This window comes from Delphinapterus leucas, chromosome 12 (assembly GCF_059928025.1).
Source record: "Delphinapterus leucas isolate spDelLeu-1000000601 "Yukka" chromosome 12, BTC_Dleu_Yukka2, whole genome shotgun sequence".
NCBI lineage: Eukaryota > Metazoa > Chordata > Mammalia > Artiodactyla > Monodontidae > Delphinapterus > Delphinapterus leucas.
In genome coordinates this window covers 88,178,112-88,322,290 of record NC_143140.1, presented here as the reverse complement: position 1 = coordinate 88,322,290, position 144,179 = coordinate 88,178,112, and the positions used below count along the sequence as shown (strand labels likewise).

Genomic DNA, 144,179 nt, shown 5'->3' with positions numbered 1-144,179 from the left:
ATGGATAAAGTTATGTCAAATTGGAAGGCTTTCAGTGAGTTCCTCTTCAATTACTTCTCTGGGAACTTTTGGACTCACTCTGCTGAAACTCTGAGAGCTCATTCCCAAGAAAACACTTGTGCAGGGGGTGTTAATGTCTTTTATTTATTTATTTTTAATAAATTTCTTATTTATTTTTGGCTGCATTTGGTCTTCGCTGCTGTACGCGGGCTTTCTCTAGTTGCAGCCAGTGGGGGCTACTCTTCATTGCAGTGCAGGGGCTTCTCATTGCGGCGGCTCCTCTTACGGAGCACGGGCTCTAGGCATGCGAGCTTCAGTAGTTATGGCACACGGGCTCAGTAGTTGTGGCTCGCGGGCTCTGGAGCGCAGGCTCAGTAGTTGTGGCACACAGGCTTAGTTGTTCCACGGCATGTGGGATCTTCCCGGACCAGGGATTGAACCCACATTCCCTGCATTAGAAGGCGGATTCTTAACCACTGAACCACCAGGGAAGTCCCAATGTCTTTTAAAATGAAATTTATCTTGAGATTGTTCTTCTGCATGAATACAATCACCCAGGGAGTAGAGAACTTTCTTCTAAGAAGTTTCCATTTAGTGGGTGAGAAAAAAATGATTTGGCATTTGATAGCTGCCAGTCTCATTCCCGTGAGGTCTAAGGCCACGAACTGAATGTTCTTCTTGTCTAACATGGTTCCTTCTTTCAGTATCATCATAAAATGGAGATTCATGTGAATGAACTTCTAATCATGGGAAAGTTCCACAAGTAATAGGAACATATATGGCTTTGGTTCACACATTCTAAAGTAACTCATAAGACCTCTTATTTATGAAGCCCTGGAGTGACGTTGAAGAGTATAGTCCCCCCCACAACCCTGTGAGGAAGTATGATTACTTCTTTTCTACAGATAAGAAGCTCAGAGAAGATAAAGCCTGGAGGGTTGGAAGGCTGGTAAGTGGCAGCCGCTGAGTTTGATTCGAGTCAGTGCTAGACCCCGAAGCTAGTGTCCTCCCTGCTCTCCTTCCAGGTTTCAGCCACCGCTCCCCACAAGTATCCAAGAAGCACCCCTCCAAGCCTCCCAGCCTGCAGTGTCTTTGTGCCACATGACCAGGGATCAACATGGCTAGTTTGGAGTTTGCCAGTCCCAAAGGCACAGCTCACAAGAACGAATAACCCCCCCAAACCAGGGAGCAAAAGCATTAAAATGAAGCACGTCTCTCCCAAAGCGAGCAAGGTTTTATTAGTGACTATTGAGATTCCTGTTTGAAACCCAGTATGCTTGACAAATGATCCTGGCCTCAGGCTGCTCCCAAGTTTCCATGTGGCTGGTGTTGGTTAAACTGCGGCCACAGTTTAGGGATTTGTCTTGTTCTAAGCACGCTCTAATGTGGACCATTTTTAAAGTCTTTATTGAATTTGTTACAATATTGCTTCTGTTTTTATGTTTTGGTTTTTTGGCCACAAGACATGTGGGATCTTAGCTCCCCAGCCGGGGATTGAACCCGCACGCCCTGCCCTGGAAGGCGAAGTCTTTAACCACTGGACCGCCAGGGAAGTCCCTCTAAGCACCCTCTAAAGTGAAAAGTTTGCTCTTCCCCTCCCACCCCACTCCCATCCCCACTGCTTCCCTTGCTTTTTGAGTCCCTGGCTGAGGACACAGCTGCAGGAATCCACAGCCACCACCAAACAAAGCAGGACATCCTGTTTGCTTTCAGCTGTGGGGAAAGGCCGGGGCCTGTGTCAGAGCAGAGTGGGGACGTGTGCACGCACTTCGCTGAGTCCGCGGCTCTGCGGACTTCTTTGTTTGTCCAGACCGCTGGACTTTCTTTCCTGGGGAGTTCAGTTTACACAAGGACTGCAGGTTGTTTAGCTTGAATGCAAAGATGAAAACAAAGCTTCTTAATGCCAACCCAGGGTCTGCTTTATAGCTCTCTATGAAGAGAAAAATCTATTTACTAAGAGTTGAGGCAAGAACGTGCCTTGAGGCTAAAGTACAGATTCCCTAGAGATGTTATAGGGATTTGCTTTTATTGCTCAACTTTCCTTTGCTTTAAAAATTGTCCACTTGTTTGAAATTTCAGTTTCCCCCCACCCCCAACACACATATACCTATCTCACTTCACCTTTTTTCAATGCTTGAATATCACTCCCCCAAAGTCCTGATTCCCATACAGTCTCCAGTTAAACCTCTTCTGTCTGCGTTTTGGGTGAGATACATTTTTTTTTTCCACAGAATCCTTTTAAAACTTCTATTTTCCTATTTGTAGCGCCCAAAGGCTGAACACATAATGGCCGAGAGAGAAGTACATGTACTGAATATTAAAATTTTACAAAGGAAAGAGAATCTGACATTTTCAAAATCTCAAATATGGCTTTGAGTTTTTTTGTTTTTTTTTTAAAGAATACTCTCTTCTTGTTATTGTTGTCAAGTTAAGGTAAAAATCGAGATTCATCCGTTTCCTCATGCAGTAGTTCAATCAGTGTTTATTAAGCATGTCAGTCTGTATGCTGTGCTCTGAGGCTACACGGATAAACACGCCATGGTGCTATCATCGAGAAGGGAACACATATGCACGTAGAGAAGAAAGGCATGCATAATAAATAATTGTGATAAGTGTTGCAAAATTGCAAAAGAGCACCGTGGTAAATTGTCTGCAGGATGGGTACCACCACTGATGGGTGTAAACAGGACACCATCCCATGTCTGTGTGCAGCCCCTCCCATCAAGAGGTGGAATCAATTTCCCTTTCCTGAATTCAGGCTGTTCAAAGACTTGATAGACCAACAGGATGAGACAGAAGGGGTGACATTGCCTCTGAGCCCGGACATCAAGAGGCTGCCCAGCTTTCCTCCTCTTTGAAGCCAGCCGCCATGTTGGAAACTCAGGCTGGACCCCTGAATGGTGAGGGTCCCAGGGCAGGAGAGAGGCCACGTGGATGAGAACTGAGCCACCCAGCTGACACCATGTGAGCAAAGATGAACCATCTCTTCTAAGTCCTGCCCAATTCCTGAAGCATAAGATCAGAGGCAGTGAGATGGCTGTGGTTTTGAGCTCCCAAGTTTTGGGTGGTCTGTTATAGAGCAACACTGATGATAACCTGTACAATGTGGAATAAAAGTATGAATAATTCTACCTACATCATCTGGGAATGAGTCAAAGAGGCCACAGTGTGCAAGGTGACAGAGAGACACCTTATCAAAAGTTATCATTACCAAGCTTCCAAGGCAGGAAACGGATTCATATACAGCGATAGTGAACACCTAGGTGATGCTTATTCCATGCCTGGTGCTGTTTTTAGTGCTTTACGCTCATTAACTCATTCAGGCCTCACAGCAAACTTCTGAGGTAAGTGTGCTGCTATTATCACCCCCATTTTACCAGTGGGAAAACTGAGGTTCAGAGAGCTAAAGGACCTTGTCCAAAGTCACACAGCCAGTAAGTGATGTATCAAGGAGTCAGCACCAGGCCCTCCAGCACCAGTCTAGGCTTTTAGCCACCATGACTCATTCTGCCTAAAGCCAGAGTTTGGGAAGGAGCTCAGGCTTTGTCACTTAACTATCAGGGTTCCGTTGAGGGGAGGATTCTGTTGATGCAGACATGTTTGAGAACCACTGGCCCAGATGATCACCAAGGGTCTAAGATTCTGCAGTTTGATTGGCTGTGCTTTCAGACCCAGCACCGCAACCCCGCCCTCCTCACCTAGCTGACTTCCAGATGCCGGATGCCGCAGGGCACGTGGCCTCTCTTCCGTGTCCGGCTCTCCCATCCAGCGTCAATCTGGCTCTTTTCAAAAGCTGCAGGGGCCAGTGACACAATCAGAACCCTGGGTTTGTCTGTGATCCTTGTGCAGGTCAGAAGTTAAGAGGAGATGAGGGTCCCTTCCAGCAACGTGATTTTTTTTCATTAACGCACCAAACCAGAAAACAACCTTGTCTAGAATGTAGTCTCTAATTCAGTATTTTGAAGTATTATTGAGATCTTTCTAGAAAAAGACACTTTTATATAAAGTGTCACTTTAAAATTGTATTACATGCTTAAAAGTTTAATTTTTCTTATTTGGGGACCATATTGATCGTGGTCTATAACAGCAGTCCCCAACCTTCTTGGCACTAGGGACCAGTTTCATGGAAGACAGTGTTTCCACGGACAGGGGCAGGGGATGGTTTCAGGATGATTCAATGGCAATACATTTATTGTGCACTTTATTTCTATTATTATTACATTGTAATATATAATGAAATAATTACACAACTCACCATAATGCAGAGTCAGTGGGAGCCCTGAGCTTGTTTTCCTGCAATTAGATGGTCCCATCCAGGGGTGACGGGAGACAGTGACAACCAAAGTGTGTTGCTTATGTCCAGTCTACTCAGCTTAATTGTCACTTGCCACTCACTGATAGGGTTTTGATATGAGTCTGCAAGCGGTTGATCTATTATGGTCTCTGTGCAGTCAGACCTCTCTGCTAATGATAATCTGTATTTGCAGCCGCTCCCCAGCACTAGCATCACCACCTCAGATCATCAGCCATTAGATTCTCATAAGGAGCACACGACCTAGATCCCTCCTACGCACGGTTCACGGTAGGGTTCGCGCTCCTGTGAGAATCTAATGCGGTGCTGATCTGACAGGAGGCGGAGCTCAGGTCGTTACGCTAGTGACGGGCAGCGGCTGTGAATACAGAGGAAGCTTTGCTTGCTCGTTAGCTTGTCGCTCACCTTCTGCTGTGCGGCCCGGTTCCTAACAGGCCATGGACTGGTACCGGTCCATGGCCTGGGGTTCAGGAACCCCTGGTCTATAACATTTGAGAAAATTCACGTCTGAGAATCACACTGATTCCATGGAGTGAGGTCTACCGCCCACATGTGTGTTATCTGTATTTGATGCCCACCAGAGGCCCCAGCTTAGCTTAAGTGCAGTAGGCTTATAAAGTTTTAGTTTCCTCCCATCGGCAATTGGAAGCAATTCCTCCCCCTAAGAGGAGGGTCCCGCGGGGAAACTGCAGTCTTGCCCCACGGTGACCAAGGCCTAGAGGCTCAGGCTTGTCTCCTGCAGCGTCTGGGGGCAGTGGAAACTGTCCTTACTGCTGCCCTGGGGTCAGTTTCAGGCCTCCTCGGACAAACACCTGGAAACCTGCCCTTCTCTCTGGGGTCGCTGCCTCCTTGCTTTTCTACTCTATCCTCCACTGAGTTCCACTGCAGTGTGATGTCTGTCCTCATCCCCATTACATTAAAAGTGTCTGCCTTGGATGTTCACAGCCATCTGTACAGAGAACCAGAAAAAGCAAACCTCCTCATTGGTACTGGCACCGCCCACATCTCTAGGCTTAACTCTGATCTACCATTTGCTAAAAGGCTGCCTTCCCTGGGGGGAGGGGGGAGAGGAGGAAGAAAGTCAAGAATCCCGTCACACCGGCTGGGATGGGCTGAGAGAAGCCTGCCTCCCCCCAGATGGATCCAATCCTGGACCAGACTGAGGTGAAACAAATTCCTCTTTTGTGATGAAATTACATCGTCTTGTGGCTTCAGGCAACTCCCCTTTACAAAGTAAAGAGAATCCTATCTGCTCTGTCAACTTTATACAAAAATTATCAGGATTAAATGAGAAAAGCCAAAAGTAAACATTGTGTATATCATGTACCATGTCGTTGTCATCATCTTAAATGATAATCGCGTGTTACAGAGAGAATTCATTTCTCACGTGAAGGTGTGGCCTTTTTTGTTTTCTGTTAGCGTTATATTTTTGGTAAGAGATGAAGCAGGGTAGGTTTAAAAATATTAATCATATTCCAGCCTATGTTTCTTCTAGGGCACTACTAATAAAAGCCAAGTTCTAAATTGTTTTGCTGCACAGAAGAGAAGCAATGTATTTGACATCGTAATCTTAAAATGAAAATCCAGTCTCCACTGATTCTCCTCTTTTTCAGTAAATTGTCCTTTGCCAGGTCTCAGGAGCCCCCCAGCACGTCAGGGTCGCCAGTTGGTGAGAAGGTGTCCAAAGCACCTGAATGCATCCAGGAGAAAGCCCCCAACCCAGCAAAGGCGGCCAAGAGACTGGCTGCCGTAGAAGTGGACTGTGTTTTATGGGAAAAAAGGTGGACACAAGCCCCGTGGTAGGGACTCCAAACCCTGATTTAACCAGCAAGTCAGAAAGCCTCTGGCCTTTGTATCCTGAGTGATTTTGCTTGAGGGGAAGGCGCAGGACCAGGAGGCCTGCATCTGCAGAGGCAAGAATGCTCATCTGGGAGAAGACAGAGCTAAGGAAGTTTGTGTTGGAAGCTGACACTGGAACACGTGTTTCTTGGCTTAGAGCAGCACCCGCAGAAGGGTGGTTACATTAACCAATCCCCTGTCGGAGCAGCGAAAGCCTGTTCCTTTGAGGTTCACCTCCTACCGAAACATGTTTTCCTAGTGTGAGCAGAGATGTCATGTGTCCTGGAGTTAGCAGGAAGGGGGTTTATCTGCTCCACTGCAGCTGTCTTAAGGGACCAGTGGCAGAAGAGGTCTGACCTTCTCCCCGGGACCCAGAGCAAGTTTCAGGAGAGGCTGGCAGGGAGTTGATGGCCCAGCAGTGGAGCCCTGAAGCCACGGGGCTCCCTCCAAAGGTAGAGGTCTGTCCTTCTCACCTTCAGGGAAGATTGCAGGGCCCATAGTACTTAATCTTCCAAATTTACTTGACCAAAAGTCTTTTTTTTCCCAAGTTTATGCTCTGAAATGCTTCACCATTTTTCAAGGTGATGTCTAGATATGGAAAATTCAGAATATCCCTCCCCTGTTCACGTGGCTGCCTCTCCACACCTGATCACTGCTCTGAGGGAGCTGCTGTCATAGGAAGAAATGTCCCCAGCATGGCAGGAAATGGAGAAACAATGTGATGTCAACATTCATAAAAAAGAATGGTGTTTCCCTTCAGTTCCAGCATTTGGCCACTTCCTCAGCACATCTTCAAGTTTAAGAACTTTATAAACATTGCCACAGAATGCACCACACCCTTAATTAAAAGTTTTGAACTTTGTTTTAAGTTGGGTGTTTGATGGGTTTAGAGGCTCTTCTCTCTGGAAGTGAAACACATGCCCACACAGCCAAATGCCATTCCTGCTTGAAGCTGGCAGGCTTTGGGCTTCATTGTCATGGTGGCAGTTTTCAGAAGACATCGTGAGTTTCCATAAGACCCATCAGCTGAGTGAGCCTTTGGAGGATTACCAACAGCTGAGAGGCGCCGGAGCCGTTAGGGTGAAGAGGAAGCTTCTGCTCTGTGTTTGCTTCTAGGCAGCTGCTAAAAAATTACGTGTTGTGCAGACATAGAGAATAGACTGGTGGTTGCCAAGGGGGACAGGGGGTTGGGGAGGAAAGGATTGGGAGTTTGGGATGCAAACTATTACATATAGAGTGGATAAACAACAAGGTCCTCCTGTATAGCACAGAGAACTATATTCAATATCCTATGATAAACCGTAATGGAAAAAATACATAAAAAAAGAATGTATATATATTTATAGCTGACTCACTTTGCTGTACAACAGTAATTAACACGACATTGTAAATCAACTATACTTCAATTAAAAAAATAACGATTACGTGTTATGTGCAACGAACATTTCTGGGGGCTCACTGTGAGCCAGGCATTCATCTGAGCACGTTACAGATGCTAACTTGGTTCTCGGAACAACCCATGAGGCGGGTACTCTTATTTCCATTCTAGAAGAGGAAACGCAGACACAGAGGCTGGGAACCTTGCCCAAGGGCTCAGAGCTCCCAAGGGGTCCAGCCAGCAGTGAGGCCCAGAGACGAGCCCCTCCCACACACCGGGAGGCCTGCCCCAAAAGGGCCCGCTCGCTCCCCCAAAACACCAACTTACGGGAAAGGCTCCTGAGAGGAGGACGGTCAATGCTGAGCAGAGATAATGATAACCCCTGTTAAGGTTTTAAATTATGGATCATTAACTATGGCTTCCCTGTCACCATCTCAGGAGCTACCACCTAAAATGAAGTGTCAGGTGACCTGCGAGACCAGCGTGAGGGAGAGTAAATCTCTTGGGGAGAGAAACCCCAGGTCTTTATCTCTTTTTGGAGTAAAAGAAGGAAGAAGAATTGGCCACGGAGGGCCGGGGAATGTTTGGTTTTGTTACCTTCTGAATCCTCAGCTGAAAGGGTTTCCACAGTTGTTTTCACTGTCACATTGGCTGTTATTTCTTTGTTATTTATTTATTTTTTAAAATAAATTTATTTATTTACTTATTGGCTGTGTTGGGTCTTAGTTGCTGCGCGCGGGCTTTCTCTAGTTGCGGAGATCGGGGACTACTCTTCATTGCGGTGCGCCAGCTTCTCATTGCGGTGGCTTCTCTTGTTGCGGAGCACGGCCTCTAAGCACGCAGGCTTCAGTAGTTGTGTCACACGGGCTCAGTAGTTGTGGCGCATGGGCTTAGTTGCTCCGCCGCATGTGGGATCTTCCTGGACCAGGGCTTGAACCCCTGTCCCCTGCATTGGCAGGCGGATTCTTAACTACCGTGCCACCAGGGAAGTCCATTTCTTTGTTATTTAACATCGTTCGTCCTTGGGGAATGTCGACTGAAATAAAAAAGCACAACCTAAAAGCTGAGAGTTATGTTTTATTTGACGGGCAAAACTGAGGACTTCAGCCCAGGACAGTATCTCAGATCGCTCTGAGGGACTGCTCCGAGGAGGGGAGGGGAGGAGCCGGGATACACAGGAGTTTTTGCAACAAAGACCAGGTAGCCAAACATCAAAAGATTGCTGTTAATTAAAGAAAACCAGACATCTCAACTTAATAAAATTAGCGCTTTCTATGTATGGGAAGATGCAAAGTCTGGGCTCATTGAAATCGTTCCTTTGGTATGCACCTCAGCTACCTGGGACCAGTATCCTGTGCTTTTTCACCCTGAGTCTCCTCAAGGTGCACCGTCAGGGGTGGCTGCAGCGGCCGACTGCTTGATGGTGGGCATCCTGTCTCCATCCTGAGTTCCCCCAGAGCTCACCGCTGGGGGTGGCTGTGATGTGATGGCTTGATGGCTGCAACATCCTTTGTTTACGGATATGGCAGGCAATATTTTTCATTCACAGTAATAAGAGTCTACACTGGGGGCCTCGGCTTAAGCTCTAACCACATCTTTCTCATCTGGCGCCCATTCCCCACCTCACGGGTGTGGATGCTTCATGGGCTTTTCCAAAGCAGAGATGTTCTTGTAAAACAGAGCGCTCTGGGTCCAGCCACATGCGAGCTCATCTGGCACCAGGGAGTTCTGGGAACAAGACATCTTCAGTGATGAACCCAGGAAAGTTCTGGGCAAACTGGGTGGACTCTAGACTGTGCTCATACCCACCTCTTTGCCAAAGGAAAAGGATTTAAGCTATTAATCTCTATCTAACCTTAGCCCACTTGTGACAAGTACTACTCTGTTTGTGAATCACCTGGTTGACACAGAGGAAAGACGCATTGGAGGGAACCCCCAGCTACCCTGGAGTTGGGCCAGATCCAACTGGGTTGGCGTTGACTTCACTGAAAGTTCCATGTTGAAATGGGAGTGAGCGGGGGCTCCTGCTGGGAATACTCTAGTCCACAGCACCCTCATAGCACACCCCGCTCTGTAGCTGAAGTGAGGCACTGAGTAGATGTGCTCTGAAAAGAGCACCTTCACCTTTGGCTTCTGACCCCTGATACCAACCTTCCCTAACTCACCTCTCAGCCCAATCATTCACTCCATGAATAGGGCAAAATGCACATTCGCTGCTCTGCTCTGTAACTCCTGTGTGATAGAAATACTAGAAATGACTTGGACTAATATTTGGACAAATATTTATAAAATCACAGAATAATCCAGTGAATATTATCCCAGTTATGCTTTGGGCTATTTTCTTTCTGAAATGTTTGCAAAGAATTAGGAGATTTGGAGCACGATCTTAGTACCAGTCTTTAAGCTTCAGCACAGTATACAATTTTTTAAACAGTTGAATTGGGGTGTAATTGACATGCTATCAACTTAATTGTATTAATTATATTAAATACAGTTATAATTATATTAATATATTACATTAATTATATTAATTTAATATATTATATATATTTAATTATATTAAATATAATGTATTAAGTTTTGACATATGTATTAATCCATGAAACATTGGTGCGATTGAGATAATGAAAATAGCCATCACCCTGAAAGTGTCCCCGTGGCCCATTGTAATCTCCTCACCACCCACTCTCCTTTCCCAGGCAACTACTGATCTGATTCCTGTCATTTGAGTTGTTTGCAGTTTGGAGCTGTTATAAATAAAGCTGCTGTGAACATTTTATGTGCAACTCTTTGTGCGGACATACGCTTTTATTGTCTAGGAGTGCAATTACTGGTCAAGTTGTAGGTATATGTTTAACAACTTCTGAACAGGTCATAACATTTTACCTTCCTACCAGCAGTGGATGAACATTCCAGATACTCCATATATTTGCCTATACTTGGTAGGGTTAGTCTTTTAAATTTTTGTCAATCTAATATGTGTGTGAGTTGTATCTTATGGTTTTATTTTTCATTTCCTTAATGATTAATGATGTTGAACTCTTTCGTGTGTGTATTTGCCATTCGTATATCTTCTTTGGTGAAGTGTCTTTCAAGACTTTTGTCCATTTTTATTGGGCTGTTCATCTTCTTATTTTTGAGTTTTAAGGATTCTTTATGTGTTTTGGAAACTAGTCCAATATCAAATGTATACTTGCTTGCAAAGACTTTCTCTCAGTATGTGGCAGATTATCTTTTTTTTCTTAGCAGTGTCTGTTGAAGTTTTAAGTTTTGATGAAGTGTAAGCTATCAACTTGTTCTTTTATGTATTGCGTTTCCTTTGTTGGAAATAAGAAATCATTGCCTGACCCAGGGTCACAAATATTTGTCCTCTGTGTTCTTTCTAGATGTTTTATACATTTTAGGTTTTACAATTAAGTCTATAATCCAATTTGAGTTAATTCTTATATATGTCATGAAGCATAAATTGAAGTTTTTCTTTTTCCCAATAAGGATATACAATTGATCCAGCACTATTTGTAGAAAAGACTGTCTTTTCTCCACTGAACTGCCATTGCAGCTTTTTCAAAGTCAGTTGTCCATATATGTGTGAGTCTATTTCTGGATTATGTTATTCTCTATTCCACTGTTCTATATGTCCACCAATACCACAGTCTTAATTATCATTTCTTTATAATGTCTTGAAGTTAGATAGTGTAAGTACTCAACTTTGCTCTTCTTTTTCAAAGAATTTTAGTTATTTCATGTCCTTTGAATTTCCATATGAATTTTAGAGTCAGCTTGTGAACTTTTATGAAAAAAGCCCAGATGGGATTTCATTGAAATTACATTGATCAAACTGGGGAGAATTGATATCTTTAATTATGTTGAGTCTTCTGACCCATGAATACAGTATATCTCTCCTTCATTCAGGTCTTTAAGAATTTCTCTCAAGAGTGCTTTGTAGTCTTTAGTGTACAAGTCTTGGACATCTTTTGTCAGACTTATCCTTAAATGTGTAATATTTGAGTGTAATTGTAAATAATTTTTAAAATTAATTTCAATTTCTAATTGTTCATTTCTATTATATAGAAATACAGTTGACTCTTTTTTTTTTTTTTTTTTGCGGTACGTGGGCCTCTCACTGTTGTGGCCTCTCCCATTGCGGGGCACAGGCTCCGGACGCGCAGGCTCAGCGGCCATGGCTCACGGGCCCGGCCACTCCGCGGCATGTGGGATCTTCCCGGACCGGGGCACAAACCCGCGTCCCCTGCATCGGCAGGCGGACTCTCAACCACTGCACCACCAGGGAAGCCCCAATTTGACTCTTATATACATTCATTTGTATCTTTGCAGACTTGCTAATCACTTATTATGTCTAGTAGCTTTTTTCTAGATTTCATCTGATTTTCTACATACATGATCATTTTTCTTTCCAATCCAGATGCTTTTTATTTGTTTTTCTTGCCTTATGACACTGGCTAGAACAATGTTGAATGGAAGTGATTTCAGTGGATGTAATTGTCTTGTTCCTGATCTTAGAGAGAAAGCATTCAGTTTTTCACAATTAAGTGTGATATTACCTGTACATCTTTCCTAGAAGCCCTTTGTCAAGTTGAGAAAGTTCTTTTTCCCCCCTAGTTTATTGAGAGTTTTTATCATGAATAGATGTGAGAGTTTTTTCAAATGTATTTTTCTGCGTTTATTCAGATTATCATATGGTTTTCTTTATAAGTGTGTTAATATGGTGAAATGAATAGAAAGATTTTTGAATGTCAAACCAATTTTGCACTCCTGGGATAAAACACACTTGGTCATAATGGCCACGATTCTTTTTATGTATTGTTTATATATTACCAGATTCGGTTTGCTAAAGTTTTGTTAAACAATTTTGCATTTATGTTCATGACAGATATTGGTCTATAAATTTCTTTTCATGTAATACCCTTGTCTGGTTTTATTACCAGCATAATGTTAGCCTCATAGAACGAGTTTAAAAGTATTCTTTTCCCTATAATTTTCTAGAATTTGTGAAGAGCTAGTATTATTTCCTCCTTAAATGTTTGATATAATTTACCAGTGAAACAATCGGGGTCTGGTGGTTTTGAAATAAAAATTTGATTTATTTAAAAAGCATAAGGTTTTTCAGGTTATTTATTTCTTTGTGAGTGAGCTTTGGTAATTTGTACCTTCAAAGGCTTCTTTTTTGACTTCATCTAAGTTGTCAAATGTACTGGCATAAAGTTATTTATAACATCCCTTAATATTTCCAGGTTCTATAATGATTCCACCCTCTCTAATTCCTGATATAAGTAATTTGTACCACCTCTGTGTGTGTGTGTGTGTGTGTGTGTGTATATATATATATATATATGACAAATATTACTATGTATATGTATACATATATTTTCTTATCAGGTTGGCTAGAGGTTTATCAATTTTATTGTGATTTCCCTTTTCTGTGGAACTTAAAGAAGATCAAAAATCGGGAAAATAAATTATTTTTTAACCCCCAAAAAGCAAACTAACTAATAAACAAAACCTCAAAGATAGATCCAAAGCATTTGGACCAAATCTGGATGTATATTTTCACCTTATAATTGTGAATCAAACCCATTCTGTGTAGAACTGCTGTTGCACCTCATAACAGAACAAATTGGATCATATAATTTTATATAATTCTGAAGTTAGGGGACATAACTCTGTCAGTAATTTCCTTTATATGTAAGGATTGTTTGCAAATAGAAAAAATAGGAAGTGAAACCTTACCCCTGCAGGAATAGTAAAAACTAGTTGCTTCAGGTTCTCTCCTGTTCATGCTGAAGAAGAATGAAAATGTTTCTTGCTTTTGTAAGGACCCAGAGACCAGCCTTGCTACTGAAGAAGGTAGCAGCTTTCCTCTCTGAGACAAACCAGAGAGGGGTCAGGTTACAGCCACTCAGCAAACCTCACTGGAGAGACCAGGGTCCTTCCAGTGGGAATAAACCGTCTGCCATCAGGGAGATAAAGGAAGGAAGAGGCCAGGAAACTGGAAATGAGGAGGATCTGTGTTGAGAGAAGTGACAGGAAACACAGAAAAGCAATGACTCTCAACTCTCTGAGAATACTGATTGTGTTGCTGGCAATGATGTCCAGACCTCCAATCTAACTCATTCCAGTTCCTTTGCTGTTAGAAGTTAGACATGTAAACACAGTGTCTCTAAGGGTGTTTCAACTGCGCATAACATTTGTTGGCTTTAATTAGGCACAAGAACACGGCCACCTTCCAACTCAGTCTTTGCAGACCGTGATTTTCATACCACTGATCTGGATCGTTCATTTCAAACCCAGACGGAAAAGAAAAGATCAAACAGTGGTTGGCACCACAGGGAAGTCTTCATCTGAGGGCAGGGACGTTATTCCAGCAGGAAAACACTTCCTGTTATCTATCCCGTTGTTTTATAATATCCAAGACAACCTTCCTTCCCTGCCCCACAAGATGCAACTAGGACTGGACATTTGTAGAGGCCAGTTCTAGATAGATATGGAGCAGGGTTCTGGAAGAACGCTTTACTTTTAAATCTTAAAAAAAAAAAAAAGCATAAGTGGCTGGAACATTAAAATAATCACAAGGAATTCAAAAGGTTGTTTGGAGTAGATTTTTGATTGCGTTAGCCTCCTAGAAAAATCTCTTTATCTCCATAACGCCTGGAAGATCTACTGACCCTAGCAGTGTGGTTTCCTGTTCCCTCTGCATTTGCAACTGGTTGCCTTGGGCTGCTCTATACTGGGAGCTTCTGAAACGCTCCAGGTTCACTTTGTCAGGGCTCAGCTCACACCTTTCCTCCCCATCCTGCTTTTGCTCCAGAATGTCTGTGTTTGCAAAAGTGGTTCAACCCACAGGTTGAAACATATCAAGGCCACAGTAATAGCACCACGAAAGGCTCTCGGCAGAAGTGGCTTTCTAGCAACTCCAGGGGTCACACAGCTGTGTGGCAAAGGTGGGGTTAGAAAGTGTGCCTCTTGTCTACTTGCAGGACTCTTTCCAGCAGGATTCTTTCCAGTCTATCCTGCTCTCTAAGCCACTGTTTTTCCAAACTAGGTCAGGGTCTCGAGGGGACGGCTTCCCAGTCCCCTCACGGCCTCTGCGTGGCACAGGGGCCGACCATATACACACAGCACTCTCGCCTGTGCTGAACCAGTGTTGCATTCCCAGAATTCCACCTCTCTGCCTACTTTCAAGCACGGGGCAACCTGGTCTATCTCTGGCTGTTCCTCTTCCATTCCTCCCAGTTCTGGGATGGTTCTGAGTAACAAAAGTCTCGACTGTCCATGTTCACGAGGCAAGGGCTTACACCCTCACACGGAGCCCACATGGACACATGTGCGCACACACACACACACACACACACACACACAGAGGAGAGCATGCAGCTAACAGAACAGCATCCAGCCATGAGCCAGGACCTATTTGGCCATTCCAAGGGGAAAAATTCATCTGGAACATCACAGGTGGGCTGCCCCCGCCCATCTCTGTATTCTAGGTCTAGCAGCTGGGGTGCCTCCAGGATCCTGCAGCATTAGGAGCAGGGCAAGAGGGGGAAGAGGGAGGACATGTATGTAGACTGGTGTGAACAAGAACTCAATGAGAATAGGGGCTGCAGACAGGCCCCCCCAGCACATACGGCATCCTTGAGGGAATGAGTAGATGGTGCCCCATCCAGGTGGATGATCACACACATACAAGGATGAATGGGAAAAAGGCTGCCCAGTGAGTTTGCCAGGGATCAGGGCTCGGCAGACCTGGCGGGGGACTTGGGAGCCTTCAGCCCACAGGTGTCCCTTGCCAGGGCACCCTCGTGCAAGGAGGAATCTGCCCAAGAGAAGACGGACCCCTCCAGTGACACAGTCTCTCTCTCCCTCCCCTTCCCCTGGAACATGGGGTATGAGAAGAAAAGTCAAATTACTCAGTGGAGGAAGAAGCCAGTACAGCAAGAGGGATACATAAGCAATGATTTAAAAGATAACAGCCCAATTTTTCCAAATCATGGGACGGATGCCGTTTCCACCTCTTTTACATAAGTGCCCCCTGACCTGGTGGTCATGACAAGGCTCCAGGAATCAGCACTGCTCAGTCACCACATCTGTGGACAAGAAAACACAGGGCAGTGTGTTTTCTCTTTTCAGAGAGCACCCTAGGAACACTGCTTTATAATTATTTTGAGGTTTCCTGCAGTCCTGGGGTTGCCATTCTTACACACAGGAAAGCCATTAGGTAAATTTATTTTCTTCTCTACTATCTGACTAGGCAGGAGATTGTCTCTGCTCATAAAACCGTCTGTCATCTCTGCTGCTGGAAAGTTCATCAGTGATTTCGGACCTTCTTTCCTTCCCGTCCCCATGTCGCACACGTGTCTTCACCTTTCCTGGCGAAAATGTCCTCCTCTGGTAAATTTCCCAGTGGTTGGCTGAGGTGCAGCCTCGTGCATTTGGACTTGAGCTCCTTTCCCATGTCCCAGTCAGCCAGCAGCCAGCAAGGCAGTCTAGTGAACAGCGCAATGGAAATTCAGCTGACGGGTGGAGGAGTTCCAATATAAATTTCCCTTTCTCACCACAGTTTTATAGAACTGTGCAAAGATGCACATCAGCACTTTTGCAAGTCCAGCTTCTGAAAAGAATCAAGCCCACCAAAGCCCTAAACTTTTATGCTCTTATTTTTAATGGTTCAATCAATTATCCGGCACACGATGCTCCTGTAACCCTATCCTATACCATAAGAAGACAGTTGGAATAACAGGGTTTCAGGAAAGTCCGTGCCACGTCAGCCAGAGTTTTATGTAACCCACCTCCTGCTCAAGGATTTACTTAGTGTATTTTCTCCTGCGTTCTCAGACACTGACCTTTCTCTTTTATCCTGATGTCTCATTATTGTGTGTGTTTTTTTTTTTTTTCGTATATGGGGGAACATTCGAGCTCTGACTCTACAAGGCAGCATTTCCATAAAGCACCTCTCTAGCCTCTATCTGTAGGTGAATATCCAGCAAAGAGGGCTGGCTTGCTCAGGTGGGGTTTAATTCTATGGGATAGGACTGAGGGGAGAAAATATTATGAACAAAGTGACAGCCCTCGGTAAGTTCTAGCAAATTCCAAAAATATTTTATAGGATCTTGATCTCATTATGCCCTCCTTGGTAAAGGAAGCTTACTATGCAGTTATGTAATTTTTGTGTACTTCTCATACGAAAACTTTGAGCTCTCAAGTGGGAAGATCAATTTCATGGGTTTGCCCTTACACTTCAAAGTGAATCAAACAATGGCGAATGGCTAGAACACACTTCAGAGTTGATATTGTAAGTGTCCTTAATTTATGTTTCCTCACTTCTGTGTCAAAACGAAAACATGACAAGAGGAATTATTTTGATTTACAGGTATGACTGGTCTTATATAATATGAGCTCTTTGAGGGCAAAACTGATGTGCAATTATCTTTTTTTTCTGGACACCTCAGAAAGTAGTTTTTGTAACTGGATGGGACCTAACCCCAAGGGCTGGACAGTCTCCCAGACCTAGGAGGTCACAGCATTCCTCGCCCTTGGTCTTGGCTTGTACCTGCACCCGCCCACCCATCTATCTGCCAGGGCACCTCCTGTTCATCTTTCAAAACCCACTTTTTCCAAAAAGTCTTCGCAGACTTCCCTGCCCCCACCCACAGTAGAATTGATCATATTGTCCGTCGAATCCCCACTGCATCCTGTACAATCCTGACACCATCATGTGCTTAACACTTTATTAAAAATTTATTTTAGATTTTTGGCTGCACCATGTGACATGCGGGATCTTAGTTCCTCAACCGGGGATCGAAACCTCGCCCCCTGCACTGGGAGCACGGAGTCTTAACCACTGGACCACCAGGGAAGTCCCACACTTTATTGCACTTACAGCTTTACGTGTGGATGTCACTTTCTCACTCGGGGTTTCCCAGTCTCTGTGTTATTGCCATTGTGGGCCAGATAATGCTTTGCTGTGAGGCTGCCCTGTGTCTTGTGGAATATTTAGCATCATCCCTGGCCTCTACCTACTGGATGACGCTGCTAGCATCTGCCCCCCCCACCAAAACCGTTGTCAGACACATGTCCCTTGGGAGGCAAAATTACCCCAGTTGAGAACGACTGTTCTGGACTCTGAGATCAGAGGGTGATGATAATGTTTTACTTATCTTTAAATCCCTAACACCTAGCGTATTCCCTGCTGTAGAGAGGGCATTTAGTAAGTATTTATTGAATTTTGAGACTCAAGTGAATTAATACATGTTAATAAGTTATTAATATTCAAAAATGTTATTATTTATTTATCTATTAACTTATCTATTCTTATTTATCTATTACCTGGAACTATTGCCCAATCTCAGCTATAGGTAGTGGTGGTAAGACCCAGTTTCTAACTTTAGGGTGAGGATTAACTGCGAGGTGTCGGCGCCCAGCACCTGCGCCGTGCAGCGTTTGTTGACTCTGAACTTGGGATGACCTCTGAGCAGGATCATAATCATTGAAGCTCTGGCTGAAACTCTGGACTCCTGCACACAGGCTTGTGCCAGAGCCCTGGTAATCCTGGATTCTGGACCCTGTCTTGGGTATCGACGTTAGTTATGAGAGCTTGCTCTGACTTCTGACTGCAGGCCTGGCCTGGCTCACCAGCCTCCAGACCGCTCACGTCTCCTGACTTCTGAAAAGGATGGGCCCCTTACTTGCCGTAAACCTGAACCAAGTCCTGTTCCTTCCTGTCTCAGTCACATCTGTTGAGTTAGCCCATGTCCTGGAGTAACTTGTTTTGCCATTTTCTGGGCCCTCTGATGAGGTTATTTGAAAACTGTGTAAACCCGGCAAGATCTTATACATTCACCCTGGTTCTGAGACTCAATAGAAAAGTAACCAGTTCTGTTCAACAGCTGAGTTTGGGGCTCTCTACCATGTAAAATCACGTGGTACCTTTAGTTTCTGACTGCTTCAGTGTGTGAACACTGTTCATGACAGAATTCAGTAAGTAATAAACAATCAAAAGGGGGTCTCCTTTAGACCCAGGATAATGTAAGAAAGACAATGAGATTGGCTCGATGCTTGGGCAGCATCAGTCCCCTCATGACATCAGTTGCCCCCCTTTGAGCTGGAAATGTGACCAAGTAATCGCTGCTCAGAGGAGTAAACTTTGACAAAAGTTTACATAGTTTATATTTTTATCCATCTTGCAAATTCCACTCCTAATTTTCTTTCCTCCTTCCCCTAATAATCATAACAACGTACATCCCGTAGTAAGGAGTATGATGTTAGCAGAGATCAGAAAAGCTAACCTGTGAAGGGACTTTCACCGCCATAGCATTTCCCAAACCCGGCGGCTCATCTATTCATTCCCCTAGCCCTCCATTCATTCATTCACCTGTTTACCTATTCATTTATTTGTTCATTCAACAGATTCAGTAGCTGTGATGCGCCTGGTGCAGTGCTAAGACCTGACTTTCAACGGCGAGTGAGAATGACACAGTCTCTGCTCTTGTAGAGTTTTGGTTGAGCGGGGAAGACAGAAAATAACACATAATCATGCAAATAAGTGTATAGTCAGCACTGCAGCCCATGCTACAGCAAAGTCGGGGAAGGCTTCCCCGAGGAAGCAGTGCTGAAGATTTTCCTTTAAAAACCTACTTATTTCTAGGAACCACCTTTAGAAATTCTAATTCAGAGGTTTGAGGTGGGCTCCCGGGAAGGTGCATTTCCTAAGAGCACGACTGAGACTGCGCAGCCCTGACAGGCACGGAGGCCACGCCCACTGAAAGCTAGGTCCAGCGCGCCGGAGAGCTGTAAACAGATGGGTCAGGAAACCAGAAGAAGAAAATGCAGGTGAGGATCAGTCTGGTACAGTCTCCAGCTCCAAACCCCACTTCCTAGCACATCTGATTCTCTTCCAATCTTCCCCTTTTAAAGACAATTCCCATTAAAAAAACAAAAACCTATGCTCATCACCTCCAGCTCAAGGACTGATACCAGCTTCCAGTCCTGTTCAATGTTGCCCAAGCTTATTTCTCTTTATGTTCTTTTTGCTACTCACTAGTGTCTGTGTGAGGTCCTGGGTCCCCCGTGAGAGATCCAGTTCTTCAGAACCTTAGAGCTCGGAAAATTTGTTGTGAAAGTTTACCCGAGAAGAGATGTTCCAAGTTCTCTTTAGTTATTTACATGTGAGCAATCAAAAAGCAGGATTGTGTTAAATGACTTAATTTGCCTTTTTTTCCTTGTGTGATTCCAACCTAAAACCAGCAGGACTGAATCCATGAATGGTCTGATGTTACTAAGCTGTAAAGGCTCCCCATAACCCCCGAGCTGTCAGGGCCTAAGAAACTCTAGATCCCAGAATGCAAGAGCCAAATCTCCAAATACCTATTCTGCTACCAGTAGAGATCAAAGATTCTGCTTCGCATTTATAACTTTTTTTACCCTTACTTATACCAAAGAAGTGGTAGCCAAACCGTAAGTTTCATGACCTTGATGTCTCAATGACGTGCAGGATCCAATGAGTCTGTATTTATGATAAATACAGCCTTTGGAAAGGCTTTTAATGTGTTATTGAACTGGTGTCAAGGAGAAAATGTCAAAATACTAAAAATAGACTGAAGTTTAAAACCTGGCCTCCGAGTCCACTAAAAGCTTATTCATTTCTCTCATTTTATGTACACAGAAGTGATCTCACACTGCCACATGGTAGAGGGAGCAAAGTAATAGGAAAACAGTCAGATGGGCTGCAGAGAAGTTCCCAGACCGGGACCTTGTGAGTGATGAGTGACCGCAACAGCACAAAGCATTGACTACCTGCTCTATCTGCTCAAATCTTCCCTTTATATAAATGATTTCCAGAGTTAGTTATTTTTATCAATGCCATCACAGCTGTACTGAGTCAGATCTAGCTGATTTACACTCATTAACATGTGTAGAGCTGGAAGAATATCTAAAGAATCTCTTGTCTAGGAGTCTTCAAAATATGTTCCTCAAATTGCTAACGTTCTTTGCAGGTATTTCAGGGTCTTCCATAAGTTTGAGGTGGAGGCCGAAGGGCAGATGACAGGGGTCCGGGCCCAGGCTCCAAGCCCCAGCTTCAACCAGGAATGTTGCATTTGTATCTGTTACTTATATTAGGATGCTGAATTCAGATTATTTTGAAAAAATTGCTGTAAAAACTTTACGCTTCCCAACCCAGTCATGAGGCTCAAATGACCGAAGGGTTGAGAATTCCCGAAGATCACGTAATTGAATAGTGGTAAAGTACGGTGGAAACTTGTGCTTCTGGGCCTCAATACAGTTTGCAGATTTTGAAATTTTAATCTCAATTTCAGATTTCAAAACCCTCTGATTAGTCTCTCAAATGTTTCTTTGCAATACTGTATAAGTTCATGCTGTGCATTGACTGGGAAAAACTCAGTAAAAACTCATGTTGTTCTAATTCATTCTTGAACAACAAATCCTTAGAATTCCCAAGCTACTTTATTTTCTTAAGCAAAAAACTTTCAGGCACAAACCCAAATGAAATTCTCCAATTTGGAATTCATCTGAGCACTTATATAATTTATTCCAGGGATAGATAAGAGGCTCAGTTAACATACCAATATGGATTAATTGATCGTGACTGACCACTGGCCACAGAGATAATGCAGCAATGATTAGTGATGTCTGCCATGGACATGGGAGGAAAGTGTGGCATGACTGCTTCATCTTTGTCATCCCCAGCCTCTTCTGATTACTAAGCTTCGGCTTACAAATAGTCTTGGAGTTGTTCCCTTTCCCAGTTAGATGACGAATTTTCAAATTCAGGGACCATGACTGAATGCCTAGCAAATTGCTATATGTAAATGTAGGTGCTAATAATCACCTACATCAATTCCATCATACTAATTGATATCAATTAATATGATGGAATTGAGCTGAGTTGAACTGAATAAAATCAAACTGAATCAAATTGAATGAAACAGTTCATCTAGATAGGATCATCAAAGTAAATGCTCAGTGGAGAATGCATATATACTCAGAGGCCAAAAATATTTTCAGCAACATTTAAAAATAAAAATATTCTAGATTTCTTCTGAGAATATCTCTCAACAAGTTAATTTAAATTGACCCATGGTTTCTAAATTTTTTTTTATCTGCAGGGTATCAAAGCATAATCTTGGAACAAAATTAAATCTAAACAAAATTAAATGTATTTTGTAACTGTGCTGTCCTTGGCTGCTGAGTTATCAGTGGTCATGAAAAATGGGGATGTAGATAATGGAGATCATGGAAAATTGATTTGTGAACATTTTTAAAAGAATGATTGGAAACAGGAATGAATTAGATCACAGAAAGGAGCCAACTCCACAGAAATTTGCAAACATCCCGAGACTGGATGCTGTCTTTCCACGATGTTATTTCTGAGTTAACTGTCCTTCCCAGGGAGCTTTGCTCTCAGCTCTCCTCAACAGCGTACCATTCTCAGCACAAAGCTGAAAATAGAGTAGAAAGTGTCTGAGTCACAGTGACAGATAACATAGACTGGGTGGCATAAACAGCAGACATTTATTTCTCACATTTCTGGAGGTTGGAAGTACCAGAGCAGGGGACCAGCATGTTTGGGTTTTGGCGAGCGCTCCCTTCCTGCCTCGCAGATGGCGTTCTTTCGGATGTGTCCTCACATGGCAGGGAGAGAGCAAGCTCCCTGGTGTCTCTTCTAATAAGGGCTTCACCTTCATGAACTAATCACCTCCCAAAGGCCCCACCTCCTGTCACCACCATACTGCGATTAGAGCTCCAGCATACAAATCCTGGGGTCGGGGGGGCACAAACAGTCCATCCTTTGCAGGGTGTGAGAAGAGAGATGGGTCTAAGGCTGACCTTGGGGGCAGTCTGGGCTTTCCAGACTCATTTGAAGAGGGGACATCAGCAAAGGGCAGAAGAGGTGAGACCACAGAGGAGGAGAGAAGCCCGGGGGTGGGGAGTGCGGGGGGTCATGGGGCCAAAGGAGAAGCCGTGTCTTCCCCCTGCAGTGGAGCTGACCCACTGAGGCACCTCTCTGTGCTGTCTTCTTCCAGGTCAGTGACAGACTGAGCCTTGATGGCTTATTTTTACTTGCAGCCACGTTAAGTTTGCTTTGCTGGTCTTCAGCATGGGTTTCAAGTACAGACTGTCTCCAGGAAGAAATCTTATTTGTGCCTAGTTGTTATAAATCTCAGCCACTCTGTGACCAAAAATGCACCTTTGATTCTGAGCCTCGCTACCCTGATCCCACCGGGTGGCAAAAACTGAATCTCCGTTCATTGGAGGCCCCTCCCCTTTTCTGCAGTTGTGCTAAGTTCTATAGTGCGTACATTGAACTAAGCCATTGTGCATGTGGGAGGAGACAGGCCCACGTTGTTCAGTGGTGTCTCCTCAACAGGTGTCTGCTGAGATCTCCCTCTGATCGTAGGGTCTGTGGTTATCAATCCTTGTAAGTCCTGTCGACTGGCCTCTTGCAGACCCAGAGGCTTAGCTGTTATTTCTATCCCTCCCCCTGGGGCACAGGGATAATTCTGCTCCTGGCTTGGGAACCTTGATGAGACTCGCCTTGTCTGCCTGGGTTTGCTGGTTCCTCCCCAAGTTCTAGCCACTTGGGCAGGGCTCTTGTGGAGCCACCACATCGAACCCCCCTCAGATTCTTCCCAACTTCCCCAGGCTTTGCTGCCTTGCCAGAAGGTGGAGTGCAGGAGCACTGTCCAGGGAAAAGAGAAGACCAGCCACATTCTTCTCAAAGCTCCTGCCATCCACTATCTTGTTGATGCTTGCACTCTCCATTTCCCAACAGAGACGCTGGAAACGCAAAGCCAGGAGAGATCATAGGCTCCATTATTCATGGCTGATCTTCAGCACTGAGATCTGTGTCAGTCAGGCAGCTCAATAAGTAATTACAAAATGAGTTAATACCTTAATAAATGAATGGATATCTGCTCTTCACACCACCACATCCCCCTCCCGAGACAACGAACACAGAAGAAGTAGCCATGACATAGAGGGGGAAAAAGGGGAAGAAAAAAACTTAATATTTCCAACATATTACCCCCTCACATGTATTTTGACCTGAATTTGTAAGGAACTCAAAGATAAATCTCTGCTGTGCTAATAAATAACCTCCATATCACAGGAGAGACACAACAGGTGTGGATCCTTTGCTCTTGCTGCACATACAGGATGAGTTGGAGACACTCCGCTCACTGTGGTCACCCAGAATCCGGGATGGTCAAGGATCCATGGCAACACTTGCCTTCATGACCTACAAAGCAGGAAAAGGGAGTGCCTCACACAGGAAATTCACTGCTTCTGCTTGGAGGTGGTGCACATCACTGCTGCTGGAAGCACAAGGAATTTGCCGTCCTACTCAGTGCTTGGAAAGAGGAGAATAGAATATTTGGGAAGAGCCACAGTAATGGCCATTGTCCACTTAAATAAGGACAATAATGTTCGTAACAAGAAAAGCTCTGGATGCTATGGACGCCTTTCTGCAAGAGTCACACAAACCTTACATCCTACTGACCCATCCAGGTCAACTTCTACAGCCACAGGCCCAACTCAGAGGGAATGAAAACACCTCCGTGACCAGAATCCACCTACTCATCATCGTTCCTCGCCTGCTTTTTTTTTTTTTTTTTTATCGGCAGCCTCTTATGAAGATTCTCACTGCTTTATTGTACCTGAATTTTCTCCTCACTCTGAAAGAGAAAAGAAACTTTGGAGTTGATGAGATTTAAGATTTTCCTTGCATCGCTTCCATTTGGAAGGTCCTGTGTCTCACCTAGCTCTGTGGCTGGCGGGACCCCTGGTGTGTGGTCAGCAGAGAAGACATAGCAGACGGTGGTTCTGGGGCATTTGAGTAACTTGGTACGTTTAATAAGCAAAGTACTTTGTATCTTCTCTTGTAAGTGAAAGTTAACAGTTCAATTTTATTTCACATTTGGCAACAGGTTTTGATTATTTGAAATATGGGGAAACTAATAGAAAGCAGAGACTGAGTCCTCAAAAATCTTTTTAGGTCCTTCCACATTCTTGCTCAGTGTGCAACCTATACACCGTTACATGTGTGATTATAGCAGCTCAGTGCATGTGTTCTGCAACAGTTTTTACAGACACCCTAAGGGGATGTCATTAAGTATAAGTTCCTAGCAAATTCTCACAGTGCTCAGGCCTGGCTGTGTGCTGGGTGTACAATGCTGAAAAAGTTATACAAGCAGCATTCACTCAAGAAGACCTTTCCTCCGAAAGACACTACAACTAATTTGATTTTTCTGTCGAAATGGACATGTATAACTTCATAATTCCAATCTGATACATATATATTTTATTTCCACCTTTAATAAATTTAAGAAGTCATTCTATGATGGCAGCAAAATTCAGGTGATTTTCTTTAAGGAGGGTCTGTCAGCAATATGTGATAAAACATTTAGAGAAGTCTTAGAGGATCTTGGTGGCTTTTGCGGGGGGAGTAAATCTAGAGATATTTGCTTTACACTGGTTATCATGGCAGAAACCAAGGAAGATGAACTCTAAGTATGAATCCTTTACAAGCTGAGGGCTGCTGTATTGGCCCAGATCAGAAGCCACTAAAACTTAGTGAGGTTAGGATTTCAGACTAAATTAAGATTTTTGTTATTTGCCAGTTGCAATAAAAGTGACTTTAGCTTTTTTTCAAGAGGAAAAGACAGTCTTCTTGGCTCCAGCTGAATAAAATTTTAGTCATGAGATATAGATGGATCGTTGATGTAGGAACAAAGTTTCTATTACTCGGTGGTTGACATTCAAAACTGCAGACAGAGGCTGTGCAAATGTCTTTGGGGTTTATTCAAAACCTAAGCATACGAGCAATGGTTCTGGGTGATTAATGAGCCCATAACAATGCCAGGATTTCATCCACCCTAACGTGGCAACAGACACAGGAAACAGCCTGCATTTAGGAATGGTGGTTGGCTCTCAGAGAGCAAAGAACTAAGGGCAGACTGTTCGGCAGATAAGAATAGTTGTACTTTTTATTATCTCTCATGAGCATAGTTGCAAGAATGCTCAACAAAAATACTAGAAAATTGAAATTAACAATATATTAAAATAACAATAATACTACATCATGGCCAAATGAGGTTTATTCCAGGAATGCAAGATGGGTTGTATATTTGAAATCTAATAATATAATTCACTATATCAACAGATAAAATAATAAAAACTATCTCAATAGATAGTCTGACAAAATTCAATATTCATTAATGACAATAATTCAAAAGAAACTAGGAATAAAAGGGAGTAAGTACAAGATAAAAGGAATCTACAAGAAAAGCTTACAGCTAACATCATGCTTAGTGGTGAAAGACTAAATGCTTTCCTCCTAAAATCAGGAACAAGGCAAAGATGTCTTCTTTCACCTTTCCAATTCATCATCATACTGGAGGTCCTCGCAGAGTGATAGGCAAGAAAAAGAAGTAAAGTGCATATATATTGGGAAGGAAGGAATAAGCCTGTCTCTATTCATAGATGATATGATTGCCTATGTAGAAAGTCCCAAGATGTCAAAAAATGTCTCCTAAAACTAATAAGTGTGTTTAGCATGATTGGGGACATAAGGCCAACATACAAAATAAATCGTAATTCTATACACTAGCAATAAGCAATTGGAAATAAATTTTTTAAGTACCATTTATAGTATTGCCAAAAAAATGTGAACTATTTAGACATAAGTCCAACAAAATATACACAGGATTTGTATCCTGGAAACTAAAAACATTGATGATAGAAATCAAATAAGATCTATATAAATCAAAAGATTTTGATATCAAATTCATGGACTGGGAGACTCAGTATCGTTAAGATATGAATTCTTCCCAAATTTATCATTGATTCAATGTAATGCCAATCAGCCCCACAATACATTTTTTTGGTAGGAACTGACAAGCAGATTCTAAAATTTCTATGGAAAGGCAAAGGAACTTGAATAGGCAAAATGATTTTGCAAAAGAAGGGCAAAGTTGGATAACTCATGTGAGTTCAAGACATTACAAAGCTACAAAAAAAAAAAAAAGACTGTGGTATTGATGTAAAGATAAACCAATGGAACAGAACATAGAATCCATAAATAGACCCACACATACATATCAACTGAATTTCAATAGAGGCAATTGAATGGAGAAAGGCTTGTCTTTTAAACAAATAACGTTAGAACATTTTTTCTGCATATGCAGAAAAAAAGAACATCAACCTATACCTCACATCTTCCACAAAAATTAGCTCACAATGGATTATAGACCTACAACTAAGAGCTAAAATTATAAAACTGCTAGAAGAAAACATAAGAGGAAATCTTTATAATTTCTTAATTATTTCACTAAAATCACAATTCATAAAAGGAAAAACTTGATAAACTAAACGAATAAAATTTAAAACTTGTGCTATATAGAAGACACTGTTAAGAAAAGTAAACAGTCAAGCCTCACACTGGCAGAAAATATATGTTAATCATGTATCTGACAAAACACTCATTTCCAGACTATATAAAACATTTATAAGTTTCATATAGTAAACTTAAGTAAAAATAAGTAAACAAACAACCCAATTAAAAGAAATGGACAAAATATTTTAAAAGACACTTCACTTCGACGATATCTGGATGGCACATGAAGAGATGCTCAACATCATTAGTCATTAGGGAAGTGCAAATTAAAGCCACAAGTGAGACATCACTCCACACCTGTGAGAGTGGCTAAAGTTTTAAAATAGAAAAATCCAGGTGCTGGCAAAGATGTAGAACGACTGAAACTCTCACACACTACCAGTAAGAGTGCAAATGGTACTCCACTTTAGAAAGCATTTTGACAGTTTCAGACAAAGGCAAACACACACACACTTAACATATGACTAAGAAAGTCCACTCCTGGAGAAATAAAAGCTTATGTTCGCAGAAAGTCCTGTACATGAACATTTATAGCGGCTTTATACACAAGCACCCCAAATCAGAAACTACTCAAATGTCCTTCCTTCTGGTAAGTGCATAATCACACTGTGGCATATTTATACAATGGAACAGTACTCAGGAGGTAAAAGGATGACTCCATGTGGTAACACCAGGTACGAATCTCAAAGGCATTAAGCTCATTCAGAGTGAAGGCAGCCTCAGAAGTCTGTATGGTCCCTTTTACATGACATTCTGGAAAAGGTGAAATTATAAAGACAGAAAACAGGTCAGTTGGTGACAGGGCTGGTGATGGGGAATAGAAATTTGGGGGGTGATGGAATTTAATTATATTGGTGGTTACATGACTGTATGAATTTGTCAAGATTCACAGAGATATACGCTACAAAGCGTGAATTCTACTGAACAGAAAAAATTTTTAGGTGAATAAAAACACATTATACATACACACACACTCACACAGGAATGTTATTCAGCCTTAGAAAAGGAGGACATGTTTGAACCCAGAGGACATTAAGCTGTGTGAAATAAGTCAGCCACAAAGGTCATGTACTAATGATTCCACTTATAGGAGGAATCTAAAATAGTCAGGCTCATAGAAGCAGGGAGTAGAATGATGGTTGCCAAGGACTGGGAGAGGGGAAAATGAAGAGTTAGTAGTCTGCGAAGTTTCAATTATGCAAGATGAGGAAGTCATAGAGATCCACTGTACAGCATAGGGGCTATAGGGGCTATAGTAACACTGGATTATATACTTAAAAATTTGCAAAGAGTGTAGATTTTTTTTTTTTTTTGCGGTACGCGGGCCTCTCACTGTTGTGGCCTCTACCGTTGCAGAGCACAGGCTCCGGACGCACAGGCTCAGCGGCCATGGCTCACGGGCCCAGCCGCTCCGCGGCATGTGGGATCTTCCCGGACCGGGGCACAAACCCACGTCCCCTGCATCGGCAGGCGGGCTCGCAACCACTGCGCCACCAGGGAAGCCCCAAGAGTGTAGATCTTCACTGTGTTCTTATCACATGTGAAAATAATAATAAATAAAGAGGGTGTGAGGAAACTTTCGAAGGTGATACATATGTTTGTGGCATAGATTGTGGTGTTGGTTTCACAAGTGTAGACTTATCTCCAAACTCATCAAGTTTTATATATTAATTATACACAGCTTTTTGTACGTTACTCATAGCTCAATAAAATGGCTTAAAAATAAAAAATGAAAACAAAGAATGAATCTGTACTTGGAAAGGTCTCTGGAACTTAGTAAGGACAATTGGCTATTATAGATGTATGGATGGATGTATTAATGGTATTCACCTTGTATTTGAACTGTGAAGCAGATTACAAGGTATATTCCAACTCAATCAGTACATGAAATATCCTGACTACAGAAAAAGCCATGAATTTATACCAAGAAAATCTTCTGGACTGGTCAACAAGCTTTGTACCTCTCAGACCACCGTTTGTTTTTCATTAACCAGAACATTCCCAAAGGAGAGACCACATTTTCCAATTCAGCATCAAAAGCTGAACAGAGTAGTCGTCACCGAATAAATATTTCCTATACAACAAGGCAGCCCAGAAACGTTGGAAATGGAATTTAGAGAGTCTCAAAGCAGCTGTGCTTTACACGGACATAGAACAATAGAGATGACAGCACACAGAGAAACAAACATAAAATACGCACCACTTAGATGTTATTTCACCAAGCTTCAAAAAAAGTCCGGTTTTTCAAGTATTGTTTTAGGGTAGAGTGTGAACTCTGAGATGGGCATGAACTCTATGTGTCTGTTATTCATTCACACTCCCTGGCACTTGTTGTCATGGAAAGTTTGTTGAATTAAAGAAAGGATGGATAAACACTGAACAGTGGAGAAAGCCTGACATTGTTGCTAAACGTCACCAGGTACTGAGGGCACAAGCTAGGTTGCATCCACTCTCCCGACATGGCCCTGGGTCTGCAGTTGGGTCCCGTGAAGTCCTGGGCCAGCGTGGGCATGTAGTGCCCGGGAGCAGCTGGCCATACACAGCCATTCCTGAAGGAATCTCAGTTTAGTAGGGCAGGACCAGCTCCCATAGGGAGCTTTCGAGATCCATCTGTGAATTGCTGCACTTTTTCATCCTGAGGCAAATCCATACATTTCCAAACCTTCCAAGGTTTGGTAGTGGGGTTGGGCTTACTGGGGTCTTGTTAGGGTGGCGGGTGGTCCGGAAGCGGTGCCTGCGCAGGGCCAGGTGGGAGGGCCATGAAGAGTGCGTGCGCGGCACATGCGCAGGGACGGACACGGGAGGAGACAGAGCGCTCCTGAGTCCGGGCTCAGAGGAGGCGGCTGGGAGGAGTAACCCTAGGTTCAGCCCCGCGCGAGGGCGAGGCGTGGGTGCTCTTCCCCTGAAGCTGACTAGACCTTTGAGGGCAACAAACCCAGCTTCTCTCCCTTTGGGCTCAGCAGCAAACAGCACAGTGCTGAGTACCCAACAAACGCTGAGCAAATCCTTGATAAATCGAACTAAATGAGAACCTGTTGCTGAACACAGCCAAGTTTGTCAACCAAGGCAAAACCTGGGGTGGAAAACACTGAGTTCATTCAAACTATCATTTCTCTTCTATTCCAACCACATTATATGGGGCCCTGAGAATGAAAGTTTAGTTTTTGTCAGGAATCAACACTAAGAGACATTGGGAATTCCCAGGCGGTCCAGTGGTTAGGAGTCCATGCTTCCACTGCAAGGGGCACGGGTTCGATCCCTCGTTGGGGAGCTAAGATCCCACAGGCTGGGCGGCATGGCCAAAAAAAAGCCCAAGAGACATTTACAGGGATGAGACAGTGTAGTGTGGGGACCGCAAGCATGTTTGAATTTGACTACGGGTGCTGTTAACTGAGAGCACTGCTGAGAGGTCAGTGTTCACAGTGATGCAGCTTCTTCTGCCTTGATCAACTAGCGATGTCTGTCACAATCAGGGAAATAGGAATGGTAGCCAGGTGCTCATACCTGCCATTCCTGCTGCTGGGAGAGCAGGGCCTGTAACTAGCTGTGTGCCTTTGACAGGTGATTTCAGTTTGCCGGGTCTCAGTTTCCTTAACTATATAATGATTTAAACTAAATGTCCTTGAAAGTCTCTACCAGCTCCAAGAAGAAAAGGGAGTATGAAGGCCCTTTCTATTTAAATGAGCTCTCTAAAAATTGTCTTTAACTAATTTTTGCTAATGGTATCATAATGGGCTAAAAGTAACGAATGATTGCAAAAAATGCATTATCACTTCCCAGAAGCGGTGGATGCCTCTAATCGTGTCTCTGCAGACCTGCTCTCTTCCTTTCTTCACCCTGCTCTCTGCGGCGGGAGCCAACCTGTTTCAACCTCATCAACCAGCCTCCTTGCCACCTGGCTTCCAGGTGGCTTTGGGTAACGAGGACCCTGGCAGGAAATAGGAGGGAAGGCGAGAGGAAGGGGAAAGAGGAAAGGAAGGGAGGAGAGTGAGCAGGAGGAAACCTGGGCTCCCTCCCTGCAGGGTTGCTGGATCCATTGACTGAGGTCATCACTTCTCTAAAGCTGGGCTTGTCTGTCAGACTCTCCTTCTGGATTCTGCCAACCACTCATCCCTCTGGCCCTCCAGGCTGCAGGTAGTAACAGCCCACTGGTGCACTATTCCTTGTGCTTCCCCACCTGCACCTACATAAACAATCCCTTTCTTAAACCTCCTTTAATTATCCTAATTTGAAGGTGACATCTGTTTACTGGTGGGATACTAATCCATCATCACAGGGCCTTCTACAAGTTAGTAAATAATAAAGGTTTGCTTAATTAATGAAATATATATAAGGTCTATATCTGCTCAGATGGCTGCATCATCTTTGAAGAAATGGGACAACGGTTGCAGACAGCAAGGCTAGAGAAGAATTTGTGGAGCAGAAACCAAGGTTTCTGATTGAGAGCAAACATCTGGACCAAACAGACAGATGTGGTACCTGTAGACCAGCGTGGCTCTTCCAGTGTCTCTCTTGCTCCCTGAGCCTCTCTCTTGGTATCACTGTTGAAAATCTTGATGCTGTTATTCTCCCTAATCTATCTATCTATCTATCTATCTATCTATCTATCTCTCTATCCATCCATCCATCCATCCATCCATCCATTCATCTATCTTTCTACTATCTACCTACCTATCAACTCCATAAGGGATATGTAATCTGATGGATGCATCTCAACCTTCCCTACTGTCATGCTGTAGTTCCAGAACTGTTCTTGTCCAACGAGAATTGGACAGTGTAGCCAACTTTTGCTCCTTCACAAAGCTGCTTTTCTCAGAAAGGGACAGTGGATTGAATTGTAAATTGCAGGTGCTCTGAGGGGTCCTGTCCAGTACAAGTAGACTGCAAAGACATGAAAAACAGGCCAGAGAGGAGCAGGAAGGCAAGAAGTCAACATAGAAGTCCATCTTTAGAATCTTTCTTGCCACCTCTTCCCTAGCCTGAGACACAGCTCCCACCCAGGCCCTTCTACTACCTGGCATCAACCAGCCTTCTGGAAGACAGGGGAAGGAGTAAACTTCTTGGGACCCCTATTTGCATGGGTTTTTCCTTCCCTGCTCAATTTTTTTTTTTTGCCCAACTACAAGTTCCCCTGCTATCAGATAGAAAGAAAAAAACGAAATAGGCTTGATTTACCAACATTTTATATTCCAGGTTCTATGTTACAAATGACCTACAGTGTATCTCATCTCCAATTTCTAAATGGAAAAAAAGTCACAGAAACCAAAAACATTGTCACAGAACTGGAAATAAGCTAACAGAGGACCACTGTCAGACACTGGACAGATTTCTCCATGGCAATGGGACTTCCTTGAGAAAATGATCTTGGCCTCAAATTCTCTGAAACAAAGTGAACAGGGCCAGCAGAGTGAACAAAGTAGGACACATGGAAGAAATGCACTTAGAGAAGAGCACAGAGCACCAGGCTCTGTGTTAGGTGGCAGGATGTGATATAGTAAATGAAATAACAGATGTGGCCCTGTTACCGAACCAAACTTGGGTCCGCTTGGTCCCGCACAGTAAAGCCAATCTACTGACACTGGGCTGTGCTGAAAGAAAGGGCAGCATTTATTGCAGGTACCAAACAAGGAGTCCAGGAAGCTAGTGCTCAAAAGACACGAACTCCCCGAAGACTTTCAGGGAAAGGTTTTTAAAAACAGGGTGAGGGAAGGGGATTGTGGGGGTGTGTGATCAGCTCGTGGACATGCTTCTGACTGGTTCGTTGTGATGTAATTGGGAGTCAGCATCATCGACCTTCTGGTTCCAGCCAGTCTGGGGTCTCCGTGCTTGTGGGCAGCACGCAGGTAACTTCTTCCACCTGGTGGGGGTTTTGGGATCTGAAAAACAGCTCAAAGGTTATGACTCAGGATATTACCTATAGCTCTTGAGGAGGAACTAAAAGCCCTTGACTTTGTTTAATGGCTAAACTATTATTATTGTGTCTTGCCTGTTTTCCTTTCTTTCTGCAATTTCTCACTTCTCTGATCAAACTTATTCTTTGACTAAAATTTTTCTACAGACAAAAGGCAGGCAGGTGGCATGGTGGCATGGTGGGGGGGCATCTGTTCTGGGAAGGCCCCATGGGGCCCTGCTCTGTTACAGCCTCTGCCTTCATAAAACTGATAATTCAGTGAGTAGTGGAAACTGGTATGGCGAAGCTCAGGAAAGGTAGACACCAATTAATTTTTCTGTTGGATGGGAGATTTCAGCTCATCATGAAGTAAATGCCTTTTGTTCTGGGAAAATTACAAAAGGACCCTTTTTCCACCCAAATATAAAGTCAGTAGGCAATCACTGTTGAGAGGAGGGACGAGGCCTGGCTGGGTGATTCTGGGGGCAAGACCCCTGCTGTCCCTCTCCTCTCCCCTAGATGTGTGGATCTTGAAGATGGGTGATTAGTTGGATGGGTGGACTTGGATTGGGGTCAGCCCTCCCTTGGGTGGGCCAGGAACAAGACATTTTCCTTTACGGTGTCAAAGTTTTAGCAACATAACGGGTCAACTAGGTTAGTTCTACTGAATTCAAAGACCAGAAAATGAGCATTATTTTATTATTGCCTTTAAAAGTCAAGTCTGAGATCCCACATGCCAAGGCAGAAACACTTCGGTCTCAGGTGTTGCTGGTGCTCCCTCCATGCCCACCTCCCTTCTCTCCAGCCATTGAGGAGCCTCTTTGCTGCTTTAGGTCCCCACTTGCCCACAGCACAGTCATCTGCTCTATTTGTCCCATTCACTTCCACCAGCTGACACCTGGTTACTCGCTTGTGTGTCTTCTGCCTGCTCCGCGAGGATACAGTCTCCACGAGGGCAGGGATCGTGTGTATTTTGGGCACCCTGCAGCCTGGAAAAGGGTCTAGAAGGATGTCCGGCATGTATTTTGGATTCAGTTGACATCTGCTTTGTGAAAGAGCGGCATGGTTGTCACTAATGCAGTGTCCACCACCCAGGCCTCCATGGCCCTGGAAGGCAGACACCCTCCTGCTTCCAGCCCCATGGGGTGGGATGGGCTCGGATGGGGTGAGCTGGAAGCCTCCCTTCACCCAGGTCCAGCCTCATCAGCTCCCCACGGTCCTCCCCACCCCGCTGTATTCCCAGAGAGATGGAGAGAGAGAGGTCTGTGGGGCCCTGCTCCTCCTAGAACCCCAACCAGCGTCCTCCCCCTGTCTTGGGGGTGTGTCTTCTGCACTGCTCTTACCCGTCTCCCCCCCACTCCACAAAGACCCCATAATACCCACCTTCCTCCTCCCCCACCTCAAATAATCTCTTTATGTGTTTAGGCTTTTGAAAGAAAAGCCAGGGGAGAAAGTGGCCAGAGTCACCCTGAAACACCAAAGCCCCTTAAACAAGGACCAGGAAGGCTCGGATGCCTTTGGAGCTGGGAGGGAAGATCCAGGTAGGAGATGGCTCACGAAGGACACGCTGTCAAGTGCCGCCGAAAGATCACAACAGAAATAGCCTGACCGGTGTCCACAGGATGTAGCCACCAGGAGAGACCTGGGAGAGCTGAGCTGTGAGAGGCCAGGGTGTGGCTGTGTAAGAAATACAGGGGAGTGGGGGGTGAGGGGATGGAATGGGGGTGATTAATTCAGGAACTGAGCTCAAAGTCAGCACAGTGGGAAGGGAGTAGCTGAAGGGGACCACGGGTGTTGAAAAAATTTTTTAATTCGAATTAAAAAAATTTTTAAATGAGAAGCACTAAGCACGTCTGAACGTTGGGGAAGGATGTTTCAAAAGGGAGACACTGCAGTTCCAGATCAGAGTCTGGTCCTGGGCCGGAGGGGGCAGCTCTTTGTGAGGACGGCAGGATGGACGCAGCTGCAGGTGCGTGGAGATCTGCCATCCGCCTGGTGAAGTGAGGTGGGGTCTCCCGAAGTGGGAGGGGAAGCGGATAGAGGTGAGTGGCGATGCGGGGTGGAGCGTGAAGACCATGGGCGTGGTCTGACAAACAGTTGCAGAAAACCACAGGGAGCTGAGAGGGACTCAGACGGCTTGGCAGGCTGGAGGGGCGCGTATTTGTTCATTGACCGGGAGGCAAGAACAACTGCTCGCTCACCTCTACGACCTGGCAGCACCTCTTGCAAGTTATTCCCTGTCCTGAGACCACGTGGTCCAACCTCACTTAAACCCTTTCCTTAACGCTTGAGGGCATTTCTGTTCTTAGCCAACAAACAATCTCTGCTTGAGAGAGAACTGCTTTCCCAATTTGGACCAAGGATTTTTTTGTGTGTGTTAAATTTATCAGCCTCCATTTCTGTGTTGATTTTATTTCCCTTTTATCATAAGTCCTTATGTGCTTAGCTCTCATCATGATTTTTTAAATGTGCACATTGATCATCTTACAATTAGCATTTAAAGTCGATCGCCATTCATGACAAGTACACTTTGTGTTTTCATACAATTTTCCTGACTCAGCCTAATCTGAGAATGGGGACATGGGGCGATGGGGAAGATATTTTTAGATTCACTTCTTGTCTCCAACTGCAAAATAATTACATTTTAAGGAGATGATTATAAGGCACCTACAACCTGTATTCTGTTGCAGAAGTGTGGGCTGATTCTCCTGGTGGAATTGTTTTACTGTTGTTGTTGTTTTAGAATTTTGTAAGAAATACATTTGTGCTTTTCATTAAGGAAGGATTTTTGCGTTGTTTGAGTTTTACTTTTCTACCTGACTTTAAGATAACTATATACACTGAAAGGAACCACTCTGAATCACAAGGCTCCTTCTGGCCTGATCCACCCAGTTTGAGGCTGTGTATCCTTGAACAGTCCTTTTCTTCAGTTTCCTCATCTTTATTTTTTTGTTTGTTTTGTTTTGGCTGTGCTGCATAGCATGTGGGAGCTAGTAGTTCCCCGACTAGGGATCGAACCCGTGTCCCCAGCAATGGAAGTGCAGAGTCCTAACCACTGGACCACCAGTGGGGTTATAATTATACATAGTGACTAAGATCTGTGTTCTGTGCAGAGAGGCAAACGTGTTTTAACCCCATTCATCACCACATTCTCAAATTCCCCACCCTCCTGAACTGGCCGAGATATATGGCTTGAATAGGTCAAAAGGGGGAAAAAAATAAGTCAAAACTCATCTGGTAAAAGCTGGAAATTATGTTCTAACCAAATGGTTATATTAAATATGCATGAAGTCCCCTAGAGACCATAATACTTCCCGAGACCACAGCACAGAGGGCTTGACCGATAGGAAACTGGGGGACCCAGATCAACCGCTCAATGCAGAGTTCAGATTTGCTAGTTAGATGATAAATATAACTCAAGTCAGAGAAGGGCCAACAAACATCTATTAAGTAGCATGTGCTAGTTTTAAAATCTGGACTTTGCTAAAGCCTTCTTTAAACCTCAAGAAAACTCTTATCTACAGCTATACAGACTTTGTCTTATAGGGTAAATATTTTAGGCCTTGGAACCACATATGGTCTCCATTGCACATTATTGGTGTTTTTGCTTGGACTGTTTGTTTGTTTTGTTTACAACCCTTTAAATGCATAGAAAAACCATTCTGAGCTCACAGGCCAATTAAAAACAGGCTGAGGGCCTCAAATTGCAAGTTTAGACATTTCCAGCTATATTTAAGGTTTTTCGGAGATGAACATCTCAGTATTTTCCAACAAGGCTCATTTGGTAATTAAACTCTTCTAACTTGACATGGAATGGTTTCCAGACCCTCTACTATCTTGAATGCCCCCTTCCTGGCATCCCACTGCCAATGGGGTCCCTAAAACGTGTCCTCCAGGACCACACAGCACTAGAACTTGATGTGGCCACTGTGGTGGGCTCGTCTGAACCATTGCATAACCCAATTTGGCGAGCGTATTGAGAATACTTTCACCTTTTTGTATAAATTCAGTGTTTTTGTTTCGGTTGTGCTATCATCTGGGATTTGCAGTAATTTCTATAAAGAACTGCAAACATCTCTTTGTAATCAAAGTTCAGCTTTCCAGAATCAAGTACAGTCTAAGGTTCCAGGTGGGGCTCAAAAAACATTGCCTGAATGAACACCAGGGCAATCTTTGTATTTCTGGGAAGTAAGGATAAAATCCTTCTGAGGGAAACGTGTCCTTCTGTGCATGAAATGAGTGTAAAACCTTTCAGGGTGAGGCCGACAGGGAACACGACGTTTAATGTATGAAAGTGTGGATCACGGAGGAGAGGTGCCTGCATCTCTGTGCTGGACCTGATCCCCCATCTCTTCCGCGGGAGGCCCCAGAACAAAGATGGGTTTATTAGGAAAATTCACTTATATTTAAAGATCTTATCCTTGCCTGTTATTGTGAAGCATGTTTGAATGTCAGTGTGGAAAACAGGTGTTTTTTAGACACCCTTTTAAACAATTCCCCTTTTATGTACAAGAGCCCCAGAAACCCAGAAGATTCCTATCCTAGTATTTCCCAGACTGTCAGAACACCTGCATTTTCTTCACCATCGTTTACCGTAGAAGAGGGAACTGTGGCCACTGGGGAAGATGTCAGCTCCCGCTGCCCCATCACAAAAATCCCGCAGTGACTTGTTTCCTGTTTTATCTCCAAACCTACCGGACACGTCAGGCTTCACCTCAACGCGCTGCTGGCACCGAAAATAACTGATTCCAGTTGGCAGAACACTTTCTGCCATTACATCATTTACGTAGTGGTACAGCCCCCGGGCCCCAGAAGTGTGTCTGCCTCTGGCTCGTTCCCACTACTGGTTCTTCTACCCTGAAACTTAGAAGACAAACCCTCCGTTCCCCAGAGCTGCCTGAGGACGCGGAGGTGCCACTCACGTGGAAAGGACACCACGTTTTAAGAAGAGTTAAAGTGTCATTAAATAAACCCTCTCATGCTGCAGCTGAGAGGGGTAAGATGCTTCTGTTTCAAGGAGTAGATACCGAGCTGGGCAGGAAAGGTGAAAGAAGTTTTTTTTAAACTGGATTTCAAAATCATCTGGGACCTAAAATCTTAATCTGGAAACTGACTGGATATGTCCGCAGAGAGACCACCAGTCCATTTCTCACACGAGGATGGAAGGTGGAAATCACTCAGTTTGCCACCGGCTCACAGCTAGCATCGCTGCATCCCAGTCATTTCCACAGCTCAGCAGCGCTCACAGAAAGAACACATACCTTGCCATTCTTGCCGTGTTATACAGAGTACCTATCCTTTGGACCCTTCTAAAAAGATGTTAATAAACAGCACCTCTGCTCCAAAAAGTCCCACACACATTTATCTAGTGAACAAGTACAAACTTAGCAATTTTAATCAGTCTTTGCAGACAAGTGTGGATATGTATATGCATATATACATATATATATATATATATATATATATCAAAATTGAGAATTTACAAGTAAGATTTGACACAATTGGTCTAGCGGTGGGTTAATTCCATAGGATAAATCTTAAGTAGGCTACATTTCCTTTGGTGGCATTTTTAGTAATTCAGTTCTACTGCACAGAAAGGGATCCAAAGCTTAAATTTAGCTACTTTTGGAGGGGTCCAGTGAGAAAAAAGAACATGGGTGGTGTTCCACAAAGCAAGCACAGCGTGTTTATGCTGATCCCTGGAGATACCAAAGTGTCTGAACTTTGTGCCTAAAACGTATGAAAGTCACACCAGGCGTCCTGGTAGCTGCGCATGTCTGCCGTCTCTGGGATGAGCTATTATAAGCAAAACATGTGGAGAAGCAAAGTTAACAGCAACATTGAATCCTGTGTGTGGTCCAGGCCAAGAAGTAGGACTGAGCTCCAGATCAAAGATGCCTGAAGTGTCCGGTGTCCACCGTGTGGCCTTGCTGACACTGGGGACAGTGAGGCTTGGGAAACCATCCCTTCTCCTGCTCACAGGCCCTAGTGCAGGTTAGTCGAGGGGGCCGGGCAGGACGAGCTTCCGGCACGACCGTCCTGTGGTTACCACTTCCCTGGGATGGAAACCCCACACTCGTACCAGCCCACGTAGTAGTAGGGGGTTCCAAAACCTATGTTGCCGAAGCTGACTGGCTCCTGGCGGTACTGGCGATAGTAGCCTGGAAGGTAAAAGGAAAGAGAGGGAAAGAATAACCAGTAATGTTGTGATTTATAAAAGAAAACGTATATTTGGTCTTCATCTCCATTGTTGGCACAGAGCTCCTGAAGCCCTTGGAATTTCCTGAGTGACAAGAGCTATAAAGGTGCGTGGAATATTATTACATTCATAGTAAACCCTGTTCAACCACACCGGAGTTTATGCTAAGGACGTGACTTTCGGAAAGCATCTAAGGATAAGGGCTGGTCGCCAGAGGAACCAACCGTGTGATTGTAGGGGGGGGTAACCTTCAGCCCTACCCACAACTTCCAGGGAGGAGAGAGGGGCTGGAGATTGATGAAATCACTACTGGCCAATGATTTCATCAATTGTGCCTATGTAATGAAGCCTCCAGAAAACCCGCAAAGGACAGGTTTGGAGAGCTTGCAGGTTGGCGAGCACATGGAGATTCAGGCAGAGTGGTGCTTCGAAGGGGCATGGGTGCTCCCTGCCCTTCCCCATACCTTGCCCTATGCATCTCCTCCACCTGGCTCTTCCCAAGTTACCTCCTTTTATAATAAACTGCAATTTAGTAAGTGAAATGTCTGAGTTTTGTGAGCCCCTCTGGCAAGTTAATCAAATCCAAAGAGGGGGTCATGGGAACCTCTTATTTACAGCCTGTCCTTATCAAAAGGACAGGTGACAAGGTGGACTTGTGATTGGCATCTAAAGTGCATGAAGAGGGGCGGTCTTGCAAGACTGAGGGCTGGAACTATGGCATCTGATGCTATCTCTGGGTAAATGGTTTCAGAATAGATTTGAACTGTAGAGCACCCGCTGGTGTTGGAGAATTGCTTGGTGGTGCGGGAAAAGAACCCACACTTGGAATTGGTGTCTGTATCATAGCATCAAAAGCACCTGAACCAACTGGAAGAACCCTCATCCTAACAACCTCCTTTCGGACAGAAGGTTTCTGATAAGTTGTTCTTGTGACAAAAGTTACTTCCAAATAAATACGACCTGTGCGGAGTCACAACACCCACCCTCTGAGGTTTATCCCAAGGATGATTTGCGGAGATAATCCAGTCTCCACATGTGTGACACAGGTAGGAAAGAGTGCTCATTAGTTCTCTCTCTCTCTCTCTCTCTCTATCTCCCCACAGAGGAAGATCATTTTAGTCAATCACAATGGAGCACTCCCAGTAGGGCAGGCCCTGAGCTGGGCAAGCAACCTTAACCAAGATTCCCACAGAATCTGGGGCCCCTGACTTGCCTAGAACCGCAGGCCTCCAAGATTTACCTCTTGGAATCTGCGGTAGACTTTCAGATCTTTCAAGTAAATCTCTCAGAGGAAAGAATCCTGTAGCAGTTCTGACCACTTCTACTTTCAAGAAGTGATGCTCCAACCTCCTCAAAAAATGTTGGCAACTCAACAACTGCTCTCACCCCTTTGGCCCTGTGTCCTCTTGTAACATGAAAGGTTACCTGCCATTCCGCCAGTGAGTTTCTGATGAACCAGCACCTCTGTTCAGAGCCAAAACCATGACAGAACAGTCACAGAAACACAGTGAAATACAAACGATGCATTTAATACTAACCCTGGGGCACTGCAAGATCCTGAAACAATTAAGAGATGTGGGGTATTATGTATGTTTATTTTGATTGTTAACTTTCTGTGTCAACTTGGCTAGGACATGGCGTCCAGCTATTTGGTCAAATATTATTCTAGGTGTTTCTGTGAAATTATTTTCTAGATGAGATTAACATTTCAATCAGCAGACTTTAAGTAAAGCAGATTACTCTCCACAATGTGGGTGGGCCTCACCCAATTAGTTGAAGGCCCTAGTAGGAAAGGAGTGACTTTCCCTGAAGAGAAGGGTCTTCTGCCAGAAGCCTGCCTTCAGACTAACTGCAGCATTGGCTCTTCCCGGGCTCTCTAGCAGGCTTGCTGGCCCGCCCTGTAGATTTTGGACTTGCCACAGCCTCCACAATCATAGAGCCAGTTCCTTAAAACAAATCTTGTTCTCTCTCTCTCTCTCTTTCCCTCTCTCCACCTCTGTCTCTGTCTCTTTCCCTCTCTCCATCTCCCATTGCTTCTGTTTCTCTGGAGAACCCTGCCTAATATACTTGTTTTACTGTTTTGTATATTTTAATGTATCTTAATTTTTTGAAAATGGGTAATCTTTGTACCACCTATGGTATTTTTTTCCAAACTAAAAAATGTTAAAGATCAGAGCACCTTATATCTTAAAAAATGCCACATCACTAAAAGTGCTGGACTTCATTCAGTTGTTCTGTCTGTTTATTTGGGGACTTGGGGCAGTTAGTAATGTATTACAAGTTGTTAACTTTGAGATTAATATACTTATTTTCACCTTGCAATGCCATCATGAAATAGTTGATACATGGTCTCCTGAAGCATATCATGGTTGGTTTGTATTTGTTTATTTTTTCTTTCTCTGGACTCTTGTTCATGGCATTCTCCACCTGGAAGGCCCTCTAATCTTCGCATGTGTTTTTATGACTCAGCTCAGACTCTGCCTCTTCTGAAAACCTTCCCTGGAAGTCTCAAGCGGCAGCCCCGCCCTTTTTTTTTGTTTGAAGTATGCGGGCCTCTCACTGTTGTGGCCTCTCCCGTTGCGGAGCACAGGCTCCAGACGCGCAGGCCCAGCGGCCATGGCTCACGGGCGCAGCCGCTCCGCGGCATGTGGGATCTTCCCGGACCGGGGCACGAACCCGTGTCCCCTGCATCGGCAGGCGGACTCTCAACCACTGCGCCACCAGGGAAGCCCAGCCCCCGCCCTTTGAACTCAGAGAGTAACTGTAATCTGCACAATTACCTGACAATGGGACCATCATGTGACATAACTCTTGTCATTATTTGTACTTTAAGTTGCTTGCTCTTAGTTACCTTTCACATATTTATCCTCCCTTCCCAATTACTGACCATGTTTCCTGAGGGTAGGGGTAAGGTCTTATATTCCTTTGTGTCCCTACCTCTCCAAGGCTCACCCTAAACCCAGCATGTGGTAGGAGTATTTTGTTTCTTCCTTATTTTTATGCTCCAAAATTCTGCTAATATCCATCTTCAAATGGTAAACCAAATGCAGAGCTACAGTGAATTTTCTCCTTATGTCAGCCCTCCTCTCCACCCCCCAGTATATTACACTGGGCCTTGGTTCACATTACCTTGAGTGGTAGGGAGGGCTTCTATGTAGGACTGAGGCCCTGTTCTTCCATCCAGGTGTGAATCCACAAATTGACAATGGTCTTCACCTCTTCCCCAACTGTCCCCAATGCTGTAGAATGTATCTGCGTAAGGGAATGCGATGAGTCACTGACTGCTCCGGAACTGCCGCGCTGGCTGAGGAATTTGCACGAGCTTTGAAGTGGGCACATGACTTCAACTCTGTGTGTCACACTTTCCATGTTTGAAAGATGGTGATAATGGCACCGGTTTCAAAGTGTTATAAGGATTCAGCAGGCTCATGTATGCTAAATACTTAGCAAGTGTTCATTAAATGGAAACTACTAATATTATAGGCATTTTCAGCCTGTAGATGGGAGACCTTTCTACTCTTTGGTTTAAAAACAAGGAGGAAACTCTGATAGGCAGAGAATGTATCATGAAATAATTATGAAAAGCATGAATACCTAGAAAAATAGAAGAAACTATTTTCACACATAACTAGAAGTAGGGGGTGTGTCTGTAGCATGAGGCGCTGTCCTTGGTCCTGAACCAGAGCTGCACAGTAGGGCAAAGGTGTTTCTCTCAACCTTGGGATACCAGACATGGCTGTGTAGCCTCTCCCGGAGCAAAAGGACAGTGTGCAAGAGGGAAAAAAGAGCAGCAAGAAACGAACAGACTGGCTGTAGGGAGAGGCATATACACGGAGAAATTGCAAGGGTGGGGGATGGTTGGGGAGATTTTGACATTATCTAGAAATCATGAGCAGCAGCAAGAAACAAAACAACAAAAAAACTGACCTCTGACAAAATATAAACCAGCTGAGGGAAAGTTTTCTTTCTTTTTAAATGTATGTATTAGAAAAATTAAAAGTTGTGCAAATTTTGAAATACAAAACAATTTTGGGTAGATGGGTGAGTTAAAACCAGCAGGGGAGAAATGGCACTTTGAAATGTTAGTAGTTCAAAGTAAATACTTATGCTATTCTTTGTTTTAATCCCCTACCATGATGAAAACAATGTAATTTTGGGACACAGAACAAATAGTGCACCTCATATATGTTTCACCATCCACAATTGTTTCTCTGTAAAGTTGTTCCAATGGCAAAAATCGTAGGGGGTACTTCTCCTCAATACTTCCAGCTTACACTCATACCTTAAAGAAACTTAAAGGCCATTTTTCTTCGTTGTTAATGTTATGGGATTAACAACAAAGAAAAACGGCCTTTAAGTTTCTAAGAGAATTTTGGATTTCATTCCTAAAAAGTAGTAGATTTAAAATATATACATATATTCCTGGGTACCAATGTAAATACTAGTCACTCCAGAATAGAGCCTGCAAAACTGGCTTGCACTTGAGCCAGACTGAGATGTGATGGGTCCATACCTCAAATGTATTCTGATGCACCTGCTATGTCAAGTTAGCATCTGATAAACTAAAAGCTTTCCACACCTTCCCATAGCACAGCATCCCTAAAGACCTACCTTTCAGGTTATCACTGAGGTAGATCTTATACCGCAGTGAATTACAAAGAACGACTCCCACAAACTTTCTGTACCACGTCCGCTTCACATACTGTCGGCCGTGGCAGTCCGTGTAGCCAGGGTCATGTTTGAAAGCAAATGGGATCCAGATGGGCTCACCACCTGGACGACACACAGCACACCTTCTAAGTCATGGCGTTTCACAGTGTTTATTCTTGCACAAAATACCGGAGAATTTGATTTATTCACTGGGACTTCCCCTTCTCTCAGGGCTTTTCTGAGCAGTTTTCCCACCTCCCAGTGGTCTCTCTCTCTCTCTCTCTGTGTCTGTCTTTTCTCTTCTTTCTTTGTACTGAAGTACAACTGGGGAGTTCCTTGTACCTGAATGCAGTTAACGTATTTGCATTTCTATAAAGGATTCTCAGAGTAAGAAAAAGCCTAATTTAAGCCAAGGAACATAAGCTATAATGGCAAATTTGACCTTGCAGGGCATGTCACCCTACCTCCCCACCCCCAAAATCCCTCAGCACAGGCACCTCCTGTTCTTATCACTCATAAGACCAGTCTTGAACCTAAGCAATAGGTCTTTCTTGGTTTATTTGAAAAACAAAGTAAAATTTTGTCGTACACGTAATGCATTTTGCTATCTTTTCAGCAATTTAAAATATTCAAAGGGGTTATGAAAATAAAGTTATCTATTTTCATAGATACTGGCCACCCATAATGGTTTTTATAGATATTGGCTGCTATGGCCCTATTTAAAAATTTCCAGAACATGCTTTTCCCTAGATTAGGATGATGGGTGCAAAGAAACCAAAGAAGTTGTCAGAAAATTATGAAAATACAAAAGCGGTTCAGCGTGTCTACTTGTAACCATAACAATCTCATATTCAATATTCAACTTGATTACTAGAATGTCAAGTTTGTCAAGAAACGAAACTTACCTGGTGGCCTCACAACGAGCAAAGGATTATCTGTAGATTGAAAAATAAATAATTGACCTCACTATTACATCACACAGCCACGCAACTGTTGAAATGTGGTTTTTTTGTAATTAAAAGAACTACCCAAGCTAGAATAGATAAAGAAAGTATAAGATTCATTTGACAGATGCCAAGACATTCCCTTAGTTTTTACTTTCTAGGCATTTCCTTTCACGAAATACTCTTTTCTATTTACATTGTCTTGTTATTTATATAGAAGGTGTGGGTCCTTGACGATAATATTTTGACATTGGGTACCACAAAATAATTCAATGCTCATTATGTTTTAAAATGTGTCCATCTTGGGAAAACAGTTCAGTGGTTTCTTAAAAAAGTAAAAACACACACCTACTAGGCAATCCATCCATTCTACTCCTGTGTATTTACCCGAGAAATGAAAGCATATGTCCTTAAAAATACTTGTACATGAATGCTCATGGCAGATTTATTTGCAATAGTCCAAAAGTAGGAACAATCCAATGTCTATTAACAGGTGAATAGATACAAACTGTGGCACATACAATGGAACACTGCTAAGTAATAAAAAAGAATGAACTACTTATAAATATGACAACATGGATGGATCTCAAAAGGATGCTACGTGAAAGAAGCCAGACAAAAGAACTCACACTGTATGATTCCGTTGATACAAAATTCTAGAAAGTGCACATGAATCCATAGTGACAGAAGGCCCATGAGTGGTTGTCTGAGAAGAGGGGAGAGGATGGGCACACGGGGAGGGAAGGGAGGGCTGGATTGTACAGCAGCAGGAAGAAACTGTTGGGGTGATGGCGCTGTGCACCAGCATGACTGCCGGGATGGCTCCAAGGGTATAAACATACCCCAAAGCTTCCTCAGCTGTACATCTTGAGGATGAACAGTTCACTGTATGCCATTTCTACCTCAATAAAGCTGTTTTAAAACATGTCTATATCTTAGCCCAAATAGTGCCACTTAATATGAAACTGCATTATAAGGAAGTCTGCTTTAGAAGAAGTTCATTTTTATAAAATACAGGCCAGGTAAACATGGGCCATCCTTTTTTTTTTTTTTTTTTTAATTATCACAGAGTAAAATTACTTTTTTAGGGTACACATCCTATGAATTTTTACCACACGTATAGACTCATGGAACTCCACCACACAGAACATTTTCGTCCCCCCAGATCTGCTGTGCGCTGCCCCTTTGTACAGACCATTCATTCTGACATCACCTGCTATCTATAAAATAAAGTGACACACCATTAGCTGTAAGTGTAAATGCTTGTTTTACTCTCCTGCTCTTAGGAAATAATCTAACCAAATGGAAGCGACAGCCACGTTAGAGTGGAGCCGACCCAGCTGGGCTTCTGTAAGTGCCTGTCTTGGGACCATGGGTACCAACTCTCCAGCCTGGCTTCCTATACAGAAAGGCTGCCAACCTGGCACCTGCCACCATGGGCCAGCTCTGTGTGTACTGCCTCAGATCATGACCACGGGGACATTTCACGGAAGGGCTTGAGAGCTCTGCACACCTGCATCCCAAAGTAGGGACATCCTCTGAGTGATATTGCTTGCAAGATGGACAGTATTTTAATTAGACCCTCCATGTTAAGTAGAGACATTTTCGTCTCCTAGTAAAGGAAGCAACTTAGAGATGTGACTACATCTGCCCCTCAGGTCACATGACATTTATGCTCTTCAGCTGTTTGCAATTAAAAAAACAAAAGGAATTTATCTCTGTAACTAAATCTCTACAGATAGATTCAAACTTATCTTTCCCACACGGTTGAAAACTAGATTTTTTTTTCCCCCCTTTTCATTGGAATTTGACCTTCTCACTTCCCAGGCAGTTCCAATGAAGATTACTTTCAATTTTATTATCCAACTTTTAGCTTAGCAGAAAGAAAATCATGTTTACCTTATAAAATGACATCCAATATGAACTGATTAAAGAGAAGAGGATTTCACTTCTTCAGTTTTTATTCTATTGTAGACATGATTTCAGACTATTTGTTTTTAAGAAAAGGAAAAAAACGAGGACATGAAGTCACCCATACCTGATTCTGTGACAAATGAGACCGAAGGGCTGATAGGTCCATAGCCGTGAGGATTTTTGGCTTGAACTTTAAAATAATACCTGAAATTGGAAGAAAACATATTTTGAAAGAGAACCTTGTTTAATTTTTGTGTAATGAGACAAACACCCAAACTATTCAGCACCTGCTCCGTGGCAGGGTTTGAGTCCTGTTTTTCACAAATGGATACACCACTGCTATTTCTTCGGGTTATTTCTAAACTTTCTCATTTGCCAATAACTTTTCAAAACAATACCTGTGACTAATGGGAACAGAGGGGCATACTGGGCAAACAGGTCACTTAGATTGTGTGTGTTATTTAGAGCGTCAAGGGTTGAACTGCCCTGCGCAGGCCCGTCCTTGGATGCAATGGTCTCCCCTTGTCCCGTCTTGAGTTCTACTGACCGGAGGGGGAAGATGGAGCGGTGAAACGCTTACCAAGCAGAATTCCAATTGTAACCTAATTCTAATCACTGGACTGTGTGTGAAAAAGCAGGATGTTTGACAGTGTGATGATGCAAACCCATTGTTGGCAGGGAGAAGGCTGAGCAGTCCTGAGGCCGGTCTCCTCGGGGGAACTAACACGACAACAATGTTCTGGGTGCAGGACAAGTGCTATGCTTGCCTCTGGAGCCTTAAAGTCACTGAGTTTCCAGCTTCTGTGCCTCGTGGAAAGAGAAGCAAGTCCGGGAAGGGGAAGAGGAAAAGGCCTGGAGAGGCTTTGCTGTGGATTAATCTTTTTCTTGGAACAGAGAATGTGCTAGAAAGCACATTGTCTGAATCAGCCCGTTCATCTAGAGGGAGAATGACAAGCCAGGTAGGTTGGGAGTCCCAGAGCGTCTCACTTTGGACTCTGATGAGCTCTGGGACCAAAAGTGGTGACGAGAAAATACTGGAAACCAACACAGTTAAGACCCACTCTACCTACTGCTCATCTCTGTGTTGTCCTCCCCTCTGGGATTCCAGGTGTTATCTGTGCTCTCTTAGCCCCTAACTATCAACACTTCCAGGTAACGAAGGTGGGTAAAAAAATCCCCGCGCGGGGAAGCTCTCCACCACTTCAGAGAGTTCACAAGGAGTCTTGGTTTCCAGCTACCAGAAGCTACACTTCAATGTTACAAAATCCTGTATTTGATTGTCAGACACACAGATCACATGCACTAATTAAGATACCCTACATTTTTAAAAGGAGAATTATTTACATTTAGAGAGCAAAGGCATGTGTCCGTGGCACCTCTGCCCTGGCACCAAGCCTCCTGAGTTTCTGAGCTTCTGAGAACCACAAGGGAGCCTCTGGTCTCACAGTTACACAGAGGTATTTGACTTGGGGTTTGATTAAACAGAGAGCAAAGAAAAGCCCATTCGGTAAAATCAAGTCTTCTTTTAAGCTTTCCAAGAAAGTATATTCACATCTCATTTAGGATAGAATGCTTTTTTAAATGTCATTTTTTTATAATGCACAATTATAGAACATGCACAATTAAGAACATAGGAATTCCCAAATCTCAATTCACTCAGCATTTCGTGTTTCCTCAGTTGTGCGTACTTTTAACTCCGCGGTCGTGGAGTTATTTAAGGCAGACTCTGCTGGCCGTTCAAGCAGTGGGTTGGGCATACATCAATGATAACAGTCCAACTTTACAGATACTTTTTTTTCCTTAAAAAAATAGGAGGGCTTCCCTGGTGGCACAGTGGTTGAGAGTCCGCCTGCTGAAGCAGGGGACACGGGTTCGTGCCCCGGTCCGGGAGGATCCCACATGCCGCGGAGCGGCTGGGCCCGTGAGCCATGGCCGCTGAGCCTGCGCGTCCGGAGCCTGTGCTCCGTAACGGGAGAGGACACAACAGTGAGAGGCCCGCGTACCGCAAAAAAAAAAAAAAAAAAAAAAGGAAATCGAAACCTGGAGAGTGACACTGATATTCAGAGGCTACAGGGGACCTTTCTGTTGAATATTTCTCAAGCCATCCCTGGAGCCACGCTGCTACCTCTTCCCCAGCTCCACAGAGGGAAACACCCTGTGCAGTTGAGGAGATGGCAGAGAGACTATTCCGATTTCTTGGTTGTATCCATTTTGTTTTACCACTGAAACCTACATATTCTCCAAATCTACCCTCCTGTCCACACAATAATTCCAGTGCTCCGCAAAGCCCACATGGCCCAGTTCTAAAGATGTATTTCCACTTGAACTTGCCTAATGTGTCAAAGTAAGTTTAAATATGCTGAGCTGAAAAACAACATGGGATTATGAAAGGAGTAAAGTTCCTACTTTCGAAACCACATAAGACTTTCTCTACAGACTAAAATGTACATTTCATACCCTGAAGAGTCTCTGTCTCACCCAAGAAACAAAAGCAATCCATGCCTTGCCTTCTTCTACAAGCTTCTGGCACCTTCTTTTGAACAGCCTCCATGGTGACAAATCTTTGTACCTTAGGTATGGACTTACAATATGAAGATTCCAGAAAGTGATTCAGGGCTGAGTTGGGTGAATAAGGTGGGCAATGCCCACTTAATCTTGTCAAAAAAGAAGATTCAGTTACAAAGAACCAAAGCCAGTTTGTACATCCTGTCTCCTCTTGGGCTGGACCGACTTCTGCGTCTCTTACGAGGACTCTGAAGGGGGTCCTGAGAAGCCCTGAGGACTGTGCAGAGGGTGGGGAGACGCAGCCTCCGTGGAATAAGCACGTGGACACCCCAGTGAGCCCATCGGAGACGCCCTGCGTTAGGGGAAACGCGGGGAAAAATGAGCATCCTTACATCGTGGCACGCTTCCCGGGCTGTAGAAGTTCAGCAGCTGTTGGGGGGTCGGAGGAGGCCTCCGTAGGAGGAGGCACACGCCCCGCCTTCCAGCCGGCCCACTCCCTCCGCAGGACGCGCGGACCACGGGGCAGAGGCTGCTGCTGCTCCCAGCCTGTCAGGGCGCTCAGTGTGGGTGGACGCAGGACTCGAGCCTCAGGGGACACTAGGGCCCTCTGGGACCGGCTGGTCCAGCCTCCAGCCTCCTCTCCTCCCCATTCCCGCCCCCGCCCCCGACATCAGCCTCCTTCTCTTCCTTAAACCCACCGGCTTCCCAACACCCTTCCTGCCTGGAGCAACTTGACCTGCTCACCCACCTTCTCCAGGTGAAGTGCTGCTTATCTTACTCCCCATGGAAGCTCACCTGACTGCACGCTAACCCCCAAGTTCAGGTAAAAAGCCCCCTATCGTACCCTCAGAGCGCAGTGTACTTCTCCCTCACAACACTGGCCGGGGAAGGTTCATACTTATGCATCTATAAACCATCTGTCTCCACCAGGCTGTGCGAGCCAGGAGGGGCCACGGCGTACTGTGCACCCCCGCCCCACGCCCGCCCCACGCCCACTGCTCTCTCCTGTGTGGAGCCCGGTGCCTGGCCTGAGCAGACACTCAGTAAGCACTTACCGGTGGATCGTGGACACTCAGTCATACCTACTGAAAGAATGAATCAACCATCCTATGTAACCGGGCCCTGATATTATTCACAACTCAGCATCAGTTTGGTACCAAAAGTTGCCACAGGAGCGCTGGACTGCGGAGGGCGCAGGGGACTGGGATTTGCAAGGAGCCATGCGGCCAAACATCCCTAAGGCCTCTTTCAGCTGATACTGAGGCTGTGCTGTAAGAACATTCACTCTGCCCACAATAAAAAAATGGGATGTTGACTTCGTTTTCTTTAGTTTTATTCTTTTCGTAATGAATCAACTTTTCGTTACTATCAGAGAAGAGCTAAGAAAAGTGCTCTCTCAGTTTCCTGTTTTTTATTTGCTGAATCTCAAAATTTATAACAGTTTATGAAAGCGCAGTCCAAGGGAGCCCAGGACATTAACAGGCCCTGAGGAAAGTTCTCCACTAGTGTAGAAGTCTCTCGGTGCCCAAGGATATTGTCCAGTTTCTATCCCTTTCAACACATTTCTGTTTAAGGAGAGTATTTTGTTCCAATCTCCTCTGTGTTCCTCTGACTCTATAAAAAGTGGGAGACCTTGGGTCCAAGTCACTTCACTTAGAACACTTTGCTATGGAAACACAGTGGCTTGACGTCACACGGTGTGCTAGAGCCATTCTACAGGCTTCAGAGAGCCGATCGCTAAATATCAGGAATTCTGCAGAGCCAGGGTAGCTCAGAATTGGCCACGGTGGGAGAAATTGGCAAACACCATAAACCAGTTGTTATTGTTTTGATTTTTTTTCCCAGAGAGCCGGTTTACAAGCATACCACAGCTCAACCACTGTGTTCTTTCCTGATGGCTGTTACCAGCAAAACCAGACAGTATAAGAGAGGAAATGCACACTCATGCTGTTTGTACCCTCGAAACAAGTCCTGCGTATTTCACACTGGGGGCTCACTCTGAGATGGCCCTCTGGCTAGCGAGCCACTGCCCTGACTAGCTTACACGCTTCTTGTAACCGTTATTAATGTGTAAAGTACATCTTTCTTGAATGATCTGAACTTGTACAGTATAGAGTCTGAGTAATTGCTGCTCCATCAATGTCACGTACAAAGCTCGTGCTGCCTAAGCCACCATGGGGTGAGTGCAAACAGATCGATCCCCTTTCAACACACAGAGCAACCTTTCCTTCCCCAATGGCGGGTAGTTTTAGTCTCCGGGAAATAGAGAACAAAACAGAAATACAATAATCTAACAATTACGGTGCCCACAGTGCTTCCTCCTAAGAAAAATACATGACATATGGTGAGCATTCATTGATAGTCTATGAGAGCTAACGAGAGAATTCAAAAGAAACCATAAAAACATTTTTGATTAATCCTTTCCTTTTCAACCTAAGGATATCCATGACCAGGCACATAGGTCTCGTTTTCTGTTTGTAAATGACTGACACGTCATACCTTGTGTTTGGCTTCAGGTTCTCGATGGGAAGGTGAGTTACTGATGAAGCTTGGGTGGACCACTTGTTCCTGATGAAGTCTTCATAGGATGCACTGTAAACCAGGTAACCTACGAGTGGAAAGGAGGCAGAACCCGATGAGCGCCAAGGAACCACATCACACCAGAGGCATAACCCAGGGGAGGACGACGGGAAGGAAACAGTGGCGTGGAGGCAGCTCTGTGCGAGAAGTCAAGAAGGGGAGTGTGTTGGGTCAGATGGGATAGAATGCTGGTACCCACTGGTGAAACCAGATGCAGATGACAAAATTAAAGACACTTCCTGGTGACGAGCTGGTTCCCTACTTCTCTTCCGTGTCCTCATCTCCCACATTCCCTGGCCTTCCTCATCTCCTTAGGACTGATAACATCTGTGAGCGCGCAGCAGAAGAAAGGAGCAGTGACCTCCACACGAGTATTTCAGAAGCTCCCGGTAGAGATATATACAGTCGTCCTTCAGGTGAAACGAAGAAACCGTGATGGTGAATGCCGTGTGTGTGGCTGAAAGACCCCAGACTCACGGTGGGTGATCTCCTCACCTACTGCTATTGGCTCTCCTTTAGTTTCTAGTTGTTGAATACCTCTGCCTGCCCTTGACCTCGATGTCTAGTGACAACAGTCAGGCAGCTCTTTTCTCTGCCTTATCTGCTGTTAATGGGCCTCAGCGGGTGGGCCCTCAGCCCTGACACCTGCCCAGCCTTCAAGGCTGCCTCGTTAGGCCAAGAGAAGCTCACGTCACAGCTTCACACATTCTTTACTTACGTTGGAAGGAAATCGTTGTCAAGTACTTTCTACGTGCCAAACATCATGCCGAATCCTTTGGATTAAGTTTTACTTCGATGAATTCTCCTGGTCCTACTACATAGGTTTCCCGGCCCTCATTCTGACACATGAGGAGACTGAGTCTTAGAGAGGGGGTAAAAATCCGGTCCAAGTTCACATTCGTTAATTCATTCAACAAATATTTACTGTGTGCCTTCTATGTGTCAGATCCTGCACTAAGTGCTGAAGGTCAAATGGCGACTCGTTTTATCTAAAACTCCAGGAGCAGTAGGCCGGCAGACAAACAGGATTACACAGCCGTGATGAGAACTAAGGAGCAGCCCACATGCTGGGGGACAGGGGGCGGGCAGAGCTCCCCCAGGGCCCCGAAATGGGGCTGATGACTGAAGGATGGGAAGCAGCTAAGATGCATGGTAGGAGGTGGAGTGGATTCCAGGTAGCGGGAATTCATGGGCAAAGATGACGAAGAGGGAGGAGCCAGGAGAAGGCGGAGCCTCCGAGTGGCAGGGTGGGAGGAGGGGGCGACAAGAAATGAAGCTGAGGAAGCACAAAGTGGAAAAAATATGCAGGGCCCTTTGGTCACGAAGGCTTTTGCTTTTCATTCTAGAAGAAAGGGAACGTATTGAAGGGGTGACACAACAAGACTGTCTTCAGCACATCTCTCTGGTGCAAAACGGAGGACCGACACGGTGTGGGGCATGGATGGGATGGTCTAGCTAGACAGCTGTCACAATATCCAGGTGAGAGGCGGTGACAACTCAGGCTCCGTCGTGTTAATGGAGGGAAATGGATGCATGCAAGAGAAATCTGAAAGGTGAAGCTGACAGGATTTAGTGATGAACTGAATATGGAGGGGAAATAAAAGGAGATTTTAAGATGACTCCAAACCTTCAAGCTTGCAAAAAATGGGTGGAAAAGTGAGGGCTCCTCTGAGACAGAAAGCCCAGATGAGCAGGTTTGGGGCTCTGAAGGATCATGAGTTTGATTCTGGACACACTGAGTCTGAGACGCTTTGGAGACATCCCGGTGACGATGTCGAGTAGACATGCTTTTACTGTTTGAGGCTCAGAAGAGAGGCAGGCTGGGCCTTGAGCTATAAACCAATGACTCCCCTCCCAGATGAATTAAAACCGTGTGCGTGGGTAAAATCCTGGAGCGAGAGAACACAGAGTAAGAGGAAAAGAGAACTGAGGACCAAGCCTTCGGCAAGTCCGATCTTTAGTGTTTGGTCAAAGAGGGTGAGCCTGTGAGGGAGACTCGGGTTGAGAGAATTGGATCGCAGGTCAAGGAGGAAAAGATCAATAGCATCAAAAGCATCTAAGAGGCAAACAACTTCATTTAGCAACCTGTTCTCTCTGACTGCCTCCATTAAGACCTATCCCGGTGATGGAAAGGGTGGATTAGAGTCACACAGCTAATTGCCGAGCGCACAGGGAGCAGAAGCAGAGGCACTGGGCTCTGAAGCCTTTCCACGCTGCTTTCTGGAGGAATTCGTTCTTCTCTTTTATCAACAAATATTTCATGGGGACCTGGGAAGGGTTGCTGCTCTCTCCACAGGGTTCCCTCCTCCTGAGGACAGCCGCATCAAGCCACACATGCTGCATATAACAAAGGCACATCCTCACACATGTGCCTGAGGAGCCCCGTTTTGATGGGTCTGCCTGGCTAATCCGCCTTGAGATCAACTCCATCAGAACCCTGTGCTTCGTCCCACATGCTACGCGGGTTTCTCTGCTTATCCTTGGGTCTGAATTTTTATAATGTGCTATCAGAGCACGTGTAACTCCTGCTTTCTCTGTTCTTATCAAAACCTGTCCTGAAAAACTCAGAGGCCATCATGTGGGTGATTTCCTATGGAGTCACTCCCGATGGAGTAACTGCCTCATTCATTGGGACTGATCAGGGAAAGCAACGGGTTGCACGCCTACTCACTCCGCAGGAGTTTCCTATCGTTTGGATACCACCTGGTTACATGTTGACTCAGCCGCCTGTGCAAGAGTACAGCTGGTGGAAACCAGCAGAGCGCTCAATATCTCACGGAGCTGCCAGGACCCAAATGCCCTGCAGTGGGCCCAGAAGTGTGATGTTCTGTTTGGGTCTGGGAGGTATCTGTGTATCCACTTTGCCTCGCTGTTCTACAGCGAAAGGAGCTGGTACTTGATTCATTTGTTGATGAAGAGCTCCCACGATATTCTCTTTCAGCCTCTGGGGTCTAAACAGCCCTGCATATTGCAGGGCTGTCGTGCGCTGAACTATTCCACAGTAAACAGCTTCGCAGCATCAGCACAACCTTCTACTGGGAGTGCCCGGACCCCTATAAATACTTCAGCCACGTTATCTATGCTCGTGGCATGAGTACTCGTGATTAGGGCACTGAGGTTTGGTTTAGGGTTAGGCGTAGGGTATGTGTTGATGAGATGACCTCAAAGTCTCCAGGAAGGCTTGGGATGTGAAGTTAACAAGAGCATGTGTTTCAGAAGCACGCCCTCTATGGGATGATACAGGAACTGCTTCGGGGTTAAGTCCAGGGACATTTACCGGGAGTTCTCTGAAGGCTCCTCACGCGGCAGCCCTTGAGGCATGTCTAAGGTGACCGGCGCTCTCATCCTGTATCCATCCTTCTGTTTTTCAGAAGCCCCGTGGCTCAGGGCACAGTGGTATATTTATTCTAAGTAACATCTGTTATGCAAGAGATCAAAAGCTAAATAGCTTAAGCTAAGATTTTCCATTATTTTTTTTTTCTGTATGCTTACTTGCTTGCTTTTCAAAATTGCCATTCATAAAATCATATTCAGTTAATAAAAGGATTTTCTGGCTGCTTTGACTACAAGCTTTCCTCCTTCCGTTGATTTATTCGTTTTCTATTAGGAACATGCTGGACTTCACAGAAGCTGGCCTCTGCAGCCCATGCAGCTCACAGGCTGGGGGCGACCGTCACTTACATTTAGACCAAGACTCCGCCCCCTTGATCTGTACCCTCACTCTCCCCTGGCCCTTCCGCCTTACCCGGCACAATACCCAGGCACTCTTTCCTGTGTTCCTTATCCTGGTTTTTGGGCTGCTGTGCAAACTCCATTAGAAAAGTTGCTCTTTGGATGTGCTTGGATATTTTCTTATCATTTTAAGAGATAATATTGGGGACATAAAGCAAAAGCACTAAAAATTTTGAATTTGATGAACCACACTAGCATAATAGTGACAGATAATATGTCAAACTCTGACTTACAGCACCATCCCCAGTCCCGAGTCACACACACACACATATGTTCCTTCCTCTTATATAACTAACTGACCCAAAAAGAATCATTTGCAAAAGAAGGGTCTATTCAAAAAAACATTAATTCTTTACTGTAGGAACTTATCTCAACAAATTTATCCTCAAATATATCCTTGGCAGAATCAAATGAACTCATGAACATCTCACAGGCCAAGACCTAGGAGGATGAAGATCCCTGGGCACTTTGCCATCACATCTGGGGCCCATCTAAGGAATTCAGGGACACGGAGACTGGTTTGGAAGCACCCAGCAGACATGGAAAGAAGGGAAGAGGCTGTCACTACCCCAGGGTTGACTGTGACTCTGGGGAGCGCACTTCATCACACATGCTGTGGGATCTCATCTTACGTGTGGCTCTGTGGACTCCCTGGCTATTTGCAGGATTACAGAGTATAAGAGATGTAACGACATTTTGCATAGGAGGAAAGCAAGGTCCAGAGAGATGAGGTAGGTAGCTCAAAGTCATAAAAACCAATTTGGGACTAGGATTCAGGACTTCTGACTTTCATCTAGTGCTCTTCATACTACCCCACAAGGCTTCCCATACTGCCTCTATTTCATCCTTTTAAAAGAAGACATCTGCGTTCATCCATCCAATTCATCATCCAGTTCATGCATCTGTCCATCCATTTAACCTATCCATCCATCCTTACATCCATCCATCATTCATTTATCCAATCCATCCATTCATGTACCCATCCATCCATCCATCCATTTTCCATCTATCCACTCATCCATCATCCATCCATCCCTTATTGTCTGTATTTCCCACCTACTGGTTGACAGGGGACACACCTGTTATCATATCTCCCGGGGCGGATTTGTCCCAGTCCACAATGACAAATGAGTGGCAGCCTTCCACGGCGACCACAGTGATGTTGCGGGGGGCATGCTGAGGAGGCAGGTCACTCTTCTTCAGGTCGTTTGGAATGATTTCATCCAGGCTGTCCACTTGGAAGTGATCCAGAGCATCAGTCAGAGAGCATGGGGCAGACGGGTCTTTATTTAGGTACGTCACATAAGGAGCTGGAAAAGAACAAAGATACCCAGTCGGATTGCTGAAGGCTTTCTCTGGAGGCAGAAACATGATGTCTGCTCCACGGAGTAGACCCCGATTCAGTCTCGTCCTACTAAGCATCCAGGGTCATCAGCCCTGATGCCAAACTCAGACGCGCATCCCTAGCTCTCTTGTATGGATCTATATATTTATATCTTTTAACATCATGGTGTCAAAAGAGCTTATCGCCCCATCAACGTCAATGATTATGACCTCGGTGGTTTTGAAACATCTCTGAGCTACGATTTAGTATAACATAAGCCTGCAGCATTCTGCCATTCCTATGCCCCAAAACTTAGAAGGGTGTGAATCAGCCCGACTTAGAGTTCTCTCAACCTCAGTTCATTCCCTAGGCTGTCTTGGGACCAGAAGAAACCATACATTGATCAAGATACACAGCCTTAGCCTCAGTTCTGGGTGGCCTTCCCTGGGACTTCAGGGACTCACATAACTACCTGCAATGTCTGCACAGGCCAGGCCTGAATACCCTTCTACAACATTACCACTCAGGACGATAATAGCTACCTCACATTTATGGATAGGCTCAAGCTTTCTCTATACACGTGATCTCAGTAGACACACGGGCCCCAGCATTAAGGCAGGACAAGAACTGATAACCCACACTCCAGCTGAGCCAACGGGTGCTGACAGAGGCCCCCAGAGCAGCGGGCAAACAGAAGCTTTTCCCTCTAGTCCACAGCTCTTCTTATTACATATGCTCTAGAAGTTAGAAAATCCAAGGAACTGGATTTGAGCTTTATACATTCAAGACCCCCAAGTGCTCCCAAGTAACAATATCTAGAACTTTCTAAACGTTCCATTGCATCTTTTCATACAGGTTCTCATTCTCAGTGGCTGTGAGGACTGAAAGCAATTTTTAGATCCCCTATATTCCAATACTCTGTATAAAATTAGGCCTTTCGAGCTTGTTCATGATCTCATCAGGAAGTTTGGAGGAGTCATCTACTACGCTTTATAGAGTTATAGGCATATGAAAATAGCCAGACAATAGTAAGCCTTTCAGTCTTTTAAGAGTTCTTTGGAGCAGTTAATAATAGCACTGAAAGCATTTCTATTTCTGTCACGGAACTACAGAGAGAAAAGTCAGCACATTCGGGGGATTCAGCCAGGCTTCTGCGTGCCATGGACCAGCATTACCATTTGTCTCAGGACTCCTCCTTCTAATTAAGATTCTTAAAATTCAAAAAAAGAAAAAAAGAAAGCACTTCAAACAGATAACACACACACACACACACACAAAGATTCTTGTTCTTCAAGTACGTGTGGTTCAGACACTCAATACTACATCTTGGCTGGCAAGAGTTGTTCTCTGCTGATGGCAGAACATTTGTTTTGGAAACAGAAAAGTGTGATATTAGTTTAAGCTGTTGCCTGTCTCCACTCAGTAATAACTTATTTTTTTTCCACTTAGTAATATGTTAATCTGTCTTGTTAGCGAAGTTCATTAAGGGCATGGGAAAAGAAGACTCCCAAAGGGAATGAAACACAGTTTAGTGAAACAGAATATCCTCCTGAAATTGTTTTAATAATTGAGAAAGAAGAATAGAATCAATTTCTAGGTCGCAAGTCCCTGAGGCTAACAAAAACTATAGGAAATAAGCTGAAGGGCAAACGAACCTATTTACAAAACAGAAGTTGAGTCTCAGGTGCAGAAAACAAAATTGTGGTTACTGGGGGGAAAGAAGAGGGAGGGATAAATTGGAAGATTGGGATTGACATACACAGTACTATACAGAGAAAAGATAATAAGAACCTGTTGAATAGCACAGGGAGCTCTATTCAATACTCTGTAGTGACCTATATGGGAAAAGAATGTAAAAAAGAGTGGAAGAAAAAACTGAAGGAATGGGTTTCCCTGGTGGCCACTGGTTAAGAATCCGCCTGCATATGCAGGGGACACGGGTTCGAGCCCTGGTCCGGGAAGATCCCACATGCCGCGGAGCAACTAAGCCCGTGCACCACAACTACTGAGCCTGCGCTCTACAGCCCGTGAGCCACAACTACTGAGCCCGTGAGCCACAACTACTGAAGCCCGCGCCTAGAGCCCATGCTCCGCAACAAGAGAAGCCACCGCAATGAGAAGCCCGCACACCACAACTAGAGAAAGCCCGCGCGCTGCCACGAAGACCCAACGCAGCCAACAATAAATAAATTAATTTTTTAAAAAACTGAAGGAAAACAGCTTCAGCTCTTTGAAACTCTAAGTAGCTCAATTCAGTAAACTGCTCATCTTTTAGGAAGAAGTTAATGAAGTGCAGGCAAGGCCTAGTGGAAGTCTCATCTCAGAAAAGTTGGCTACAATAAAAATACTCATATTCCCTGGACTGGTGATTATCGAAAGTGTTCCTTCCTCTTTGTCCACACAAGGCAGCCTCTGTAAACTCTATTCTGTCGGATACCAAACGTTCTCCTGCATTCATCCCCCCTCCCGACTTCTGCAGAAAGCAAGCTCACGTGCATCTAAACAGGAATGACTCGCTGAATCAGCCCAAATGGAAAATTCATCTGGGAAGATAAGCCACCGCTGCAAGTGCGCTGCCTTGGCCAATCCAAGGGATTAGTTGTGCTCTTCTTCAAAGAACGAAAGTTAAAACCCATGGCTCTCTGATTCAGGAAGTTCTATTTACCAACAAATCGTTTCTTTCCAGCCAGATCGAACTCTTCTTCAGGGTAGGAACTGATGGAGCCTTCCGGGGGGATGACAGCAGGAGTGGCAGCAGGGGTGGAGGGCTTGGTGGTGGCCGGCAGCCTTGAGGTCTCAACTTCATAATCTGAAACGATGCAATGGTTTTGTAATTGGGCACTTCCAGAAAAGGGGCACCGTGTGCCATCAAAAGATACCTTCTTAAGATTGATCTCTACACGGAAGCATGTACGTGCACACACCCCACCACTCCGTAGAATAAATGCTATGCCTGAACAGAATTTGTTGCTAACAAAACAGTATCTCCTCCCATTTCAGTCCTCTCGGAAAAGCAGCTCCTGGTAAAAGAAAGGAAGGAAAAAAAGAAACACAATGACCAGAAAAATGAGATTTTTAGAATCAAAGCTGGACAGAACCTTAGAATTCACCCAGTTTTGCAGGCTCCTGTTACTGGTCCAAAACCATTCTCTGCCTAAATAATTTTCCCTTTTAAAGCCATAAAAAATTCACATGAGAAAAGAAACTTGATTTTTTAAAAAATTTATCTTCTGTGTATGGGCTTTTCTCTGGGGAGGGGTGTAGGATTAATCCTCTTCAGAGAACTAATCCGTTAACAAAAAAGAAAACTCTGCTCCCTTTCAACAGCTCCAAACCATAAGAAAGGTGCTATTTTCAAAGATGCTAAGAAAGCTTCCTTTGCTTTCTCACATCTGCTGTTTTTCTTTTAAGTCCATTTTTTTTTTGTTTTGAAAACTGGGGGATTAAACCACTACATGGAACGATCGTGATGGCATCAAAGGTGACATTATTCCCACATTTGTGATTTAAGAGCCTTGGAACTACAGACAGCAGCAGGCAGGCAGAGCACAAAAGTGGGGACAGACATCCCGAGTGTCAAAGGCCAGCACTGGGGTGGGGACAAGATTTCCACATGAATTCCTTCAATTTCGGAGGCAACTTACAAAACACACAGAACCATCACAGGGTCGTAAGTACAATGACAGGATTAGTTGCCATTGATGGAATGAGTGTTCCAGGTGCCATGCAAGGCGTGTGTATTCTTTATCTTAGAAACTTACCTTGACATGAAAACATGCTATGATTAAAAAAAAAAGAAAAAAGAGTCAGCACATCTAGAGCACTGCATTTTTTTATGTAATTAGAAAAGGAGAGGAAGGAAAGAATGAGAATGGGAAGAGTCAAGACTGGAGGCTGAGACCTGGTTAAGCCAAGTCATTTTACTAACGGTGTGGATGGGGGACAGGAAGGCTCAGAATGAAGCAGCTCCAGAATCTCTAGAGGAAGGAGGGGCTGAGAGGGAGGGAAAGGGGGGCTCAGGGAACTTGTCTGGAAGCTGCATCTGTGTATGAAGCACACTGTTTTCCTTTAGGTTAACCTGTATTGGGGGGTAACTTGGAGGGGGACGGTAGAACCACCCTTCCCTAAGCATTGCCACCCACCCCTGAGTTCCGAAGGAAACGGAAATTCAAGTCATCCACTTAGTCATTAAAATAAGATTCTCCCATCAGAAAAGTATGCAAATAATGTGTTTAAAAACATTAGTACCTTCATCATAGATCACGTACGCCTCTTCCGTGGGCACTGCCGTGTCGGTCTCCAATCCTGAGAACTCATCTAGTGAAGGAGGAGAGGGGAAGGGTCAGCAAACGCCCCAGGGTTTCTTCTCAGCATCACGTCGAGGGCACAGTGATCCAGTCCCATGATGGTTCCAGGGGAATAAGCACCCCCTGCCAGGGGCTCCTCAGCTTCCTCAGAAGGAAGGGAGTTGGAACCCAGATTTTCTCTCCTTTGTACTCAGAAAAGGGCACTGGGGTCCCCTCAAGGATCAAAACAAAGATACCTCCCCAGCATTCCCGACCAGCACAAGGGGCTGTTTCTGACCTTCCTCCCACCTCTGCGGTGCCCAGGCTCCCCCTGGCCCGGGATGTCGCAGGCCTGAGAACAGGCATTCTGGGACGGCAGAGAGTGGCAGCTGGTACCCAGGATGGGGACAAAACTCCTTCTTCCGGGAGCTCCTTTGCTCATGGCACCCTCATTCTCTCCAACCCCTGGATCCTGCCACTCACGTGTTCCAGAAACAGGGTGACCTCCTGCCTCTCCTCTTTTGCAATCTGGCTTCACTGCCCCTCTAAGCTCCCACCCTCTCTCACCGACTCAGGAGATAAATCTGTACTGATTAGACTTGCATATGAAGTCTAGAAATAATATTCCAATGATTACAAACTTCTTTACAAATGGGTAGGGCTTTATTTACAAAACCATGAGATCTATTATGACTACAAAATTATCCTCTAAATGCAATTAACAGACTTTTATATGTGATTTTTTGATGTCTTCCAGAAAGCCCTAATTATAAGAACCATTGTGAAAATGACTATTATTAATGACTGAACTGATATCACGAGCATGGATGACAACTTGGTTAAGAAAGGTGAGTGAAAGCAAAAAACACATTTTTTGTGTCCACCATCTGGGTCCTTTCAGCAGAAGCTTTTTTGAGAAGGTGGGAGGAGATCAATATATTACTTCTCGACCTGTGGGAGGAAAACGCCGCTGCAAAAAGGAGACCGTTTCTTTGTAGCTGGTAAAATCTTGAGGCACCTTAAAAATTCAGAGGAATTCCTTTCTTTCTTTTGACCTGAAGCCACAGCAATTATACAGAACTCTCAATTCAAGGCACACTTAAAAGGCAGAGGGGGTGTGAGGGGACAGCAAGCAGGAACTAGGATTTATCACTTGCCTTCTGGGCATCAGGCAGTGTCACATATATATTGTTCAAGTTAATCCTCACATAAGATAAATGGGGTTCATTATACCCACTTCTCAGCCAAGGACACCAAGGATTTATAACATGCCTGGAGTCACACAGCTGGTAAAGGATAAAGCGCTGAAACAGAATTGGACTTGAAGGCCTCGGCTCCAAAGACTATGTTCTTTATACTTCATCACTGCCGCCACTGTTTAAAAGTTGGACTAACCAATCTTTTGCTTGTAAACCTTAAGGCACTTTATTAGAACCGTCATTCCGCAGCATAATTAAAGGGGAATTGAACTAGAAAGTATACCGACGCCCTTCACTCAAAATATTACAGGCACGGGGCTTCCCTGGTGGCGCAGTGGTTGAGAGTCCGCCTGCCAATGCAGGGGACGCGGGTTCGTGCCCCGGTCCGGGAAGATCCCACATGCCGCGGAGCGGCTGGGCCCGTGAGCCATGGCCGCTGAGCCTGCGCGTCCGGAGCCTGTGCTCCGCAACGGGAGGGGCCACAACAGTGAGAGGCCCGCGTACCGCAAAAAAAAAAAAAAAAAAAAAAAATTACAGGCACCAATTTTGAATGGTTTTCTTGCTAGGAAATCACTGATCATTCCTGAGAGATACACCAACGTAACCATTCTACTGGCCTTGTCTGAGCCTACTTTGAATAACTTCAGGAGTGCGATGCTGCCGAAACAAACTCCACCAGCCGAGGACAGTGGCAACCTTGCCTCACCTGTCTGGCCCCTCTGTGATGAAAAGCCCCGCATACACCCGAGGCCCGTGACACGCCCCCCACCTGCCTCACCATGGAGGTGGTGACGCTGGGGATGTTCTGACAGGGCCAACGAAAGTCAACAAAGAGAAGTTGTAAATGATCCGCCTTTCAGGATGGGCATTTCGAGAAAAACGATTAGACGCGACTTTTTTTTAGGTCATTCCAATGTCAATATGTCTGGATCCAAGAGGAATTACTTCTGGGCTGGTTTCAATTAGACAGTTTTCAGGTTGACACCACCTAACGTTTGGAGTTACCTGGCTGTTGTGTCCCAGAAACCATCTTTCTCCCTGTGTCCATTTAACTTTCAAGAATGTAGTCTTGTTTCACCTCATTATCAGCTCAGGTTCATTTCCTTTCATTATTATTCTTGCTCAGGTCAAAATGAATAAACTGTACAATTTTTGCATCCCGGAGTGAACGAGAAAAGGGGAAACTATAGGGTTTCTTTCATGGATTCCTGATACTAAATACAATTCCTTGAGGAGCTGAAACGCTCTGGTCCAGCACCAGGCCACAGAAACGATGCCTTTCACCTGCGAACTTGGATCACTTCTTGAGATGAGTGACAGTTAAGTCTTCTGGCAAAAGTAAACATCCTACTGAGTGATTTAGTGCTCCTTTTTTTGTTTTAAGACCAAATAACGTCAGGCATAATTTTTCTAAAAGAGCACCATCTTGATTCCAAGTCAAAGAAACTTGCAGATGTAATGAAATAGATTTACAATTTTGGGGGAAAAGCTGACCCTCAGAATTTGCCCCACCTGAATGCCATTTTGAAGCACTTGGAGCTACATAAAACGGGATGTCTTATAAGCCAACCCAGAATCAATGTCAAAAGCTTCCACCTCTTCATATAAAAGTAGCTGCCAGCCACCAACCATGTGGTACTCAAGTTTATTTTCTTGAGTAGTTTATCCAGTCATGAAAAAAAATGAGCGCAAAATGTTCGGGTCTTAGCTCCAGAGATATTTTTTTTAAACTATAAAAAAGATTCTCATTAGAAGCTTAGAGAGAAGGTAAATTCCAGCCGTTTGAAACCCAAGGATATTTGCAAATTATTTGGTTGGTCCAGCTCAAGTGAATTTTCAATTATTCTGTTTGTATTTTCTGTCTCAAGAGTGAGCTGTGGCAGGAGGGAACTGTTTTCCACAATGACTGATGGTCTTCTAAAACATGCCCCAAGGTCATGTTACAAATTGTTGAAGACGTTCAGCTGGCTCGTAACATTTCCAGACACACACGGTACCATCAGATCTGCTGTCGAAATGGAACCTGAAAAACAAGGATCGCTGGTAAAAGACTTCTCAGTAGAAAACAGAGAATGCCTATGGCTTGGGGTATGGTGTAGATATCCAAAGGTGCATAATTAGGTACCAAGAGGAATCTGAGATGAAGCAGAGGACGCTATCTCTACTGCAAGGAGTTTATTATTTAATAGAGAAGTCATAGCAAGCAAAAAAGTGTGCGTGTGTGTGTGTGTGCGTGTGCGTGTGCGTGTGTGTAAGAGAGAGAAAGAACACCAACACGCTGGAAACAAGCATATAATATGCAGCTATGCTTACAGGAATATGCAAACAATATGGCCTCTATAACAAATACTTAAATTACTGGAATGATTTAATGACACAAGGTTATTCCCAAACCACTATTTTAAAGCAGTGTTTTCAAGGGAAAGAGGGGCATGATTTAACCAGGGGAGCTGAGACTAAGAGACGTGAAAAGATGATTTTAAAAATGGAGGGCTAGAAACAAAATGTTAGGACTTTGCCAATGGAAGATAATGACAAATGGTCGGCTATATGGGGGTTGAAGAGGGGACTCTTGGAAGGGCAGGTATTCTCTCAGGGATCACAACACAGGTTCTAAATCATCATCCCTACAACAGCAATTTCAGGTTACTAGGTTGCAAAGTGCCATGGCCAATATTTGCTTGGTAAATAAATATTGGTTGTATACACATGGAGCCCCAGCACTTGTGGGTGTACATTATAAACTGAACTACAGTTGTCCCTAGATATACACTGGGACTTGGTCCAGGAGCCCCTGTGAATACCAAAATCTGTAAATGCTCAAGTCCTTTTTATAAAATAGAGTAGTACAAGGAATCCAAGTTTGGTTGAATCCGTGGATGTGAAACCCGCGGTACAGAGGGCCCACTGTACACCGAATACAACAAAAAAAGTACTGGAGAGAAAACACGAACACGAGAGCAGAGCAAGAGGCAGGGAGACACGGTACAGGTAGTACTGGGAGTGAAGTGTGAGGGGGAGAGTTGGGACTGTCGCTCCGCTGACATCAGCATCTGTCCTGAGTCTCATTGTCCCATTTACAGGATGTGTTTTTGCAGGTCGAGGCCACTGGAACGTTTTCAACCAAGAAATGGCAAACTCTACTGTACTTTATAGATAATGCAGAGGGTTTTCGTGAATAATTTTGACTGTGATTTTCTAATTACAAGCCGTCTTTAGAAGCCAATTCCCCCTTAAGATGCTCCCTTCCACCTCTACCTCTCTCCAGGATTAGCCCTGACAGTTGCATTCCAGTGGTAGATGAAGCGGGGACTGTGCTTTCTATTTCTGAGGCAAGCGCAGTGCTTGGCTGAGTCACATTCAAGGAATGTGTGTCGAGCTGCACATCTGGATAGGAGGCGCATGGACGCTGGTGTAAGGAAGCCCAGTAAGCAGTAGTAATTTGAGTGTTGGGCCAATAGGGTCAGCCTAACAATGGAGGTATGAAGTCTAAGAAATGTGACGGAGGAAGAACCGGTGGGAACGGATGAGACCTGACAACAGAGACGAGAGAACCAAAGGAGACACGAGACACCAAAGCCTCAGGCCTGCAGAAACGGATCTTTATCCCACCTTGCTCTGCCGTAAAGATAAACAACTTGGTTTCCTAACGAGAGGGAGCTGTTACTATCTACCGTAATTTCAGGTAGATCGTGCATTAGACTGTGAGCTTTCAGAGGCACAGCTGCGTCACCGACTTTTCTATGTTTCCCACAGAAGCCAACCCATGTGGAGTAGATGATTAACGATCGTTTGCTGACATTATTTTCCAAAATTATGAATGAAGCCAGGAAAACAAAAACAAGAGCTCCTCCATCCTCTTCAAATTACCACACGGGCTTTCTCATAATGAAACCACTGTACAATGATAAAGAAACATTTATCAAATGAATTCCCTAAATCAGGGTTTATCTAGACACAAGACTTAATCATGCTCACTTTCAATTTCAGAACCTATACACAGAAAGTATAAAAACTAGCTATGTCAACATCATTAGTTATTAGGGAACTACGAATCTAAACCACAATGAGGTACCACTTCACACCCGCTGTGAATGAAAAAGACAGATAATAACAGGTGTTGGTGAAGATGGAGAGAAACTGGACACCTCATACATTACTGGTGGGAATAAAAATGGTGCAGCTGCTATGGAAAACAGTTCGGTGGTTCCTCAAAAAGTTAAACAGAGAGTTACCATTCGACACAGCAACTCTACACAAGAGAATTAAAAACAGGAATTCAAAAAAAAAAAAAGAACAAACCCGTACGTGAATGTTCATAGCAGCGCTAGTCGTAATAGACAAAAGGCGGAAACCACCCAAATGTCCATCAACTGATCAATGGACAAGATGTGGCCTCTCCGCACAATGGAATATTAAGCAGCAATAAAAGGAATGAAGTACAGACATATTCTACAAAGTGGAGGAAACCTGAAGACAAACCATGCTACTTGAAAGAAGCCAGACACAAAAGGACACATTTCACATGATTCCATTGACGTGAAATGTCCAGAACAGGCAACTATAGAGGCAGAAAGTAGATGAGTGGTTTCCCGGAGTTGGGAGGAGCAGAGAATGGGGAGTGACTACTAATGAGTCTAGGGTTTGTTTTGGAGGGTGATGAAAATGCTCTGGAATTTGATAGTGGTGCTTGTTGCACAACTCCATGAATTTGCTAAGAACTGTACACTTTAAAAGGGAGAACCTGATGGCCTGTGATTTCTGTCTCAAGAAAGCTATTATTAAAGATGTTTTTAATAAAAACAACTATGATTGGAAATGATACTAGGAAGAAAATGTTTAATAAAGTTGTTAGCGGAGCAGCAGAAATAAACAAGGAAGGTAAGCCATATACAGAAGTATTTTTAAAATCATAAATTATAGTACATTATGATATTGTTTGAGGATGATAGGTTGCTCTCCCCAAATTTAATTGTTTTTCCAAGACTTTGTACTTATTTTCAAAATGCTGTCTAGAGGTAAATTGTTACTATTTTTTTGTTTTACTACCATTGCATTTATTTATTTTTATTTTTATTGGAGTCTAGTTGCTTTTAGAGATAAATTATTATTAACACTTGGACACTAATTTGGCTTGGGCTAGGCTATCAGACGAATGGACAGGAGTGAAGTAAAAAATACACATCTCTAGCATGATCTGCAAAGAAAAGAAGAAACAAAAATACCAAGAAAAATATTGACTTTCACGCCAACTAAAAAGCCCCGAAATACAGAGGAAATGCAAAGAACATGCAATAAGGCCTACATCAAAAGAGACAAAAGAAAATGTAAAATATTAATAATAATAGTAGTAGTAATTAGAACCAAATCGAAAATAGTCACTCTTCTGTTTACAACCAATTATTAAACAAATATCTGTTCTAATTATACTTCAATTAAAAAAACGAAACACATCAACGTACGCAGAAGTAAGGAAGATACATAATATTTTCATACCGGAAACCCTAAGGTAAATTCCAATTTGTACTCACTGGGTTAGCTGGTAGTGTGAGAATTTTCCTCCCAATCGTCCTCTTCTTCAGTGTGTTCCTTGTTCTTTGGTATGAATTTTTCAGATATGTCAAATGTTCCTGTTTCTTCAGAACTTGTCCATGGAAAGACTAACTTCAAACAGAATTCCCAGTTTGGAGACAGCATTCATGTTCAAACTGATTGGGTTTATCAGGTCAATGATGCTATGTAAGAATTCGGGGCATGAGTGTGATTTCCTGAAATGAAGGGGCTTCACTCTGCGTTAGCTTAAAAAGACAGAAGCTTTACAGCCTGTATTGCAATTCATTTCAACCTGAGGGAAAGGGGATGAATTTGCCTTCTCGAGCCTGAGGCAAATACAGGATGACACAGCAGGGGTGCAGGACAGCCCTGGCTGGGTGTCCCAGAGCAGGGAAAGGGCTCAGTCTTAGCCAGTGGACGGCCCCTGCTGCCACGCAAGGATAAGCATTTTCCAAAGGGACTGCTGATCAAACATGCTTGGGAAAAAAAAAAAAAAAAACACATGCTTGGGAAATGCTACTTTATTTGAAAGTTCACAATGAGACTATTCAACGGTTAGAGTCCAACAGTAAGAAATTCCTTTAACCTTGTTTACATCACACAGGTAATCACAGGACCTTTTTAAAAAAATTACTATATAATAATAATTATTATTATATTTTAATTATTATTATAACAAGTACTAATCTACTAATATCCAGTGGGACACACTTTGGGAAGCACACTGGTCCAAACTAACAATGTCCCATGTTTCAGCCAGATTTTTGACTTGGGTGGTGACAAAGGTTGCCAGATAAAACAGGGGATGCCCACCTAGATTTGAATTGTAGAGAAGCTTTCATATAAGCACGTCCCACGCAATATTTTTGTTTGCTGAGTCTGACCATCCTAGTTGTGACACAGCGCGGTCAGTAAACCCCGTGAGCTATAAGTGCCTGCAGCTGCCTCTCCACTGTGCAACCCCACTCACCGCCCCGCTGCCTCTGCGGCCCTAGTCGGCAACGCAGCGCGCCATCACACGAGTTACCGGCACAACGAAGACGGTTACCTTCCTCGGGGTGGCACTCCGGGATCCCATCTGAGCCCACGACGAGGTTGCCATCCTCGTCATGTCGCTCCAGGGTCCCGGGGCGACAGGTGGGGATGCGAGCGGCGGGCTCGGGGGCGGTGGTAGTGGTGGTTGACCGCGTAGTGGTTCGGGTGGTCGCTGGGCGCGCGGTGCTGGTCGTGGTGGGCTGAGGGGGCGTGGCGGTCGGGGGTCGCGTGCTGGCGGTGGAGGCACTGGTGGTTGTCTTGACGACCCCCAAGCCCACCAGGGGCTTCCCTCCGAGGCTCAAAATGGGCTTATCCTGGGGACTGGCCAAGGGTTTGCCATATCGCCCCTGCCCGAAGAGGGGGAGGCCATCGGGGCTCACCACGGGGGTCCCTCCCAGATCTGAAACAAAAATCAAACAAAACCTGTGCAACAAGGTGAAAGGACACAGGGAAAGCAAAAAGCAAGTGGAAAATGTCTTCTCAGAGGCTTCTATTTTCATCAGTAAAAGGCAAAGAAATAATTAAAGGGACATCAGGTGAGGGAGCAGTATCTGCTGCTATCCAGAAATTTCTAGGCTATTTATATTATCCATTACTCTCTACTACCTTATATAAATACATAAATATTTCATTGTTATGCCCCATTACCTGCAATAACTCGAAGTCTCCAGTAAGGAAAGTAATTCTTTCCCCCTCTTCATTCCTACCCCTAAAGACATCAGTGTTACTGTGGACAGTAAGGTGGCAAACTTATTCTGTAAAGGGCCAGAGAGTAAGTATTTTAAGCTTTATGACGCCACTACTCAACTTTGCCACTATAGGGCAAAAAAGCCACGGACAGTACACCAACAAATGCATGTTTCTATGCTCCACTGAAACTGTGTGTATGGATAGTGAAATGTGAATTTAATATAATATTCACATGTCACAAATGTTATCATTCTAGGATTTTTTGGCAGTCATTTAAAAATGTAAAAACTATTCTGAGCTCCCAGGCTATATAACAACAGGCAGCAGACAGGGTTTGGCTTTAGAAGCTGCTTTGCTGACTCCTGCTCTCGACTGCCCAATCCCAAGAATGAAGTCAAGAGCCACCTTTTCTAGAGGGTGGAGAGTCTGTAAGAAGACAGTTGGATCAGGGAAGAAGCTAAGTTCTGCCCCCTTCTGAGGCACCTCCTTTCCACATGGCTCAAGGGCCCCCATTAAAAATGAATAGGGGGCTTCCCTGGTGGCGCAGTGGTTGGGAGTCCGCCTGCCGATGCAGGGGACACGGGTTCGTGCCCCGGTCCGGGAAGATCTCACATGCCGCGGAGTGGCTGGGCCCGTGAGCCGTGGTCGCTGAGCCTGCGCGTCCGGAGCCTGTGCTCCGCAACGGGAGAGGCCACAACAGTGAGAGGCCCACGTACCACAAAAAATAAAAAAAAATTTTTAAAAATGAGTAGGAGGAGAAAGAGAGAAGTTGTCACTCTACAGCTAAGTCAGGACGCTTTTGTTCCCTAAAAAACACTCTCACTTACCCACAATGGTTCGACCATCTCCTCCTAGTTTAACTCGAAGGGGATTTCCTTGTGAATCTTGGAGGTGCCTTCCTTCTCCGTTCAATACTAACCCACGATCAAGATCCACGACCTAAATCCATGACACAGATTAAAAGATATATTGAACATTTCAAAATGTTCACCTTAATCCAACTGCATGAACATATGTGAATAGGAAACATTATTTTTGTCAGCATCATTCATAAGGTTTAATAAGAATAAAGTATGAAACAGTCACATTTCATATTATAATTGCTTATCTATACAATATGTAAATTGTTTTAAGTTTCTCAAATATTCAAAAGATGTTCAAAATACTTTTACCATTTAATATGTTGTAGTATGTAAAAAGTAGGAAACAACCTAAGTGTTCATCAACAGAGGAAAGAGATTAAATAAATTATGGCCCATCCACCCAGTGAAATACAATGCAGCCAATGAAAAGGATTTGGAAATTCTACATTTATTGACATATCCTGATGCAGACTTAGATCATAGGACTGATTATGTTGCAAAACTAAAATATATTCATTTGTGTATATAAACTTAAAACAGAGAAAATTCTGGACAGATTATATCCCAAACTGTTAACAGGGGTTCTAAGAAGTGGTTTGGGATGCTTATTATTTTTTTCATATATTTCTGAATCGTTTTAGCTTCTTGCCATGAACATGACATGTTTCTATTTGGCTGTTAGTGTTAAAAATCAAAGTTGCTATAACAAAACCAAGTAAATTTGTAATTAAATTGCCTAATACAGTATGCATGCAAAATTTTCATATTCTAAGGAATTATAAAACTTGAACAAAAGGTATTATTACCTCTGTTAAGAAACAACTCATGCTCTACACTGTTGGTTCTCCAAGTGTGGTCCTGGACCAGCTGCCCCAGCCTCACCTGGGAACTTGTTGGATATGAGAATTACCTGGCCCTACCCAGGCCGCACTGACAAGCCCCCCAGGGATTCCGATGCTCACCAATGTTTGAAAACCATGACTCTGCACAATCTGGCCATTGGAGGAGCCCCTGCAAGCAGGCCACTTTGTTGGGTGCTGTCTCAGTAATTAAAATAAAACTTATTTATATAAACCCTACTTTTGAAATCTACTCCATACCGTTTCAATTCAAAATTGTTTACAATGACACTTTGCTTTAATATGCATTCTTCCTTCCATAAATTTCTGTTCCTTTGAGAAATGATAAAATGGATCTTTAGGTCACCTGTGACTGAAAATTCTTTGAAGTTCTTCAGTACGTTTTCCTAAACCTTATTGTTTTAAATGGGAAGTTCTGACTGGGAATTCTACTATAAATAATTTTTTGACTCTCTGAAAAAATATTTTAAAACTCTGAACATTGTAAGGTGTTCTGCCTGTCACCCCCAACCCACCAAAAACTCCTAAACATTTATCTTAACCCCAGGAAGTTAAAGTCATTTAGCTTAAACATACATAAAGCACTAATACTTATTTTTTATTTTGGTCAAATTGTTGGAAGATTCAAAAGGTGATCTGATTAAAAACTGCCTATTTGATTCCGGGATTTTTGGTTTGTTCAATTGTTTTTACCCTCTTCCTTTTACAAAGGCTTTGAGACAATTTACAGAAAATATGTATACTCTTTAATCGAACAATAACAAGAAATAAAATAAAGCTATCAGGCAGGAGTGGGAAAACAGAAGTTCATTTGAGAGGCTGTGCCTCAGGTTTTCTGTAACTGTTTGGCCCAAACATTTGTGTGACCTTCCTAACCAATCAAGGCAAATGGGAACAAAGGCCCATGTCTGACCTAATTAGTTATGAGAAGAAAGCAAACTCGTTACTCAGGAGAATCAGGGATTTTTCTGAGCACTGGAAGAAACAATATAGTATAAGTATATCGACACACAAGTGGTTAAAACTAGAGAAGAAAAAAAAAGACCGCTTCGTTTTTTATTATACAATGCCCACCATTTTTCTCTTCCCAACAGCATGAAAATAACCGGTATGTGTAAAGAAGTTTACCCTACCCACTTTGTTCCTTGAGGGCCATTGATAATTCTTTGTCCACTTGGTTTTCCATTACTACCAGGAAGTACTCTCCCTTCTGCATTTGGTCTTCCATTATAACCTACACAGTACAAAAAAACAAAAAAAAAACCCAAAAAAACAACAAAAAACAAACCAAAACAGAAACAAAAAAAATCCAACAACAGAACCTGGTAAATTCAACATTCCTGGAAAGTTGGCTTCATACAAAACTACATGTAGTAACACATCTTTTCAAACAGGAACACTAAACAGAATTTTAAACCAATAGCTCAAATATATTAGATAATGATAGTCTTAAATTGTGACTTCTACATGACACATATGAATGCCTATGAAAAGTATGGTAAAGTCACAGTTTTCTGACATTACTGGGGGAATAAGTGTGTTCAGCGTAAGTAAATTTTCCAGATAAGGCTTAAGACCTTAAAGCTAGTAGCTGTAGCTTTATTTTAGCCAGTTGGAAAGTAGAGGGAAGGAGAGTTGGAACGATGGGGAAAATTCTCTCTAAAGTGTACGAGATGCTGTCCTGCTCTCCTCCACAGATTATACGTAACATGCTCACTATTTCTAGCTGACTTGGGTCCCGATCATCAATTGCAGAGCATAAACCCAGAGCTGACTCAAAGCTTGACTTCAGTGGGGCTGCTTGAGAAGTATTTGTTCAGAGAGGAAGTGGCAGGCCCAGCTGGCTGGCCTTAGTTGCTGTCTGTCTGCTCCTTGCACCTGCCCTCTCTCTTCACCTCGTGCCCTTTCTGATCAGCTGCAGTTTGGTTGAGGCCTCCACTGGGAGCATTCTGCTTCAGCCTGCCCCACCAGATGAAGTGCTTGGGCTTCCTGACAGCTATTTGCAGGTCAGAGACATTTCTCTTGCTCAAATAATTAATGAAAATTTAAAATTTATCGAGTTTTTTCTATGTACAAGGGAATGTGGGTTTTACCTCTATTGTCAGGGTCTTAGGTTTGTGTAAAAGAGTCCGTTTTAATGGAAAACTGAACTCCACGTGGGGTACTGTTCTATGTCTTTAGGCTGGGCTACATTAACAACATCTTGCACAGATTAACAAATATTAATACATTCATTCAAAAGTGTTCTAGTAAGCCCTGATTCCATGCAAGGAGAGGGTAAGTCACCAGTTAACTGAATGCAGATTTTGGGTAAATACCTTAGATCCTGCCCTGGGGTCCATGTAGACTCCAGTTCACAGCTGCCTACATTCTGTCCTCAACCTAAGTCACACATCGGCCTGCTACTCCGCTGTGTGACCTTCATCTTCAACATGCCTATTCTGGAGGTTTGAAGCAACATTCACTGATTGCAATGTCTGAGCAATCCCCACCCAAGACATTTGAGTTTGTCCCGGGGTATTTTCAGCTGAGGGTTTTATATGCAGAACAACAAGCACACGATCCAGCCCACACAGGGAGGTACTCCTTCCTGTGGACTCCTTAATATGCCCTGACACAGGGACAAGTAAAAATAACGTAAAACACAGGAACCTGAGTTTGGCATCATGGCTACGACATATTCTCAGATTTAGAGCATATGTTAAGGAACTCAAAGAAGCAGTATGGGATAGCGGAATGGCCGAGAGCTGTGGAGTTAAAGTGTTTGGGAATGGAATTGCAGCTCAGCCACTTCACAGCTGTCTGGCCTCCAGCAAACCACTCAGACCCCTAAGCACTGGTTTCCTCATCTGAAGACCAGGAGAAGCAATGCAAACTCAGGCGATGGTTATGAGGATGCGCTCATGTTACATCTGCAAAGCTCCTAACACAACGCTTGGACAGAGCAGATGCTCGATAAAATAAAAGGCTCTCAGGAATTTCTACGAACACTGCTGAGAACCGTAAAGAAAACGTTAAGTTAAAAACAAATTACCTTGTCTGGAAGGGGGTCTCACAGGCGGGCGTGAGAAAGGGTTCCGGAATCTTGAGTTCATCATGCGCTGGCGCAAGGAGAGCATAGGGGTGGTGGACGAGTAGATGGCAGGGGCGCGCGTGGTGAACCGCGGCGGGGAGGGGGCGGCCTCCGTGGTACTTGGGGTGGCAGGGCTGCGAGGGGGGTGTCTGGGCGGGAGGTGCGTGGCTCTCGGGGAGCTGCCCGGAGGTGGAGGAAGAGGACGCTTCGCTGGGGTGGCGTTCTTGTCCTGCGGGGAGCTCACTCTGGGAGGCGCAAGCACGATAGCAGGCTCTGTCTCCCCCTTCGCGATGTTCCCATCCACGTGCTTGCCGCCCCTGGGGATGAAGGAGGAGGGCCACTTTGGAACAGAGGAAGACAGTGGGTCCTTGTCCTTTCCTCCGTTAAAAAACATCATGTCTTCATCTTCCTCCTCGGCCGAGACCGACTGCTGCGATTTTGACGGCAGGGGCTCCCTTTTGGATGGCGTGGCCTGGGACGCACCGTCCTTCTTCCCCACCGCCTGGGGCCCTGCTCTGCCGGGGACCCTGGGGCGGGCTTGGGGGTGGAGGCTGCCGGGCCTGCCTAAGGGTCTGCGGAGGTGACTGTCGCCGGCGCGTCTTGCCTGAGCCTCCACCAGGCGGTGCTTGGGAAGGGACGGGGTGGCGACCTTGGCAGCCGCCAAGTATGCGGGCGCCCGGATGGGCCTGGTCTCCGCTTCTGCGCTGTCGTCGGAATCCTCGCTCTGATTCTGGGGAGACGTGGGGAGCCCCCCCTGGGAGCTCGCCGTGAGGGAGGACTGCCTGCCTCTGGACGAGTAAGGGTCTGAGAAGGAGGCGCTTTCCTGTGACGTGGGGTGGGGACGCCCGGCTTGGGGATTGGAAGGCGGACGCCCCTCTTCCTTGCTCTGCGGGCCGGGGGGCTGCTGCTGGGACGCGGAGACGGCCGATGAAGGCTGCTTTTCCGGAGCGGCGGACCCGGCACCCATCCTTCGGGGCACGCGGGTCCCGCGGTGGTGCTGCGAGCGAGGCGCAGGAGACAGCTGCGTTTGGGAAGAGCCGCCCTCCACGCCCGCGTCGGTGCTCTGTTGAACATCCTGCGCCTTAGAGGGCGGAGATTTGGCCTGAGGATGCGCCCCTGCCCAGGTCCCCGCGGACCTGGGGTTCTCTTCGAGGGGCTCCTTCCGCTGCGGGCTCGCCGCTCTCTGGGGGCCTCTTCTCAGGTGGTCCGCGCCCCGGGAGACAGGCTGCCCGGAGGAGGAAGACGCGTGGTCATTCGCCACGGTGGCCGGGAGTGGCTGTTCGTCCCCTGCCTCTTCTTCGCTGTCTTCATGGCCGCCCAAGCCTCGCCTGTGGTCAGAAGCTGGGTGAGAATTCACCCTCGAGTGAACCCGGGGGGCCACGGTGGATGGCGGGGAGCTGGAGGGCCGTAACCGGGGTCCTCGGCCGCCGCCAAGCCTGTGTGGATATCTGCCGGGGAAAGCAAAGGGCCTGTTCCTGAGCGCACTGAAATGTCCAGAGACAGGCGCCCGGGACCAAAATGTCGGGGCCGTGGCTTCAGCCTGCTTCCCTTTCTCTTCAGCATCATTGTCACCGCCACCGTCCGAGTCATCTGCGCCTTCAGAGGCCTGTGTCCTTGAGGAGAGACGAGAGGAGACCGAGGAGGGCTGGGTAGCCCGTAACAGCGCGGTGGACTTGGCGGCTGGGGCATCGTGACCATCCTTCCAGCCCCTGGAGAGCGGGGGTCCGGGCTGTGGTTGGGTGGGCAGCAGCCGAGATGGCCCCCTGTGGGATGGAGACAGTCTCGCGGGTGGGGCTGAAGCCCTGGAATTTTCCTCCCCATCCTCAGAGTGGGGCGCCCTCTGGGCGGGCAAGGCTGGTTTGGCACTGTGGTTCACGGAGCCTCCGTCGCGCAGGGCGCCCCAGGCTGGGTGCCGGCCGGGCGTCAGGGCGGGCCGGGCGTGCGCTGCGCTCCGGGGAGGCGGCTGCGGGGAGCCTGCGGCTGGTCCGTCCTCCTCTTGGCCCACGGAGTCATTGTCATCAGAGCTGGAAGGGCGGTGAGCGGGGCCCTCAGGGGGTGTGGCTGGGACAGAAGAGGCGGAGGGGGGCGCCCCTGGGCGAGGGTGAGAGGCGGGCGACGAGCCACGCTTGTCCGCGCCGTCCTTCCGGGGCAGCCCCGGCGTTCGGGCTCTCCCGGGAGCCCGCCCCGCAGGGAGGACCGGGTGGACAGGTCTACTTGGTGGCCTCTGATGGGGCTTCTGGCCTTGGGTCTCCGAGGGCGAGGTTGGCGGGTGCCCTCGGGAATCCAGCACTTCTTCCTCGGTGATTTCTGTCGACTGAAGATCCACCCCTTCACTCTTCCGAGGGAGAAGCTGGGGTTTTCTGGGCAGCCCACCATTAGCCAATATTTTGTTCTTCAAGTCAAGAAGCAGGTTCTTGACGTTTCTCCCTTGGGGAGAAACAGGCAAACGAGTGTGTTTTGAGGAAGCTGGAGCTTTGGGCGAAGATGAGGACGGCTCGGGCTTTTCAGACTTGTGAGGATCTTCCGTGTCTGCTTTCTGCTGAACATCAGACTCACTGGTAGGGGCTGTAATAGATTTTAAAGAATTTGATGTCAAAGAAGAAATATGAAAGATAGGCAACGGAAAATGAGTAAGATGGCAGTATGGAGGTGTTTAAAATTAGTAATAATAATCGATAACTTCTCCTCCTTTAGACCTGACACTTACTTTCCCAGTTATAGCAAATCTCTTTTAAAGTTCCATTTTGCTTTAAGTAATATAGTCCTAGAAAATATGTGTATTGAGTTTCTATAAATTGAATCAGGCTATGTATGCCACGTCTTATTTGAAGCCGGGCTTTTCAGGCTTGTGATGAGTACTTGGAAGTAATTGAAATGAGTACTTGGAAGTAATTCATTGATTTTGTAAGCACAAAATCTTATATAGGACTTTCTTAATATAACTGTCAAGATATTACAAGTGCATTATAGCCATTCTTGACAATGTAGGCAAGAAATACACACAAGCCTGGCACAAAATGTTGAATGATCTGTACTGAAAGCTATACGGAGATGTGTCGTGTATAATTTGCAGATGACTGGGGCGAGCTACAAATTTGTAATTTTTGAGGCATTACAAAGAGTCCCCTATTCCGCATAACATGTCCTTACTTGCTTTTTTCTTGCTTAAAATCCCTTTTATAATGGATACATTTGTAATCCCACAATAAAGCCTAAAATAAAAAGACCCCTGGGGTAGGCAAAACATTATATTATGTGTACCCTATAATTTACCCTTTATTGAGAGCAGGATGGAATGCGGGAAGGGATGCTGTAAGGGGAGAAGGACTTATGTAGCAATGGGGGATCCAGAGAGAGCAAACTTCATCTATTTCAGGTTTTTTTTAATGATAGAACTGTGTAATATTGCAGTATACTGTGGATCCTCACAGCATATAATGAAGGAGAAAGCTCCCAATATCTGGTGTAAATGTAGACAAGCAGGAAAGAAAACACAGTTCAGAAACACCCCACTCCAATTTTGGTTTTTGTTAACCTGCTGGGGTTTGATACTGAGCAGATAAACAAGGTAACTGAAATTCTTCTGAGTAAGGTTGCACCCCAAAATAACGGTATACAAACTATAAAAATTTTATGTGCCATTTATTCATTAAAATGAACTAAAAATGTCACATTCTGCCTGTAAAAATGTTCTTTCCGTGTCATCATGAACCCCAAATTACACAATGATATAAGATGAATCACATAATGAATATATTAGTCACATAATTCATAATTACTATTATAATAGTAATTAATGTTATTAGCCATCAATAACATTTTAGCGTTTGGGGAGACCAATTTCTAAAGGGACCACAAAAATATTATAGACATCAATCTGGTACCTTAACCCCAAAATTCATCAACAGAGCAGTTCTAAACCCAAGAGCATGATTCAAAGTAACACACCACAATTAGCAGTAATGAAGAGAGAGAAAAAGAGAGCCACAAATACACAATGCTTACTTACTTGCTGGCAGAGCGACAATGAAGGCTTTGGAATGAGGCCCCAATCCTCTCCTGTTTGCGGCCCGGATTTTGAAAAGATAGCGTTCCCCAGGCTGCAGACCATCCACTAGGGCAGAAGTAGTCTCTCCAGGATAGGTGAGTGACTTTGCTCCAAATGGTTTGAGAGCCGGGGCGTATGAAAGAATGTATTCTGAAATGATTTGGCAGACGGTTGGAAGGAGGAAACTGAAAACAGTCCTGTGTCCAGTAGACAGACTGTATGGGCAGGATGAATTAGAACGTGCATTACTAAAATTAATTCTCTAGCGATGCACGCCAAGTCAGTAGCTGGAGCATAAAGACACATTAGAAGGTGAACTGACAGTTCAATCAGGCTACCAGACGGGCCCACGGAGTCAGTCAGCCGGCAACTTTCCATTTACAGCAAACTAAATTCATGGACCCCAGGAGGCCAGTCTTCATACATTTACCAAAATTATTTACCCTTGTGTTTGGGTTTTCTCTTCATTGTGTTTATTTACTAATTTACTATGACAGACTGTATGCAGAAGACAAGAAACCACAGGAAAAAAAATGACAATTCCTAGGAGCTGATTCTGAAGAGCTGCTGACACCTTTAAGAGTTCCATTTTATTAATCTGGGCTATCTGCATTTGTGCATTAAGCCAGATAAATTTCCATATTTGGAATATAATTTCACTTTTGTAGGAATTATGAAAGTTCTTAATATATTCGGATAAAGATTTTTCACAGTATTTCAAACTGTGAGGAAAAGTTGCTGAGTCACGGATTTATGTGATGTTTAATGTCTCCATCCTTAATTGGCTATATCTATAAATATATAATGCCCTGGGCCTTTGAAAATCATAGCAAATCCAGTCCAAGGGACTAATATATCTCTATGCTTATATGGAACTGCAACATAAGGAAGCCACATTTTAAAGCATAATTTTCACCCTCAACTAAAAACTGTCATGCCTATTTTCCTGCTAATGAACTCAAGATTTACAAAACTTATCAAATTAATATGAGTAGGAGGTAACCAAGAAAAACAATTTAAATTACAGAATGACCAAGCAATTATCATACTTCCTAGGGGAGCATGGATGATCTTTCCTTTTCCCTAAGCTCTAATCTTTAAAAAGTACATTTGTCTGAAAAACAAAAAAACCCAGCATTCTTTTCTCATTGAAAATGAACAAACTAGTTATTTGTGGTGGTCAAAAGTAAGAATTAAAAGAACCCACTGTCTACAAAATTTTGTAATTCTGATTTTTTTTTTTTGTGGATTCAATTCATCTGGAAAAAATTTAACCATGTCAAAGTATATTCTTTTATTATGTTTTCTATTTCTCAGGCATAAAAAAATGCCCCAGGATAATTATGAATTTACAATCCCACCACTACACCTTTAGGTTAGTGAGGTACATGAGTTCTTTCGGACATAAAAACTCAGTAGCTATTTATTACTTCTGGCAATATTTAATTGACTACCAGGGAGCTTCTTTTGCCAAAGAGCTATAAATATAAACTAAGATGTGGGAGAGGGGAAAAAAATAAGTGGCATGGTAGGTAATAAGGTCACCAAAGGAGCAATAACTGATTTATTTTTAATAACTTCATAACTTTTTTTATAAAAAAGGTAGTCAGCTAAAACATGTCTTTATTCAAGTTTCAGAAGTCTTTTCAGCATCACAATAATGATACAGAGGCCAATGTTCAAACTGTCATAAAAAGAACGATTAAAAGGGGGTATCCTAACTATTTTTTCTCTTCATTTGTTTCTGATTTATTCCACTGAAAAAATGAACAAGAATAGTGCAATATATTCTTTCAAAACGTGGCAAGTGAGAAAGCATTAAGTTTAGAAAATACTGTCCTACCTCTACCTTCCGTAATTTCTACCGTTCAGTGAAAAGATATCCTTATAGGTCAGAAAAGATAACTTACAGTTGACTATAAAACAGAACCACCCAATTTCTTCAATTAAGAAATTCTCAAAGAAGATCAGTGATAATTTTCTGAATTTTCTTAAGCTTACACAAACTTTCCATATTATAGTTTTCTTCCAAAATCAAGCAACAATAAAAAGTAGCCTTAGAGTACATTTGTATAAGTGATGTCAGGGGAACCCTCAACACCACCCTTTTAAGTGTTTCCAGATAGACTTCCAAAAGGTTCTTGAATGTTTTTACATTAAAAAGAAATTATCTGCGCTTTTACTGAATGTTCTCAACAGACCATTTTAAAAATTTAACTAGTTGTGGATATTCTATGCTATTTTCATTTTTTTAAATCTACAGTATTTTTTTCTATTTTAAGGTCATATTTTCCTCAACCAGCCCCCCACCCAAAATCAATTGTTCAAAATGCTGACAAACAGGGAAAAAGTCTATTTAACATTTTATTTTATTACTTGATTTTCAAGCCCATTAAATATTTATAGTCCCGTTCGAGACATTTATGGTCCCATGGGATTTCTGCTTACTCCTACCTGCCATGATCTTACTGGCACCAAGAAAAGGCCCACAGCGTGAAAAACAGGGTGTCCTTTTGTTTGGTTAAAGGTTGTGATGTCACATCCATACAATTAAAAACAGCCCTCTTGATAATAGCATCAAAATCCCTGCATAGAGGGAAGATGAAAAGTCATCTTCATGATGACCTGGGTCTTACTGACAATGAAAACCCCTCATGAAATATCCTTGTCCATTGCGTCAGCACCCCTTATAGGTACGTTGCTTTCCTGTTGCTTGTGCAGTCACCAAGCCTGCGACTAGAACCAGTTTTTATCAGAGTCAATGTACACAGCTCTCTTTGGGGTATTTCACGCCCACGTGCTTCTTATACTTTAAGTAATGAGGTTCCTACCTTTCACTTTCCCCTCGGTCTCAGGCAGTGCATCCCAAGCTACCGTGACAGCCGTAGGTTTGCCATTGACTGGCCAGACGGTTAAATTTTCAGGAGCTGTGGTAGGAGCTACAAAAGGACAAGGATCCAAGGTTTAAAAGTGCCCTTATGGGTATTCTAAAAGTAAATGACATGTGGTCCCTACATACACATTTTTTATTGCAGAGCTACTGTGTTAACTTTTATTACACACAAGAGAAAATTCAACACTTTCTCTTTGCGTGATTTATATCAGTTTTACCAACTCATATAGTAAGGTTAGACATACACAGGGAAATGCTTTTAGGAATTCAGAATTTCCCTCATTGCTGAATATCGAAATATACAAAGAAGATGAAAATCCAGTTTCAACTTCTTTTGAATAAGGTTTCTAAAGACACAGTTTAAAAGAAAATAATTTAGTCTTAAATATAAAACAAATTTCTCCCCCAAAAGCAAACACGACCTCAGCCTTAAAAAAGAAGAGTCTCTCCTCTATTCTAGAGCCATGTGTTGTCCAGGGGCATTCACACATACAGTGGGGATTTATGGAGGCTCCACGTGGTTTTAATGTGCTCCACATGTCAGAATAACACGCTGATGAAAATAGCCAGTGAAGGATACAACATGGACCCAAGGAAACTTCTTTGTGTTCATACATAGAAACGCTTCCAAAATTTAGGGTTAATGTTACTTTGAAAAATGCCACTGCTGGCCTTTATCACTACTGGCTTCTTAAACTGTCTTTAAATCTTCTTTTAGTGGTAATTCCCAAGTTGAAAGTCCAAAGGCCATTTTGAATACAGACCAGATTCTGGTGTTCTCTGGAAGACAGATGTACTCCATTTGCCATCTCGTTCACCCTGTGAGATGCGGACTGCAAATTCATACATGGTGTCTGGAATCAGGTTCTCTATCAGCACTCGTCTGTTGGAGACCTGCTTGTAATCCCACCTGGCGGACTCCCCCTTTTCTCGGTAGCGCACAGTGTATTGTCTGTAAGAAAATGCAAGGCAACAGCACACCCCTCTGACCAATTCTCCGCACCTGAACACCGGATTCCTTGACGTTTTCCCTTCCCCACAAGTGATGACTTTTGGAGGTAAGTAGAGAAATCAAAGAGGAGAAAATTCTAAACTTTTGACTTTGTTATTGGCTCAAAGGATCTACTTAAGTTCCAGGGAGATGTGTCTAAAATAGCCCAGAGGAGATGGACCTTATTGTCTTTTCAACACCAAAATGTCTTATTGCTCAAAAGGTCAAGCAGCGATTAAAAGGAAGGGATAGAAGGGAGACTGTTTTTCTGAGGCAAGGGCCTTATTAGGGGTGTGTGTGTGTGTGTGTGTGTGCGCGCGCGCGCGTATGTTGTGTGGAAGAGGCGATATTAAGAACCAGAACCGGCCCGAAGTACCTTGGCTCTCCAGAAAAGAAAGACAAGAAGACTCATTTCATGCCAAAGCAGGCATGTTTTCTATAAGGAAAGGCACCATGTGGTTTTGAGTAGACTTATTACCATGAGATGGAACAAAAATGTGTAACAGAGCAGGAGAGAGGCGCTTATGAAAGGAACTCTGCTGTGTGATTATCAGGCAGAGAAGTACGGTGTGACCCAACATGGTCATACTGGGCAAGCCCCGACCTAAGACATCCTCAACACTTGACATTTAACAGTTGCAAATGCCATTTACTGGACTGCTTCTCCAAGAAGTTTTCTTTGTGGCCACTTTACAGTAGAAAGCATTTGATGCATTAAAAGTGTGCTATTCATTACGATATTTAATTAGTTAGGATAAGACTTCAGTTGCAGACACAGCACACCAATTCGCAATGAAAGTTCTGCTAAGAAAACTCAAGCCCTCTTGTTTTCATCAAGATGTTGGAAATCAAAGTCCAGTGGTAATCAGGAACACTTCATGTTGGGGGAGGCCCTATGGCTTGGGAGAGAATCACTATGCATTTTCTGAGGTCTTTGACAAGAAGCAGATGTCTTTTTTTACTAGCAGACAGTAACAGAAGCTCTATCTAGTACAAATAATATATCTAATATATATCTAATGTATACTAGCTCTATATATAATATGTATCATACACACACACACACACTCAGCATTATATTCCATTCATCTTCTAAAGTATAATCACTTTTCCTGGTTGCAAATAGGTTCAAAAATTAATACATAGTGACTAGACCACCAAATCTTTGGCTTTCTCTTGGCTATGTATACTACTTAGTCATTTAACACACAAAATTTTTGTGACTCTATTAATCTACCACTAACTAGAAATGGCATTCACCAGTGGCCTTTTTAGCACAAAAATTGTTCTAACCTTATGGTTTTTCCTCCATCGCTATTGCAAATGAATGTAAAAACCAGAATAGCATAAGATCATGGCTTAGGACAAAATACGTGCACTTTGTTACACACAGAGGAGCTGGACAGGAAGCAGTGCAGTGTCTAAAGAAGAACCACTGTGTGCAAGGCATCAGGCAAACGTCCACCACTCTACATAGGACCCTTCCTGCTGCCACTCTTCCCGGATAACAGGAAGATGGTAAGACTCCTCCCAAGATGGACCCACGTCCCCTGTGCGTGAACAGAACATTCATGAGACGAAGCAAAACACAACTGGGGGCAAAGAAAGAAACAGAATCTAGGAAAATTCCAAACACAAGTTAAGACTTTGAACAGGTGAGAGGTGAGGTCCTACTGTGTGTCTTACACAAATCTGATTTGTGGGCAATGTGTACCACACTCGAGATTAGCTAGACTGTCATACAGCAGTCTACCCGTCAGCTACAAAAGAGGTCAGCGTTCACATACGTCCAAAAATACAATCGTTCAAATAAATACACGTCTCTTCAGGGCCGGAAAAACCATGTCTCTCATATAGAAAATAACGACAAAGAAAGAAGGAAAGGTACCTTGATGTAACAACTTTCTTCTGTTTTTCCAAAACAGGATCCACCCAGGCTACCAGCACAGATTGGGACGATATTACCCGGACATTGATGTCTTCAGGTACATCCAGTTCATCCTCTTCTGCAATGACAGTTGTGCACATGGAAAGGCTGTCCCCAACAGTAGGCTCTGCCCTGAGTCCCTCTGGTCCCCAGAGTTTATTTTTTTAATTGCTTATGCTTGAGGTAGATAAAATGAAATGAATAGAAAGTCAAGCAATTATTTGACTGGTCAATGCAGAAAACCCAAAATCCCCACTCTTCCTCTTCTTAAACACATTCTAAGCTGCCTAACCCAATCGACATAAGAACAGTAGCACAAAAAGAGGTGCTTTGCCCTTGGTCAGAGATACTCCAAATCACTCAGCGTTTTCTCAGTATACACCGTGAGTTTCTGGGAAATAATGCAATTTTTACAGGAGGCAAAAGTTTAGGGGAAGAAAGGGTCAATTCAGAGCATTTCCTGGGCAATCATGGCATGAAATAAAAATTCTAGCTCAACGATTGCACAAGTCGCATTGAGTCCAAGGTCCTCACAATTTAGAATCTGTGATTCCAAGGCAGATTAGAAGTAATATTCAGACAGAAAAGAGAATTCAGTTTGCCAGTTTCCAATGGAATACAGTAACGTCACAAAGTTTATAGTTTTTGTTCAATCTGTAACACCGAGACTCACAAGATGTCTTCAGTTTTGCTTTTAGTCTCTTGGAATTTTTTGGGTTTTTTGTCTGTTTTGTGTTTTTCTTTTCATCTCTTTCAGGGATCATGTTTCAAAAGGATGTGGCTTTCACTACAAGTAGGGGAAGGTGGAAATATGGAGCCTGTTAGAAAAGTGATACAGGGACTTCTTCTAGAGCAGCAATTAAAGAATTTAAAAAGTGAAACAACATACATGTGGGATTTTTCTTATACAACGTACCATTCTAATAATTATCAGTATAAAAGTATAATATATAGATATATGCTATATTATATAATTCAAATAAATTGTGAATTCATGAAAATCATTACGCTGTAGGTTCCCTCTTTAAATTAAGGCACATGAATCAGAAAAGGTATATTTAATTTGTTACTATATGATTGATATAAAAAATATCTGTTGAATGGATGTAGAAAAAAGTATCCCTTAGTTAAGTAACCAAGGATCAGGCTACCAGCAAGACACTATTACAATTTTTCTCACTCTTCTCAATGCTACTTTTAGGCAATTTTAGCTGAAATAAAGTTTGAGTGCGTCTCTTGCACGCTGCCCCCTCCACACCTACTCGTCCTTCTCTCCCTTTGTTCCCAGTCTCTCACCAAGGGCAGCTTATGCGTGGATCAGACTGTGCCTGTTAAATGGAGTAAATGCTCGGCACTCCTGTCATGACAGATCTGAAGCCATTCAAATGTACACAGAGATAGATTTCATCACAAGAACACTCTAGCCTCTGAGTAGAAAAGAAACACACATGCTTCCAAAATGTGACCAAGTCTGCCCTGCTGTTTCCTTTTATACTCAACAAAATCCATGTGCATTGTCGCTCAGCCAGCATCATTCAGAAACAAACAAGCCCTAGACCATGGCTTGACCAGACGCGTCCTTGGAGACATACCTGAAATCTTCCGCTTTGTTAGGGCAGCCCTGTAGACGGGCTGACTCTGCCCCCGGGAGTTCAGGGACTGCAGTGAGACCATGTACACTGACTCGGAGGCTGTGGACCAACAAGCAAGAGATGAGGTTCTGCAGCTGGTTTTCCGGAAAGCACACCCCTGCTCGTCTGTGTTCCTCTCCCCTTACCTTCTCATCTCTCTTGGGCATTCCTACTTATTCAGGAAAACTACAGGTGAGACCAAGAACTGTAGGAACTAAACTCAAAAAGAACACGATTTATGTCAGGAAATGTGGAAGGGATTTTTACCTATAATCCCTGAAAAATGGGTTTCTAGCTCATTAGCATCAAAGAAAGATGAACAATGTTTAAAAAAGAAATGAACGGAATATTTACCCACACAATTCCCTAAATTTTTTTTACCTCCAAATATAGAGGAGGGAATGACTCTGTTTTTATTTGTCATCAAAAAGAAGGGAGTTATAACTGATTCACTTTGTTATGGGGCAGAAACTAACACACCATTGTAAAGCAATTATACCCCAATAAAGATGTTTAAAAAAAAAAAAAGAAGGGAGAGAGACAAGAAGAGCCAGTGCACCAGGCTTGCAGCCCGGATGGGATGCTGTGCCCTTCGAACTAAAATCCTCAGAACGGGGTCTCTGAAGATTAGCTAAGGGCAAATGGAAGAGTAAATTCATCCTATATTTCTGGATTGTTCTTTCAGTTAGTTCACCTCCACCCCACCCCCCAAATTGTGCATTGGGCCACTAATGTCCAACTTACCTGAAACTTGAAAACTTTATTTGGAAACAAATTACAATAATGAACTAAAACTTACAACTCTCAAGTGCTATGGAATCACGGAGTCTGAGACCCCAGTGAAACCTTGGCTAGCTTCCAATTTGACCTTCTTAGTTTACAAATAAGGACATAAAGCCATAAAAATGGATTGATTTGCCCAAGGTCACACCCCTAAAAGGACTCATAATCTTCCCTAAATCTAAAGTTGCTAATGCCCAACTCCAGGTTCTATCGACCTAGTTTCCTGTAGCAGCCTTGATCAATTCAAGAATAAAAATGAGGCAACCTGACATACTTCTAACACGGATATAGTTATATCATCAGGTAATACCTCAGCACATTAACAAGGCGGCACTAAGACCCTAAAGGAAACTTCTAACACTGGTGTCCTGCCTGCAGGAATTGCAAACTTCCATATGGCAGTGGGAAAATAAACCTGTCATATTTACAAACAGCATGTCAAGTTAAACCTAAAAGGAGACTCATGCTCAGAAACACACTGAGAGCCCTGTTTATGTAAAGTAAACTTCTGAAGTCTAATCACATTTCAAGGGAAGGGGCAACACTTGACAACCTGCTCCCTCCCGTGTGTGTGTGTGTGTGTGTGTGTGTGTCAATACACACACACATAGGGCAGGTGAAACTCATACTGTGACATGAATAAATTATTTAGACTGAGGCTTTCACATCTTATTCTGTCAGAGAATTTTGAAATATGTGTTTTACAAAAGGGAAGAATCGAGTTTGTAACGCTTGAATTCATAGAACATCAAACTAAACTTCTCAACATTGGAGTCCTTTCAGGTCTGTTCATTTCTTGCTGCTACTGGCAAGTACACCAAATGTCAACAAAGAAAAAACTCTGCCATTCAACCTCACAATCCAGGAACATGTATAAATAACTAAATGTGAAAAGCAGTGGCTTATCATTTATCAGGAACCACCAAGAAAAGAATAATTTCCCACAATTGACTCTTTTACATATCTGCGATGCATCTCTTAAAGTTCTTGGATTTGCTGAACGCCCATGTTCTTGATTTGCTGTGCTCTCCAAGTCAGCTTGGCCCGAGATGATCCCAAAGGAACAGTCTACACTGCAGTAAACTGTAACAATGGTTTCACACGTACTGGGTCTAGTCTCTGTGCCGTGTTAAGCACTGCACATCAATTCTTCATTTAGTGCCAACAAAGCCGCACGAGGAAGCTACTCTCATTGTCTCCTTTTCACAGATGAGGAACCAGCTCAGTGGGGTGAACTGACCCCAAGGTCATGGCCTAAATGCAGGACTGGTCTCACCCCCAGCTCTGTGTGGCTCCAAACCCCAGGCTCTTACTAATGCAGGTGAGGAAGGGGCAGGGCCCAGGGCTCACCGGGCACTGACCCCGGGCCTGAGAAAGCACCTGACAGCTGGGTATGCACCAGTCCATCTCTTTTTCATAGAAATATAATTAAAACACAGTGGTATAAAAGCACACTTCTTTCTGTGCTCCTGATTATTGAATAAAGGGTAGAAATAAAATCTCCAAAATGACTGCAGCATCACCAGCCCAGGGACCACAGGACCCCAAGCCCCAACCCTCCCTGTCGGAGCCACCGTTTTCCCTCACTTCCCAACCTCGGCGTAATGTGGCAGAAACTACTTCTGAAGGTCCGTGGAAACGTTCTGAAGGACTCCAAATGTTCACCTGCTCATCCTTCGTTACTGTCCGGCTCCCACCTCACCTGGGCTGGCTACCTCCTCTCCCTCTGTATTCCCATGCCCCCAGGGACTCCTTTGACCACAGGATTCAACACTGGCGCCCTCCCTCCCCCCGCAAAAGGCCCCGAGCTTCCTGCCTCCGGTGCCTGCTTTTCCCTCTCCGGCTGCTTTCACAACGGTGAGCAGTAAGCACTCTGGGTACCGTCGGCCCTTGTGAGGGACCGCCGGGGAGCTGGTACCCAGCATGGTGCCTGACATGGAAGATGCCCGGGAGGACATGTTTAATGAATGACTCCAAGGACCACAGGCCCACCACTTTTCTCCAAGTTTCCTTAACATTTGGCCATTCCTTGCAGTACCACACTTTCAATGGCATCTCGGTCATCAATGGAATTAAAATCCTATGCAGGATAAAATAAGGAGACAGGCATCCCCTAACATAGCAGGCCACGCCGACATCCACAGGAATTCACATCATTCCATCCTCCCGGCCAGGATAGAGCAAGTGTCCAGTGAGACCTCCTCCTCAAGGTGACCACTTAGATCGTTCACAATGGCAAGTCCAACGCTTTTTTTTTTCTTCCCAATGCTTTTTATTTGTTGAAAATTCCTAAGCTAGAAGGTTGTATTGGAAGCCTCAGAGTCCTGAGCTGTCAGTTCAGGCCAGGATCAGGGCCCACCACTGACCTCAGGTCCAACATTTGCTCAAGTTCAGGAAGCAAAACAAACAAACAAACAAAAATCCTTCTGCTACACTCAGGCGAGCCAGGGGTTCACTACTGAGAAAACAAAGTTAACAGAACCAGTCAGATGAAAAATTTGTCGACACCAAAGGACATTTTAATGTGTGGTGTCTATGAAAGATGCAGAACAATGAAAACTTTCCACTTACAAAATGCTCTCTCTACAGTATCAGAAATGCAAAACTAGTGACCACTTATCTGCTGATGCCCTGGGTAGAATTTGGCCTGAATCACCAACAGAGCCACTTAACCTGCACAGTACAACAACTCAAGACAAGGGGTAGGCCCAGGAATGAATGAATGAATGAATGAATGAAGAGTCCCCAGATTATTCTGTGGCTCCAGGTGTGGAGCCTCTAGCTCTGGGTCTCACTGTTAATACTGAAGCCAGGCTTCACGAAGCATGGACAGCTCGGGTTTCTCCATTCGCTCCCACGATCCCTCTTGTTTTCGTGCGGCTTTGGAGCAGACAGGTAGCTAGTCTCTTCGGGCTGGAAAAAGTCTGGAGTCTATTTTGAGGCTTCAATGCCATGCCTGGCTCACCGCTGCCTGTGCCACCACGTGGAGACCCCGTAAAGCCCACAGAACGCCAGGCTGACCCTGTGCCATGAGCACCCAACAGACTTTTCCAACAGTGGGTGTGTGAGCAGAGCAGCGAAGGTAACTTCCGAGAATCTTCCAGGGAGCGAGTCCAGCCTGGCTTCCGCTCGGTGTCTCCACCAGCTCAAATCTACCCAGGTCAGTCTCCAGCCCCTCACTGCGTAGGCTGGGAGCCAAGCCACGCCTGATGACCGCGTCGTGAAGAGACCCTCGTTCCCACTGGAGTCTTGGGAAGGCCCAATAAATCACACCCTCTTCCTTGCCTGAGCACTGATCTAATTAGAAAGTGAATAAGAATAAGCAGTGGAGGCCACAATATCTATGGCTCGTACAAACTAAGCTGGAGAACACGGGGCAGGTGCACGTTCTAACACCAAAGCCCAGAGTCAGACAGACCTTGCTGCCCCAGGAGCCCTGGGCCCTCCACGACTCGGGCACAGAGGGGCAGAACAGCCTGGCTTCCCCCAGGATGGCTTCCCCCAGAGGAGGCGATAGGGAGGGGCCGAGCCACGCTTGCCCAGCGCCTCCTGCCAAACTCATCACGTAGGTAAGGGGGCATGAGGGAAGAGAGAAAGGCAGAAGTGTTGCATGAGTGTTGCAGTGTCTCCACCCCCAAGGAAGCGCCAGGCATGAGGGATCGTTGCTGCGCCCCTGGGAGCGTGGTCCGGGTCCACTGTCCAGGCCTATCGAGGAGCAAGGCCAGCAGAGATCAGGCCTGGAACCAAGCAACCAAGCACATAACCTCTCCCGGTCACAGCCTCCACGGCCTGTGCTTTGATGCTTCCTTCACCCGATGAGGGTTTGCAAAGAGGAAGGAGGGCAGGCTTGGTGCCGCTCCGTCAGCTGCCACCACATTTCATCTCAATGGGATGCAAGGTCCAGTAGCCCAGGATCTAAGATGCAGCTTAGAGAGCAAGACGATGAAAGCAGAGCCGAGATGGAAAAGCATTAGCCCCGCCCCACCACGTCCAGAAAAATGACCCAGTGCAACTGGGTCAGGAAGCCGCTGAAGGGCACTTGTTGGGCAGCCTTGTCCCACCACTAACAGAAGGTGGAAAGAATGGAGGCATGGACGGAGGATAGAACAGAGAATGAGGTTTTGAATAACTGTAATACCTGGAAAATGAACGCTACAACTGAAATACGACATTCTGTCACGAACAGGCTTCAAAATCTTGAAATGACAGCCAACATCATTAAAACATCGAATAGCAATGAACATGAAACTCACCTAGCTTTTTAATTTCGTGTGTTCGCTCATCCCTCGTCAGTGGAACATAATTCATCTTCCGGCCACTTTCTCCGTAGCCCAGAAGGAAGCCCCGTGATCTGCGTGGACTCTTAGCTCCAGACAGGTGAGGCGCCTTCCACGCCACGGACAGCTGGTCGTTGGAGGAGCGGACTCGGACCCGCAAGGGCTTGTTGGGCACGTCCTTTTCTTAAAGAGGACATGACACAGAGACCATTAAACAGCAAACCCTGGAGCTCACCATCAAGGATGGAAAGCGTATCCAAAGACTGACCACCACAATTAGCAGTTGGGCTTAAAACATCCATTTTTGGTTACCAGTTCTAGTAAGAACATCCTTCCCCCAAGGGCATTGACACTCCGTGTCCACGTTCCTCCCCACACTGCACACGGAAAGATCTCAAGGACTTAAAGTGAAAACATACTGTGTGTGAGGCTGCCAGCCAGAAATCTTGGATGTTTTACAATGTTCCTTTTCATCTATTTCCTCTTGCCCCCTTAAAGCCAAAACTATATATCTTCTATTAAAGCAAAAGGTCAGCGTGAAATATAGCAAAACACTTTCATGCTATTTTTAACTGTCCTCCTGGAAGCTTTTCCACTATACAGTTGAAAAAAAAATGGGCTTTCCTTGTCTTTATGCCGAATCACTAAGAACTAAATACCGCTCTCTGGTCTTGATCTTAATTTCTCTTACATGTCCAAGTCTTGCCCCTTCAGACAAACCCAGCTGCTATTCCCCATGTCTGTTGTTGCCTTCCTGCTAAATGAATCCATTTAGAGAACTCTTCTTACTAAACTGAAAATCTCAAGAATCGCTCTAGGGACTTCCCTGGTGGCTCAGTGGTTAAGACTCCGTGCTCCCAATGCAGGGGGCCCGGGTTTGACCCCTGGTCAGGGGACTATATTCCACAGGCATGCCGCAGGTGAGACTCAGCACAGCCAAATTAAAAAAAAAAAAAAAAAAAAAGAATCTCTCTCATTGTTAACATTCTCAAGGCAAGGCATTCCAGTGGCCAATACTTAGTGTTCAACGTTTTGTTTTTACATCAATTTAGAGCTGATAAGCTTGGGAACAAGGGCTGTGGACCATGTGACAACTACACTGCCTGGTTCTGACAGTGGGCCACATTCTAGCCCTTTCTGGGGATCCAGTTACCTAATGAGTTTCCGTATATCAACCCCGCCATCAGTCCTGACTAATTTTATTAAACTGGCAAATTCCCACCTAAGCTAACATTTCAACACGAAGACAAAATACAAAAACAAATGTCATGAGTTAGTGAGTTTCAATAGCACAGTAAATAGCCATTGGAGATGGTTATTCCGAAAAGCCAGACACCTGGCTCCAATGTCTTGAATCGAACCAAAAGGAATATCCTTTTGAATATTAGCTGGAGCTATCTAATCAGTCACTGGGCACCGCCGTTCCTAAAGGCTACTGAGAGAATACCATATAATGGCTCAACAGGTATTTTCCCCAGTTCACAAAGTAGAGATTACTGAGATTTTTTTTGTTTTTAATCCAATAATGTAGTCAATGAACCAACTATACAAAACTTTGTCTTGCACCCTGGTGATGTGAGCGTAACCACTTTCGCTGGGGTTATACTACAATTTCAATTTTATTCCAAGTTCAGGGGTAGGCTCTCCATTTCAAGGTCTAGCCTTTATAAAGATTAGGGACCTCCAAGCAATTATGGAAATGACAAATATGCTTATCGCTCTAATTCAAAAGAAAATAATTTGCCCAAAGTGTTCAGTACCAACAGTCCAAGTCATTGGTGGCACAGCACTGATGGATCGAATGAGTTCCTGTATTAATCCTATGAGTTGATTACTCTTACGAGTTCCTAGTGGGAATCTCTTGATACATACTCATAACAACGTGACATCCAGTGTTTCTAGAAAGGTACAGGCTGGCAAATCTTGTTAAGTGTTGTGGGTGACTGTGGGCATGGATTTTCTCCATCAGCATGTGTCACTGCTGAACAGACTTTGTGTGGGTCTAGGGTAAGAATAGTTTTTTAAACACAAATAGGGAAAATATCTTGTAAAAACCATTTATGGAAAGCAAAATCTGGAAAAGGAGGAGCATGTTTAGTCTCAATGAAGCTTTGGTTTGGTTTTTGAAGTTAGCACATTTTTGGAGGACATTCCTCAGAACAAAATACACAACCGAGTTTAACTTTTCAGGGATGGAGTTTGTGTCATTTTCAGATTTATGTAAAGTTATGAAATAAACTTGACATGAGCCATAAGCAGGGGGATAGAGGTCGAGAGAAGAAATTTTAAAGGAAGCAAAAAACCTTGCTTCATTCTCTTTACATCTTCTAAGTCATGTTTTACTCCGTGCGCCCCCGATACAAACTATCACCACCCACAAAACTGAAGCCCCTCTCACGAGTGATGCCACGGCCTCTTCGAGGTGAACCCCCTGCGGCTGGTGTTTGGTTCCAGAGTGTCCAGCTTTGGGAAGGGGTCAGGGCTATGTTTTTTAAGAAGTCTATAAGGTGAAAATGATCTCTGCCAACAACATACGATGTTTACTTTTAAGAAAAGCTCATACCTCCTCGAGGGAACCTCAGTGACGCGGGGGTGAGAAATGACTCCTGTTCAGGCTGCCACAGGCCATTTGCTCTGCTAGCTTTCCCAGTGGGACTGGCAGCTTCCCCCCAACCCACCTGGCTACCACAGCCTACCTCCCCAGCGGCAGCAGTAAACATGGTGGGCGTCCATGGTGCTGTCACCGACTTGACCGGCCTCAGGGCTGCCCTCCACAGCTCTTGTGCTAAAGCCCCATGGGACACAACCACGCTCCCGTCCATTGCAGAAGGCAGCACGTCAGCGTGGGACTTCTGGGATGATCTCCAGCAAAATGGGCAAAGCTACAGAAAACACACGCATGGGTCTCGCAGGAGTCAGCTGAAAAATAAATTACTGACCAGAGATGGCATTCCCCGCTCTGTGGCTCTGCCCCTGTCCTGGGGCCCTTCCAGCCTCCCATTTTACAGTGGAACCAGCGTCCGTGGAGAGCGCACTTTTACGGGGGGACCTTGGGGAGTGTTGTAGGGCTGGGCTCCAGGACAGACAGCCCCTGACACTCAATAGCACAATTCTGAACAAACAGTAATAAGGAAAAAGACCGCTGGAATGCCCCCAAATGACAGGGTCCCTGAGGAGGAGAAAGGCATGTTTCCAGGAACAAGGAGCTCGGTCCCAGACGGCACAGGCTTTTGCCTGAGGTCCTGACCCACGCCAGGCCCACTGAACGTCGGCCATGCCACCCCCTCGGACTGTACAGGCTTTCCCCCAGGCTCCAGCCTGCTGTCTAACCCTCCACTCCAGGGTTCGAGAACGAGGCGAGGCCTGCCGAGCAAGCTCTGGGAACAGGGCTGAGGCTATAGTACAACCAACCACACTGACTACCCTCTACACAACCTCCCAGTTTGTCACGAGCTCTTGCATGGCTCATTTTAATTGTCCTTCCAACATTTCCCAGGTGAGTAGGATCGATGTCATAATCCCCACGAGAAAACTGAGGTTCGAGAGGTGAAGTAACAGACCCAAGGCCACACGGCTAAGTGCCAAGCAGCGACCTGAATTCAGCCACTGAGGCCAAGTTCCCTTCTCGTCCACCTATGCCCCTTCCATTCATGCTCTCCCCTTACCCACGAGCCATCCCACCAAACACCCAACCTCTTCTGCTAATGAATGTAGGACAAGGGTTCTGAGCTGGACAGGCCCCCTTCCGAGTGAGAGCATAACGCCTTGCACAGTAGGCATTACACGTGCATGTATGCGTTTTTTTTTTAATGGATCAGACAGTATACTCAGCAGGTAGCTAAGGTACCAGACAAGGCCCCTCCCCCAAGACTGTCCCAGACAACTGCCCCCAGACTGCGCAGAGGCCACTGACTCTGGAAACCAGAGTGAGGTGACAATGTCATCCCCCAACACACAGCCCTCCATCCTTCAAATCTCTGAGTTTAGAAAAGCCAACCACAATTTTTTTCAAGTACTTTCAAAGTTTCCTTCCTTTAAAATTCTGGTGATACATACTTTCAACAGCTTTTATAGCTCTTTTATAGATCATCTGGGAGTCCTCTTTTAAGCTGATGTGCATATGAAGAAAAACTATTCATAAGGTTCAAATTCACTTGCAAGGGGATTATCTGTTTTCTCTAAGCCATGTGTGATAGCCTCACAGAAGCCTTCTGAAATTTTTCTTAATAAATCCCTGTAAATCTTTTATCTTGAAAACAGGAAGTCACAATTGCCAAGAGGAGTCAAGTTCACATCCACCTGGCAGGACAGACTCCGTCCATCACTCTGGGTACCACATAACCAGGTAGATGTTGCACAGAACGGGTCAATCACAGAAGACCTACAGTGACTACGCACCGCACACTAGGCAGGTCAGCCGGGTGAAACAATTACCGTGTAGATTATGGTAAGTATTCAAAAGCCAGGTACAATTAGGACGTCTCTCCCAGGACTTCCATGGTGGTGCAGTGGTTAAGAATCCGCCTGCCAATGCAGGGGACACGGGTTCTAGCCCTGGTCCGGGAAGATCCCACATGCCGCGGAACAACTAAGCCCATGCGCCACAACTACTGAGCCTGCGCTCTAAAGCCCGCGAGCCACAACTACTGAGCCCACACACCACAACTACTGAGGCCTGTGCACCTAGAGCCTGCGCTCTGCAACAAGAGAAGCCACAGCAATGAGAAGCCCGCGCACCGCAACGAAGAGTAGCCCCCGCTCACCGCAACCAGAGAAAGGCCGTGCGCAGCAACGGAGACCCAGCGCAGCCATAAATGAATAAATGTATAAAAATAAATAAATAGAAGAATGTCTCTCCCGATTTGTATCGCCAGCTATGCAAATTGGCAAGTATTCTGAAATTGGAGGGAATTAAAATCTGTTTTTATCACAAAGAAAAAACTCCAAAATTCAACGTGACACTTTGCCCATTTACAATTCAATGCTAGTTAAACGTGTCATTTCTGAATTGGGCTTCCACAGGCTCAGAAGTAGGGGGGTCTGAATCTGAGTGTGCCTCTCACTGCCTGTGTGATTTTGAGAATCCTCCCCGAACCTCAATTTCCTCCTCTGTAAACCAGCGTCTAGCACACTGGGTTTCGTAATCGAATCCACGTAAAGCATTTCACATGTCAAGCACACAGTGCCTGTTGTGTTTGTGGTCGTGATAAAAATGAAATCGTCCACTTATCAGATTCAGTGGATGGGTGGGTGGCTCCTTCCAGAAAGTGAGCTGTGGGTGTATCACAAAGCTTTTCGTGATGCCCTGACACACAGTGGGCACTAAAAAAATGGGTTCCAAAGAACCAGACGTAAGCAAAAGAGATGGACTTACTGCCAAAGCCTCTAAAATATGAGGCTGTCTCCATCCAGGTGACTTTTTTTGCACCATAAATAGAAAGCACTGTTCATTGCCCTCTTCAGCATCCCAGTCACCAATCACCCTGGGCGGGTGCCTCCTCTGCGTTGGCATAAAGGTACACGGCCACCGCTGTCCGGGACGGCTTTCCCTGGCCTGGTCTCAGCTAGCAGGACATTCTCGTTTTCCAGGAGAATGTGAGGGATCACTCAGTCTAGAGCTTCGCAGAGTAAGTGGTCTGTCCCACTTACGGACCAACCTGACTCCCACTGTGCTGACCTCCAAGCTTTGAGAAGATGGCCCTTATCCTCATGCCAGGGTGCTCACTGGCCTTCCACTCGCCCAGCCTCTGCCCCAGGCAGCCTCCCCGGCCTCCCCAAGCAGCAGACCTCAAGGCCACCAGGGACACTGGTCGGAGGGTGGGCGGGATTCCGGCTGCAAGGCGCCATCCTCACGCTGCATTGTGCATCTGAACACCTGAGGGCTTGTGAAAACACACCCGCCCCCCACGTCTATCTGTCTGGGTGAGATTCCAGAGCTTGCATGTGCTTTTGATGAATAAGCATGATTAGGAAGTGGAGAGGGGGCAGGAGAGGGGGAGGGAAGATGCGTTAGAGGGGGTGACATGAGCTGTCTCAGCCGGAGGAGACAGACACGTGCTTTGCTGCCCTCACTGTGAGTCTGGGTCCCCTGCCCCCCCGACACGGGGGCAGGTCAGCAACACCTCACAGCCTCTGTCTGCCAAGGGCTCCTTCTTCCTGGCTGAATTCTGACAGACAATCCTCCTGCAACACCTCTGATGAGTCCCAAAGCTCTGCAGGACCTCAGTACATTTAACGATGTACCGACCTGTCTATTTGGACAGGCCCAGCTATTTAACAAGGAGAAAGGAAATCTCGTGGCTTCATTTTGGAATAGCATCTGTCAGAGCATCACCAACCTTCCTAATCTATTGGATCCCTACGACGTAAGTCATTTGACAAGCACCCTCACAATAACCCAATAAACACCCCACTGACAGACAATAAAAGCGAGGCTCAGGAAGATTAAGGGAGAATCTTGAAGCCGGGCAGCAAGAGGCACTAAGCTGGCATCGGAACCCAGGTCTGTCGGAGCTGTAGCCCTGGTTCCCTGCACTGTTATTCCGAAACTCACGGTGGCTGCAGTGCTGGCGTCGCCAGCAGCTCCCTGTGGCATAAGCGTGGCGCCCGTCTGGGACGAGGGCCCCCTTGGTGCTTCTCAGACACCTCTGGTGAAGGACTGGTCTGCAGAGGCAGGCATCACCATCTAAGACTTTCATGCCGTGAGTACCCCTGCTTCAGGAGATACCAGCTGAGCTCCTTCCCAAGGGCCTGGCTGCTCTTCAGGGAAGTTGGGTCCATCTGTTCCGTCAGGATCCACTCATCACACTAGTCCCCTTACATTCATCCGTGTTTCCGTCTCCGAGGAGCGACCATCTGATGAAAAGCCAAGTACTTGGTCAGCTACCCCAGTGGCCTGACTGCCTGACTCATCCCGGGAGGCACTGTGGACACCAAGGGGAGAATGCGTGTCACAGGCACGCATCTCAACGTCCTTCAGAGACAACAGAACAGCACCCCTAAACCATCGCCTGGAGTCAGTCCATCGCTGCTGCTTTTTGAGGGGTTGGGAGAAGAGAGAAGGTCTTGAAAGAAAAAAAAAAAACCAAAACACCTTGATCTCCCCTGAGCTAATCAATGTCAATTACGAATCATGTTAAGGATTGGGGAAGCCTTTTATAAAGCATTTAAAACTAACTTTCAATACAGACAAACCCAAGTGCCCTCGGTTTAAGATTTCTGCCGCCCCCCGTCCAGGTTTCACAGAGACTCCTCTTTCCTGCTTCCTAGGACCACGCGGGGACAGCCAGGCTGTCACCAGATGAGGAAGCCACAGGGAATCCTACTCAACGTGGGGTATAGAAAGGGACGGTGCAGTTAGAGGCCAACCCCACAGGCCAGTGGGGTCCTCAAAATCCAGCAGGACTGTCTCAGAAACAAAGCAAATGCTTCAGCCAACCCGGGACCACTCCATTCCAACCATGTTGTTTTGTTTGGCTGTTTGTTTCACAAAAGTGCTGGCTCACTTTACCACTGAACAGAGCTCCTCAGATGCTTCACCAAGGTTTATGTAACAGTAGAGAAAATGAGCTCAATCCCCAGAAGCCTGGAGCGTGGCAATTTAACCCCAATCTCGGTTTTATCCCAAAATTGCATTTGAATTTTATAGACTATAATATTTTGGTGTCTGTTTTAAAGTCAAAAATAACATTTTAAATAACCGGCCATCAAGAAACCACTACCCATCGGATCTGCGTCGTTTACCTCATGCCTTCCTGGACTCCTGGCAGTGCCATGTTCTCCCGAGTTCTGAGAACCCAGTTTGAGAAGCCCCAAGAATGACCGGTATGTCATCAGCTTCAGGATGTCATCCAAAAATGTCAATCAGTGGCTGACTCTGACCCCAGTGGTGCTATGAATATCAGTGAAAATTACACCATCAATGTCACCGCACAGGACTGAGGCTGCAAAGGCCAGGTCGCCCCACGATGGCAGCCAGCAGGACATTAACGACACAGGCAAACTCTGCACACGTTGGCGACGAAGCCGTGCTCTACGACCAGAACAAGAAATCAGCAGTCCTGTAACTGTTTGCATGGACACATCCCTCAGTCTTACAGATCATAAGCCCTTTGAGGGGCGTCTCTCCCTACGTTAAGCCAATAATTTTTCTCCACCACCACGAAGGCAGAGCTAAGGTCTCTGCGTCCTACTCAGGGCAGTGGCTCAACTACAAGCCTGGAACAGTGACACAGTTGCCGACGTGCTCAGCCACCTGCATCGGGGCCTAGGGTGAGCCCTTGCCTGGGCCCAGCTCACTCACTCCCCATCCCTGGGCCAGCCTCACCTGACTCAGGGTGGAAGGGAGGACGGGACCCTCCTGCAGGTGACCCGCTGCAAAGCTTCCTCCACGAGGGATGTGAAAGCACATCATTAGAAGCATCTGCTGGGCCCATGTGGTGATGCTTCAGTTCTCAACCACACTTCCTGAGGACTCAAGAGGGCCACAGAGGACACAGAGCCTGCTGGTCGATGCGAGCGAAGAGGAAGGGGTGTTAAAAAGTCTAAGGAAAATTATTCAAAGCTTTTTTTCTGGTTTGGTTTGTTTTAGTCTAAAGCTCTTCTGCATTTGCTTCATTTGGGAGTAGGATACTCAGCAATGCAGTTGTTTTCTGGGTGTGAAAGGCCTTTTTCCTATTCATTATTTCAATTTTTAACGCTCTCCAACATGCAAATGAAAGATCCCGTTACAATATATGAATAGGTTGACAACTGAGAAAAGAAAGTGCTTTCCTTCAGGACTGACAGCTTCCTTTGCAGGGAGCCCGTATAAGAAGCTGCAACCCTCTTCAGTGACATCACTGCCCCTCCCACCCTCTTTTTCACTCAGATGTCAAAAGAAAAGCCGGTGACAGATACGCAGTCAGAGAGTGGCATCCAGCTCCCAAGATGCTGGCCTTATCGGGCCGGTAGGTTTATTAAGTACTGCAGGTTCCTCTAAGACTTGACGGCCGACATTCCGTTCAAGGCCACACACGTGGGGACAGTGGGGACAGTTCATCTCCCCAGCTGTCCACAGCCCCTGCCCCACCCACTCGAAGCAGCCACTCACCAGCCTCTGAAATCAGCGCCCGTCCATGGGAGGAAAGGGCCTCTCTCACAGCCGCTCGTTTCCTAACAATTCACTGAAGGGAAAATCTGTGCACAGATATTTACACTCCCCAGTGTAGACATGGAGATGAAACACCGCAAAACGTGGGTTTCAGCCCTGCTGTCCTGGAAGGCTGCTCACCACTGCTGCCTCTTCCGGGCAGCTGGCCGGCGCTGAGTCCTTCCCATGGCATTCTTGTTTGGGCTGAAACTCCCGAGTTCCCGCCCAAGAACGTCTGGCTAAATGACGTTAAACAGCTCTGCACACAAGCCTCTACTGCCTACTTTTTATGATTAAAGAACAGCCTCTAAGGTTGGCGAAGTCTAACCGCATTCTGATGTGAGAGGCGGCTTTGAAACAGGCCCTCACATAGAGACCTGAGCCCCAGGATGAACGTGGAGAGAGGTAACCCCGCAGCAGGTGGATCTGACTGTGTCTTCACAGAGCAGCCAGCCCTGAGGAACTCCAATCTCCAAATGCATTCAACGCCATCCTTCCCCCAGGCCCCGCCAAGAAACAGGGGGGCAAGAACTAGGATCTCTGACTAATGACAGCACCGCAAAGTGGCCTGCCCGGGGCCAGCCCCAGAGCCAGCAGCTAAACGGGACGGGGGTGCCCGACCTCCTGACACACTGCACATCCTCCAGAGCACAGGTGTGGAGAAGAAGCAGCCTCCAAATTCATTTCACTCAACAAACACGTCTTGAGCACATACTGTGCGCTTGGCCCAGGCTCTGGAGATACAAAGATGAGTAAATCATTTTGCCCTGCCCCAGAAGAGCTCACCACCCAGACCAGGAACCACAAACCAGGTCTGCCCTGTGAATTGCACACTTAAAAAAACACTAATAATTGCATGAGAGAGCTACTGAAAATATAATGTCACAGACAGTATTAATTCCCTGTGGGCCAAAGAATTGTTAAATTGAAACCAGTGCGTGCAAAGAGGACAGTCTTTGATTCATAATTTAAAAGTCTGAACTGGGCTACACTTAAAGCTCAAGTCCAAAACTCAGCAGCCCCAGGATCTGGCTCCAGGATTACCTGACGACCGCCCAGGGCGGCAGTGCTGTCTGTGGTTCGCCTATTGCTGTGCCACCCAGGCTACTCTCTCCCAGAGTCATACACACACACATCAGTTTAAGCGAGTTAACACGACCGTCTCCTTGGCTCATTTGGCAGAATGCCTGCCACTTGCATCCAGAGAAGGGGAGGGCGCCACTTCCAGTGTATCACTGGAGACAGTTCTTTATCCTGGGCACCTTTGTGTATTCAGTCACCACCCCAACACCCAGAAACTATAATTCAGTGTTTCTTCCTTGGCTAATACGCTTCCTGGATTTGCTGACCTAAGACACTCCAAGTAGGGGGGAGACTAAGGGAAACAGCCATTTCTCAGGAATGCTTCCCAACTGCTTGCAAAGCTTAGGATCACTCATTCAAAGTGCCTTAGTGTCATTAATTCATGAAATTTCAAAGCTGAAAGGAACCCTAGAACCTTAGAAGGAAGCTTAGAACCTGAGAAGCTTCTTAGAACAGAGCCTGGGGCCTTCCTGGGGAGCCCCATCGTTGTATGTCTGAGGGGCTCAGAAGGTCAGCTCTCACTGTTGGCTGAGCCTGAGTCTGGGCTGCAAGAGTGTGCAGTGGAGATGATGACGGTTTGATGGATTAATTATGCTCTAAGTTAAGAGATTAGGGAAGGAGCCCATCTCAAGACAATGGGTTAGAATTTTCAAATTCCACATCAGTCACATCTATATAAACAAACTAGCAAGAAAATGTACCTGGAGACGGGTGCTCATTTTGATGAACTACTGATAGAAGAGACCAAAACGCATGCTCGGGGCATGCCTTCCTGATATGTCCACACACATTTCCTATGAAAGGAGTGCCAGGGAAGAAAGGGAAGAGGCCAAGCTTTGGTTTTCGGGGTTTCATAGTTTCACTGTTTCAGTGTCAAATAATTTGACACCTGTTCAAATCAGCTTTTGAGCCAGTTCCTGTGGGGGAGGGGAGGCTCCAAAGTTGAATCCGACCCCAGAACAGCCCTCGGGTCTAACCACACTTGCAAAGAAGCTTTACGTGTCTCAAGTCAGCCTTAAAGAGAACAGCAAACTTTCCTCAGAGCCAGGAGGAGGGAAGGGAGCCGTGAAGGCTTAGAAGTCAAGAGGGGGAAGACAAGAGATGTCACCCTGATGACCTTTACTTCCCAGGGAGGCAGGAAACAAGGTTACTTGCTAGAAGTGATAGGAAGGCAGGCGGGATAAGGAGCCTGAAGAAAGTGGCCAAATTTTGGAGTAGCCACTGGGGGAGAAAGAAAGGAAACTGAGTAAGGACAAATCATTGCCAAGCAGAGCCGAGGGCCCAGATGAAGTTAGAAAACCAGCTACAAGAAGCTGTCACAATGCGTATCAGCTCAGCTCTTTATTTCTCCCACAAGGCTCAGCAGTTAGCACGCAGGAGGGAAAACCAGAGAGCTGGGGGGAGGGGGGTGTCTGGCATATGGCCATGCTGCCACGAGTGCGGCTGAAATGCTGGGGACCCAGATAAACTAAGCAAGAAATGAGCCAGGAGACGGCTTCTGGACTCTGGAAAGGGGAAGGGTCTACAGACCCAAAGCCTGATTGGATCTGAAACAAGCTTCTGACATGAGGGCACTGAAGAAGTGAGATGATGGGGAATTTCATGATTCTAGATTGTGGAGGAGAGCAACTTCTTCTTAAGTGACATGAGTGAGACTATCAAAGGGACCACTGTCACGGAGGTGGATGCAGTCCAGGACATAGGTGTGGCAAGGCGTACAATAAGCCAAGTGCCCTCAAGCTATCTGGATTCAGGGAGCAACCTGGGGATCAGGGGGTGACTGTGATAAGGAAAGTAATGGCTGGACCACAGGTATCATGCCGCTGTTGAAAATGGCCTGAGAATTGTGAACTCTGTGCCGAACTTGAGTCTGAGCTATAATTTAACTGTAAAAAAAAATTTTTTATACTAAGTATAATGTAAAGAAAATATGAGGCATAAATCCGACTTTTATGTCTAGTTTGGGCACCATAGCTTAAGGAAAGCACAAAGGACTAGGTTGTTAGAAAACCATAACATTATTAAAAATACATGTGATCCTACTGAGAGCTAAAATTTCCCAGATGAAGAGCTACTGAGAGCGGATGAATTGTCCTCTGAGGCCCGGGCTGGCTGGAAGCAGAGGTGGACCGTGGTCCTCATCCTGGACCGTGGTCCTCATTTTGACTCCCAGTGCCTGGTTCTGCACAGAGCAGATTACCCAGATCCCGTCACAGGAAAAAAGCTAAAACAACTTCAGAAAAGTCTGCAGGAAAACTAAATAATAGGATTCCAATAAGTGAAGGGACTTGCAGCATCTCTTCCCTGGGACAAAACAAAGGCAGATGGGTTTACAACTCAACAGGAGAGATTTTACATTTACATACTAAGAACACTTTCTAACAAAAAGACAGGAGATGAGCTACCCAAAGAGGAAGTCTAAACTTCTGCCCTAGAGTTGCATTTTTGCTTGGTCCTATCATTTTCTGAGTCCTGAGAGTGTCCACATTTGCTTGAGTGACCATCTGAGAATCACTCAGGTCCAGCCCACCTCCAGGACTCCCTGCACGCTTTTCCTCCCCTCTTGTGGCTTCTCAGACAGTCCCCATAGGCTCTCAGCCATCTTACTGGCACCTCCCAGGCTCCGCCACCCTGCTTGTTCTACTTCACAGTGCTGTTGGTTTTTCAAAGAATTTATGATTATGTTACAGGCTAAATTTTGTGTCTCCCCACCCCCCAAATTTTTATGTTTAAGACCTAAACCCTAGTTACCTCAGAATGTGACTGTGTTTGGAGACTGGGCCTATTAAGAAGTGATCAAGTTAAAATGAGCTTATTACTAAGGTGGCCCTAATCCCATCTGACTGGTGTCCTTAGAAGGAGCAGAAATTTGGACACACAAAGATACCAAGGATGCATGCCCACAGAGGGAAGATAAGCCAAAGAGAGACAAATCTGCTGACACATCAGGAGAAATCAAATCTGCTGACACCTTAATCTTGGACTTCTAGACTCTAGAACTGTGAGAAGATAAATATCTATTGTTTAAGGTAACCAGTCGGTGATATTTTCTTATGGCATCCCTACCAAACTCATACAGGTTGTATGCATTACTTTTTGCTTACAGGTTTATTGTCTTTCTTTCCCACTAGAATGCAGTCTTCATTAAGGCCATTAAGGCCCTTGTCTATCTTATTCACTATGGCGTCTTTTGCACCCAGAACTCTGCCTGGAAAGCCGCAGGCCCTGAATGAATGAATTAAATAATTAAAGTCCTGTTTTTAAGTAAAGACAATGAGGTGAAGATAGATTCCAGCCAGCAAAGGAGGCCTTCTGAAATCTGAACTGAAACCATTGTTTCCAGCAGAATAAAAGAACGGATTTTCCTCTGGTTTCAAATAAACACCGGAAGAACGTGAGGTATTACTGATCAAAGCACTAGAGCCAACCCCTGGGGCCTCACACCAGGTGCAGATGGTAATGTCTGCGTTTCTAGGACAAATCCCTTCCCTTGCATGAAGATACCTGGAATTCAGAATAGTACTTCTTTTGTTTAACAGGATTATCATATATTAACAATTTCCTCAGAAAAATAGCATAGCATATTTTCCAGGCCATATTAAAAAAGGTACAGATGCATGTTGATCCCTTATTGATAATTTCCCATAAATTATTTATTTTTCCATTAACAATGAAATGTAATTCTTTTCTGGAGCACTGTAACCAAGTCTACGCGTTCTGTATATGCATTTTTTTTAAGTTCTGCTTTATATCATATACTGCAAAAGGTTTTGGCTAGCAATTTCTTCCAGCATCTTTATTAACATAATGTATGGCAAATACAGTGTTATGTATTATAGCAGAGCGTTCTTTGGCAACTAGGGCCTACAGAGGCTCCTGCAGAGAGAGGTTAAAGGATCTCACAGTCCATAAAACCAAGAGTGAGCTGGGGCATGATTGTCTGTGGTTCCCAATTCCCAGGGTTTCTGTCACATGTGCTTACTCAGAAAGGACACACACGCCCACTCTCACACACACACCTGTTTCTATTAAAGAAGGCATAAGAAATTAACTACTTAAGAAAAAGTAAGGAAATTACTTGTTCTAAAACTGCCATTCAGAAAACTCTATCAGGAAGATGATAAAAATAAAATGGTTATTTAAAATACAAAGTATAAAATTCAAATACAAGGCACAGTACATCTGTCAGTAAAAGGTTTATGTGTGCCTGTGAACGTTTACATGTGTATCTTTAGGGGAAGACAACCTCTGAAATAAACGTCCTTTCCTATTTTGCACATTTTCTAGGTGTACTACCTTCTTGACTCTTGTACTGTCAATGTCTTCCAAGGTTTGATCCTTGGCTTCTACTCTTGTCTCTCCTAATTCTCACCCATTCATCACTCTCCCTGCTTTAGTTCTCCCTCTACAGCATGACTCCTAAACCCATACCTACCTCTTGCTTCTCTCTTCCAACTTTCAGGCCCTCATCTCCAATCACCTATAAGACATTGCCACTACATCCCCTCACATCCAACGTATTTAAACAAGAACGTATCACCTTTCCTAGAAATCCAGTTTCCTTTTCTGGTTGTTTTGTTCTTCCACTCTCTTTTTGTCTAAAGCGGACTTTGAGAACTGCCTACACCCATCAAATCTGACCTGAGGAGCAGATTAGGGTCCTTGGTTTCCACATACTCACCTTCCTCTCAACAACAATACCAGATTGATGTATCTAAAAACACTGCTCCTTGCCACACTGCCTTTGGGATATCACCCAACCACACTCTGAAATAACTGCTTTCATTTTGCATTATTGTTTAACCACGAATCAAATATATTCATGAAGCACACAGGAAATGTCAACACGTCTCTCAACAAGTAAAACAATATGGCCAGACAACATCAACATCCAAATGATAAAACACACATATATACAAATATGGAGCAGAGATGGAAGGCAGGTTATCTAACATATCACAAAATATCCCATGGATAAGAAAAGAGAGAAAGCCTTGATGCAGCATGTCAGCCAATCAAAGCCACTGTTTGGTGGGCCCCATTCATTTCTGCATCCACAGGTAGAAGAGATATAAGTATCCTCATCGGGCCAGGACTGCCATCTCAACCACCATATTTGCCTGTTAACAGCGCAACAGCATCCCCAGATGTAGACGAAGACATGCCCCCACACCAGAACATGAAAGAGCAGTGAGGAGTGCAGACTGCAGACCGGCTGCAGTCTGGTCCATCCGGTGCAGAGCAGATCGACCAAAACTGTGCGGCATGTGTGTTAGTTTAGCGATGGGAACCGAATGAAGGTTTGTGAGCACATGTGTGTGTGACAGAAGCACGGCCCTCTTTTGAGATGGTGCTTCGGTGAAGACATGAACCGAATGAGCAAATAGTACCTGTGACGGTTTCATTAAATGGTCCTGGACCCTTAATGGGAAAACCATCAATCTTGATCCATTCACCTCCTAAATTAGGAAAATGTAACTTGATAGTTAGAAAGGAGGACTGTTATATTGTCCACATTTCAGTGCATCCCTAAACGCATATTTCAATGGTCTCTTCAACAATCTTCCAAAGGATCTGCTCAGGCCATACGAGTGACTAGGCCCCTAACCTGTATGGACAACACACACTTTTGGTCTTTTATACATAGTTTACTCTAGTGAGTACTCCGAAATTTAAGACAAAACGCTAATAACCTACATCAAAATTATTTTAAAAGAAGGGATAAATCTCTCCTAGTTTTCAATCTTCCAGCTTGCCATACAAGTCTAAAAATTTCTTGTTTGGGAACTCTTTAATGATTCTAGATTGGTATTGACCTGATGAAGCAAAGAATCTCCCAATCTAAGTCACAAAAATACAGCCTCCAATTCTAGATAAGACTTACCAGGCAGGCTTTCAGCTCTGTAAACTGGACGGCTCACTCCAATGTTGTTTTCTGCAGTAACCAGCACAAAGTACACTACCCCCGGCTCTGAAACATATGGTTTATATCAAGCCACCGTTTCAAATCTCCAAGAACGACAATTTAAGTCACCGTCTTCCTTATACCAGTTATAACCAAATATAAAAATCTGAATTAAGTGACCAGTCTAACTATAGCTTTCTCTCTTTTCTTTAATCAAAATCACTGACTTTCATCCCAGGCAACTGAAGCACATCTGACCAAAAGAACACAAAATTTATTTAATACAAAGTACATGACATGTGTAATAAACCTGGATTCATGAACAGTCAACAAGAAAAGCTTTTGCATTTTTTTAATGTGAAATCAATGTAGGAAACAGGCATGCACTGTCCACTAGATAACTGGTTTAACCCACCGTGTTAGTAACTATGAAGAATATTTCCCAATGGAAACTCCAAATGGCAACCTCCAAAAAATAGTGAGAAAATTTCAGTGTAACTCATAAAATTTAGTGCATGGGAAATCTTCATGATTTATGCAATAAATAAAGCTACATGGAATTTTCCTCTTTTCATAATAAAATATTTCCCTTACTATGTGTACATGCTGTCTTTGACTATTTCAACAAAAATCTAGAAAAACATTTCCTGGGATCTTGGATATGCTAAGCTTGAAATAATTGGGCTTCATTTTTTGACGTGCATCTACAGGTCAAGGACACATAGCGAAGGTCTCTTTGGCTGAGACCCTGAAGTTGCTGGGATGCAAAAGGAAACCTAGACACCGTGTTACAAATTGAGGGTACCCTGAACTTGCGGCTTCGAAAAGCAAAACTCTAGTAGTGCTGGTTTTCCTCCAAATGAATTATTATCTTATGAAAGGTAAGTGAAGGTGCCAATTCCTTGAAGAGATGAAAGTTTGTGGGCACTTGAGGGCATGAAGGGTTGGAGAGGTAAGAGCTCCGTCAAAGGCAATAACGTTAATTGCATCGCTCAAAGTGAGGAGTGCTCCTTTCACAAAACTCCAGTTCTCAAGCCAGAGGCCCAGGGGCAGCTACACATCTGGGACCCCTGCTATGCTTAAGACTGGTCCACCTTCTGTCTGGCCATGGCAGGGCCTGGTGGCATTGAGGGCTTGGCACGACCTGCCGGACTAACTGGGAAATGCTCTAGGTTCAGACAAAAAGCAAAACCAGGTTTCGCCAGGCACTTTCCCTCTTCGCTCTGAGCTTATTCGTATTTCAAAGAAATTTCATCAACGTGTCTCTGATTCTGTTCAGTTAACTCATCAGAAAGATGCTGGGGAGACACTCTCAGTCTGCAGTGAGTTCTAGGGCTTTCTTTCTGCATGTTTTTCTTCTCTGCAGCAACCCTAACAACCCAAGGGTTGAGCAAGCACATGTGACGCTGCTCGTGCCTTTGGTGGGATAGAAACTCCATTTAACCTCACAGTAGGACCCTGTGGGGCCCTAGTGACGTGGAGGAGATTCAGATCCAGTGAAACGTATGTTTCGCTGGAACCGTGAAGACGGGAATCTGTCCCTCTTTGTCTGCCCTCCGTGCACTTTCTGCTCTGCTACCGAGAAAGCTTAATATCACAGGGCAGGAGTTAGAGAAGGAGTAAGTGTACTAGATGGTGACCAGGAAACTAAGAAGCCACGAGCTGGTTTTGATCCACTGAAGGAAGGCAGCAGAATGCCAACATGGCCGGCGGGGAACCTGGTTGTCACAGGTGCTGAATTCTGTTACTTCCTATGATCCATCTTTAGGTTGGACCATGAGATGACTGTAGAATAAACAGGGTTTCAGGCCAGTGGGACCAAAAAAGCAGAAGATAGAGGATCCACTGGAGGCAGCTCAAAGCCTAAGTTCGAAACCACCTACACCTGCCCTTATAAAAGAATATGTTTAGGCAAAATGTTAAATACAAGAATATGTTTAGGCAAAATGCTAAATACCCCAAACTTCCAGAATCAAATCTAATGGCGAGAAATGTTATATCTTTGAACCACATGTGGCAAAGCATGACACATCACACACCCCTACAGGGGCATATTGAGTAATCCCTAATTATAACATGGTTTATAAGTTAGAAATCTCAAGATCAGGCTACAGACTTGTCCAGTTGTCAAGTTCCTATGAGATAAAAAAGGGTCGATGTATTTTCCAAAAGCACATCCAGAAACTAAAAATTGTTCCCTACGTCAGTGTGGAGAGAGATCCAGGAATACTGGACTTCGAATGCAGGTTGGGGAAGCCCATGGGCAAGACGAAGGCTGTTGCTTAATAGCCACTTGACCTTGGCTGTCCATCCCCAAAGAACCACTGGGTACCATTTTTGTCCCACAAATAGTCACCCTGAGACTGGAAGGAGAATGTAGGTGTACAGTTAGTTCTGACCAGTAACAAGACCAGAGTGTCACTTACCCACATCCTCAATAAGGAAGGAGTGTGTCTCCGCATTCACCTTGATGTATTTAAGACTTTTCAGTGACTTCCCATAGGCAATGTTGTAATGCTCCACGGGTCTACTGGTAGCATCTTTGGGTGGGTCCCACGTGACTTTCAGGCCCATTTTAGTGGACAGCAGTTTCACATGCCTTGGCTTCAGTGGGTGGTCAGCTATGCAAACAGCGCAACTATCAACTCACGGGAAGGGCAGATTGGGAAAACGAATTTTTTCCAATGTTCTCTGACATGGTTAGCAAAAGAGCAAATGACTCTCAATCTGTCTGATCCTGAAGCCTTTAAGTACCATCACATTTGGACATCATTACAGTGCGACAGCAAAACAGACACACCAAACCTACAAGCTTTTATGTATTTCAGGGAACTGTGGGTGGTAAATTTAAACCAAAAGTAAAACAAATCAAAATAAACTCTAGGCGTTCCCCAGCCTGATCCTGTTGCCTTGCTAGTGCAAGATTAACGAAATAGTAATTTGACATATTCTCCAGAAGCATTCATGTATTAAATAAATTCTTAGGATTTTACATGGTACAGCTGGACAATCTTTCAAACAACTCTGAGAAGAATAACATAGAACTCTCAAGATCAGGAAGAATTTCCATTGTATCCAAAGTGAGATAACAGAATCATTCGTTTCCACAAAGAAAACAAACCAAGATCAACACCTTGAAAGAGAGGTAACCCACTGGTTTTACCTGCATGTGGCTAATTTAAATGTTTCCATATCTTGTCCCAGAAGAGGAAGGACAAATTATGAAGAAGCACATTTTTATCTCCAGTTATGAAGTTCCAAAAGAGTGTTCTTGATTTTCAAAAATAACCAAAATGAAACATAATATTTTGTCAAACAAAATATCTCAGCTCATAATGTAACCGACATTGCAATGCAACGTAACATAAACAGATGCTAATATTCACGCAACAGTCAATTTTGGGGCAAATCTGGACCTGAAACTGATTATTCAATGATGCAAGGCATTCTCGGGGGGGGGGGATGTAATCTTAAAAACCCAGAAACATTTAAACTTAGTAACATTAAGAAAAATGAATTTAGACTCTCATAGAAGAAGAAAGGGAAAAAGGAGTGTTTCGTGATAACATATAGATTGGTTAGTATATGACTGTAACACCAATGAAGATTCTGAACAAAATAAGTATGGCTGATTCTAACATATATCACTTATTCTTCCCAAAATTACCCTGCTGCCTCAGGAGTAAAAATGATAAAAGGAGAGAACTCCTGGGACCCCCCACTAAAGAAGTTCAAGGAATGAAAAAATAGAGTATGAATATAATAATTTTCGAGGCACTAGAGGAAGAATGTCCACTTTGGAGACAAAAACACAGTGTCAGAAGCTGAGCACGGACCAGACCCCAGAGAGCATTCCTTCCGCAATGTCAGAGGTGAGGGTCCTGTAAACCCGAGATGGGAGAAAGCACAGACAAGAAGCTTAACACCATCGGGGAAATTTTGAGTTGAGGAGACAATAAAGACAGCACACTAGTGAGTTTCTGGATATTTAAAGTTAGCAATCATGGCGACTCTGCCATAATTTTCACTGACCCTTCCTCGCCTACGAGAAACTTTTCAGGATTTACTTTGTCTGAGGACCGGGGCTCCCTTTCCTCAGTTTCCTTTATTTCTCCCAAGGCTTCACTACAAAAACCTCCCCTCCTTCTCTGCCACGTGTTTGACCTTTTCTAGTTGCAATCCCCATTTCCCACAATAGCAGAAATCATTCCCAGGAATCCAATATTTCACCCTGACCAAAATATCGGTGGAAACAAAGCAAGGACTCCAACACCACGAAAGGATGTTCATGGTTAGGTGATCCTCCTAAGGAAGAAAACAAATGAATGAATAAGTGAATAATGCTTTTCTTTACAGTTCAATTCCAAACCTCCCTTCAGACAGATGGTCTGAAATGTGAGACTTGCGAAGCCCTAACCCCATCACGTTTTCCTCTGGGTGCGAGTGATCCAATCAGTACACGACGGCCTGGGTCTGAAGATGGTTTCTGTTCATTACTGACATCTGAAAAGAGGAACGATCTATAAATATGCTCATTGTTCATTCCTGCTCTGCCTTACATCTGCCCTGGACACAGCATGGAATAATTTCTAAGTCACATGAGGAGCGCAGTCAAATGGTTGCATCAGCCCAGCACAGGGGAACATTCAAAACCTCAAGGAGCTCCAGTAAGATGAGGAAAGTAAAGAAGAGCAAGAGGCAGGTCCCCCTGGGTCGCCAAAACCTAATGCACATCACTGCGTTCCGCTTACCCCATCAGTTTCCAAGTGTGTCCATGCATGAGCTTGTTTGTTCTCCTCTTGCCAATGATCAAGAACCATCAGTGTGTCTCAACTCGATAACTGCCTGTATCAGCACTGTGCACTAAGAAAAAGGCCATACGGTGCAAAGCAACTCTAAAGTATAAAAATGGGACAGGGAAATGGACAGGAAAAGAGGGCTTGTTGAGTGCCTACCACCTGCCACCATCTGCCCTGAAACTTACACTGCAATAGGTGCTCTTAACACACACAACCTGAGAGGTGTTACTTACTCCCTCCATGTGGCAGATGAAGAAAGCAAGGCCTGGAACAGAGAGGTTAGGAGAACTGCCCAGAGTCACACAGCTGTGTGGAACAGGGGTGGAACCGAATGCAAATCCTGCTGTGTCCACAGCTCACAGACCCTCAGACTCTGTCCCTGCTCATAAATGACCAATGACCACACTCATGGAAAATTAATTTAGGAAGCCACTAGTATCCTAAAACCAACTGTGAGGCCTCCAGCTGCGTTCATCATTTGCTCCACCATCTATCCCACCTTCCCAGCCGTTTTCCCCTCTGGGGGGTACCCTGCATTCACCTACAGTCACCTTGCCTCCTGCTACCTGTACTCATCCTCTCTTCTCTCTGGAAGGAATGGAGTAAGTGAACAATACTTGCATTCTTATAACAAAATCTTAGGCCAAAGGAACAACTTTCTAATGGTGACATTTTAGGCCTTGGACAGTTACCTAATAAAGGTCGTTTTTGAACACGAAGATCTTTGGGGACCCTGGAATCATCCCTTAGAGGCAGCCTTAGGGTCAATCTGCTTGTAAACTCAGTCCTGAATTTAAGATTCTCCAAAGGCTTTAGACCAATGTACCATAACCCGTCCCCCCACCCAACTCCCCAACACACACACAAATTGGGCCAAGTAAACGAAATACTACAGTGACTTAATTAAGCGACATTTTCATTCCCTGGATTCTCATCAACTCTGATATTTAAAATTGGTATCATTGTCGATGCTGCCTAGTCAACATCACCCATGCCTCAGAAAGGCTCGGACGAAAAGAATAGGAGGGGGCTAAATGACAGGAAATCTGTGGTCATTCCAGGCCTACCCCTCCCCCCCCAAGTGCCCGCGCTCTGAGAGTATTCATCAAACCAGCCTCTATCTAAGGAAGAAGCAGGTACAGATCAATGTGCGTGAACTTGGATTACTTGACAGAAGACTTATTCTTGGGGCTAGAAACACGGCAGTTCGTTCTATTCGTGGTCATCGTTCTGTAGGTCTCGTGACTTCATTCCTTAAATGTGAAGTAGAGACATAAGGAGCGTGAAATTGGTTTCAGGGTCTGCAGGCTGCATTCTGGGTTCCAGATCAGCATTCCGGTAGCGTAAAGTGGATACATGACATACACTGGCTCCTTCTTTATTTTTAAGTGTTCTTAGAAACTTTGAACAGACCCTCCTGTCTGCTAGATAAATGAAGCACAGAACCCTCTTGTAATACTTTTCAGTATTCTCATCTGATGAAGATGATACAGGGGTATATTCTTTAAAGCCATGTATGCCACAAACAGCTTCTCCAAAGAGAAGAAGGACAAACCCAAAGTCAATAGAACAGGAATCACATGACCCAGTACAGGGGATGCTGGGAGGGCACCTCACAGAGTGTGTGACAGGTTAGGGCTGTGACAAGCTGTTTTTTCATCTCCACAGAAGGCAAAAGGAGGACGTGAGCTCAAGCTGCACCCTAAGGGATTTCAGAGGAAACAAAAAGAATTTCCTGTCCGTGTCCTTCCCCATCACCCCCCATTCGAGGCTGTCTTTGATGGAGATAGACGGTAAGGTGCTCGAGACAGAAGCAGCGGCCTGCAGAGTCCGCTATGACTCGATCAATTTCATACCATGATAGAGTCATCCTACAGTTCATATCAGTAAACCTCATCCAGATTCAAGAATGTTTTACCAGGTACTGAGCGGCAAAATGGTATTTTGATGATATATCAGACACCTGGTAATTGCCAAGCTAGACATCTCCATGCCATGGCTCCCATGAGACCTCTCTTGGTCCGTTTGAGAATAAAAAGTAGGGACAGTCAGCACCCAGAGTTCTTACTTTGGTCTAAGCTCCAAACTCCAGGTCTCATTCAAGAGGGCCCTAGCAGGTCAATTTGGTTGAAGGGTCCAAGTATGGATCCACATCTGTTCAAGGATGGATTTCAAGATTCCAAGGGCTCTGCAATGTCGGTCCTCAGAGAGTCTGCAGAGTGGCCTCAAGGGATTCTCCAGGGCTGACGAAAGCCCCCGGGAAGGCTGGGTCCAGAGCTAGGTCCCACGGCTGGCCTGGTCTGCCCAACATAGTGGACAGGGCTCAATCCCTCACCTGCCCCTTCCCCACCTCCCCACTCTGGCACCTCTCTGGGCATCGGATACTGACCACACACTCAGTACTCACTTAAATGGCTAATGGGTTGAAGAGAAAGACGTTAGGACGGTTTAGACTAATGAGGTCAACCGAGGGTCCCCAACCCAAACACCTCCAAAGACAGGAAGATGAAACAAATAAGTGAAGACGTATTAGGAATGTAACACTCCGACCAGAGGCACAATTTACTTTCTGGCACCTGTCGACCAAAAGGAATTCAGGATCCAGATTGTCCAATATTCTAGGGAGTTTTTTCTAAGAAGCTAGAAATCCTGATTTTTGTGTGAAGTCTCCCAATTTTATACTAATTCACTTAAGTTTTAAGAAACACACACACACACACACACACACACACCCCTCAGCTGGCCAGACTCAGTCCACTGGCAGCCGGCTGGTGACCTCTACCTTAACTCCAGAAGAAACCATTTAGTTGCTGATCCTGACAACTTCCCAATGTCCTGTGTGAATGCTGAGACTCCCGTGGGAGTCTGGGTCCATCGGTAAGAGCGCCAGGTCAAGGTACATATGCTAAAGTCTGGAGAAGAACCAGCACTAACCCAGCCCCCGAAGGCTTGAGGTATAGATCTGTTCAAGGACTCATTTCCCACCTCCAGAATTCCCTCTCTCTCCCAAGAGACCCAAAAGCTGTGAAAAAAACTTGCCTAGGCTCCAAGGAAGTAAGGAGGACCCATCTCAGGATGAGTCTAGGGAGGGGAGTGTGAGGTGCTACCTAGGCTTCAACTACTCGTACAGTCAATGACTTCCACATGCCCAGCTCTGCCCTAACCATCCCAGACGGAGAGTCCCTACTGCCTATTTGATAGGCCCACGTGAGTTCCAAACTGAACGTGTTGAAAATGAAACTCTTGGTTCAGACTCACCACCCATCCTTAAGGGTACACACCTACCTGCAACAGCTGGAAATAAATATGTTCCTAGAAAGGGAGCTCTGTCAAGGGCTACTTCTCAGATTAAGAGAAGGAAAGTTCAGAATCCATTCATACAATGAATCAAGGATAAAAGTGATTCAAAAAAATGACACAATCCATGGGGAAATCCTGCTCAAGACTGTGATTCAGAATAGTAACCGGATCTTTCTGGATCCAAGGTGTTGTGTTTGTTTGTTTGTTTTGCTTTGTTCTACTTTTAAAAAACACCTTCCAGTTACTTCATTACATTCTCCAGACAGGCAAAAAGAGAAGGGAAGGGAGATGGATGGCAGACGTGAGGGAGAAGTTGTCAGACCACCATTAAGCCACCTGCATGCTTCCTCTGTACCTGCTCCATCACAGCTTTCCAAATTGACTGACTTTAGTCAAATCCGCTACACCAAAGCGTTGGCACACAGAGTTCAACGAATATCAGAGGAATCAATGAATACTTTGAGCTGGATTTACGGTCAACCTACCATCTAGAAACAGAACAGCAGCTGAAAAACAAGCTCAAATCCTTTCATTCCTGTGACTGCACTGGACAGAGCAACCTCTCACAGAATCATCTAGACAAGGAGGCTACCCCCCAGCTGAGGTAGGAAAATCCACCGATAAAATGTTAGTTGGTAGAACCTAATATTTTCTGAGACAATAACTGACACAGTCATTACAAGAAAAATAAGTATTTCTTCTTTCAGTTTTCTACTGCATACTTACTGAGGGAAATGACTCAAACGATAGTTTCATTTGACTTGAAAATTAAATCTGAAAAATAGATTTGTATCTCAAAACTCACGGTCATATTGTACTACACAATTTATAGGTTGACATTAAATAGCAATGATGCACAATGATGAAAAAGGGCCTATATGTTTCTCCTGAGCTGATAAATAACAGATCACATGCAATTTTATCTCACCTGACTAAATGTGTGAAGGAGCTTTTCCAGGATTTGAAGGGTAGGGGACAAAAGCGGTCCTTATGAACACTTGAGCTCAACCAATTTGAGAAAGTAGATAAAGGAGTCAGAAATCAAACTATCAGGTTTATTACTGAGGAGGCTGCACTGGAGAAGGTGGATCTAATGTGTGACCTCCATCGTGCCTCCCGTCCCTCCTCCCGTCCCTCCTCCCGTCCCTCCTCCCGCCTCCAGTTCTGGGTAGACACAGGTGAGCCTGCAGAGCAGACTAGCTCAGGACCACTGCCTCGCAGGTTGGGTGAGAGCAACAGGCCTGGGCCTCCACCCAGCGCTCCCCATGGGTAAGCAGGATTGGAGCCAAACGCAGCCTTCCTACAGCAAAGCAGGCTCCAAGAGGACACCTGTGTGCCTGTCTCTTCTAATTCGTGAATGCCACCGAGTAGAGAAAGTAGACCAATGGGGACTGGGCTCTCACCACTCACCCCTCCAATCAGCACGCCTCAAGGAGGGGAGGGAGAGCAGGATGAGGACAGAGGCCAAAGCAAACATGAAGAGAGGACAATGGAAGTCCCGGAGCATCCCCAGAAGCTTGTTCCCTCAGCCCACTGGGCATGACCTCAACCTGAGGTCAAGTGTGGCTGCCTCTTCAGAGCGAGGGTCAGGACCACTTGCCCCCCCTTCAGAGCCTCCCCCAGTACTAATCACTGTCCCACCATGTATCTTTCTGGGGTCGCAGGTGGGGACTGCCCGCCCCCAGGTCCCCAAAAAGTTCTGAAATGAGGAAGGCTCATTCTTTAACCAAGTCCAAAGCCAAGTTGACCTCTAGCCTGAAAATCCACTTCTGGCCTTTCCTATTTCAGTCCCAAATTTTGCCCACCTCATGGTGTCCAAAACAGCCCACGGGATTTCAGCAACGAGATGAAATGACAAAATAAAGATACTCTGAAAATATAATACTAGCAACATAAAAAAGTCCCCGTTTCAATTTGTCTCTCCTATTACAAAAGTCCCAGGGGAAAAAAGTCCAAGAGTGAAGGCTTCTCAGCCTCACAGCTTAAATAAAATAGAAAGATTTGAAGTCCAAATTGCTTTATTCCCTTACTTCTTATCCTGTTTCGCCTCAGCCAGAAGAGATTCATTCAAATGCCCGGAGGGGCTCAGGGTTCTCTCAGAACTGCAACCTCTGCCATCTTTCACTGGAACTGGTGTCGATTCTTCAGGATTCCCTGGACTAAAATTAATTGAATCCAAAGTCTCTCAGCTCCCTACATTCCTAAAGAGTCCTAATAAGACCCTAAAATCTCTGCAAGGCAGGGAACCAAAAATGTGCTGTGTGAAGGACACATATTATTTTTCTCTACCCAGTGAAGCCTCCCCCAGTTCTCTGGTAACAGACCTCTGGTCCTGTGACCCAGCCAACCCCAAAAACTTCACAGGAATTGTTCTCACTGGAGCTGGGCGCTGAACACTGCCTTTGCTCTCGGTTGGCATTGTGGGTGACCAGTTCTTGCTGTCACACAGCGAAGAGACCAGAGACGGAGAGAAACAGTCTGGGCACCCCTAAGACCAGCTCGACCCCTGCCCTTCCCAATGTACGGTTCCACAAGCCATGAATTCTGGAATTTAAATTAGTTCGAGTTGGGTTTTCGCCACTTGCAGTCAGAACCTAAATGGATTTAGAGCCTAGTAATCAAAGTCTTCTATGGAAGTCAAAAATAACTTTTTTGAAGCTACCCCAGCAGCCAGTACATTTGGTCACAAAAGTCTGCCAGTGCAGACACACCCAAAGAAATTAAGGCAAATACCAGCCAGGGATGGCTGCCATTCTTAGCTGAGGGCGCCTCGTAGCCCACCCAGTCTGGCCGTGGAGGCCGAGAAGCAGGAGAGGACAACCTTGGTTAAGGAGAAAACCCCCAAAGGAATGTTAAAAGCCTTGGAAATAAACTGGCCCCCTAAAACCCCAAAATGCTAAAATTATTTCTTAAGTATACCAAGGATTGCTCTTTAATGCAAAAAAACCCTTCAGGTTTGTGTTAAGTCTCTCTACTGCTTTTTTGTCTGAAATTCAAGTTTGACTTTCCACTGAAAACCGCCAAATACTTCCCAGACTCTGAAATGAAGAAAACACAGATCTCAGTGTAACCACAAATGTTTGACCAAAAATCCAATCGATACGCCAAAAAAGGTTAGGACGTACTGAAATTGCAGTGTAGCTTGGGAGAGGAAGCAATGTGATCTACAAATCTGACTATGATTCCCAAGAAAGCTGGAAAAATTCAACAATTATCCATAAGATACCAGACAGCACAGGGCTATCCAGAAATGCAGAAACAACCAGATGGTTGGCAGCATGTGCGCAAAACACTGAAATGACTGCTTTTTAAATAATTTTTCAAATGGATGTTGGAATTCTATTTGCCAAATAGTTATGACCCTTCCCTTCCAAAAAAAAGGGGAGGGGGGAAGTACGTGGTGTTTTGCAACTGTGCGAAGTAAAACTGATACTAGTAAAATTTACAGGTGGCTGATTGAGTTTTCCACCTGAAAATCTGGGGTTGGGTAGACAGAGTCAGAGTAAGAAAATAATGGCCTGGCTCCTCTTCTGACATTTCACGCTAGGCATGGGGTTCCATCAAAGTGTTCCCCACGGTCGGCACGGTTCTTTAGGTATAACTGAATAAAAAATGAATCCAAACTCTAGATCTTTGGGGTCTTTAAACGTAAAAAACACTCCAGGGAGCTGAAAGAGCTTTGCAGACAGAGCCTCTGAGCCCACCATGGGGATCCACACAATACCGGCCTCACGCAGAGAGAAACACCAAGGCAAGCACATGCTCCGGGTCGCTCGGGAGGTCAAGGGTAGCCAGGGCTCTCCGGACTTTACCCCTGGTTCACATCCCTCAAAACCCAGTCAATTTCTCCAGGTTAATAGTGACTTACTGGATTCTACATTCTACCCCATGCCCCCAAATATGGCAAATATGTCCTGTCGTATTTACCTGGTAAGGGTGTTATGTGAGTAGAGAAGCTAGAAGATTCCAAACGGCCCCGGGCAGCTCTTGTGTGTGGCTGGAGCATCAGTCCCGGTTTCCTAATGGCCAGAGGGGCCAGCCGGGCCCTGGGTGCAACTGCACCCCTGCTCACCACGCCAGCAGCCTCTGCTAAACCTGAATTCCCCCGCAAGGTCCCTCGCCCCTCAGGCATTTTCCAGTATTTTGATAACAACAAAGCATCATTCTATTCAATGGAAAAGGCCGAATTCATATGCGTACATGCCACTGTGCTTATAAGGGTGCTGGATGGTCACTGAATACAATTGTGAATCACATTTTTTCTCCACTAGCTCAAAGAAGCCAAATGGCGAAGCCATCCAGGTCTCAAAGTTCGAGCCACTGGCTAGTCTTTAAGTAGAGCTTGTCTGAGTCCACTTCCATCCTCTCTCGCTGGCAGCACCACCGCACCCGCATCCAGCTGTGTGCAAGCCTCCTCCACCCTGCGCAGGCTTCAGGCAGCCTCGTGTCATGGGCTGAGCCGATCCCCACACTTGGCTTCGGGAAGCTACTCCCCTTGGGGGCTGCACACAAGCTGGTCACGCCTGAGGCCGCCAGGCACTCCTGTGGGCACACGGGGACTTCCCAAGGGAAGAGCCCAATGCCACATGGGCAGCGTTTTCTCCTTTGTCCCCTTCTCCACAGGAGATGGCCCCCAACTTCCCAGCCAAGGCCACTTGCACCCTCAACACAGCCACAGTCCCTTGATGCTGGTAAACAACGCTGTCATTCCAACACTCTCGCATCACCTCAAGGGTTAACAGCTCCCCGATGGACAAAGTTTGCTTAGAATGTTCTAGATTCTAGGTTGTTTGTTTGTATTTGGGGGGATACTGGGGTGAAGAGTGGAAGCCAGAATACTTGCTAATATAGTTTAACCTCATTTTATTCCCCTTCATTATCTTCTCTCTTTCTTCTCTCCTGACCCCCAGCACCTTGGGAAAGATCTACAAAGCAGAAAAACACAAAAACTGACCCAAAAATGAAGCAGCAAAGAATTCTGTTTCAAAACAAACAGCAAGCCACAAAGCCAAAGTCAAATTCTCAAGCCCAAAGGATACTCTTAAAATGAATCTGCCTTTTCCCTCAGGATGTTTTCTGAGACGTTTTAAGTTGAATTTTTATTAGTCCCACTCAAGCCAAGTTTCCCAACTAATTAAGAACAGTTTAGCAGTTTGCATTGAATTCAGAAACTGCTGTATAGACACTGTGGGTGGGGTGCCCAAGAGCCATGCCCAGCTTCTTCTTCCTCCCTTGCCTTCTTCTATAGTAGAGGCTGAGATACTGAATATTTCTAACACTTCAGCTTCCCCTATAGCTAAGGGTAGTCATGTGGTCAATTCTAGCCAATGACATATGAGAAAGTTGCTGCTGCCACCTCCAGGAAGGCATTATCAAAGGGTCTGGATCTGCTGTCCTATGCTTTTGCCTTTTGTATCTTCCTCCATTTCCCCCTCCCCGGGATGTCAATGTGATACCTGGAGATGCAGCAGCCATCTTGGAACATCAATCAAGTAACAAGTCTGAGGACGATGACCCGGCCTGGGGTGGCAGAGTGGAAATACAAAAAGATCCTGGGTCCCTGAGAACCTCTCTGCTCCCGAGTTTATTGGTGAGTAAGATAAACAATTCCCTAACCTGTTGAGCCACTGCTCACCAGATATCATGCTATCAGCAGCCCAATCCATTGCTACCCGATATCATCATTTCTGGATCCATAGAAACAAATCACTTTTTCTCTTGATTTCTAAATGAGAACTGCTTTAACTTTAATTTCATTCTGTTTGTTGTTTCTAAGGGATCCACTCCAGGAATTTAATTTCTTTTTTGGTTTTACACATTTATGTGTCTTTTTTTTTTTTTCACACACACTGAGGAATTTAATTTTGACAACGTCAATGATTTATTTGTCAGTATGCCATGGACTTGAGTAAGTAGTCCTACCCAGATCATGATGCAGCCAGAAAGGGTGAACTTAACCAGCAGAGCTGGCAGAATTTGAACATTAGGAGTTAAGGTTTTAAAGCCCTTGTGGCCATTTTATTCAGGAACCAAGGTAACCAAAAGCTACTATTCCAGAGACAAAAACAAGAATTCTTCCCCATCTAAACCACCAGCTTCCCAGAATGGTTTAGGGAAATGGAATTGGAGGAATTCCACAGACATATTTATCTATGACAATAGGAAAACAAGGGACCCTAAAAAGAAAATGCCTAGATGTGAGAAGGGATATAGGACTCCTCCCTGCTGCTGAATGGCATCGGAGACCCTACGAGAAACCAGTACTTTCCAGGCTTTTGTGGGATCTTTTGCACATTCTTCAAATTCAATTCGCAGCTGAGAAATAGCTGGTGCAGCTTAGACTCAGCCTACTACAAACTGCTTGACATGCCAGCCAAAAAAAACTCCCTGAAAATTCATTCCTTGTCCCAGAATGTGAAAGTCATTGTCTAACTATGTTAAACACTTGGGCATTACTGTCGCTATAATCACCGCTCATCTTACTCAGAAAGCTCCCTGAAAAATACCCTTAGAAGAGAGGCCAAGCAAATGTCTGTGGACAGGAAGGTATGAAACAGAGTAAATGAGGCAGACATGACCAGAAGCCAACCCCACATGGACCCAGTGACAACCCAGATTGCTAAGGATAATCACTTTCTGAAACACGTTTTCATATTTAAAATGTTTTAATATTTCAGATAATCACTTACTGGTTACGAATGGGCAGAGGCCAACCATCTACCGATGAAGATGAAAAAATGCGCAACACACCCAATGAGCAAAACGTTTTAAGTTTTGCAATGGGACCATTTGTGAAAAGGAAAAAATAGAGAAGTAAAAGAGAAGGAAGGAAATGAACATTTGTTGTGTAGCTACTCAGTGCCAGCCACTTCATTTACTACTGCAGCAGATATCTACTGAGCACCTACTACGTGTCAGATTCTGGGCTACGCACTGGGGATCCAGAGGTGGTTAAAAAGAGTTCACATGACCACAACCACTAGCTCTTGAATCTCCGTAACAACCCAGTGAACTGTGCTTTGGTATCCTCGTTTTTATTCAATATTTTGTTTTTATTAAAGCATAGTTGATTTACAATGTTGTGTTCATTTCTGCTGTACAGCAAAGTGACTCAGTTATACAGGTGTATACATTCCTTTTTTATATATTCCTTTCCATTATGGTTTAACATAGAATATTGAACATAGTTCTCTGTGCTCTACAGTAGGACCTTGTTGTTTATCCATTCTATATGTAAAAGCTTACATCTGCTGACCCAAACAGTATCCTCATTTGTATAAATGAGGAAACTGAGCCTCAGAGAGTTGAGTGACTCGCCAGGGGCGCACAGCTAGTAAGTGATCGTGGTGACTTACTAGACTCAGGCCTGTCTGAAATCATAGACCATATGCTCTTCCTCCTATACCTGGTTGCCTCTCAGCTGTCATTATAACTACAAGGAATAAATGTAGGCCTGGAGAGAAATCAGAACCAAAGGTATAAAACTGAAAGTCATTAGTGGAAGCTGAATTCACTGGGACACATGAGCTCACTGCACTGAATGAGCTCTTGTAAGTGTCAGGAAGATGTCATGCTGCCAAATTCTCCTTCTCGCTCCTTCACTTACGCTGCTTCCAGCAACAGCTGAATCATTCTCCTCGTGGAAGTACCTCTCCTGTCCTCCCTGAGCCACAGTCTCCCACCTTCCAGGACACCATACTCCCTGGTTTCCCTTTCCCATCACTTGTCTCCTTCAGCAGCTCCTCCCTCTCTGCCAGAACTCAAAACGTTCCAGTGCTTCCAAGCCCCACTCTGGACGCCCCTCTTCTCTGCGTACCCCTCCTGGGCCTTCACTAAGTTAGCATGTCCAGTCCCAGGACTGCAAACACCATCCATGTGCTGATGGCTCCCGAATTCATAACTCTAGCTCTGGCTTTTCCTCTGAGCACCAGCGCATCCAACTGTCTACTTAGCATCTCCAGTGAAACCCAAAGAACACTGGTGTCTAAAGGATGACTGGGACCAAAAAGTTTTAAATCTGAAACGTTAGTGATAAAGGGGAGAATCAGGATTCAAATTGCATCCTGGAAGACAGGAGTGGAGAGGTTTTCAGGAAGAAGGGAATGCCCGTCAGTGTCAAGTCAAGTAAAGGCTCAGAAGAGCTCATTTTTTCTCCCCTTGTTATTAGGACGTGTCCACTCCCATTCAAAGCCCCCCAACCAAGCAAACATGCCACTGATGTTTCACTCTGCAAATATCAAACTTAATTCGTTCCTTTTCTATAGCTACCCTCCAAGGATTTTTGTGAGAATAAAATGTGAAAGAAAATCATATATATACAATGGAATATTACTCAGCCATAAAAAAAACGAAATTGAGCTATTTGTAATGAGGTGGAGAGACCTAGAGTCTGTCATACAGAGTGAAGTAAGTCAGAAAGAGAAAGACAAATACCGTATGCTAACACATATATATGGAATTTAAGGGAAAAAATGGCATGAAGAACCTAGGGGTAAGACAGGAATAAAGACACAGACCTACTGGAGAACAGACTTGAGGATATGGGAAGGGGGAAGGGTAAGCTGGGACGAAGTGAGAGAGTGGCATGGACATATATACACTACCAAACGTAAGGTAGATAGCTAGTGGGAAGCAGCCGCATGGCACAGGGAGATCAGCTCGGTGCTTTGTGACCACCTAGAGGGGTGGGATAGGGAGGGTAGGAGGGAGGGAGACGCAAGAGGGAAGAGATACGGGAACATATGTATATGTATAACTGATTCACTTTGTTATAAAACAGAAACCAACACACCATTGTAAAGCAATTATACCCCAATAAAGATGTTAAAAAAAAATCATAAAGCACTCAATAAATGTGAGATACAACAGTAAGCAGAAGAGCCACAGAAGGACCAATGTCACCAATTACAACCCAATAGAAAACGACACGGCAGGATTCCCAGTACCTGGGCTCTTGGCCAGCGCCCCCTCCTCACACAGCAGGAGTGGGCTTTGGGTCCTCGTTTCCCTCAATCTCAGGAAATACGCTTACATAATATACTTATTAGAATTTTTAAATCTTGAGAGTTGAAAGTCGGGTAACCTGATCCAATCTCCCCTCTTCAATCTGCCTATCAACTGCGTGTCTAAAATGGTCTTCAATGCTTTCCATGACTAGATGGTTCTACCCAAATTCCAATAGGTTTCCCCGACCTTCAAGGGTAAACATCTATGAATGTGTTACTCAGTTGGGTGATGCAGGGTTATTAGGCAAGGCGCTGCCCAGGGATACAAGTGAGGTAATCACAGATATACAAGAAAGGCAAAGGTCTTCAGTCTCCTGAGCGAAGCACTACATTGGCATCCAAACGGAAGAGCGAGGGCATCGACAGTAAATATCATCTGGGTGCTGCTAACAATAAACGTTATCAGGGCTCAGACCGTCCTCTTCAGGCTAGGATGATCAGAGAACAAAGTATGGCATCAGTGGAACTCAAGGACAGCCTTTGCTAGAGCTTTCTCCCATGGCCACTGCTTTCCACAACTTGCATTCTAATAGGACATTTAATCTCTTCAGACTCTAACCCAGCCTACCCTTTAACCCTCACAATGTTCCTGAATTGCTCCCTGCAAGGAAAGCTCATTACAACTTCAGAACATCATCAGACCCTATGGAACTCATCCCAGACAGCCCTCATGTTCTACAAGAGACACACAGTCTACTCAGACAGTAGCGGGTGCCTCATCCCCCAGGCCTCTCTCTCCCTGGGTGTTACAGTCAAAATGTCATCATAACCATAAAATAAGATCAGCCCAGGTCTCAGGAAAGTCAAGGAGCTTGGTGTTCTTTGCCCCTCTTTTCTCTTCCCTTTGACTATGGTCTCCTTGGACACCTGTAGGTATGTATGTGGATTCTGAGAGTTATTCAACGTAAGAAGATGCTTCAATCCTCCCAGTCTATCAGAAAATAATAGAAAGAAATCGTTGGGTAGGGTAGAAAATAGTATTATAAACAGCAGGGCCAGGGAGGCATTACAGCAGAAAGAGAACGTGGTGGCTTTCCGTAACACAAAGAATGTCAGGGAGTCAGACACTCTGGGAGAGCAAGGCTGCCACATCACACCACCTAGAAGACTCCACTAGAGAATACAACCTCGATGAAAGAAAGACAGCAACACACCCCAACTTTTACTAAATAGGAAAGAAACGTAGATTGTGTCAACTTCAAAGTGCACCCGCCAGGCCAAGTCCTCGGACAAATCTGGTGATTTCTCTTGCTGATCTTACGATTCTATGTGTTATCAGTGTAAAAACATTCAGAACTTAACACTCTATCTGGCAGGTGGAAGTTGATTAGAAAGTACTAGATGATCCTGTATTGCTACACTGATCACATTTGATGCCACTATTTATTGTTGTATCCATCCCAACTTCTTTATTAAGTCTTTGGAGCCTGTGCCTTAGAGCCTACAGAGTTACAGAAGACCTGATTTAACTATTTAACTACTTACTTTATGAACGAAGGCTTTAGCCAGGCTGGATCTATGAATTAGGCTCACTGAATGTGCGCAGGTATTTGGAGCTCTGGGTTGACAGTTCAGCACGCAGTGCAACACAGTGACCCATATCTGCCCGCTTCTCAACTACGGCCCAGGGCTGGAAGTTGTGTGAATTCTTTCACCTACTGAAAAGGAACTGTGTTGGTATGAAGGCATACCATATCTTGTGGATTGAATTGCGTCCTCCAGAAAGATATGTTGAGCCCTAATGCCCAGTACCTGTGAACGGGATTTAGAAACAGGATTTTTGCAGATATAATCAAATTAGGATGAGATCATGCTTGACTAGGGTTGGCCTTAATCCAGTATGACCAATATCCTTATAAGATGACACACAGGGAGAATGCCACGTGACAACGGAGACAGAGATTGGAGTGACACATCTACAAACCAAGAAGCACCAATGATTCTGGAAACCACCAAAACCTAAGAAAGGAAGGATTCTTCCCTAGAACCTTCAGAAAGAGTATGACCTTGCCCTGCAGATTTCAGATTTCTAGCCTCCAGAGCTACGAGAGAATAAATTTCTGTTGTTTAAAGGGCCACCCAGTTTGTGGCCCTTTGTTAGGGCAGCCCTAGGAAACAAGAATACCATGTAAGTAAAATTCTTCACTCCCGCTGCAGACGGGACTTCCAACACAAGCCAACCCACCTCAAAATTCGTGTGCTGGGCTTCCCTTGGTGGCGCAGTGGTTGAGAGTCCGCCTGCCGATGCAGGGGACACGGGTTCGTGCCCCGGTCCGGGAAGATCCCACATGCCGCGGAGCGGCTGGGCCCATGAGCCATGGCCACTGAGCCTGCGCGTCCGGAGCCTGTGCTCCGCAACGGGAGAGGCCACAACAGTGAGAGGCCCGCGTACCGCAAAAAAAAAAATTTGTGTGCTGACTCCACAGGTTAGAGTAAGAGGCATGCAGGGGGCTGCCCCACACCCACAAACCACACATATCCTGCTGGCCTCAGGTCAACATACATAAAGAGACTGAATGTATATCATATGTAATTAATACCAAAGAAAGCATATCCGATCATTCAGTGAATATTTACTAAGTACCCACTATTTTCAGGCAGCGTTCCAGGCAATGGGGAGAATTCAGTGAACAAAACTAACAAAATGGAGCTTCTGTTCCAGAGGAGAAAGACAGGCAATTACCACCACACTCGTGAAATACGCACTCTCTCAGGTAGTGATAAAGGTTGAGGAGAAAAATAAAACTGGGATAAGAAGTGCTGTGGCGTACGGGTGAGATTATACTGTTAAATGGTGGGGAGGGGTCAGGTGAGGCCTCACAAGATGATACCACATAAGGAACCTGAAGGCGGTGAGGGATATCCCACACATGTTTACGGAAAGTTGTTCAGGCCAAGGGAGCAGCAAGTGCGAAGGCACTGGGGCTGCAAGGTGCCTATAGCGCATTAGGGAAGCAGCAAGGAGGCCCAGGGGCTGAAGCTGATAGTGAGGGAAGGCCTGGTGAGGAAGATGGTCATCTGTAGCCTTGAAACTTGCTAGTCTTCGGTTTTTATCTGAGAGGTAGACGGCTCTGTGGCATCATGCATCATGAGAATCACTGTGATGCTGTTTTTCGGTTTTTTGTTTGTTTGTTTGTTTTTTGCGGTACGCGGGCCTCTCACTGTTGTGGCCTCTCCCGTTGCGGAGCACAGGCTCCGGACGCGCAGGCTCAGCGGCCATGGCTCACAGGCCCAACCGCTCCACGGCACGTGGGATCTTCCCGGACCGGGGCACGAACCCGTGTCCCCTGCATCGGCAGGCGGACTCTCAACCACTGCGCCACCAGGGAAGCCCCTGTGATGCTGTTTTAAAAACAGAGTGTAGGGGAAGAGGGCAGGAGCCGGGGACCAGTGAGAAGGTTATCGCAATAATCCAGGTAAGGTGGCTTGGACCAGGGTGGGCGTAGTACTTGCCTGCCATGCCAAATTACTCACCATAATATCTCAGTACACACAAAATACCTACAAACTAACTGTAGTGATCTCAAGCAGAATAGGCAAAAATATATACTTTTTAGGGCTTCCCTGGTGGCACAGTGGTTGGGAGTCCGCCTGCCGATGCAGGGGACATGGGTTCGTGCCCCGGTCCGGGAAGATCCCACATGCCATGGAGCGGCTGGGCCCATGAGCCGTAGCCGCTGAGCCTGCGCGTCCGGAGCCTGTGCTCCGCAACGGGAGAGGCCACAACAGTGAGAGGCCCGCGTACCGCAAAAAAAAAATATATATATATATATATACTTTTTAAAAATAGGCTTTTACCAATCTCAAAAGGTTATATATACAATTCCATTGATATGACATGACATTTTTTTTTTTTTTTTGGCCCTAGTTCCCTGACCAGGGATTGGAGCCCCCTCGCCCCCTGCAGTGGAAGCTCAGAGTCTTAACCACTGGACCACCAGGGAAGTCCCTGATATGACATTCTTGAAATGACAAAATTACAAAGATGGAGCACAGATTAGTGGTTGCCAAGGAGGAGGGGAAGGGAGGTGGGCGTGGCTATAAAAGAAAAGCAGAAGGGGTCCTTCCGATGGAATGTTCTGTATCTTGACTGTGGTGCTTGCACAATCTACACGTGTGCTGAAATTACACAGAAACACACACACAAAAGCACGTGAAACTGGTGAGCTCTGAATAAAGTTGATGACTTGCACCAGTGTCAGCTCCCCGACCAGGGCAGTGCACTGCGGTCACACAAGATGTGACCTTCGGGAGAAACTGGGTGACACAAGGGAATCTACAACTCTCTGAAAATAAAAACTTTTAAAAACTATTTAAAAAAATGACCTTTTACACACATAATGTTGTCCGAAGTCCTGACCCTTCTGCCTGGGGAAATGCTCCCGTAAAGTTGTCTTTACACTGACCTACAATAAGGACAGTAAGCCCCCCTGGTCTCCGTGTGACAGGTTCACCCACGCTCTCCACTTTCTAGGTGGAAGCATCAGTGTGACGACCACACAGCTGGGCCATCGCTAGTCTGGAGAGCCTGAGCCTTCGCTGTAGAGGATTCTGTTTTATAAAACACTATGAGGATGAGGTGGTGCTGCCCTCGTGAGATTGTGCCAGCAGCTTTCCCCTCTGTCGACCCAAAGTACCCATCGGTGTCAACAGGTCTGGTTCTTCAGATCCCAGCCAGCAGGGCCCGCCTGGCCGGGGCCGCCCTCACCTGGCCTGGCCTGGCTCGGGTTGTTCCTCTGAGCTCCCAGGAGGCCACACGTGACCAAGCAGGTCTCCCGCCTCTTTGGCCCTGCCCCGCGCTGGGTGGTCCAGCTGCGGGTGACTGTCAGTGGGACTGCGTCTACAGACAAATGCGGTGTCGTCTCAAATTAGGAGCCGTGGCTGCATACCTGCTCGGATTGTTTACTACGATGCTAAGTGGTTCCAGCCACAGCACTAGGGTGCAGGGACCCACCATCCACCCTTCTCACAACAGCAACACAGGTGCATCCCCGATCCGTGTCCTCTGGCTTTGGCCAACCATCTGCCTGCAACGAAACAATACAGCTGTCCTGGACCTTCCAGTCCTAACACGCGTCACACTGCCTGTACCCTCCCCTGCCCTCCCCATGCCTGTGCTGTCACAGACGGACTGTGTGTACTGGACTTGGCATTCCTATGCTTGCTGAATGAATGAATGGACACCTTCCAATGGAAACTCCCACAAAGTGAGAGCTGGAAGGGGCCCTTCTCCAGATCTCTAGTCCAATCCCCTAATTTCGCAGATGAGAAAACTGAGGCCTGAAGAGTCATGACCTGCCTAAGGTCACAGTGCAAATGAGCGGCTGGGTCAGGGCTACTGGAGTGAATGAAGAGTTGTGACACCAGAGAATAATTCCTAAAAGACAAATCCCAGCATTTCAATGACGCATCTCTTCTGAGAAGTCTGAAACCCTTCACGCTCGTAGTACTACAGTCTCACCAGGTGCAGGTCTGTCAACCCCACAGATGAGCTGCTCCTGCTTCTCAGCGCTGGTCCTTGATTTAACCCTCTGCTGTAATCAAACTTGAATTCTGGGAGCCTTCTGGTGAAAATCCAAGGCCAGCGGCTCAGGGTTATGAATTCCATCATACAGGTCAAACATTCACAGAGAAGCCCTGTGTTAAAGGTTGAAGGGTTCATGTAACAAACTAGACACAGAGCACTGGCCTCCAGGGCCCACTAAGTAAAGGGCACTTCCCACAATAAGGATCTTGCTTATATCCAAATGCCAAATCGATTTCGCAACAGGGAATAGGGTTCACTAAAACCCCATCTGAAGTTAAGCCCTACCAGAGTTTAACATGCTTCCGTGTACGACAGAATCATTTCTCAACAGCAATGTGACCAAAGAACAGATTTGGAAGGGCATCCAGAGCAAATCAGAAACGGTTGTACCGGCCTAATGAAGAGACCAACATAGGAAACGTCCAAGCCAGCGGGAGCCGGGGAGTCTGCAGGAAGAACATGGGGTCTCAATCCAGGAGACTGGAGTCCAAATCCCAGGACCACCACTCAACTAGATGTCCGACTCTGGGACAGTCCCCTCGGGGTAAGATGAGGATGTTACCAACTTCACAAGGCTGCAGTGAAAATGAAATGACATGACATACAGGGAAATGGTAAACTGCGGCACTTTTAACTGCCAGTTCATATTAAAAAGAAAGTCGATGCACAACCTAAGAACTCCTCATAAAGATGAACACAGGATTAACTAGACTGTACTTTAAGGATTATGATGATGTTATCATTTTATCATGACCTCCACATATAGGAGGCCACAGGAGAAGAATTAGCAGCTCTCCAGTTATTTTGGTGCACTTCTAAACCTGTCTTAGGATTTGCATTACTCTCTCTGGTTACAAAGAGAATCCAGTGAGCATGGAGGGGAGATACTGAGAGAGACGGTTTCACCCAAACTCACTCAAAACTGACTTCCAGTGCCCAGGAGGCAGGTACCTCCCCTCAGGGTCCCTTGTGCTCACCCATCCTCCAGCTGCGGCAGCTTTGACCAGAACCTGCAGATATAACAGGGGTACCCCAGCACCTGACCCCAGCTTTAGGTTTAGGCTTCAAATTCTTTCTCACCAATGGGCAACTGAAAATTGCTAACTTGCAGGCAGGTCCACCCTCAGTGAGTGATTTCCAGCTTAATATTTGAAGGAAATATTTATTTCCTTAATATTTGAAGGAAACTCCAATGAGTAGCAAAATTGAAAAAAAAAAAAAAAAAAAGGGCAAACAGGTAACTGAACATGTGTCCTAAGTTTCTTGTCTCTGTAAAGCCCCGGCGACGGTGGCTGGCAACGCGGCGGGAAGGCCCCGAGCGCCCTCTAAGGGCTGTGGACCGCAAGTGCTACCGCCTGCCGGGCCAGGAGCCGAAAAAGGAACTGGGAAAAAATTGTGTCCTCCACATCTTCCACGTGGCATCACCTAATACTCGGGGGCACAAAAATTCCTTATTCACAATTTCTAAATTTTAATCATCTGATCCATACTGGAGAATTTTCCTTGATAAGATGATACTAATAACACAATTCCCCCAAATTAAATTAAATTCATCTTCTTTGTAACTAAGACAAGGATAATGTCTTAGGAAAAAAGGATGTTCGCCATGTGTTTAACCAATATCTCCCTGATTCCAACTGCTCTAAAATATGTCTACTAAAATAATGCAACAGGGACTACCCTGGCGGCACAGTGGTTAAGACTCTGCGCTCCCAATGCAGGGGGCCCAGTTTCCATCCCTGACCAGATCCCAAATGCATGCCGCAACTAAGAGTTCGCATGCTGCAACTAAGGAGCCCGCCTGACGCATCTAAGACCCAGTGCAACCAAATAAATAAATAAATATTTTTAAAAATTATTTAAAATAATGAAATAATATCCATTCTCTGCCCTCAGCTACCCAGTTCTCCCCAAAGGCAGCCAAGGTCTCAATGTCAGATGTATCCTAACATAAATATTCTATGGTTAAAATGTGAATACACGTACATATATATTCTTTTCTCTCCTTTATCTTTATACATTTAAATACTCACATCCATATTTTCTTACTGAAATAAAAGCTTCTGAATAGAAGTTTTATTAGCACTCAAGAAATTCTTAAATTCCATAGGGACCGATGAAAAGAGCTCTGCTCCTTAATCAGCAAATCATGATGGGGCCTTTCCTGAAATGCTTGCATCTAGGCTCCGTTTACCCACACCCTCACCCCTTGCAGTAGCAAAATAATGGTCCCCAAAGATGTGCATGTCGTAACCCCAGAACCTGTGAATGTGTGATCTCACACAGCAAAATAGACTTTGCAAGTGTGATTCAGTTAACAATCTGGAGATGGGAGGTTGTCTGATGTAATCACAAGGGTCCTTCTAAGTGAAAGAGGGAAAAGGAAGGTCAGAGTCAGAGAAGGTGATGCATGGATGGAAGCGCAGTGATGCCATTGCTGGAGAGGTCACCAGCTGAGGATCGTGGGCACCTCTGGAAGCTGAAAAAGTCGAGAACCGGATTCTCCCTAGAGCCCCAGGAGGAACAAAACCTTTGATGTTAGGCCACTGAGACCCATTGCAGACTTCTAACTTCCAGAACTATAAATTTGTGTTATTTTAAGCCACTAAGTTTGTGCTAATTTGTTATAACAGCAACAGGAAACGAATACACCCCTCCACCCCTCACCCCCAACCGGGCCGGTTTTCAGGCCTTTGTGTCTTAAATAGAGCTGTGAATGGTCTTGGTAAGATGATGATCTGGAACTGACCAGTGATAACTTTCCAAGGACATAAATTATCACTCTGCAATTCTATTACAACCTCTAATTCCTACTAATGAATTGTGTGCTCAGTTGACAAATAAAACAGTTCTTTTATCTGGGGGAGGAGGGGCTCCAATGTACAAGATAAAAGGAAAGGGTGTATTCACCCCCTCCTCTCAAAGAGGACAGAAGTAGGAGGGGAACCCTACAGCGCTGCCTGTAGGTTGGGCCACAGGAGAATCTGTGAGGGCTTCTAGAGGTGGAAGGAATATTTCCATTTGCTTGGTCCAGTGGGGATTGACTAACTGGCCCGAAGCCACACAGCAGGTGAATGGCAGTGCTGAGACTCAAACCCAGGCGCCTTGATTTTGAACCTATATCCTTTCTATACGGCAGTGGTTATCAAACTTCCTTTTCTCTGATTCCTATCTACTCTTAAATTTATGAGGATCTCACAGAGTTTGTGTTTTTGTGGATTTTGTCTATCCGTATCTACTGACCAGAAATTAAATCTAGGAAGAGGTTAAACTACGTACTTATTAATTCATGTTAAAATAGCAATAGGAAACCATTACAAGCTGACATGACAAACTGTATTTTATGAAAAATAACTGTTTTCCAAAACAGAAAGAAAATGAGAAGAATGGCATTTTTTTGGCATTTTGGCAAATCTCTTTCATAGAAGACAGTGGGATCTCCTATCCGATTATGCCTTCAACCTATTGCAGTGTGTTGTTTTGGCTGAAGTACGTGAAGACAATCTGACCTCATACAGATATGGGAAAGGTATTTTAATAGCCTTACAGATAATCTTGGAAAATCTTTGATACTACACCAAAACTCATCAAGTAGCAGTTTCTTAAAGGTTAGTTGCAATGTACAACCTGAAACCATAAAAAGAATTTTTCACATTTTGTTACATTAAAAATCCACTGGGCTCTTTGGCACGTTGATGGACCTTTTAGCCAGGCAAGATTTTGAAACACTGTGCATCGTTCACTTGGATTTACCAGTTCACTTGCTTACGCAGAGCATCTAAATGTTGACACATTTTATAACACAGTATTTCAAAATCGCATTCTTTTATATCACCACCTATCTTGTTAGAAAAGTTTCTAAGTATTGGGAAGCTTTCAGGTTTAGGACGTTGGAGGTGACATGGCAAAATGCTAATTTTCACTTGACAGCTCAATTTTCTCACTAGCAGTTATTTTACCAGAAGTGGCAGACCGCCTTCATTTTTTGAGATGTCTGCCAAATAGTCACGTCAAAATAACTGGTCTGTCTGCAGCCATTCTTTCCAGTAAAGGTGGCGTTCCATGAAAAAAAGCGGCTAGGTCAGCTCACAAGTCAAACTATCACACAACTGCTTCTCTGCGGGATTACTGATGAACTTGGGCAGTCAGCAGAAGTGCTTTAAGTGCCTTTCCCATTTCCTCACACGGAATATTAAAAAGACATGCATACAAGGGTAGAGATTTGGTTAAATTAATCATTTTTACTGTTGCACCAAGGACATTCTTCATTGAAACTGGCATATCCTTTCTCAACTTCAAAAGCCTGAAAAATGCAGTGACTACCAGCTCACGATGGCAGCAACGCTAAGATTCACACTACAGCACCCGCAGTTGAAGTTTTCTCACTAAGCTTTTGTACCCTCCCTACAGACGTCACCACTGTGAAAAAGGCAAATAGTATCTTAGTATTACTTTGAAAATCGCTTTGACCTTGCGGATTCCCTGAAAGGGTCCTCAAGCTTGAAAGAAAAAAGCTTTTAAATCACCCAAAACCATCCTAAGATAACCACTATAAATGTATGAGAGAATGTGTGTCCTCACGTGTTTTTAGAAAAACATATCTTATCACACTGGCAAGTGCAATCACAATTTTAACTGTTGCGTAGTATTTTATTGTAGGGATGGGGGGGGAGCATGCATCACTTGCTGATTTTGTTTTACATTTTAATTGACCACCAAGTTGAAGGGTTTATTTAGATCTTCAGCATGCCCTGCAAATCACCTCTGTTTTAAGGAAAGCTCCTCTGAGCTGTGATGGGTCAGCCACTAGGAAGGTGGCTCTGGGTGATTTCATGACCGGCATTCTGATCCCGAAGGTCTGGGGGATGGGAGAGGCCTGACTCGAGCAGCTCGCTAAGCCCATGCATTCGTTCAGTGAGAGAGGAAGCAGTGTGTCCACAGCCCTGCTGCAAGTACCAGAGTACAAGTCTGGAGCAGTGACTGCAGCTATTACAGCAAGACAGGCAGGAAGCCTTCCAGAGAAGCAGATGAATAAATTACGTGCCCCCCCCCCCCGATTTCTTCCCCAGCACAAGGAGCTCTCTGCAGGTGATGTCGCTTCCTTTCCTTCTATCATTTAAATGCAGTAGATATGCATTTCAAAATGTGTTTGTCCTCCTTTGTCTGCTTCTAGTCTGGTCATCATTTTATTGCAAATCCCACGTCAACACAGTAGAGAGAAGTGCCAGCAAGCGTTCCAGCTCCCACATTCCACAGCTCAGTGATTTACAGAGCAGAAGGCGAGCCAAGGAGCAGCACGCAGAAGACAGCAGGATTCCGGGAGCGATCACAAGCCACCCAGACTTCGGACCCACACAAATGTAAACCCGTCGGGCAGGTGGCAGTGGAACCTAACAGGTACAAGGCTGCAAAACGCCAGTGTGGCACTGGTTCCACTTTCAGTCTGTTTTCTGATACAAAAACTCTTTCCAATTCAGAGAATTTTAATTTAGAAAAAAAAAAAAAGCCACGGGTTGTAGGGGGCGAAGTTGAAAGGCTTTAAAATAGTTTTATTCTTGATAAGTACTATACAAATATTCAGTGAATGCTTTCCTAGAAGTAGCTAACAGAGACGAAAACAACCTACAACTGGACCCTCGTTTTATGAAAAAGTGGCATTTAGCATCCCAGCGCTTGGCATAATCCTGAGACAAGCGTTATGCATGATGCACCCACCAAAAAGACTCAGAAGGCAGTGTGACCCCCAACTTTTTTCCCTTGTAGTAGGAGGGCAGTCGAGACACCAAATAGCATCATAAAGCAAGCAGCCCTCCTTAGAATCGCGTCTGGATTTTTATAACCCAGCTGGGAGTGAGCAGTGTCAACAAAAACGTCGACTTCAAACCGATGACATAAATAAAAGCCACACAGTGTCAAGTGTGAAAATGCCTGCACAGGAGGTGGAAACAAGGGCCACCAACGGCTTAGGGATGAAAAATTTGTCTCGCTCTGCGGGAAACGTACAAGGAATCTGAAAACAGCGCGCTTGCATTTTCTGAAAAGCGTTTCTCACATTTCGGCCCCCAAAGCAATCATCCACCCCGTCTCCAGCCTCAGACTTCGGGGAATGGTGAGCTTCTCCCGAAATGACCCTCCCTCTCCCCTCTCCCTCCTCTCAAGACAGATGCCCCCTTCCCAGCTCCAAACTTCCCACCGAGATGCAACGTAAGAGCTCGGCTTCTCCCTGGGCACCGAGGTACCCGATTGCCCCGCGGCGGCCCACAGCTTTCCCCGTGCCCTTCTAGAACAGTCCTGCCTCTCTGCCTCCCTCTGGTCTCCCGAGTGCCGTCCTTCACCAGGCATCCGTGCCTCGGGGCAGGTGAACTGGAGGAAAGAAGGATGCCCACGGGGAAATTCTGGGCAAAGGAAAGCGTCACCCCTCCCCCCACCGCAGAGCCGAGAGGTCGCCTTTCTTTCATTTCCCCCCCGCTTCTTTTCTTTGCCGGAATGCTCCCGGAATGTTAGACTGCTGTGTCTCCCGACTCCGGGCGTTCGACGGCAAAGTTGAAACCGCTTTGCGCTGAGGTCCCCATGCCGCCAACCGTGTCCCCGGGCCCACCTCCAGCGCGCGAGGCTCCGAACGCCCGGACCCGCGTCCCCAGCCGCCCCTCCGCGCCCCGACCCGCGAGCGATGAGGACGCACAGGTTAGTGACAGGACATGCAGCCAGTACAGAGCAGGCCGGCGGTCCCCCGAGCGACAGGCGGGTGAGCGGCGCACGGAAGGCGGACAGGGAAGCGGTGAGGAGGCGCGGAGCGCCGGGCGGCCGAGGCCGGGACTGCGCATACCTGGAGCCCCCGCCGAGGAGACGACTGGCAGCAGCGCGGCCAGGAACAGCAGCGCCGCCCAGGGCAGCGGGAACTGAGCCCGCGGGGACGCCCCGACCTCGGGCGCCATCGGGAGCCCGGGGTGCGCGGCGGGCTGGGCCGGGCGGCTGCCGGGTGGGCGCTGGGCTGGAGCCTGGGAGCGCAGAGGGGCCACCGTCGGGTCCCCGCCGTCGGTGTGCGTCGGAGCGCTCTGCGCCGCACCCGTGCGCCCAGGCCCCGCGCCACTCGCTCCCTGCCCGCGCCGCGGCCGCCGCGCTCCGCACTGAGGCCGCCGGCCGCCGGCCGCGCCTTTTAGCCGCGCGCGGGCGCCCCCTGCCGGCATGCGGGCTGAGGGGGTGGCGAGGGTGGCGGGGTGATGGCCCGAGGCGGGCGGGGCGCAGGGCCGCGGCTCAGGGTGCCCAAGCGCCCGGGAAAACCGCTGGGCGGGTCTAGAAACGCAGTGATTGCTGTGCGGGCGTGCGCTCCCGCTGTCTAACCTCTCCGGCTTTCCGTCTGCGGGAATGGCCCATCACGTCCAATCTCCTTGCCAAGCCCAGGCATGCCTCTGTCACCTTAAATAAATACCTCTGGCTTCAACGTTGGGGACCCGAGCCAGGCCCCTTCACCTCTATCAGCCTGTTGCGGTCGTTCCTGCAGCCCTCCCTGGTCTTCCCCACACCCCACGCCCGGGAAAGGGGGGTTTAAGGTCCTTAGATACTGCTGCTCCCGGCTGTGGTTTCTGCGGAGCGCCTGAACTGGGTTCAAAGGCAGCGTTCTGTAAGCGCGGAGCTCTCAAGGCCCAGCACTCGCCTGGCCTCGCTTCCTCCGGTCTCTATGATGCTAACACGGCCTAGGGCTCCCTCTCCCGATTCCCACCTATCTGTGGTAGGCTCCCCGCCTTGGAAGCCTCGCCGCCTGCCCGAGCGGACTGGGAGAGCCCCTGGAGGCGACCAGGACGCCTGCGCCCGGGCAGGTCCGCGCTCTGGGCGCAGATGCCTACGTCGCCCAGCAGCGTCCTCGCAGACCTCATCTGACTGCAGCTCACAGCCTAAGGTCGAGTCAGCCCTCCGTCGTGACAGGCCCCAACTTGACCAGACTTGTGTCCTTCTGCAAAGAGGAAAAGATTGCAAGACGAATTCTCGACTGACGAAAAAGAAACACAGCATCTCTTTTCTGAACGGAAACACCACATCCGCCCCTTTAAGCCCTGGCAGGCGCCGCTTGCCCAGTGAGCGCCCAGGAAAGGCAGAATTCTATGGCCTTCCTTTCAGGAAAACATTCCCCTGGGTCCCAGTTCTTCATTCATCCTGCAAGGTCTATGAGCTCCCAGAACTCTTCTTGCAGTTTGCAACCATTTTTCTGTTTAATTACTCTCCAGTTTTGCAATGTTTCCCCACCGCCATTTAATGGAGCTATGGCCTTGGTCTGCCCAGCACCCTCCCCTCCCTGCTCTTATTCCGGGAATAATAGCCCCCTCCTCTACTCCAACCAAACGGCTCCAGTGGGGCCTGTCCCCTCCCAACCACCCTCTTTCCCACCCAGTTGGTCCAAGGATCGCCAGTGGCCCAAGTAGGGTCAGTCAGAGTCAGGACGTTTCTCATTGGAGCTGGTGAAAAAGTTTTTTTCCTCCGGTCATTCATGGATGCTGAAGGATGGTAGCTGAGGTAAGCTGAAATATGCCCCCCCACCCCCACCCCCACCCCCCGCCAAAGATGTCCATGTCTTAATCCCTGGAACCCGTGAATGTTACCTTATACAGAGGGGGGGGAAAAGTCTTTGCAGATGTGATTAAGTGAAGCATCTTGAGATGGAGAGGTTATCCTGGATTATCTGGTGGGCCCTAAATACTATCACATGTGTCCTTATAAGAAGGAGAAGGAGATCTGAGATATATAGAAGAGGACACAATGTGTGCACAGAGGTAGAGATGGGAGTGATGCAGCTACAAGCCAAGGCACACAAGCAACCATGAGCAGCTGTTAGAGGCAAGGACCAGATTCCCCCCCAGAGCTTCTGCAGGGAGCACGGTCCTGCCAGCATCTTGATTTCAGTCCAGTGGAAAGAATTTCAGGCTTTTGGCCTCCAGAACTGAGAGAATAAATTTTGGTTGTTTTAAGCCCACAAACTGGTAATTGTTACAACAGTCACAAGAAATTGATACGGTAGCCAAGAGGGGCCTGTGTGTCTGGCTCCAGCCTCGAGGGTACCATCCAGAGATACTGGAGCCAAAACATGGAGAACAACGAATCAGGGAGAAAGAATCGCGCAGGTGGGCAAGTCCTAGGCTCCAGCCCCAGCTCTGCCCTTCCTGAAGATTGCTTCCGGGAGACAAAAGTTTTCTTTGGTTAAGTTGGAGTGGGATTTCTAGCTCGCAGCCCATGAGTTCTAACCAGTACCTTCCCCCTGTCCTCGGGAGGACGAGAATCAAGATTTACCTTTATGTCCTGTCTGCCAGCCAAAAAGGCCATCACAGTACCAAGCACACAGTAAATTCCAGGAAATACTGATAGATCAGTTGCCATTCATTTGCTCACTCAACCAATATTTATTGTGTATCTACTTCGTGCCTGACACAGCTCTGGGCACTGGGGATCTAAAACACTAAAAACAGCAGTGATTGAAAGTGAGAAGGAGATAAGTTTTAAAAGATGGGGGACATTGTAGTAAGGACAATGAAGGCTACATTAGGATTTAGGCTTTTATCCCACAGTGGTGGGGCAGGGGAGTGCATTGGAGGACTCTGATCAGAAGAGCGACATGACAAGGTTTATGTGGAAGCAGAAAGGCGAGTAAGCAGGCTTTATAATCGAGGTGAGGGAAGATGGTGCTTGGACTGGAAGGATAGCCATGGAGGGGATGAGAACTGATGAGACGCTCGGTACAGCTTGAAGGTACAGGTAGGATGGTTTTCTGACAAATTGGATGAGAGGGAACAGAGAAAGAGAACTGGCAATGTAAGAAGTCACACTGTTCTTACCCTGGTCATTGGCTCTCCATTAAGACTTTTGTAATTTCAGGATTTCACTCTTCAGTTTAGTTTTAAGAAAATGATTACATGGCATAGTGTGCAGAAGCTCAAGGGGAAGGCTCATCGAAGGTTTACTTTAAGAGGGTTAAAGTAAACATATATTGTCCAGAAACGAGGTTGGGAAATTTAATCTAGATTTTTTTAATTAAGTACAACAAACTTTTAAGAGTAACGACTAAAAAATATAGAATGTATAGCTTCTAAACCAAGAGAGGAGAGATTTCAACATTCCTTCCTCAATTATGGATCAGATAAAGTAGTAAAGCTGTAGAATATTTAACACAACTAACAAGCTCGATTTATTGGTCATATACAGAATATACATTATTATTGAGTGCAAATGGAACATTTATAAAAATTGGCCATGAATTAGGCCATAAAGAAGCCTCAAATTAAAAAAAAAAATAGGTGTCATACAGACCATGATCTCTTACCATAGTGCAGTGAAGTCAGAAATCAAAGTCAAAAATAAAATTTTTAGGGACTTCCCTGGTGGCGCAGTGGCTAAGCATCCACCTGCCGATGCAGAGGACATGGGTTTGATCCCTGGTCTAGGAAGATCCTATGTGCCACAGAGCAGCTAAGCCCATGCACCACAACTACTGAGCCTGCACTCTAGAGCCCGCAAGCCACAACTACTGAGCCCACATGCCATAACTATGGAAGCCCGTGCACTTAGAGCCCATGCTCCGCAACAAGAGAAGCCACCACAATGAGAAGCCCGAGCACCACAATGAAAAGAAGCACCTGCTCTCCGCAACTAGAGAAAGCCCACATGCAGCAACAAAGACCCAACTCAGCCAAAAATAAATAAATAAATTTATTCTTTAAAATAATAAAATAAAATTAAAAAATGAAAATTTTAAATCTATATTTGGAAATTAAACATAGACAAAATCATAACAGAAATTGTTAAATGCTCAGAACTGAACAATAATAAGTTCTGTACATATCATAACACATAGGATATTGCAAAACTAGAAAGTGTACAGCCTTAAATATTCATATATGAGAAAAATATGTAACCTCAAACACCTGGATTTAAAATTATAACATTGAAAATAAGCTAAATGCCCAATTAAGAAGTTAAGAAAAGAACAAGAATAGAGAATAAATTCTTTAAAGGAAAAGGAAGGAGATAGTAAAAAAAAAAAAGCAGACATTAATGAAAAGAAATCCACAGCAACAACAGAGAGTATAATTTTAAAAAATAGTCCTTACTGGGGCCCCTAGATCAGGCATCCAGAGATCTTTACTCCCTGACAGGCAGGGTCAATGCCCCTACTCAGCCTTGAAGCAGTTACAGAAGACGGACCATTGCCCCTCTGCTTCCCTTAAGAATATGGGAGTAAAATCTCTGAGGGGGAAATAAAACAGGAGGGAAGGGGGCAGGGCACAACCTTTAAAAGAATGACATAGCCCTTGAGGATATGACGTAAACTGGTTAGAACCAACTAGGTCCAAGATGGCAGAAGATTCACCTTCCAGTAGACCTTGAGCCTCATTATACATTCACTGTAATGCACTTGCTAACTGACATACCCACAGGCGTCATGACAGTTCCAAGGCCAACCATAAAAGCCCAAAAGTAGGTGGTGGCTCAATTCCTGGAAATCCCTGCCCACACTCTGTCTGTGGAGTGTGTTTTTCCCAAGGCCACTTTTGCCTTTTGCGACGGACCGCATTCTGTCTATGGAATGTGTGTGTCTCTAAATAAATCCACTTCTTACCTATCAAAATAAATAAATAAATAAATAAAGATAAAAATAAAAAATGGTCCTTAGAGTAATAACTAAATATTTTGTGAAATTTATTAAGAAAAAATAGGAAAGAAGGCACAGATAAAGGGTAAATAGGAACTTAAAAAAAAGAAGACATAACTACATGAACAGCAGATATTAAAAGGAAAAGAAAATATTATGAAGTATCATAGCTGTTTTATCTGTTCATCATAATTACTTAATGTGTTCATAAATATAATGCTAATAAATTTGAAAACTTATACGAAATAAATTCCTGGAAAATTATAACTTATTAAACTTGGCTCAAGAAGAAAGAGAAGGCCCAAATGGTCCTACAATTATTAGAGAAATTAAATCAGTAGTTTAAAATCTTCCTACGAGGAAAATAGCAAGTTCAGCCAATTTTATGAGCAAATTCTACATAACTTTCAAAGAAAAATTGTTCTTATCTTCTAGAACAAGGGTCCCTAACCCCCAGGCCACGGACCAGCACCAGTTCATGGCCTGTTAGGAACTGGGCCTCAGAGCAGGAGGTGAGCAGTGGGTGAGCGAGCGAAGCTTCATCTGTATTCACAGCCGCTCCCCATCGCTCACATTACTGCCTGAGCTCCGCCTCCTGTCAGATCAGTGGCCGCATTAGATTCTCATAAGAGCATGAACCCTACTGTGAACTGTGCGTAGGAGGGATCTAGCTTGCTCACTCCTTATGATGATCTGAGGTGGAGTCAAGGTGGTGATGCTAGCGCTGGGGGATGGCTACAAATACAGATTATCATTAGCAGAGAGGTCTGACTGCACAGAGACCATAATAGATCAATTGCTTGCAGACTCATATCAAAAATCAGTGAGTGGCAAGTGAAAACAAGTTCAGGGCTCTCACTGATTCTGCTTTATGGTGAGTTGTATAATTATTTCATTATATATTACAATGTAATAATAATAGAAATAAAGTGCACAATAAATGTAATGTGCTTGAATCATCCCCAAACCATCTTCCTCCCCAACCCCCTACTCCTGGTCCATTGGAAAAATTGTCTTCCACGAAACTGGTCCCTGGTGCCAAAAACATTGGGGACCACTGTTCTAGAAGATGTAAAATGAGGAAGTGCTCCCCTAGGAGGATTCCATGAGGTTAATATAATCTTGATGCCAAAACTAGACCAAGATGATAAGGTGAGAGAAAATTAAAGACACTCTAACTGATAAACGTTGATGCAAAAATCCTAAACAACATTAGCAAACCAAATCTAGTCAAGTATAAAAACAAAAATATATCTTGTCCAAATATGCTCTTTCCCAGGAATTCAGGGGAGGTTTAACATTAGCATAAATGTACTCTACCACATTAATAGACTAGAGGAGAAAAACCATATGCTCTTCTTATTTGACTCAGAAAAAGCATTAGATGAAACTTAACATCACTTCATGTTTTAAAAAATTCTTAAGAAACTCAAAACACAAGGCAGAGCCCATAAACTGAAATAGTATCCATAAAGAACCCCCAGGGGTTACTCAGTTTTCTTGGGTCTCTCCCACATATACATGCTATTAAATTTTTGTTTGATTTTCTCTTATTTAAAAAGAAAGAAAGAAAGAAACTCCATACAGAAAACACCTTTCTTAATTGTGAAGTATGAGCAGAATGCGGTGTCCCTTATCAGCAGTCTGTGCTGGAGGCCTTGGCAACTAGTCTTTGTCTGTTTCAGGCACTTGGCCATCTCTCCGCTGTCGGTTGTACTGCTTGTCATGTGAAAGGCAATCTTTTCCCCGTATCTTAGTAACAAAACAACACAACTTTATTTACTCAAGTGATCTTCCTTTATAAGATCCTATAAAACACATGGCGGTAACTGATTTAATTTTGCCTTATATGTTCATTTACGTCACTATACTGGCTGTCAAATATTTTGAATAGCACTCCAGCTCTCAGGCAAAACCTTGCAAAGCCCCTGTGCCAGGATATTTTAATTCTCTCTCCTCTGGACATTTTCCATTCTTCTCTAAATTTCAACAAAAGTAGGTGGAGAGAGGAGATAAAAGTCAAATGTGTACAGTTTTCCCCCTTATTCACACTGCAGGAAGTGTTTCAAGAAGTTGGTGGTGGGCATGATTTCATTTCTCCACACTCTCCCTGGTACAATTCTTGGTAATTGAGTGCTCACTTTCTTTCACCTTTACTTATGGCTCCAATTGTGCACAAGTCACCTGGACATGTTTCTTCACACAGGGCAATGAATCCTTTCAGTGATGGTATTTGCCCAGTTGCAGGATCTGATTTTTTTTTCATATGCCTTCAACAGCTGGTTTTTCTAATATACATTTAAAGTAAGAATAAAATAATTGGCAAACATGATGTGAAATAAAGGAACTTTTTGTACAATACTTGACCGTTCTTTTTGCTGATACTTGATGATCACATCATTATTTACGGTTGCCAAGGTGACCATGTGAGAATACTCAGTTTTGGAATACTTCGAGTCCAAGTTTGTAGTTCATATCCTTGTGAATCACTCCAGTTATAAATCAAATTAACTTGACCCTGGGCCATTTCATCAACTATACTTCTGGCAAGATAATCCAAGTCTGTCGCATTCTAGGAATAATAAGTTATTTATTGGCCAACCTACAGGAGAAAATGACAGTTTACTCAGAAGTAGAATCACTCTATCAGGTATTTTATCTGAAAAACTGAATAACACTACACACCTGTTTAAAGCAAATCAAAGTGAAATGAAGCCCCAAAGCCGCCAATTGTTGGTGGAAGTTTAAACAGCTACTTCAGATTGGAGGACAACTAGAGGTATTTGTCAAAATATTAAATACACATATTCTTTATATCATTAACAGACAACAGAGACACACCTGGGCTAGATTTAAAAAACAAAAACAAAACCCCCCACAGTATTAGAAGAAGAAGAATTAATAACGAAGTCTCAGGAGAAATAGGACTCAACAGAGCTTTAAGGCAGAAATATTTAGCCAGCTTGATTAAGGTACCCCTTTGGGGACAAATC

At 45.0% G+C, this 144,179-nt stretch overlaps 1 protein-coding gene across 1 annotated transcript; it reads right to left on the bottom strand.

The window, feature by feature from the left end:
* Window positions 1–37,012: 37,012 nt before the first annotated feature.
* On the bottom strand, window positions 37,013–131,797 carry FNDC1 (fibronectin type III domain containing 1). The gene is made up of 24 exons (XM_089921684.1): window positions 131,758–131,797; window positions 128,733–128,864; window positions 109,347–109,565; window positions 106,900–106,986; window positions 106,406–106,474; window positions 90,779–90,985; window positions 85,704–85,802; window positions 84,073–84,190; window positions 81,958–82,145; window positions 81,132–81,239; window positions 78,262–78,450; window positions 74,214–76,817; window positions 72,313–72,413; window positions 70,284–70,395; window positions 68,780–69,166; window positions 60,942–61,010; window positions 59,359–59,502; window positions 56,449–56,679; window positions 51,557–51,665; window positions 46,677–46,756; window positions 44,600–44,629; window positions 43,656–43,817; window positions 42,174–42,296; window positions 37,013–39,006 (listed from the first exon to the last, which is right to left on the bottom strand). Exons 1-24 carry the CDS (start codon window positions 131,795–131,797, stop codon window positions 38,891–38,893), a joined length of 5,724 nt encoding a protein of 1,907 aa, XP_089777810.1. The 3' UTR covers window positions 37,013–38,890.
* Between the last annotated feature and the right edge of the window lie 12,382 nt (window positions 131,798–144,179).

What these genes read in the sequence shown, in the direction of transcription:
- FNDC1 (XM_089921684.1), bottom strand. Translation starts at nt 131,797, where the DNA reads ATGCACATCTTTGGGGACCATTATTTTGCTACTGCAAGGG. An exon ending in AACAAAGCGGAAGATTTCAG is followed by an intron (nt 84,191 to 85,703) that starts GTATGTCTCCAA and finishes CTGTCATTGCAG; the next exon opens with AAGAGGATGAACTGGATGTA. An exon ending in CTCATTTGTCACAGAATCAG is followed by an intron (nt 44,630 to 46,676) that starts GTATGGGTGACT and finishes TTCAATCTACAG; the next exon opens with ATAATCCTTTGCTCGTTGTG.